This window comes from Amblyraja radiata, chromosome 13 (genome assembly GCF_010909765.2).
Source record: "Amblyraja radiata isolate CabotCenter1 chromosome 13, sAmbRad1.1.pri, whole genome shotgun sequence".
Classification (NCBI taxonomy): Eukaryota; Metazoa; Chordata; class Chondrichthyes; order Rajiformes; family Rajidae; genus Amblyraja; species Amblyraja radiata.
Window position 1 is genome coordinate 5,728,840 of NC_045968.1, and position 144,179 is coordinate 5,873,018.

Below are 144,179 nucleotides of genomic sequence, written 5' to 3' on the forward strand. Positions count from 1 at the left end.
TTGGAATGTGGGGGGTAACCGGAGCACCCGGAGAAAACCCACGCAGGTCACAGGGAGAACGTGCAAACTCCGTACAGACAGCACCCGTAGTCAAGATGGAACCCAGGTTTCTGACACTGTGAGACGTTAACTCTACCGCTGCGCCACTGTGCTGCCCTAAAGCAGTTTGCAGGTGGTGATGTTGAAGCCTTGAGATGGCAATGATAACTATTTCCAGCAGTGCAGTAACTATCAGAGGTGCCAGCTTTCTGATCGTACTTTGTAAGGATTGAGCAGGTTGGGTGAACCATGTAACATGTGGGGAAAGCAACCTCAATTATTCCTTTTCCTATTATGCTCAAATTGTTTCATCGGCGGTCCCTCGAAACGAGTAGGGTCGTCAACTTGTGGGTCTGCAGATGTCTGTAGCGGCCGATCCGTGATCCACACACCTTGGTGCAACGTGGGCAGTGGAGACTGGCGGTGGTTGGTAGTTGTCGAGCCCCCTTCTCTCTCCTTACGGTGCTGTCGCTTTGTCTCTGCGACACGGCGTAGGTCCATTTCGTGAAGTGCAGCTCCTTCCCGCACGGATTTCCTCCAGGAGCACCTGTCCAGTGCAATGTGCTCCCAGTTGCTCGATGTGATGTGGAATTTCTACAGACCTGGGTCTTCTTGGTGTTCAAGGCTAGGCCCATGGCTCTGTATGCCTTGGCAAACGCATTCAGGATGCCCTGGAGGTCTTCTGCAGAGCGTGCTGCAATGGTGCAGTCGTCCACGTACTGAAGCTCCATGATGGCGGTGTTACTGACTTTGCTCTTGGCCTTCAACCTATTAAGGTTGAAGAGCCCACCATCAGTTCTGTAGAGGATTGGGATCCCCTGTGGCAGCTCTTCACCAATGAGGTGAAGTATGGCAGCAATGAAGACGACAAACAGGGTGGGTGCGATGATGCAACCCTGTTTGACCCCCGTTTCCACACTGAAGGGCTCGGACTCAGAGCCACATTTGCTGAGCACTGTGACCGACATGCCATCATGTAGAAGCCTCAATATTCTGATGTACTTGTCGTGACAACCGCACCTTGATAGTATGCTCCAAAGAGCCTGGCGGTCTACCGAGTCAAAAGCCTTTGTCAGGTCTATGAAGGTCATGTACAAAGGCTGCCTTTGTTCACGGCATGTTTCCTGGAGTTGGCGTGCTGTGAATATTATGTCTGCTGTACCTCTAGGTGGGCGGAAGCCACACTGTGAATCTGGGAGTACCTACGCAGACTGTGGTAGAAGTCAGTTTGCGAGGACACGAGCTAGGGCTTTGCCTGTTGTTGACAGGAGCGAGGTGCCCCTGTAGTTTCCACATTCAGCCTTGTCCCCCTTCTCGAAAATGGTCACTTGAAAATGGTCACAATGTTTACCATAAACATCTTGGGTACCCAAGATTGCGATGGTGGAGTCAAGAGTCAAGAATATTTTATTGTCATGTTTTATTGACAATAAAACACTCTTGACTCCTCTTGTCCCAGATAGAACAATGAACTTCTTACTTGCAGCAGCACAACTGAATATGTAAACAAAGTACACTGTAAACAATGTAATAAATGAGAAAAGAAAGTTCAGTGTGTGTGTGTATACATTATGTATGTACATATATATAGGCCATGCCTTCATGTGGAAATAGATTGGTGGTTGCTTCATTGTATCTGTGGGCCCCTATGGTGTAGATGTTGTACATGTGTCATTCTACGTCACCAACAACCAACGTCATTGTTTCAGTATCTGATGAAACTCCTCATACGCAAGCTAAATGATCTCATGGGTTATCTTTACACTGCTGCTTATGAAATTTGGCACGCATTTCCTGCCACGGCTTAAAAGGAGCAGCACTGTACTGATTCAAGGCTCTGTTCACCATAACAACCTATTGCTGCAGTATGACTCCTCAGGACTTGGCTGAAGATCAGCATTGAGGAGATAGGATCACATTCAAGGATCTATCCAATAACGTTGCGCTGACATTTGTGGAGGTCTAAGTTTCATGTCAGTTGGCAATTATGGCTGGACAGGTGGCCTGCAACATATCCATCTTGTACATGAATGTGTAGGAAAGAACTGCAGATGCTGGCTTACAGCAAAGATAGACACAAAATGCTGGAGTAACTCAGCGGGACAGGCAGCATCTCTGGATGGAAGGAATGGGTGACGTTTTGGGCCGTGGTCCTTCTTCAGAGGGTCTCAACCCGAGACGTCACCCATTCCTTCTATCCAGAGATGCTGCCCGTCCCGCTGAGTTACTCCAGCATTTTGTACATGAAGGTGTCACTAACTTATTGCTCATCAGAATACCCGCAGGTTAGGGGCGGCACAGTGGCGCAGTAGTAGAGTTGATGTCTTACAGTGCCAGAGACCCCGGTTCAAACCCAGGTCCCTGGCATTGTAAGGCAGCGACTCTACCGCTGCGCCACTGTTGTTTACTTGGATTTTCAGAAATGGGTGCTGTCCAGCACCCATGGGTGCTGACTGTACAGAGTTTGTATGTTCTCCCCATGACCACATGGGTTTTCCCCGGGTGTTCCAGTTTCCTTGGTGTGGTGGATAGTGCAAGAAGATGGTGATCGCTGGTCGGCATGGACACGGTGGGCCAAAGGGCCTGCTTCCGTGCTGTATTTCTAAACTAAACTAATTTAACCCTCTTCACTTAATATCACAAAACAGAGATTATCTGGTGTTTAAGAAGGAACTGCAGATGCTGGAAAATCGAAGGTAGACAAAAATGCTGGAGAAACTCAGCGGGTGCAGCAGCATCTATGGAGCGAAGGAAATAGGCAACGTTTTGGGCCGAAACGGGTCTGAAGAAAGGTTTCGGCCCGAAACGTTGCCTATTTCCTTCACTCCATAGATGCTGCTGCACCCGCTGAGTTTCTCCAGCACTTTTGTTTACCTTAGAGATTATCTGGTGATTATTATTTTGTTGCTCTTAAGAGCTTGTACACAAAATGACATGGTATTGCCGATTTATTATATTGGGATGTCCTAAAGAAGGATTTGAAAGGCACCACACAAAAGCCAGCCTTTCTAACAGCCTGTCAGATACTTTAAACTATTTGTTGTATTGGTGCCACTGTTCATGCTCTTAAGTTCATGTTCATAAGTGATAGGAGCAGAATTAGGCCATTCGGCCCATCAAGTCTACACCGCCATTCAATTATGGCTCATCTATCTTTCCCTCTTAACCCCATTCTCCTGCCTTCTCCCCAGAACCCCTGACACCCGGATCTATCTATCTCGGCATTAAAAATATCAATTGACTTGACCTCCAATGCCTTCTGTGGCCTTAAGGGCCTGTCCCATTAGCATGCGACTCAATGCGGCAAGCGCGACCTAAAGGACGACTCAATGCGGCAAGCGCGACCTACGTGGTCGCTTGAGCTGTACGGCCTCGCGGGGCCAGTCCTACTTCGATCGCAGGAGCCGTATGGAGTTGTGCGGAGCTGGTCCCAACATCGCACGGGGCTCCGAAAAACTGACAGTGTTCAAAAACTCTGCGCGGCAACGGCCTGCCGGCCCGCAGCCGCCTCGACGCCGTACGCACCACCTCGAACCTCATGTTATTCACTCGACCTCCGCGCGGCCCCCGCTTCAGGTTTGGTCGCGCTTGCCGCTTGCAGGCGCATGCTGGTGGGACCGGCCCTTTAGGTCGCGCTTGCCGCATGGAGTCGCATGCTCGTGGGACAGGCCCTTTAACCATTAACTGTAAGCTTCCATTATTTGTAATAAATGTGCTCCAATGTTCGATACAAAACTGGCATGAGTTATACTAAATTAAAAGCTACATACATGACATGAGTTGTACAAGATTCTTTTCTTCAACAAATGCCCCCCAAAGCACAGCAACATCAATAATTTTGCAGAGAAGTACTGGTGTTTGTCTGCTGCAAACAGTCATGTGTTTCTGAATTGTGTAGGAAAGAATAGCAGAGGCTGGTTTAAACCAAAGATAGACACAAAAAGCTGGAGTAACTCAACGAGTCAGGCAGCGTCTCTGGAGAAAAGGTATAGGTGAAGTTTCCTGTCGAGATATCAGTCTGAAGAAAGGTCTTGACCCGAAAACGTCACCTATTCCTTTTCTCCAGAGATGCTGCCTGACCCGTGGAGTTACTTCCAGCATTTTTAGTGTCTATCAATGTATTTCTGAATTTAAAATTAGCTCTGAAACCGACATGAAAATAAATGGCTTTTGCCATCTTGGTTAACTAACCAGCAAGCAGTGACAACATTTCAATTACAGCACAGGAAGTTTTAATTAAGCTGTCTTTGTTTTTAAATTGCAGTCTTTACAAAAATTATAATATTGGGAGTACATTTCCATGGGAACAGAGGAAATATGTTTTGTGAAGTGGAAATCAATAGAGCTAACTTCTTGAAGGCATGCATAACAGTGCTGGAAGAGAAGTGGGTGATCATATGGAGGTTTATAAAATCATTAGGGGCATAGCCACAATCTTTTACCCAGGTTAGGGGAGTCTAAAGCTAGAGGGCATAGGTTTCAGGTGAGAGGGGACATTTTTAAAGGAGACCTTTACAGGTTTTTCGCACAGTGGGTGATGGGTATATGGAATGAGCTGCAGGGGGGGGGGGGGGATTTTCAACATTTAAAAGACACGAAATGTTTATAGTGGTATGGGCAAAATGTGGGCAAATGCAACTAGTTCAGGAAAGCACCTTGCTCGGCGTGTACAAGGTGGGCCACAGAGCTGCATAACTCTGTGACTATAAATGTGCTGGGTTGTTTGCAATCAGGGAGGACAAATCTTCGAGCTTCCTGTCACCACCGGAGCAAAATCCTGGAGAAAAAAGAGGAAGACACTTCCATCAAATCAGGTTTTGTTTTCTTTCATTTCAAGGATTCAAAAGGGAGGATAATCATTCATTTTCATTTTGCTGATTTTTTGGATTCCATGCCAGGTTTTTGACATAGTAAAGTTTCACACAGGAATCTCTGTTGTCCAATTTTGGCTTTCAGTTTTGGCCTGAAAGTCGATGCCCAGTTTAGCAGTTCTCCAGTAAGCCAGCCTGATCTCCTTCCCGCAATGCTCCTGACATTGATGGACGAGAGGGGATCTCATTGAAAGATATAAGATTGTTAAGGGCTTGGACACGCTAGAGGCAGGAAACATGGTCCCGATGTTGGGGGAGTCCAGAACCAGGGGCCACAGTTTAAGAATAAGGAGTAAGCCGTTTAGAACGGAGACGAGGAAACACTTTTTCTCACAGAGTGGTGAGTCTGTGGAATTCTCTGCCTCAGAGGGCGGTGGAGGCAGGTTCTCTGGATGCTTTGAAGAGAGAGCAGAATAGGGCTCTTAAAAATAGTGGAGTCAGGGGATATGGGGAGAAGGCAGGAACAGGGTACTGATTGGGGATGATCAGCCATGATTACATTGAATGGCGGTGCTGGCTCGAAGGGCCAAATGGCCTACTCCTGCACCTATTGTCTATTGTCTATTGAGTTCATATCTGCTTAAGTGAGCAGGAGGTGTGGGGGAAGGACATAGAAGAACACAGTGCATAATGTTTATATTGAATACCCAGACCCTATTGCAACTCATTCTGCCATCTTTCTGCCATCTCTTCTGTCTGTTTGACCACAGCACAAATGCAACTTACACTGGCATTTTACTCAGAGTGTTGAGATTGTGGAAAGTGCCACCATTTATTGGAGTTGAGGCGAGTAGCATTGGTGCACTTAGTTTATTTTAGTTTGGTTTTGTTTAGTTTAGTTTAGTATGGTTAAGTTTAGCTTAGTTTAGTTTAGTTTATTGTCACGGGCACCAAGGTACAGTGAAAAGCTTTTTTGTTGAGTGCTATCCAGTCAGCGGAAAGACTATACGTGATTACATTCAATTTGCCCATAGCGTACAGATACAGGATAATGGGAATAATGATTAGTGCAAGATAAAGTCCAGTTAAAGTTAGTCCGAGGGTTTCCATTGAAGTAGATGGCAGGCCAGCACTGCTCTCAGGTTGGTGATAGGATGTTTATAGGAGAGGGAAATCAATAGTAACAGGCTGAGATTAATTAAAGTGGAAAGGAGCTTATATTGAGCAAACTGGATGAATGGTAATTATGGGATGAATAGTAACTATCTGTGAAGCAGAGTCTACAAGATCTAATATATGAAAGATTCGCGCTTTAACATGAAATCTGGAGCAGAAGAACAAGTCATACATAGAGATGCCTACCCTGCTAATGAAGTTACAGAGGAAGTTCCCAGTAACACCATCTGCTGGTGAAAATCACAACTTCCTCGCAAAGGGATGGCGTGATGCCAATAGTCGTGACCTTGTTGATGGCTGGATGGCAGGTCAAGGGAGAAGTGACAGCTGGATGCGGGGTGCGTGGGAGTGTGTTTTAGATATCTGATTCCAAGCTCAACTTCGCAGACGTGGAGAACATTGTTGAGGTCAGATGCAGGCTCACGTGATCTTTCGCTCTGCCCGATGGACTCACCATTGTGACATCGGCGTTCTGTGACCTTCTGGATTAAGGGGATCGATGCAGTTTTTATCCAGGTCACCAACTTTAGGCCAACCATAGTTGATGCATCTAGTGTAGACCTTCATAGCCGAGCGAGATGTCCGTCGGGGAATGTTACCGACCGGTGCGTTGCAGACTGCAAGAGTACGTGCTGAGGGACGCACTGAAGCTCAGTGCAGCCAATGCCAAGGCTCGGTGGGGGAGGACTACAATCCTTCCGTGGTTGGACATGGCAGGCAGGGTGTAGTGGAGATGCCCTTCAAAATAAGGGAAGGGATTTCACGCCAGTGTGCCACATGAGTGGCAAGGGAATAGGAAAAATATTGTGATTTGGGGAAACTATTGAATGTATGTATAGCCTCCGAGAATGTCGGATGGAGTATTTTTGCACGGATCATGTATTGTATATATTTATTTCTCAAATAAAGTCTATTTTGAAATAAATCAATAAAAATCTAGTGTAGCCCTATTCTGCTGAATGATCTCCTCAACCTTGCTTTAAAGCTAAGTTTTCTTTTACTTTGCTTTATTTAAATCTTCCTAATGAATTAATGGCAGTAATTTTTCTCAAATTAATTTAGAATTTATACAAATTTTTTAATTTAATAAATTAAATAGGCAGGCACAGTGGCACGGTGGTAGAGCTGCTGCCTCATGGCCCCAGAGACCCGGGTTCGATCCTGACCTCGGGTGCTGTCTGTGTGGATTTTATGCGTTCTCCCCTCTGACTGCGTGGGTTTTCTCCGGGTGATTTGTTTCCAAAGATATGCAGATTTGTAGGTTAATTGGCCCTCTTGACAATTAAATTGGTAAATTGTCCCTAGTGTGTAGGATAGAACTAATGTGAATGGGTGATCTTTGGATGGCACAGACTCGGTGGGCCGATGGGCCTGTTTCCATGCTGTATTACTAAACTATAACAATTTTTTTAAAGATATTGTTAACTATTTTTAAATGACTGCTATTTTTTTCTGGTGCAATCTTTGCATGAAGCTTATACTCAACTTTTGTGTTGGAAGGAACTGCAGATGCTGGTTTACACCGAAGATAGACACAAAAGGCTGGAGTAACTCAGCAGGTCAGGCAGCAACTCTGGAGACAAGGAATGGGTGAAATTTCAGGTTAATACCCTTCATCAGACTGAGTCAGAGAGAGGGAAACTAGAGGTAAGGAAAGTACAGAACTGGCTCTGTACCCTCCCTGTCTCCAGTGTTCCTCTCTCTGACTCAGTCTGATGAAGTGTCTCGACCGGAAACGTCACCTATTCCTTGTCTCCAGAGATGCTGCCTGACCCACTTTGTGCCCTTTTGTTGCTACCGTTCTATGGAAACACATGACAACAAGTGTTATCGCACAGGTAATTGTCCATGAGGTCCAGAACTGAACAGTGTAATCCAGCCTGATGTACATTTTAAAAAAAATTGTGGCATGTTCTTTGGGCTTAGACACTAAATGATCTAACAGCTAGAGTCCGACACAATACAAACCGAACCCCTCTTTAAAATAAAACTGAGAAACGAATCATTCCGAAGACAACAAAATTATATTTTAATAAAAGCTGAAATGAATGAGTTATTAAATCAGAAGGGGCTGAGAGTTTGAAATAAAGATATATGATGAAGCTTATAAAATAGGCAGACTAATTTGACCTTGTCTGGTAATAACATTCTAGGATTATCATAGTTGATTAAGCTGTTTGACCGTTGTATGCCTTGCATAAAATTCATGCAGTGACTGCATTAAGATGATTTCAGCAACTAGCCAGCACTATTGTCGACAATATGTCCTGGTCTAACCACACTGATGCTACGGCCAAGAAAACACGCCAACGCATCTACTTCCTGAGAAGGTTAAGGAAATTTAGCATATCTCCAATTACTCTTACCAATTTCAACAGATGCATGAAGGAAAGCTCCCTATCGGGATGCATCACAGCTTGGTATGGCAACTGTGCTACTGCACTTCCCAAGACAGTGAGGAATAGCGGAGAGTTGTGAAAGCATTCCAGTCCATTACACACACCAACCCTTAACCTCCCTCCCCGCCCTTCCCCCCATTAACTCCCTGTGCACCTCACACTGTCTCGGGAAAGCAGCCAACATAATCAAGGATCATTCACACGCCGGTCATTCTCTCTTCTCCCTTCTCCAGTCAGACAAAACTTACAAAAGCATGAAAAGAATCCCACAAATTCTTCTATGGGAACTGGTTCTCCCTACTTAGGGTTGCATGGTGGAACAGCGGTAGAGTTGCAACCTTACAGCATCAGAGACCTGGGGTTGGCACTGACTACTGGTGTTGTCTATACTGAATTTCTATGCTCTCCCTGTGACCACGTGGATTTTCACCGGGTGCTCCGGTTTCTTCCCACACTGCAAAGAAATATAGGTTTGCAGATTAATTGGCTTCTTGAAATTGTGAATTGTCCCTAGTGTGTAGGATAGTGCTAATGTACGGGGTCAGCGTGGACTCGGTGGGCCAAAGGGCCTGTTTCCATTCTGTAAGTCTTAAGTCTAAATTCTGTGAGAACTGGTGCTCCTTATGAGAGTTGACTCCAATCAGCTAACCAGTTTTTCTATGAAAAATAAATAGACTTAATAGAAATTGGTAATTGATGAACTGCCCAGACTAGGTGGGCCGAAGGGCCTTTTTCCATGCTTTTCCTCTCTCTTTTTCTATGATTCTATTTCCCAGACATCTACACATGATAGATAGACACTAAATGCTGGAGTAACTCAACAGGTCAGGCAACATCTCGGATGAAATGGAATAGGTGACATTTCAGGTCTATATTCTATGTTCGCTCTTCTGGGGAGATGCTAACTGCATTTCTTTATCTCTGTACTGTACACTGCACAATGACAATAAAGTTTGAATCTGAATCTGAATCTGAATCTGAATTGGAATCTGAATCTGAAACGTCAACTATTCGATATCTCCACTCCAGAGATGCTGCCTGGCCCACTGAGTTCCTCCAGAATGTTGTGTCTATCATCGGTGTAAACCAGCATCTGCAGTCCCTTCCTACACATGATACTTCAGTCCTTTGTTCTGCGTTTAGCTTTAACTCAAAGCCTTGTGAACTGTCCCAGCTACAGCTGGAACGGCAATCTGCAGGTCAAATATAATAAAGCTGAGATAAGGCTACACTTAATGGATGTTTCTCCCAGCAGCAGAACTGCGTGTCAAACATTTGGGCTTGATAAATTGTACTTTGCTACGGCTTTATGACTAAGTAAACAATTTTCCATTAAATGGAATGGTAAAACATTGTTATATAAACAAAGTGGGACATCTTATTTCATTTAGGTCCTGAGAAAATGGCTTTGCTTCGCACTGAAAGGCTAGTACAGTTTTTTTTTTCCTATCCATTTCTCTCTTAGGCAATAGAATTGATTTATACTTAATGTAACATCTGTACTCAGTCTATCTTAGCTAAATTGAACTGAAAGCTGCAATGCAAAATGTTACTCAAAATGTGTTTCAAAATATCGTTCTTCTTGGAAATTGGTGATTGTTTTGTTTACAAAATCATCTTGTAAGAAAAAGTAATGGTGCTGACGATAGTAAGAGAGACCGTGTTAGAGGTGATGGATGTTTGGTGCAGGAGGGATCAGTTGTATAGAGATGAGTCATGACTTGCAAGCTTTTATTCCCAGGAATCTCAGAGCTTTCTCATAGTTTGAATCCAACAACCTCCAGTCCCAAACTAATTGGACAGCACGGTGGCACAGCGGTAGAGTTGCTGCCTTACAGCGCCAGCGCCAGATGGAATGTGTAGGGAGGAACAGCAGATGCTGGTGTAAACCAAAGATAGACACAAAAAGCTGGAGTAACTCAGCGGGACAGGCAGAATCTCTGGAGAGAAGGAGTGGGTGACGTTTTGAGTCGAGACCCTCTTTAGACTGGTTAGGGACCAAAGGGCCTGTTTCCACAGTCTATCCAATGGAGCACAGAATGAAGGGGTGTGTATATGATCATGAGATGGCAGGTTTCTGTGAGGTCATTCTCACTGAATTGAAGGCATCTCCCAATCTGTGGCTCAGGTGGAGGCTCAGGTGGAAGAATTGCTCCCTAAGTAAATTGCCATACATGTTGACTCTCTTCTCTTCCCTCTCCCACCAGCTGTCTCTGTTCTGTGTGCACTCTGCTTATTCTCCCAGCCATACAGTAGTGCAGCGGTAGAGTTTGACTCATTTATTGTCACATGTATCGAGGTGCAGTGAAAAGCTTTTGTTGCGTTCTGACCAGTCCGCAGAAAGACAACACATGAGTACAATTGAGCCATCCACAGAGTTACTGCATTACAGCGGCAGAGACCTGGGTTCGATCCTGACTACGGGTGCTGCCTGTATGGAGTTTGTACGTTCTCCCTGTGACCACGTGGGTTTTCTCCAGGTGCTCCGGTTTCCTCCCACATCCCAAAGACATGCAGGTTTGTTGTTTTTTTTGGCCTCTGTAAATTGTCCCTAACGTGTGGGATAGAACTAGGGTAGATCGTAGTCGATGTGCACTCGGTGTACCGAGGGGCCTGTTTCCACGCTGTATCTCTAAAACTAAAACTAATAACTAAAACACTGAATACCTAATAGAAAGCCATAATAAATGGTGTCCTCTGTCTGAGATTGGAAAGGGCACTCAGGTTATGTATGGCAAAATTCCCAGCAGGTCTCAATAAAGAATAAACCCATATCAGAATAACTATTTTCTACTAATTCAGCTGAAAAAATATATAAATGATTGCTTGTCAACCTAAATAAATCAAAACTAATCAGGTATTATCCTGCAATTCATCATGTGGATTTAGAACAAAAATAAGCAATTATTTTTCTAAGGTATTCACATTCTGAAAGAAAAATATATTGATCATCTTTTCACCAAATTTGCTTTAGCTGAAAATTATTTCTTCCTGTTATCTGGAACTCATTGAAACACTTTAAACCATCATCACAAACAATAACATACAACATTGAGGCCACAAGAAACTGCAGGTGCTGGTATTCGCCAGTGGGGGCGCTGCGAGACGGCTGCCCTGCCAGCAGCGTGTCAGTCACTATTTTGTTGTTTTAGTATGTCCAAATGTTTGTTTTAATGTCTCTCAGTGTGTCTTGTGTGGGGCGTGGTGAGGTGGGGGTAAGGTGGGAACCACTTTCAATCACCACCTCCACGGAGAGGCGACTTTTTCCATGTCGTCTCCTCGCGGCCTTACACCAAGGATTGGCGCGGCCTTTCCCGGAGTCGGGCCCGGAGCTTCAGCAGCGGGCGCAGCGTGAACTTTTCATCGCGGAGCGGGCGAGCCCTCGGCGGGGGTCGCCAGAAAGGAGTGCTCCGATAGCTGGCCCGCCGACTGTTACATCCGGAAGCCGTGGTCTGCGGAGCCTGGGATCCCTCGTTGGGGACCCCGGAGGAGAAAAGCTCCGACTGCCGGCCCGTGGCTTGCAACATCTTGAAGCCACGGTCTGTGGTGTTTCTAGCCGCGGCGCGGCGGGGACTTAGAGCTTCGACCGCCGGCCATCTTGAAGCCGCGGTAGGGAAGCACCGATTCGGGACTTATCTTCCAGTCGAGAGGGGCTGTACATCTGGCCGCCCACAGCGGCGATGGTGGAGGATTCTGGTCCCGACCACGGGGAGAAATGGAGGAGGACTGACTAAACTTTGTGCCTTCCACCACAGTGATGAATGCTGTGGTGGATGTTTTTGTGTTAAATTTTTATTGTGCATTGTGTGTTCTTTTTTATTGTACCGCTGCTGGCAAGTTCATTTCACTGCACTTCATTGTGTATGTGATGAATAAATCTGACTATTAACTATTGATCTTGTTGAAGATTTGGAAATAGCTCTTCGGGCTAACGGAATCAAGGAATATGGGGAGAAAACAGAAACAGGGTACTGATTCCGGATGATCAGCCATGATCATATTGAATGGCGGTGCAGGCTCGAAGGGCCGAATGGCCGGCCTTCTCCTGCACCTATTTTCTATGTTTCTATTCCACCAGAAAACACAGCTCCATAGAAAGAAGACACTTTATTAAATATAGTATTGCTGTCTTACTTAATACGTGATCAAGATGACTCAGATTTTTAGATTGTCTTATTATTCATTACTAGATGTGCCTTGACTTCAAAGTGAATTTTCTGACGCACAACTGATCCACAGGTAGCATTTTAAGACGAAGAACCCATCTCAAGGGGTGGGTGAATATTTTTGGGCACTGTGAGTAATCATGATAAAGGGCAGCCTACTAATTGTCAAACAGAAAATAATGCACTTGTGCCTTGCAATAATGCACAGTGCGTGACTGGTATAACAATCATCTTATTGATTGCCTTGTTCCAATGAATTGTAAATCAATCACAATGTCCACTGTAACCTTCAGCTTGAACAGCTTAGATCTGATATGAAACAAGCCAGTTCACCTCAAAGAAAGCCACCCTCAAAGGAAAAAGTTATTTATTCAATGGTACTTTAATTGTCGCATGTTCAGTCAATTATTATTACACATAAGCCACATCTTAGCTTCAGGACTAGTGTTTGGTAATTATACAGTGAGACACTATACGAGTCTCCATTTTGGCTCAATTTTCAAGTTCCAGTTGTTATAGGTTCAGAGATTTTAGCCCGACCATAAAGGCCTGTTGTCCTGGTGGCGTTGCACAGTCGGCCTGGCCAACGTAGCCCTTGGTGTCCTCCGCCGCTGCTCCACCCACTCCGTGCAGCTGTAGATCACATCCTGTCCACACACTTGGCCTCTTGGAGCTGCGCCCGATCCAGCCCAGCCCCAGGCTGTTGCAGGGCCTCCAGCGGCCCACTCCACCATGGAGGTGCACTCCGTTGAGTTACTCCAGCTTTCTGTGCCTATCTTCGGTTTAAACCAGCACCTCCAGTTCCTTCCGACACATAATCCCACCATCGGCCCGGAAACCAAGGCTGCACGTAATATTCTGGAGTAGGTATGACCAAAGCCGCTCTACAATTGTATTTGTCCCTACTCCTCCCTTGCATCTGCCTTGTTCATCTAAATTTGCCTTCTGGCCCTTTGCTGAGGTTAGGAGAAGGGTAGAAGATTCAATCTGGCTGCAGGAGTCAGACGGACTTGTCCATTAGTGGCAATGTTGGCCTTCCTATTTCCTAAGCTTTGAGAATTACAGAAACTCTATTTCAAGAAATTCAAGTCCCTTCTGCATTTTGTATCACAGAAGATTCCTCCGTGTGGTCGTGCTCATTCCCACTCGGGAAATATCCTGGATAGCTGTCCTTGCTTATATTATTGGCCCTAAACCAAGGAAATGATTCAAGATAGACACAAAGTGCTGGAGTAACTGAGCGGGTCAGGTAGCATCTCTGGAGAAAAAGAGTGAGTGACGTTTTGGGTCGGGACCCTTCTTCAGACTTTTGTCACCAGAATTCTGAAGAAGGGTCCAGACCTGAAATGTCGCCCATCCTTTTTCTCCAGCGATGCTGCCTGACCCGTTGAGTTACTCCAGTACTTTGTGACTATCTTTGGTAAAAACCAGCATCCGCAATTCTTTGTTTCTACAAAAATGATTCAAGGTTTATCCAGCAAACAGTCAACGCCCCATTTCCAGAAGAAGGGAGAAAATCTGATCCAATCCTCACAAGGAGGCACAGTCTACTGAATCATCCCGCAATACTTAATGTGAAAATAATGAGAGATAAATGTAAAACGTGTGCAATGGTCTACTTCATACTGGAGATCAACTTATGTTAATATTTGCTAGGCTTTCCTGATGACTAGATATGCACTTTTAATAAAGGATTTATATGTCATTACTTGTCACCATAGGAAAGAAAAGCTGTAAAAAGCTGACCTTCAGTGTACTCTGCAGGAGATTGCTCAGTAACTAAGCATCTGGCACAGAGTGAGCCTAATTGCCATGGCAATTTAAAAATCCGCCCCCCCCCAACCCCCCTTGGACAGAGGTGAAACTAAAGAGTGCTAATGGGCCCAAAGTAAACAGCATTTAAAGGAGGTTGAACAGAGTGCAAGAAAATAAAGCAAATAAATGTGTGGATGCTGCACTTTATCAAAGTAGAGTATTTGGTTATATATTTTCCAATAACATTTTGTTTGCCTTTATTTGTGTGAGTGACTCTAGCAATGCTCCATTTATTGCCAGCCCCAAGTTGCCTTAAGAAGGCTGTGACACTCAGGGTATGCGTATAAACTAGACAAGCATAAGCTTAGGGCCTCGAGATCTAGGGGGGCCTACTCACCTCGCCGCCCCACCGACCATCCACCCACCGGGACCTCCTACTCTTTGCCCGCTGATCCTGGCCACTCCACCGCCCTCAAGCAGCCCACAGCCGTCGCCTTACCTGCAGCCTGGACTCAGCACCGGGCCTGATGTTTCCTGAATAATTTGTTAATGTCCACATTGCAAATAGTTTTCAAATGTTAAGGGCCTGGATCATTTCACTCAACAACCACTGAAAAACTAATTCTGTTTGAGTGGCAGACTTGAGCGGTGTCGACCGGAATCGTCAACCATTCCTTCTCTCCAGAGATGCTGTCTGTCCTGCTGAGTTACTCCAGCATTTTGTGTCCATCTTGATACTTGGAGATTTAATTTGTGGAATGAAGATTATCAATATTCCCACAACTCTCTCCAAACTCTTACTATGAAGATATGGAAGATGAGCATCCAAAATATTTTGAATAAAAAGTTGTTAGAAAATGATAGAATTATTAAATAAAACTGCTATGTGTTTGATGTAAAGAAGGAACGGCGCAGACAGGACTTGGAGAAAATGAGAAAGAATCAAGAATCAAAAGTGTTTAATTGTCATGTACCTAAATAGAACAATGATATTCTTACTTGCAACAGCAAAACAGTCTTGTAGTTGTACATAGTACTCAATAGGTAACATAATAAACAAACTCTCTCCAATGAGAGTTTAGCAACATTCTCTCTCGCTACACCTCTCATTTTCACACCCAACCCTTCCATATCTCTATGTCCCCCTCTCCCCTGACTGTCAGTCTGAAAAGTGCTCTTGACCCGAAACGTCACCCATTCCTTCTATCCAGAGATGCTGCCTGTCCCGCTGAGTTACTCCAGCATTTTGTGTTTATCTTCGGTCTAAACCAGCATCTGCGGTTCCTTCCTAAATAAACCCCCCCCCCCCCCCCGCCCCTTCCCCAATATTAATTCAAATCGAAACAAAAGCCCAAGACCCGCATGCAACCAAGACAGTTTGTTGTTCGGTTTAGTTGATGCTTGTTGTGTTGTTGTTGGGAAGAAGCTGTTTCTAAACCTGGAATGAATTCAAAGTAAGATTTAAGTGATGTCCAATGGATCACAAATTGTATTGAACATGACAACCTGACAGCGGGAACATGGATGGGGGAAATACATTTTTACCAATCAATTTTATTTTTGGTATCACTTGTAAAGTTGAAGGCAGTTGTTGAAACTGAAAATTGCTTTGCTGTTCTCAACTGAGGTTGCATTATCTCAAAATGTTTTATCATTGTCTATAGCATTAGTTTTATTAAGCAGAAGAACTTGGCACCAAAAATTAAAATGTGGTTCAAGTCATGTGAAATCTTCTTTCTTCTTTTATTTGTATCATACGTTTATAATTATCTTGACAAAAATTGCTCCGTGAAACTTGATCACTCCATTGATCACCCCAACTGCAAAATATACTGCTTGCTAAAACTGGATAATGAAAATAGGTGCAAGGTTGCAGGAAATATGGCACAAAACAATACACTGTTCATGTGCAACCCTTCAACAGTCAGTCGGCATGCTTTTGACATGGGCGGAAATCCCGAAGGGGACAGGGATCCCTCATGTCCCCCTCATGTTTTGAGAGGTGGGGGACAATCCCCCCCATGCCATGTGAAACATGTATTTTGCAATCAGTTCCCATCCGACCGTGCCCTGCGGATTCACGGCCGCACGCGTGGTCAGCTAGCTCACACTCTGAAAAGAAAAGACTCTGAAAATGTCATCCTTTGTTAATGATAAACGCTCATCCATTCCATATTCATTACAAGCTTCGTAAAGTATTGTGTCAGGTTTAATGAGTAGTGTATTGCAGAACGATTTGAGTCGTTTATCACTTCATTCCTCTGACTGAGACGAAAATGATGTGTTAACTGTCACTGCTAACGACTAGTTAACTGCTACTGTTAACATCGTATTATAACACACTATTATAATGTGTCACTAACCAATACATCGATATGCATTCCTCAGTAAATATAATTGTGTGACCTGACCTTACTTCAAGTATGACGGGTTCCTTTGAATAAAATTCACGAGAGAATTCCTTAAACCTGTCTGATGCGGGCACCATTATCATTTCTTCTCCGGCAGTCAGGCAGTCGAGCTGTTCTCGACGCAACAGTTTGACTGCCTGACCGCGGGAGAAGAAATTATAATTACTCGACTTCGGAGGCTCTCAGGTCCCTGGTTGGTGACTGACTTTCGGGAGCTCCAGCAAGAACAGCAGCTTCTTCCGCCCCGAATGGTGGCGCTTGAATTGGCCTGTTCGCGGGACCTTTCATTGCCGCTGCTGTGGGATCTACCATCGCCCGGCAGGGGCTTCAACATCGAGAGCCTGATCGCCCGCTCCCCATGCTGGCCGATTTAAGCCACGCGGGGAGATGAAAGGCCCCTCGAACAGGCCGATTCAAGCCCCATGATTCGGGGCGGAAGAAGCTGCCGTTGTTGCTGGAGCTCCCGAACGTCGGTCACCAACCAGCGACCTGTGAGTCGCAGCCGCAATGCCACCACGGCCTCCGAAGTCAGCCAGCTTTGTGATGGTAAGTAAGATGCATGGAAAGATGTGTGTAAGATGTGTGTGTGGGGGGAGGGGGGGGAGTGGAGGAGATAAAATTGTTAGTAGTCAAAACTTGTCATGCACACTTGTCACCAGGAGATTTTGTGCCCCCCCATGTTTTGAAAGCGATTTCCGCCCCTGGCTTTTGCCATTTGAGGGTGGCACAGCGGCGCAGTGCTAATGTTGCTGCCTTGCCTGTGACAGAGACCCGGGTTCGATCCTGATTACGGGTGCTTGTCTGTACGGAGTTTGTACGTTCTCCCAGTGACCTGCGTGGGTTTCCCCCGAGATCTTCGGTTCCTCCCACACTCCAAAGACGTCAGAAACTAGTTGGATGCAACAGAGGTCTGTGCCGGGCCTTCAATTATTTACAACCTATATAAATGACATCAATGGAAGAACTGAGTGAATTGTGGCCACATTTGCTGATGATTGAAGGAAACGTAGATGATCAAGTTGTGAGGAGGATACGCCAATCCTGCAATGGGATTTAGAAAGGTTAAATGGGTGCGCACAAATTTGGCAGATGTGGGAATACACGACATTTTCTACAATGGAAAGAAGACGGAAAAAACAAATTGTAACTTAGTGAAAAGAAACCGTTGTGTCCCAGTAGATGAAACAGGTAGGTACAGCTTGTAGGAAGGAACTGCAGATGCTGCTTTAAACCGAAGATAGACACAAAATGCTGGAGTAACTCAGCGGGACAGGCAGCATCTCTGGAGGGAAGGAATGGGTGATGTTTCGGATTGAGACCTTTCTTCAGACTGAGAGTCAGGGGAGAGGGAAACGAGTGATATGGACGGTGATGTGAAAGGAGGTGGAGATCAGCGAAAATGTAGAATAGATGTTGTTAGCTAGGAGGAGGTAACAACAAAACAATCAGAGACAAAATGTAATTAGGGACAGTCACACTAGCCAGGTACAGCCTGGAATTAGAAATGGTAATGAAACTTGAATCTTTATTGCAGTACAGAAGGAGGACTATAAAATCTATTCCAGCTCTTGGAGTATTCTCTTCAGTTCCATTCCATCCTTATTTCCCTGAAACCTACTCTCTCTTACATACCTCTCTTGCCACCCATCTTTGCCAGAGGTAATTTACAGCGCCAACCTATAAGTCTCTTTGGGATGTGTAAGAAGCCAGTGCAACTGTTGAAACCCTGCATAATCACAGGAGAATGTGCAATCTCCACAGAGACAGCGGCCGAGGTCAACCTCAAAGTCAGGACACTGAAACTGTCTACCCACAGTAGTAACTAGTGCATCACTGTGCCACCCAGGAACCCATGTACTTGGAAAGGAGTCAACGCAAAGACAATTAATGAGGTGGCTTCTTGAGTTGAATAAGTTGACGTATGAAGAGAGATTGATTGGGTTAGGTCTTTGCTGACTGGAGTCCAGAGGAATGAGATGTGATCCATTACAACATATAAGATCCTGAGGGGATTGACAAAGTGGATGCTGAAAGAGTGTTTCAGAGTAAGGAGTCATCCACTTACATTGGAGAAAAGAAGGAATTTCTCTCTCAGAGGGCCACGATTCTTTGGAACTCTCTGCCCCAGAGAAATGTGGAGGGGTGGGGGGGACGTTAAATATATTCTTGGTGGAGACTGACAGAAAATTGCATTGCAAGGATTCAAGAATATTACAAGAGAGTAGGGAGAGTCTTGAGCCCAAGATTGGATCAGCTATGATCTAATGGAAAGATGGAGCAGGGCTGAGGGGATAATAGTCGTTTACCTCCTCATCTTTCTCATGTTTCTCCAGATCCCTCAATTACCCTAACCATCTTCCTCTGAACTAGTCATATCCCATTCTCTCAGATCCATCACTGATCAGAGAGAGAGTTACTCTGAGCTGAAAATGTCCACTGTACCTTGTTAAGGCTGACTGCAAATTCGCTGATGAAACATTTTACCCAACCTTAATCCTACTATTAAATAATCATTTACCATCTCTTTTCATGCCTCATTTTCCGTCTGTGTCATTTGCTCTTCTCTAGTTGCCATTACTTTAATTTATTTTGTGATGCCTCCTTTTATCTTTTGCCAATCATTTCGTTTAGTTTAGTTTGGAGATACATCAAAACAGGACCTTGGGCCCATCGAGTCTGTGCCGACCAGCGATCACCCAGACACAAGTTCTATCCTACACATATAGGGACAGTTGGACCTTGAATCCAATTAACCTACAGAATGCACATAATTGGAATGTGGGAGGAAACCAGAGCACCCGGCAAAAGCCCATGTGATCACAGGGAGATCCCACAAACTCCATATAGACAGCATCCGTACTCAGGATCTAACCTAGGTCTCTAGTGCTGTAAGGCAGCCATTGGCGCAATTGTGCCATCTATTCTGCCATTCAACCATTTTTTGTTTACCATCAAAAGCTCAAAGGTAATTTTCTATTTTCCTTTTCAATTCTGTTCACCTGTAAAAACTTCCAAAGTTCAGGACTTATCTCGAAATGTTCAGAAGGAAACAATTGTTCCGTATAGTTTTATTCTGCCAATAGGTGGTATAATTTACCAACAATCTTTGCCCAAAGTTTCCGTCCTCATTTCACCAGTGCTGTGAAGAAACTTGCTTACATCAATTTTGAAACTATCCACCCGAAACGTTGATTTGCTTTTTATTTTTCCAGATAACGAGAGGATGCCGGACCCGCAGAGTTTTTTCTATTCAATTTGATTTTTTTAACCATGATATGGTTTTTTTAATTTTTGCAATTTTAATTCATGTATGTCACGGGTTCCCAACTTTTTCCGTCCCGTTTACCCCTGGCAACTTTAATAGCACATAACAATGTTATTTCACTTATTTATGAACAACTAATGATGAACAGATACCGGTGAACAGATACCAGATGAACAGATACCAGAACCAAACACAGTCAGTCAATGAGAAAAAATATGTACAAATCCAGAATCAACAAATTTACCTCCTGGTCAGATGAAATTTACCCCAGGTTGGGAAACCTTGATGTATGTCATGTCAATGAGAGATGCATAAAAAATGATAGGGTAGCTCTGGGAATATAAAATAAATAATGTGCTATTTCTGCCCTTATATTTTTTCCTTCTCATTTGTCTCAATTTATCTTCTGTTGCTTATGTATCTATGAGTGGACTTTGTTTATGAAAATTAGGAGCAAGGAGGTCCCACTGCAGTTGTACAGGGCCCTGGTGAGACCATACCTGGAGTATTGTGCGCAGTTTTGGTCTCCTAATTTAAGGAAGGACGTTCTTACTATTGAGGGAATGCAGCATAGGTTCACCAGGTTAATTCCCGTGATGGCGGAACTGACATACGAGGAAAGAATGGGTCGACTGGGCTTGTATTCACTGGAATTTAGGATGAGAGGGGATCTTATAGAAACATATAAAATTCTTAAGGAATTGGACAGGCTAGGTGCAGGAAAATATGTTTTTCTGTCCAGAACCTGGGGTCACAGATTAAAAAATGATGCGTTACAATGCTGAAAACTATACTCCGAGCTCTGTATCTTCCCCTGTGCTCTCTCTTGTATTCAAATTGAAACTGATAGTATCTATATATGATATCTCAGATCTGTTTGGATAGCACGCAAAACAAAGCTTTTCATGATACCTCAGTACATGCGACAATAATAAGCCTAAAACTTAATTTTTTTAATAGCAGATTCATCTGCAGCAAAATATTATTTTACTTAGGAAATAACCGATTTTACTTGCATCGTGTTATGCACTTATTTTTGTAGGTTAGTATGCTTCCAGATGTCAAATAATATTTTTAAAGGAAACATGTTCCATATTTTGTGATCGTGCAACCTATTTCTGGGCTTTCTGCCTGTTTCTCTACATCTCGCTGATGACAAAAAGGACTTTAAGAGACAGGTCTAATGGCTCTGCAAGCTGCTGCAGACAGCAGTATGAGGGTGTGAGTTATCACCAGCATGGTGTACATGGATCATCTACCATCAGTCTTCCCCAAGCTCCCAGACAACATAGCAAACCCATGTATTCTGTTAAGATTGTTGTTCAGAAGTATATGCATTCCTTTGCTTCCCAGCTGCTGCAGAATACTGCACTTGCAGTCCAAGTATATAGATAAAATCTGAGGTATTAAATGCACTAAACATACTGTACCTGCCCCTAATCACCAAATTCTGACTTAACATTATTCTTTTTTTATGACCAGTGTTGTTGCTTATTCCCAACCCATTCATTCTGCTGTTATTTATAAAAATCCAAGCTTATGCAGTCACAAAAAAACAAAAATAGTTGAGTTTAGTTTAGTTTACAGAGAGCATAAAAACAGGCCCTTAGGCAGTGTGCATGTGACAGCCATCCATCACACCTTCACACTGGTTCTCTTATCCCACTTTCTCATTCACTTCCAATTTACCTGCAGACCCGCATGTCTTTGGGATGCTAGAGGAAACCGGAGCACCTGGCGGAGAACAACCTGGTCATAGGGAGAACGGGCCAACTCCACACAGAAAGCACACCAGCTCAGAATCAAAATGGGGCTGCGGCTCTACCAACTGCGCCACTCTGCTACCCTAATAAATGTTCAGCGGGGTAGGTAGCATCTATGGATGGAGAAACAGAGTTCATAAGGTCATAAACCAAGTTCATGATCTTTCATCAAGAAATCTGTGAACTGTGTGTGTGGGGTTGAAAATGTAACATGCAGTAAATAAATAATGTAATTTTACTGATTGTGATGTCCAGTGGTTTCAATGCAGAGTGGTCAGAAATACAAAGACTAATTAGATACATTTCCCAGAATTTGATCATGTCGTGGCACGGTTATGGGCGACACGGTGGCACAGCGGTACAGTTGCTGCCTTACAACACTTGCAGCGCTAGAGACCCGGGTTCGATCCTGACTACGTATGCTATCTGTACGGAGTTTGTACGTTCTTCCCGTGACCTGCGTGGGTTTTCTCAGAGATGTATGGTTCCCCCCAAACTCCAAAGACGTACGGATATGTATGTAAATTTGCTTGGTAAATGTAATAATTGTCCCTAGTGTGTGTAGGATAGTATTAATATGCAGGGATCGCTTGTCGGCACGGACCCGGTGGGCCGAAGGGCCTGTTTCCGCGCTGTATCTAAACTAAACTAAACTAAGTTAATCACTCTACCTCATAAAATTGAAACTAGCCCATTTCCAAAAATTCCCAGCAATGATGAATACTAGAGGAACATCCATTGTGTATAACATTGCTCGGGTACAAATAAAAGCACATATGTCTGGTAGACAGCAGACTATCTACAACAAATGTTAATGTTATTTCCAGCAGAAAAATTAATACATTTGTTTAGAAAAACTGAATAACTTCTTGTTTGGTGAAGAATATTCTGTATTCAATCCAATGCAATATTAGGCAGTTAGGATGTCCTCAATAGGAATCATTGCTTGAAGCAATTATGATTTTTTGTCAAGAATGAATTCCTTTTGCTATTGATGGATAAACCTTAATTGAGAATAATTTAGCTATTGAAAATACTGAGCGATTGAAAATCATAATTGAGAATAATGTGGCAATCATTTAGCTATTGATGAAAAATTCATAATTGAAAATAATTTATTAGATGGTCAAATTGGAGAAAAAATGAAGTCCGCCGGTTATGTGTAAAAGGATTGTAGATCCCCAATGAATGTTCTGAGTTCAATTTACAACCGATTACAATATTATTGTAAATAATATATGTCTGCTATTTTCATCTGTTACATTGTGAACGATCAACTTAATTAAGGTTAAAACAAGGAAACAATGGCGTCTATCAGCATGATGACATATTTATGATCTAACACATAGTAAGTAAGTAAGTAAGTTTATTGGCCAAGTATTCACATACAAGGAATTTGCCTTGGTGCTCCGCCCACAAGTAACAACATGATATACAGTGACAGTTACGAATGACTCGGAAAACACTAAACATAGGGAACCTGAGGCTGCTATTAGCATTGTAGAATCTCATGTTCCAGACCAGATCCACTGAATTTATATTGCAGGAGCATTTATGCAACATTTATGCACAAGTGTTTCAACTTTATAATGGTGAGCCATCGCTTGCTCATTATGCTTGTTGTTGTGACACATGTTGCAACACTCACTAAAGGCATTTGTTGAACTTAAGGCTCTGAAATTTCTAAATACATTGTACCATGGAAACCATATGCCACTACAAACTTGGCTGTTGTTATATAGTTGTAAGAGATGCCTTTCAGAAAATCTTGTAGGTGCATTATTTTGGAAATGATAAATATATATATTTGCTACACTTGGTCGTTCTTTTGATGGACTAGCCTTGAATGAAAAGATTTGCCAATTCTTGAAGTTTCATTTTGCATATACAAATCAGGGCCACAAGTAGGTGATTCAGCCCCTTGAAACCGCATGAATTATGATCTCAACTCTACTTTTTTCTGACTCACAGCATCCTTTCATCTCTTTACACAATCAAAAATCCATCTACGTTTGCCTTTGAAATATTCAAAGATTTTCACCATCCTCTGAGCAAATATTCTCCTGCCTTCTCCCCATAACCTCCCCATAAGGGTAGTTAATCTGTGGAACTCGTTGCCACAGAGGGTCGTGGAGGCCAAGTGGATATTTTTAAGGCAGAGATAAACAAATTCTTGATTAGAACGGGTGTCAAGGGTAATGGGGGAAGGCAGGAAAATGGGATTAGGAGCCAGAGATCAGCCATGATTCAATGGAGGAATAGACTCGATGGGCCGAATGGCCTAATTCTACTCCCATAACATGAATTTGTGAACCTTTGATAACCTTACAAATCAAGTATTTATCAATGCTGAGAACTATATTTTGCATTCCGCAGCTTCCCCCTTTGCTCTATCTATTGTACTTGAGTTTGGACTGATTGTACCTATGTATGGTATATCTTGTTCTGTTTGGATAGCATGCAAGGCAAAGCTTTTCATTGTACCTCAGTGTATGTGATAATAATAAATCTAAACCTAAGGAACACTTGACATAATTTTCCCAAGACAGATGAAGGCACTTTGGAAGATTAAATGCTAAGTTAAAGCTGTCAAGGGTTATCATTCTTATGGTGATCATTATGCAGATATTCATTTTTACCCTTTGATGCCAACAGGTCCACAAATGGGCATTATATGCAAGGCACCTTAAATTTATTTTTAGTGATACAGTGTGGATACAGTCCCTTCGGTCCACTGAGTCTGCGCTTACCAGCTCACATCTGTACACAAGTTCTATCCTACAATTTACAGAAGACAATTAGCCTACAATCCCGCACGTCTTTCAAATGTGGGAGGAAACTGGAACGCTCGGAGAAAACCCACGCAGTCACAGGGAGACGTGCAAACTCCACACAGACAGCACCCAAGGTCAGGACCAAATCCAGGTCTTTGGCATCATGAGGCTGTGCTGCCCATGTATTGAATTCTGTCAGCAAGAATTCCAGACATATAAACAGAAAATGCTGGAAGTACTCATCAGGTCCGGCTGCATCTGTGGGAAGAGAAACGGAGTTAATGGTTCCAGTTGAAGAAGCTTCATCAGAATTGGGAAGAGAGGGTTGGAAAACCAGGGTGATCATTGGGATGAGCTGTAAATAAAGCTATCGGGTCAAATGAGTGAATGGGAGCAGTTAGAGAATGGGAACTTAGACAAAAGAACCTGAACAAAAGAATATGAGAGTTGCGAAATGCAGAGTAGAAAGACATGGCACTGGGCATGTCCACTGGCCCTAGAGGGGAAGAGGAGAAACAAAAATAACAGATAAATGGAGTCAATATCACAAAGTAGATGACCGATACAGAGAGAAATCAAGTTACTTGACGTTGTAGAACTCAACGTTAGGTACAGAGGTGGCAAAATGCCCAGATGGAAGATGAGTTGTTGCTCCTCAAGCTTACGATGGACCTCAATGTGACAGCGCAGGAGGCCACAGGCCAATGGCTCAGAGAGGGAATAGGAAAGAGAATTAAAAAGGCGGGTGACAGGAAGTTGATGGTCGGCTCTGTGGACTGAACACAGTGATGTACAAAGTGATCACCAAATTTGATTTTGGTTCCTCCAATGTTGAATGGACCACCTTTTTTAAGCTATTTTCATCCTTCTGGGAGTGCAGGACACGCCCAATGGATCCAACGGGGCAAATCTTCCTCTCTGTGCATCACAACTCCCCCACTGCATTGTCTAGATCCCATTGTCCATGTTTCCCACTCTCAAACTCTCTCCCATACAATCGTTGACCAGTGAACCTTACTTGCAGCTGATCCCCATGGTCATCCCATTAGAGACATCTCTCCCTGCAGCTTAATGCCCCTGTCCCACTTAGGAAACCTAAATGGAAACCTCTGGAGACTTTGCGCCCCACCCAATGTTTTGGTGCAGTTCCCGGAGGTTCCCGGAGGTTTTTGTCAGTCTCCCTACCTGCTTCCACTACCTGCAACCTCCGGCAACCACCTGCAACCTCCGGGAACCGCACGGAAACCTTGGGTGGGGCGCAAAGTCTCCAGAGGTTTCCGTTCAGGTTTCCTAAGTGGGACAGGGACATTACAACCTTCTCTTGTCTCCTTTCCAGCTCTGACGAAGGCTCTTTGATCTGAAACATCGATTCTGTTTCTCTTCCCGCAGATGCGACTTAGCCTGCGGAATGTTTCCAGCATTTCCTGTTTTTGTTTTAGATTTTGTGCAGCAGCAGAGGAAGAATATGTGGAAGTAAGTAGGATGTCTGGAATCTCTCTAGGAAATGAAAATGTAAAAAAAACTGCAGATGTTCAAAATTGAAAATAAAAATAGAAAATGCTGGACCTGTGATTTAAAAAAAAAATAATTCATTGAATATCACCATCAAGACCAATGTTTAATATCCATTGGTTGCCATTTCAAAGAGTAGTTAAGCCATTGTTGGGTCTCGAATCTCACACTGTAAATGGCTCGATTGGAATCATGTATTGTCTTTCTGCTGACTAAATAGTACGCAACAAAAGCTTTTCACTGTACACGTGACAATAAACTAAACTGTAAACATTACCCAAATTCTATTAGGATAAGAGATTTCCATCTTGAAGAACACTGATCAACAATTTTTTATATTTAGATGCACAGTCTCTTGCCCAGAGTAGAATCGAGGACCAGAGGACACAGGTTCAATGTGAAGGGGAAAAGATTTAATTGGAATCTGAGGGGTATCTTTTTCACTCCAAGGGTGGTGGGTGGATGGTTCAAGCTGCCAGATGGGGTAGTTGAGGCTGGGACCATCCCAACGTTTAAGAAACAGTTAGACAGGTACATGGATAGGACAGGTTTGGAGGGATATGCACCAAGCGCAGGCAGGTAGGACTAGTGTAGCTGGCATATTTTGGTTGGTAGTGGGCAAGTTGGGCCGAAGGGCATGTTTCAACACTGTATCACTCTATGAGCCAATGACTATGACAACGACCCTCTAGTTTCATTGTCACCTTTACTGTTATCAGCTTTTAGCCAGACATTTTGATTTAGTTTACAGTGAATTTCCCATTTGCCGTGGTGAAGTTCAAACTCATGTCAGTGGATCAATACTCCAAGTCTCTATGTTATGTACAGTAAATTACCCAGTCGCCAAATCTTATGTGCACTTTCTTCTACAAGGGAAGATGAAACCTTCGACTGTGAGTAAAAAAAATTGAACTGACAGATGGAGAACTCTTGCAGTACTTTTTTATGTTTTATGTACTTATTTGAGGCGACCAGGCAGTCACGGTGGTGCAGCGGTAAAGTTACTGCCTTACAGCAAAAATGCAGCGCCGGAGCTCCGGGTTCAATCCTGATTACATAGAAACAGAAACATAGAAAATAGGTGCAGGAGGAGGACATTCCACCCTTTGAGCCAGCACCGCCATTCATTGTGATCATGGCTGATCATCTCCAATCAATAACCCGTGCCTGCCTTCTCCCCATATCCCTTGACTCCACTAGCCCCTAGAGCTCTATCTAACTCTCCCTTAAATCCATCCAGTGATTTGGCCTCCACTGCCGTCTGTGGCAGGTAATTCCATAAATTCACAACTCTCTGGGTGACATTTTTTTTTCTCACCTCAGTCTTAAATGGCGTTCCCTTTATTGTAAGACTGTGGCCCCTGATTCTGGACTCACCCAACATTTGGAACATTTTTCCTGCATCTAGCTTGTCCTAACATTTTCCTAACATTTAAAATGTTTCCTGCATCTAGATGTTTTTATGTTTACTGTTACATTTTTTAATGTTGTGTATTATCTTTATTCGTGTGCTGCAATGGCAAGTCGAATTTCACTACACCAATTGGTGTATGTGATAATAAATGTCCTTTGTCCTTTGTCCTTGTCCAGTCCTTTTATAATTTTATATTTCTATAAGATATCCCCTCATCCTAAACTCCAGTGAATACAAGCCTAGTCTTTTCAATCTTTCCTCATATGACAGTCCTGCCATCCCAGGGATCAATCTCGTGAACCTACGCTGCACTGCTTCAATCACAAGGATGTCCTTCCTCAAATTAGGAGACCAAAACTACACAATACTCCATATATGCTCTTACCAGAGCCCTATACAACTGCAGAAGAACCTCTTTACTCCTATACTGAAATCCTCTTGTTATGAAGGCCAACATTCCATTAGCTTGCTTCACTGCCTGCTGTACCTGCACGCCAACTTTCAGTGACCGTATACAAGGACGCCCAGGTCTCGCTGCACCTCCCCCTTATCTAACCTAACCCCATTTAGATAATAATCTGCCCCCTTGTTTTTGCCACCAAAGTGGATAACCTCACATTTATTACGGGCCTTGGCTGTACGGAATTTGGTCATTCTCCCCGTGATCTGCGTGAATTTTTGCCGAGATCTTCGGTTTCATCCAACATTGTAAAGATGGACAGGTTTGTAGGTTAATTGGCTTGTTAAATGTAAAAAAAATTGTCCAGTATAAATTGTCCAACTTCCAGTATATTCCCTGGTGGACTCTTCGGAAGTGATGGGCATAAGGTACAAGGTGCATATCGCCACTGTGCAATATTCCACAATGTCAAGGTTCAGTGGTATTGATGGTTGGACAAATGGGTTTATGAGAAGTGCATTGTTAGAAAGGATGTGTGTACGATAAATCGAGCAGGTATGAGCAATATCACGTTGAAATAGGTTTAAGAGGTCAATTTGGAAGTTTGGCAGCAGTACACACATAAGGAGGTAAGTCATTGTAACATGTTCTTACCTTTGCTCCTTTAGTGAGTGCACTTTAGACTTTAGAGATAGAGTGCTGAAACAGACCCTTTGGCCCAGTGAGTCCATGCTGACCAGGTATCACCCAGTGCAATAACATTATCCTACACACTAGGGACAATTTACAATTTTACTGAAGCCAATTAACCTACAAACCTGTACGTCTTTGGAGTGTGGGAGGAAACCGAAGCACGTGGAGAAAACCAACACAGGGAGAACGTACAAACGGGTTTCAGACATCACCCATAGTCAGGATCAAGCCCGGGTCTCTAGTGCTGTAAGGCAGCAACTCTACAGCTGTGCCACTGTGCTGCCCTTCTTGCACAGAATTCTCCCAGCCCTGTCTGTGGCAATGCCATCTGACTGTTCCTGCAGCCACCAGGCCTGCTCCTCCTGGCAGCAGGGAAGGTAATGCCATCACCGGCCTTTTATTAACCTGTGCTCTGTAATCCCAGACTATCCCATAATCTGTGTTGCGATCGATGAAGTGCCACATTCGCCAGCGGTAAAGATGATGCGCACTTAACCCGAGCTACCCAGATTTTTGGAAATAATTCCAGATTTCTTTTTAAATGCTGCGCCAACTCACTCCAACTGCAGAATTGGGCCCCTTATTCTGCTTTAGACAAAAGTGCTGGAGAAAATCAATGGGTGCAGAAGCCGGTTCGAGCGAGAACATCGTTCACCCCTGAAGATAGACACAAAAAGCTGGAGTAACTCAGCGGGACACGCAGCATCTCTGGGGAGAAGAAATAGGTGGCACTTCGTCTCGACCCGAAACGTCACCCATTCCTTCTCTCCAGAGATACTGCCTGAACCGTTGAGTTACTACAGCTTTTTGTGTCTATCTTCGGTTTAAACCAGCGTCTGCAGTTCATTCCTACATCTTCCCCCCCTGTTTGCGAGTGTTGGGTCTGCAGCAAATTGGGTTGAGATCATGGGTGATCTGTCATGGGTGATCTATCTTTCCCTCTTGAGCAAAACAAAAGTGTCGGGAGGACAGACACAAAATGCTGGAGTAACTCAGCGGGGCACGCAGCATCTCTGAACTGATGTGATCTCTGATGCTGCCTGTGACCTGTCCCGCTGAATTACTCCAGCATTTTGTGTCGATCTTCGGTTTAAATCAGCATCTGCTAGTTCCTTCCTACACAAAAGTGTACGAGAGTCTGTCCTTTCTTCAGCTTTTCCAGTGGCTGCTTGTAGAGAGGCTACAGACATAACACACTTGTGCTGGTCCCGCCTTCCTGTGGTTCCTTGGGCAGATGCTGCAGTGCACTCCACTTCCGATTGCATTTCAGTGATAAGGCTTCACTGGCGTCAGCGTTGGGGTGACGCACAGTCAGGTGGTTGTGGTTTGTTACGGGGGCTGCTTTATAAACCGGGAGCTGTCCTGGTGCTGAAAATATCAACCCAACTCACAAACAGGGGGTGGGGGAAGATGTTCTCGCTCGAACCGGCTTCACATTAAATCGCAGGCAAGTTTCGCATTGAATTCAGGGAACCCAGTGGAGGATTTAATCTGGTTAAAGACTGTTGATCCTTTTATTTAAAAGCTTGCGTCTTTAATAACAACCTGTTGCGCTCTCGAAATGTTATTAGATCCCCGATTCGGGGAGCAAAATCTGTACCGTTTCTGCATTTACTGACCAAACTGAACTAATTTTTGGATGTTGTTTTTTTTTTCTTTAAGCCTCTTCCAGCCGACCTCCCGATAACTAATAGACGGCGGACACCGACAGCTTTGAACAAGTACGATTTTCACAGCGAACCCGGTGAAGTGCAGTAAAATAGATTGGGCGCAAATTAGATTGGAATCGATGTGTTTTTAACCGATTTTGCAATTTCCGTTCATACCTTACGATTTGACGGTATCAATAAAAGACCCTCTGGTCTTCAGTGAGGATAAATAAATAAATGACATGTTTCCCTGGCAACGCAGACTGCTGCATTTCCAGAGCAGACGAAGCCTGTGCATGGGATGGGTTTGCCGTTTAATAAATAGAAATGGCACAAAGCAGATGCTCTATGCCGTGTAAGAAAAGGTCCAGTTAGGAAATAATGGAGGCTCTCTTGTAGGCCGGCGCGATTGATGGAAATCTTAGCAAGAGTAGAAAAAAATAAACTCAATGAAATTCAGACATAAAATAATTCCAGTTGGGCTTTCGTCATTTCTTCTCCACAAAACCTTTGCGAATGAACAACACATTGGCGAATTCCATACTTTTCGCGTAGATTTGAATGAATGAAATCAGAATGATCCCGTGTGGTAATAGTTGCCGCTACATACGTGGTTATGTGTGGTTTTCCAAATTAAAACGTCTAATTTTGTCATTGTTTCTTTGTTTTTGTTTTTGCCAGCTCTGGGCAACAATAAAGATGGCGATGTTGAAGACTTTCACCGTCGACACCATGCTAACCCTCAGCCTCCTGCTGAATGCCCAGAGTCTACGCGCCGCTTCCCTGGCGCCCTACAGATACGACCCGGGGTCCTTTAAAGAAAACGCCTACAACTATCCAGATCCTAACATGATCAAAGCCCTGGAGTTCATTGAAAATTTAAGACAGAATAACGAAGACCAGTCGGTGGCTGACTACGACGCGAGGGGAGCCCCCCGACCCTTTCAAGAACCCCTCTTTCAAAAGTCGGAGGGAAGGGATCGGGTAAATCAAGATGCAGACAGCGCCGGCGATTCTTCAGACGAGGACAGGGCTGAATGGGCCAAACTTTTACTGCTGCAGGCGTTGGTGCAAGCGGAAAGTCAGACTAGGGCGAATGGCAAGCCTTACCGACCAGAAGCCCGGTATTACAAACAAGAGGACGAGGCGATGGATTTTGGAGGTAATCGACAGGACTATAACGACGACGAATTGTCTGTGAACGACATGAAAGATAAGCTGGCAAGGAGACACCACGCTGCCTATCTGGAGGACGGCTACAACGTCAACCCCTACAAGCGCACCAACGAGATCGTGGAAGAACAGTACACTCCACAGAGCCTCGCAACCTTGGAGTCTGCCTTCCGCGAACTCGGGACCTACTCGCCCCCGCGCAAGGAGCAGACAAGATTGGAGGAAGAGCATGTTCGCAAAGACGAGGAGGAAGATGATGTCTCCCGGGCCAACGGCCTTGTCTACGAGGACGTGGCGGACGGAGAAGATTGGAACTCGGTAGAAATGAAGACCAGGCATCGCCATCGGGAGGACGAGGACCTCGAGAGGGAGCCCGAGGGCGCGGGCTACAATGTGAAGAAGTCTCTGGATAAGGTTGAGTTGAGTCATCTGGACTCGCGGGAGAAGGCGCCCAGAGAGATGGGCGGTGAGGATGAGAGGGCGGACGCCGCCATGGACCTGATGTTACAGTATTATAAGAGGCTGCAGGACAGAATGCACGGGGGGCAACCCGGGAGGGGGGCTAGAAACGCAGGAGAAGAGAGGAACGCGGAGAGCGAGAAGGTTGCCCGGGGAACGGAGGATGAAGCTGAGCCTGAACTTCTGGACCAACTGGTCGAACTGTCCAGCAGATTTCAGATCCCGCCTGATGACATCCTCAAAATGCTAAAGGACGTGGAGCAGAAGAAGCAAGCGGCCGGGACGGTGCCGGCAGAGGTGGACTCTGATATACCGGACACTCCCCAGGAGAGCTCGGAGATAGGCGGCCGCCGAGATAGCAAGAGGTTCCGAGATGCTTACAGCAGAGGCCGCTTCTCCCAGCACAACGCCGATGACGATCTCACCACCGAGGACATCCTGAACATCTTGGGGACGGGCGACAGGATGTACGAGAAGCCGGATTACTTCCGAAAAGCGGATCCGTTGAAAGGCAGCCGCCGCCAGCCGGCACCTTACCAGAGTTACCAAGGGCACCGCAGCTACGACTGGGCGCGGAACGGGGAGGCGACGGAGCCAGAAACGGGCAACCGAGCCACGGCGGTGGACGAGGACGAACTGGCCAGATACCTGGAGAGGGCTGTGGCCAGGAACCCCGAGCTGCTGAACGCAGTGGGAGTCCCGCGGGCCCGGCAGGACTGGCCGGTCGATGACCAAGCGGAGACCGACAGCTACCAGGACGCGGTGCAGGAGTTACTGCGCGGTCTCAGCCCCCGGGAAGCCGCAGAGGTTTTGTCCGTGGCCAACAACAACAGCCCGAGCTACACGGGCAACGCTCACCACGCCCCGCGGAGGCAGCAGAAAGGGGAAGATTTCGCGTCCATGGTGCTGAAGCTGAAAGAATTCGTCAACCAACAGAACGGCGACAGGGACCGGGCGGCGAAGGAATCAAACAGAGAAATGCTGGGCATTGAACAGTATTAACGGAGACGGCGGCGTGTGACCAGAAACACGGCGGATAGCCATCTGATGACAATTCACACTCAGTCGCGATTTCAGACGATAGGATCCAAGGACAATAACATAAATATAACACCTCTTGTGAATGATACACAGGTCGTTGTCACAGGCGTCCTGGCAATTCTTTACTTGTTAAAATGTACTTTTCATGATGAGACAGTTTTAAAAAGTCATGAGATGTTGACATTGGCTGAAACGACCCCATCGTGCATGGTTAAACCTTAGTAGAAACGCGTGCGTGGTTTGATTTTGTTTAATAAACGTATTTTGTTTCTTATTAACCAAATGAACTCGTTATTATCTATCTATATATGATTTATGTGCTGAGAAGAAAATAAAGTGGCATTAAGAAAAAAAAAAAGCAGCATTGATTCTTGCAACTTTTGCACGCAGTGTTTTTATCTTCAATTCCTAATCCTCACGGGGGACTTTCTCTTCTGAGTTAGCAGCAGGCTCGGCTGGGATTGGCACTAGAGTGCTGCAGTACTAATGCCCCTGTCCCACTTAGGAAACCTGAACGGAAACCTCTGGAGACTTTGCGCCCCACCCAAGGTTTCCGTGCGGTTCCCGGAGGTTGCAGGTGGTTGCAGGTGGTTGCCGGAGGTTGCAGGTGGTGGAAGCAGGTAGGGAGACTGTCAGAAACCTCCGGGAACCGCACGGAAGCCTTGGGTGGGGCGCAAAGTTTCCAGAGGTTTCCGTTCAGGTTTCCTAAGTGGGACAGGGCATAAGTGGGTCAGGCAGCATCTCTCTGCAGAAGATAGACACAAAAAGATGGGGTAACTCAGCGAGCCAGGCAGCATTTCTCCAGAGAAAATGGATAGCGTTAATTCTCATTTCATAACCACTTGCTCCCGCGATGCTGCCTGACTCGCTGAGTTCCTCTGGCACTTTGTGTCTATCTTTGGTATAAACCATCATCTGCAATTCTTTCTTATTACAAGCACGACGAGCCCAGGTTTCCTCGCGGGCAAACCATTTGACGTTGTAAAATCTGGAATCACCATCAAATAGAAATTTAATTTGCCATTGATTTCTCTCAAGTACACACACAGAACAGCGTTTAAACCCCTTTCTGTTGAATGCACCATTTTAGTAATTCAGTTTGCTTCACAAGCATTAGGTTTATGGCAAAGAACATTCATTTTAAAAGATTAGGTTGTTAGAATATTTGATAATCCCAGGTATCAGGTGATATGGGGCAACGGGCATGGAGCTAGGTCACAAATCAGCCAAGCTCTCATTAAACAGTAGTTCAGGACACCAATCTTCCATTGGTACACAAAAATGCTGGAGAAACTCAGCGGGTGCAGCAGCATCTATGGAGCGAAGGAAATGGGCAACGTTTCGGCCCGAAACGTTGCCTATTTCCTTCGCTCCATAGATGCTGCTGCACCCGCTGAGTTTCTCCAGCATTTTTGTGTACCTTCGATTTTCCAGCATCTGCAGTTCCTTCTTAAACACAGCAATCTTCCATTACTGGTTTGATGCAGCTCTGGGGCACTGGACATAGATGATGGTGGCTGGCATGTTTACCTCAAGCAGCTGGATATGTCTTCAACCACAGGATGGAACGCCTCCAATCTTTTCAAAGGGAAAAGCACTGGCTCGCAGGTTAGTTGGTGGTTGACTTCATTGGGGGTGGTGGCGGCAGCTTCTGGACTTGCAAGCAGTTTCTAAAGTGAGCAAGTGCTGGTGCACTGGAAACGAAAGATATTGTTGAGCTCAAGGCTTCTGCAACACCATGTAAACTGTATCTCTAAACTAAACCAAACCATGTGATCCCAGGCACAAGTGCTTTGACGGTCATCCATGGGAAAATATGGTGTATTGCGAGGGAAGAGGTGGGGGGGGGGGGGGGGGGGGGGGGGGGGAGGGAGGGGGAGGGGGGAGGGCCATGGGGAAGGGGAAGAGTTCTCAGCAGGACACCAGTAACGTCATTGAAATGTGCCACTTGCTTCAGCCAAACCATTACCACAGAACGGTGCAGTCTGCTCTGGCAATGGATAGCTACTTAATGGTTGTCAATACTGGCGTGTGGATAAAGTTGGATATAATGACAATACATCACTCCCACCGTAGAATTAGGGAAATAATATGCATACTCTATTCCAATACATCTCACTCTACTTATAAGAGAACACCAGTTGGAAAGGGAATGGAACTTTGCCAATATTACATGTGTCATCTATTATCAGGATGACAGAAGTCTGAATAAAAGGACGTACCTTTAGAAAGGAGACAAGGAGAAATTTCTTTCGTCAGAGGGTGGTGAATCAGTGGAATTTGTTACCACACACGTGGCTGTGGAGGCCAAGTCTTTGGGTATTTTTAATGCAGGGATCAACAGTGTGTTTAAGAAGGACCTGCAGATGCTGGAAAATCGAAGGTAGACAAAAGCGCTGGAGAAACTCAGCGGGTGCAGCAGCATCTATGGGTCCGCATTAACCAAGATCGACAGGTTCTTGATTAGTAAGGGTGTCCAAAGTTAGGGGAGAAGGCAGGAGAATGATGTTAAGAGGGAAAGATAGTTCAGCTATGATTGAAAACAATCTGCATCCCCCATATCACATTCCCTCAATTGCTGACGTCGCAACATCTGCTTGGCTTTGACAGCAAAAAAAAAACACTCCAAAACCAAGACACCCTCCTACAACAAACTTTCATATAAAAACACTAAATAATTACACGTGTCAAAAAAAAAAAAGGAAGTCGGTAGGTTAATTGGCCACTGAATATTACCCAATGTGTGCTGGTGACTGATAGAATCTTGGCGAGCTAATGGAAATGAGGGGGAGGGAGGGGGAGGGGGGGGGGGGGGGAGATGAAGAGATGGTGTCACATTCTCGTCAACAAGTGGATTGCTATGACTTGGGTCAATTTCCGTGCTGTATGCTTCTATAAATACAATTGGTTTCCAATTCTCTCTTTTCCATGCCCAATCTTGTCTTTCTGCAATTAAGTATCTGACATTTTACAGTTCCGTACGAATCATACATTTAAACACATAGCATTGTTTTTACTTTACCCATTGTTCCCCCTTCACGAACTCGCTCTATTTGGCTATCCATCACCAAGGCACACCAGATATAACAGTTTTGTCAGAAAGGAAAGATTAGGATTCTAGAAAAGGAAATTGAAAAGCGTTCTACAAAGAAGGAACATTTTCAACTATGAATAAGGAAAGATTCTCCAATTAGAGATTCCTCTGATTGGCACAGTGGACATTAAATTAAATTATTGCAAGGGTGGAAAGTCATTAGGAGCAATTTCACTCAGCAGTAGGAATGATGTTTGGTCAATGGAAATGGAAGAAAAAAGACAATTGCAATAAAGAGAAAATTTGAGGGGAAAAGTACAATGTTACAGGGTGAGTGCAATGCACTTTTAGTTGGTGTGGAAAGGAACACCACAGATGTAATTGATATTTCATTAGTACAATGGCACAATATACCAGCTCCACGACTAATAAATAAGTACATATGTACTTATTAGTTATAACAAACAGTAGTATTTGCAGACATATAGTTAAAATGAATAAAATGATACTATTCAGGAAATTTGATTCTAATTTTATTTCCATTTCTGCAATTAATTTCTCATATACAACTCCTTAAGACACAATTGGTTTGCTAAATTCGTCAAATGAAAAAAATGGCCTTGAATACATTTTCTAGTTCACGATGGAAGCATCTCAGCTTTTCCAATAGAAACATTTGAGAAATTACATTAAACACCTGTGAGATTTGTTGAAGGGTACATATGTTTTTCGCTTTGTGAAGTGATAATTTGCTGAAATGGAAACATCACAGATGGAGATTTGGGGATTTGTCAGATTAATCTTCAAAGTGTAAATACTTTACATTACATACATCAACAGTGAATCAGAGCTGCACAACAGCACAACAAAATAGAGTGCAAGAAATCAAATCTTGCAGAAAACCCTTTGGGCACAAATAAGACAACTTGTGACAAAATAATCTGCAAAATTATCAATTAACTCTAGGTACAACAGTGACATTTATCACATGAGTTGAGTTCGTACAGAAGATTGTGTGAAAATTATAACCTTATTCGGTATTTCCAACTGATATTGGATGTAATGGTTTACATGAGCCAGAGATGGGGTTAGCATCTTAAAGAAATTTGATTATATTTAACCCACAAATTTGTAAAGGGAAAAATAATAAATGATTGTTGTATCAATGGCTTTGGAGGAAATAACATTGTTCTTCATGCACAGTTATGATTTTTTGGGTTCACACCAGATGGACCATGCAGATTTCTAACAGTACAGGATGGAAGTTTAATTCACACTTTAGGTTTAATGTCAGAGATGGGTTTGAACAGATGATCTTGACTTTGAGGCCATAATGGAACCATCCTCAAAATAATAAAATGGGATCTAAAATGTGTACTCAACATTAGGTCACAAAATATCCAAGTGCTTCATTCAGATTTTGTTGTTGTTTCATCAGCTCAAATAACCTGGAATTTATAAAATCAGTTCTTTTCGTGGACTATTAGATGCTTTCGAATTCTTAAGATCTTCAGTCTACCTAAAACATTAAAGCAACAGGTCCCTCAGCTTGCAAAACCATCTCACAAGATAAAAACTGATTTGGAAGTGATAATTTTCACCATACCATTGGATTAACTGACAATTCCAGGTCTCCATCCGAACTTGGTACATTCCAGAGGGGAATATTTTTTTGTAGTAAATGCCTACTATTTTCTGTGTGCTTAAGCAAAGCAAGAATTTCATTGTCCTATACAGGGACACATGACAATAAACTCACTTGAACTTGAACTTGAACTATCAAATTACTTTTAATTATAGTTATTTTTGAAGTGCTTCCATTTTACCCAGTTGGAGATTTATCTAAATGCATATTATTTAAAACAAAAACACGCAGTGAAGCACCATATCTCCTGCTCATTGCCAATGGAAATCTTGGAACAAAAAGTACATTGGGATTTATGAATACAAAAACGTTATAAATAATGCCTGAACATTTTACAGTGCTAACTGCGCTTTAGTTGACATGGTATATTTTCCACAATACATAGCAGTAGCAAAATATATTCTTCTAGATTTTAAGACACTGAAAATACACTATAAATCTATGTATACATTTCATAAATTAGGTTCATCCTTCAGGCCTTCTAAACTCCAAGTTAAAATGTTGGCTTGGCTAAATATTCTTCCATAGTCTGTAACAAACATACCACAGCATTAGTGAATCCAGGTCAAAGACATTTTGTCCCATAACATTTGTATTCATAAACTCATGTAAAACATGATCACAGCCACCTCACGACCTTGTGTTACTCATCTAAGAATGATACAATAAAAATTAAAAAATTAATCCTGCAATTTAGTCCATTAAAGCCATGAAGTGATTCCGCAGTAAAATGTATCATTGAAATCAGTGGATTTGACCAAGCAAAGGGTCATAATAATGTTTGAAAATTACATGCTCTCAGCATTTAAATGAAAACAGTGATTTATTGACCAATTAATAAAGAATGGCCAATAATTATTAGGATTTTTTAGACTTAGACAGAATCTCCAGCCTACTTATTGTGACAGTCTGTTACCCTCTTTCTACTGCTGAACATTGGCACTAATATGGATCATTATCGCTCTCTCACGCTCACACAAAGGTTATGTGGAAATTCAGTGACATCCTTGACTCTGGCACCATTAAAGTCACATAGCAACCAGACACTATGTCTGTGGCTGCAGAAATATTTACCTAATCACTATGGGCGGCATGGTGGCGCAGCGGTAGAGTTGTTGCCTTACAGCGCCAGAGACCCGGGTTCGATCCTGACTAGGGGTGCTGTCTGTACGGAGTTTGTACGTTCTCCCCATGACCAGCGTTGGTTTTCCCCAGCTGCTCCGGTTTCCTCCCACACTCCAAAGACGTACAGGTTGCAGGTTAATTGGCTTAGTAAAATTGTGAATTGTCCCTAGTGTTATTGTGTGGGGATTGCTGGTCAAAATGGACTCGATGGGCCGAAGGGCCTGCTTCCTCGATGTATCTCAAAACTAAACTAAACACAAATTATTTAACTCCCTTTCTATCTTGCTCTCCTTTGGTCCTGCTATACAGTTGGGTTACCCATGGGGTCTGTGTTGCCCAGAGGACCATCAATCTGCCATGCAGGGAGTACTGTGTGCTGGAAGCATCCTATGTAGCTGCCTGCTTCCTGCACGCACTACTATTTAACTGGTTGCTGTTCCATTTTGGAAAGCCAGAATGAAAGCTCACCTCAGCTGATGTACCTACCCCTGTACCTGTCCAGATGTCTTTTAAATGTTGTTCCAATTTCTGCCTCAACTATTTCCTCTGGCAGCTCATTCCAAATAGCCATCATCTTCTGTGTGAAAAGATTGCCCCTCAGATTCCCATTAAATCGTTCCCCTCTCACCCTAAACCCATGTCGTCTGGTTCCTGAATCCCCTACACCAGATGAAAGACTGTGCATCTATACTATCTATTCCCCTCATTATCTTATACAATTTAAAACATCAACCATCATCCTCCTACACTCCTAGCCTGCCCAACCTCTCCCTACAGCTCAGACTTGTGCCCAGTTGAGCTCCTGGTTCTGTAACCATTACATCGTAGCTAAGGCACAACCCGACAGCACCTGACACCTCTCCCCTACCCCTGTAACCTCAACTCAGTCTTTCAATAAGCAACTCTAACAGTGAGCATTGGCAAATGCATCAGCTACAGAGTGACCATGCAAATAGACACCAGTCTAACATCAGCAGCAGTTCCTTATAAAGGTTTACAGAAAGTTCATCCTTCTAGAGAGTTGAATGCATTAAAACTGCACAAAACTACCCATTTTATCAACATCCATCACGAATCATGAGTGAAACAGTGTGCTGCTGCCTCAGCGTCAGAGACCCAGGTTTGATCCCGACCTCAGGTGCTGTCTGTGCGGAGTTTGCACGTTCTCCCTCTGATCGCATGAGTCTACTCCGGGTGCTCCGGTTTCCTCCCACATCCCAAAGACTTCTAGTTTTGTAGGTTAATTGCCCTCGGTAAAATTGCCCTGAGTGCGTAGCGCGTGGGAATCATGAGAAAGTGGGATAACAGAGAACTAGTGTGAACGGGTGATCGATGGTCGACGAGGCCTCGGCGGGGTGAAAGGCGCGTTTCCAATACTGTGTCTCTAAACTAAACCTATACAGCTTTTCTGGCACTTCAATTCCACAAAGATTCAGAAATCAAACCTCAAAGTCTGTTAACTGTTGCCTCATGACAAACAAATACTCAAGACTTTTCTAAAACCATTATCTGCGAGTTTCTGCCTTACCTCTTGCATCATATCAGCTTCCTCCACTGCTTTATGTATACTGAGCTTCGAGGTGTCCTGCATCTCTCCTCCAATTAGAAATTCATCCAGTATAAAGTAGGCCTTCTCAAAATTAAAGATGATGTCTAGTTCACAAACCTGACACAAAAAATGCAAGCGCTGTTATCCAAAACTGCAATTTTTTAAAATGGGTTATAAATAATAATGCTATTGATGTTTGATCCTCAAAATTACTCCAATTATAATTGGAAAGCAAAATAAATGCAGATCCTGGAAATTTGAAATAAAAACAGAAAATACTCAGAATCTTAAAATGTGTTCAACCTAAAGTCAAATACTGCCCGACCTGCTGAGAGTTGTGTGTACCCTCTATTTTTAGTTTTAGAATGAATTATAAATTTAAGAGTGAAAATTTCTGGTTGCTATAGCACTTGGAATCGGTGGTTTTGCTGTGATTTTTCTTTGTTAGTATTATACCCGCAATACAGAACAAATCTGTAATTTATCTTGAGTTTAAGTTCGTTTTTAGATGAAAGAACTCTATGCATATAGTGCCTGATGAAACATGCCAACCCACTTTTTTAGTCAATGAAGTACCTATTGATGTGGGGTCTGCATGTTAATACAAGAAACACAATATCCGATATACACAAGTCAAAAACACATGAAGATCAATGTGACATTGTCTGCATAATCTGCTTTAGAAACGTTGAGGGTTAAATATTATAGAAAATAGGTGCAGGAGGAGACCATTCGGCCCTTCAAGCCAGCACCTCCATTCATTGTGATCATGGCTGATCGTCCCCTATCAATAACCCGTGCCTGCCTTCTCCCCATATCCCTCGACTCCACTAGCCCCTAGAGCTCTATCTAACTCTCTCTTAAATCCATCCAGTGACTTGGCCTCCACTGCCCTCTGTGGCAGGGAATTCCATAAATTCACAACTCTCTGGGTGAAAAAGTTTTCTCTCACCTCAGTCTTAAATGACCTCTTGGTTCTTGGTTACTTGGTCCTCCAAAATATTCCAACTGGAATATAAACTGGAGGTGGTGAAGGGAGGGATTAAGCCAGAAAGGGTTATTGGGAAGAAAGTGCTACTTTAAATTTAGTTGCATCTGGTTGGGTAACTATAGTTTGGTGGAGATTATTCCATGCTTTAATTGTGCGGGGGAAGAACGAATTGCTGTATACATCTGTCTTTGTAGCTGGGATCACAAATTGGATCGAATGCCCTCGTCTGCTCCTAATTGGTTTGGGGTTGGTGTAGGTCTTGTGATCTATGTCTAGCTGACCATTTAACATTTTGTAAAAACAGGTCAAATGGTGAGCTTCACATCTGTCTTGGAGAGGATTCCACCCCAGAGAATTCAGGTTTGGTGACACTCGCTTCTCTCTCATAGGTGTTAGTAACAAATCGAGCGGCCTGTCTTTGGACACGTTCGATGGATGAAATGTTTTTATCTGTGTATGGGTCCCAAGCTTGGATTTCCATCTCCAAGGAAATGCCATTGACTCAAAATGACAGCTCTAATTCTTTCTCCACATATGCTTCCTGGCTGGCCGAGTATCTCTGACATTTTCCATTTTTATTTCAAGTTCTAACACCTGTAGTTATATTTTATTTTATACAACTTCTCCCAGCTGCTGTGAAAATATCTTTCTGGCTCCGACAGGGCTAAAATAACTGGGCAATTGGTCAAAATGGATATCAGGGGTTGTGGGGAGAAGGCAGGACAATGGGGTTGAGAGGGAAAGACAGATCAGCCATGAATTAATTTTGGAGTAAACTTGATTGGCCGAATGTCCGAATTCTGCTCCTATAATTTGAATCTATGAAAATGAGCTTTATTCATTTAGTGGTTAGCTATGCTAAAATAGACAAAGTGTTTTTCTCCAAAGCATTGATGTTTTTACCTTAAATGTTATCACTTTCTATGAGGATGTTGCCAGGACTAGAGGGTGTGAGCTATAGGGAGAGGTTGAGTAGGCTGGGTCTCTATTCCTTGGAGCGCAGGAGGATGAGGTGTGATCTTATAGAGTTGGATAAAATTATGCGAGGAATGGATCGGGTAGATGCACAGTCCCTTGGCCAGAGTAGGACCAGTGGACATAGATTCAAGGTGAAAGGGGTAAAGATTTAATAGGAATCTGAGGGGTAACCTTTTCACACAAAGGGTGGTGGGTGTATGGAACAAGCTACCAGATGAGGTAGTTGAGGCTGGGACTATCCCAATGCTCAAGAAACAGTTAGACAGGTACATAGATAGGACAGGTTTGGAGGCATATGGACCAAGCGCAGGCAGGTGGGACTAGTGTAGCTGGGACATGTTGGCTGGTGTGGGCAAGTTGGGCCGAAGGGCCTGTTTCCACACTGTATCACTCTATGACTATGACATAAAGGGGTCAAGATGTGGTAATTTTAACAAAGAACTGCAATTCCAAATTAAACACAGATAATTCTGAAAGTTCTCAGCAGTTCAGTCTATGCCTGTAGTGTGAGAAATGTTTAATGTCTCAGGTTTCAATCAGAACCAGGGACAGCAATGGAAATTAGCATTTTAGCGATGGGGAGAATGAGGCAAGGAGAGAACTTTATCTTAACGTTTAGTTTAGTTTATTGTGATGTGGTCCAAGGTACAGTGAAAAGCTATTGTTGTTATTCACGTTATTCCCTTTGTCAGGTATTTGTGCACTGTGGACAGCTCTGACTGGTTAGCACGCAACTAAAGCTTTTCACTGTACCTCAGTACACGTGACAATAAACTATACTCAAAAATCAAATCAAACAAGCGATACAGAAATGTGAAAACGCATATCCCCAGATTCATGGACAGTTTTTTTCCAGCTGTCACCAGGCAACCGAACCATCCTAGCACCAACTAGAGAAAAGTCCTGATCTACCACCTATCACATTGGAGACACTTGGACCATCTTTAAGCCGACTTTATCTTGCACAATACATAGAAACATAGAAAATAGGTGCAGGAGTAGGCCATTCGGCCCTTCGAGCCTGCACCGCCATTCAATATGATCATGGCTGATCATCCAACTCAGTATCCTGTACCTGCCTTCTCTCCATACCCCCTGATTCCTTCAGCCACAAGGGCCACATCTAACTCCCTCTTAAATATAGCCAATAAACTGGCCTCAACTACATTCTGTGGCAGAGAATTCCAGAGATTCACCACTCTCTGTGTAAAAAATGATTTTCTCATCTCAGTCCTAAAAGATTTCCCCTTATCCTTAAACTGTGACCCCTTGTTCTGAACTTCCCCAACATCGGGAACAATCTTCCTGCATCTAGCCTGTCCAACCCCTAAAGAATTTTGTAAGTTTCTATAAGATCCCACCTCAATCTTCTAAATTCCAGCGAGGACAAGCCGAGTCTATCCAGTCTTTCTTCATATGAAAGTCATGACATCCCAGGAATCAGTCTGGTGAACCTTCTCTGTACTCCCTCTATGGCAAGAATGTCCTTCCTCAGATTAGGACATTATTCCCTTACTCCTGTAGCTATTCACTGTGAGCGGCTTAATTGTAATCATATATAGTCTCTCCGTTGACTGGATAACGAGCAACAAAAAAGCTTTTCACTATACCTCGGTGCAAGTGACAATAAACTTAACTAGCCAAATAATAAAGGAAGCCCCTGTAATGGTGTTGAAAGCAGAGGGACCGAATGCATAAATGACGTTATCGCCAGCTGAAAGAGACTGTGATGTCTTCCTAATTGCATCCGATGGTGTCAGATGGAAGTGCAAATAGGGGAAATGAATCAGAGGAGGGAAAAAAAATGCTGGAAATATCAGATATAGCACAGAACAGCTGTTGGAAATCTGAAATTAAAAATATGCTGGATGTAAATATAGAAAATGTAAATGCATTTTTCACAGAAAGCATACATTGCCAAAATACTTATCCAGCAGTTCCACATAACGATGGATGATTTCCAGTGTCAGGAGTTCATTATCTTGTTCGTCTATCGCACAACAAAAATATAAGCTAGCAAACCTGAGGAACAGAAAACAAATAAGGTTCTGTATTTAACGGCCAAGTGAGTCAGTGTAATCACACAAGTTTTGCAAAGCTCATTTTTTGCAGTTACATCAGTCAAACGGTGTAAGTGAGTGATTTTCCTGTTTATGAACATTGTTCAAGATGGGATGGCAGTACAGAACTGCGGTAGAGCTGTGGCCATACAGCGCCAGAGACCCGGGTTCGATCCTGACCACGGATGCTGTCTATGTGGAGTTTGTACGTTCTCCTGTGATCTGCGTGTGTTTTCTCCACGTGCTCTGGTTTCCTCCCACACTCTAAAGGTGTACAGGTTTGTAGGCTAATTGGCTTTGGTAAAATTGTGAAATGCCACTAGTGCGTGTAGGATAGCGCTAGTGTGCGGGGATCGCTGGTTGGAGTGCAATGGTGGGTCAAAGGGCCTGTTTCTGCGATGTATCTTTAAACTAAACTAAAAATAAATCAGTGAAATAGCGACTTTGGATTCATAAAGTAAAATATCAACATTAGCCCACAATGCAGAATAGCGCTCTGAAATATCCACAAATAAGAAACATCCACTAACCAAAATGTTTATGGATCTGGGCAACTGATACCTTTAATGTAATATCTATTAAAATCAATTTAATATTGCTTTAAAATATCTTAGACATTGGATTATTATTTTAAAAGAACCTAAGAGGCTATTATTAGCATTTGACAACCAACCCGACTTCTATTGACTCCATTTATACCTCACACCTCGGCAAGGCCAGCAGCATAATCAAGGACGAGTCACACCCTGGCCACTGCCTGTTTTCCCCTCTCCCATCAGGCAAAAGGTATAGGTGTGAAAACACAACACCAGATTCAGGGACATCTTCTTCCCACATGTAATCAGGCAACTGAATCATCCTACCACAACCAGAGAGCAGAGCTGAGCTACTATCTACCTCTTTAGTGACCCTCGGACTATACTTGATTGGACTTTGCTGGCTTTATCTTACACTAAACACTATTCCTTTATCATGTAACTCTAGCCATTGCAAATGGCTCGATTGTAATCATGTTTTGTCTTTCTGCTGACCGGATAGCACGCAACAAAAGCTTTTCACTGTAACAATAAGCTAAACACTTGCCACAATGGATAGGCTCCATACTTATTAAAGTAGTCATTGAGAGCTGGTGCAGTGCACACCAACCTGTGGAGACATAAATGCACCACCCAAAGGAATTGTTGGTCCGGAGCAAGTCATGCTCCAAGGCTGAAATGACTGTCAAGCTGTTAACTGGTTTGACTGTAAATGCCTTAGGCATTTATGATCAATTTCATTTTCAAAATTAAAATGTATTATAAAGTCAAAACGCTTAACACTGGAAATAAACCAAAAATATGCTACTTCAAAAAAAGTTAAATAATTCAGTTTAGAGATGGAGTGGAAATAGACCCTTCGGCCCACCGAGTCCATGCCGTCCAACGATCACCTGTACACTTGTTCCATCCGACGTGGGACACTTTTCCAAGCTAATTAACCTAATAACCTGGCATAATTGCTGAAAATAACGTTGAACTTAGGTTTAATGGCCTTCTGTTGTTCCCCAAACATCCCTCCAGAAAGTTTACTGATACTAAGATTAATGTCACTGATATCCCACTTCACCTCCAAGAACTTCATTATGGAGGGAAACAACTAATGAACGGAGATGATGCGAGTTGGTTTAGTGAAGTGAAAAGTACAGGGTTACTTATTAAGATAGAGTCAGAGCGATACAGCATGGAACTGGCCCTTCGGCCCAACTTGCCCACAACCGGCCAAAATTTCTCAGCTACACTAGTCCCACCTGCCAACGTTTGGCCCTCATCCCTCCAAACCTGTCCTATCCATGTACCTGTCTAACTGTTTCTTAAACGTTGGGATAGTCCCAGCCACAACTGCCTCTTCTGGCAGTTTGTCCCATACACCCACCACCCTTTGTGTGAAAAAGTTACTCCTCAGATTCCTATTAAATCTTTTCCCCTTCACCGTAAACCTATGTCATCTGGTCCTCGATTCACCTACTCTGGGCAAGAGACTCTGTGCATCTACCCAATCTATTCCCCTCATAATGTTATACACCTCTATAAAATGACATTAAAGAGATCCTGCATGTTATTCACATACGATGTATTTAGTGGATGGAATCATACATAGGTTACAACATTTTAAATTCACTGCTTTTTCAAGTAGTGTTTTCTAGTCAATTTCACACTAAAGTGAACATCAATGCATCGTAATACATACAAAGCAAGAGAAAATCAAAAGAACTGCAGATGGTATTACAGGAAATCAAAATGAAAACTACCACCTTGTATTCATCCTATCTGTGCCCCATCTGTAGAAGGCCCCCCCCCCACATATTCTTGGTCACGTGTGTGACCAAAAAAAGAAAAAATGTGAAATACATCTCTTCTAATTCTGAAAGCATTACAGGTATATTGTTTTGTACTGTATATATAATTCTTTTTTTTCCCCAAAGTTTATCAAGTGAAATATTTATGTTATGCTGACAATGTTTGTTTCGGGTCAGAGGTCAAATAGGACTGGTCACGTGTGTGACCGCACACGGAAGCGTTTTTTTCATAACTCTGTTTTATCTTACTTTATAAAACTCTGTTTTATCTTTTTATAACTCTTGTGAATTTTAAAAAGCCTAGAATGTTCATATCTTTAGCAGACGTGCATTATAGTTCTGTAGGTAGGAAAATAGCAACGAATAAGATTAATCTCTGACCAGAATGTTTTAATGTATGACTTTATGTGATGCCATTTGGTAACGTGTGTGACATTTTGGTTCACTTTCCAAGGAATGGCCCAGAGGCAGAACATACTGGCTGGCATCCATTGTGGGAAATTGTCAGTCCACACTTCTGTACTGATGTGAAATGTTGGCTTTAAAGTAAAAATGACTGCCAGTAAAACTAGAGTTTCTTTCTTGACCTTTAAAGAATCCATAACTGTAGTAGGTTCAAGGCGCTCAAGACAGCTGGTGTCAGCTATAGACCAAGCACATGACTGTTGATGGCTATAATACTCCAGAAGCTAAAGCTGCTATAAAGTTCAACTAATAATCTAAATGCCATTAAAGAGTCAAACATTTTTCTTCGCAAAGAAAACTCTGCATTAATAAAAAGATAGTTCAAACCTTTTATAAATAATTTTGAGATCCCGCCATTCCACAAAGCTGCACATTTTGGCTTGTCGACTCAGCACAATCTGAACAAGTTCCCTCGCAATCTTTTTCTTCTCCTTATCAACCATCACAGTGTACCACTTCTGGAGCCTCAATTTGCCTTGACGGCTAAAAAGCAGCATAAAATGCATCTGCGGAAACAAATAGTTATCTTTGAGAATACAGAGCAGCTTCTTCGTACGTTTCTCTGGGGAGATGGATTGGCCAAGAAATGAATGAGGGCTTCAAGCGGGCTTGTATACAAAAACAGGGAAGTAATGTCGAGGCTCTAGAAGGCGCTGGTACAGTCGCAATTGGAATATTGTGAGCATATCTGAGGAATGATATGCTGGGCTCTGGAATGGGTTACAAGAATGATCCCAGGAATGAGTAAGTTAACCTATGATGTCGGCACTGGGCATGTACTCGCTGGAGTTTAAAAGGATGAGGGGGAACCTCATTGAAACATACAGAATAGTGCAAGAATTGGATATGGAGAGGATGTTTCTACTAGTGGGAGAATCTAGGACATTATTTTAGAAAGGAGATGAGAAGTTTCTTTATTCAAAATGTGCTGAATCTGTGGAATTCTCTGCCACAGAAGGCTGCGGAGGCCAAGTCAGTTGATATTTTTAACGCAGAGGTAGATAGATTCTTGACTAGTACAGGTGTCAGAGGTTATGGGGAGAAGGCAGGAGAATGGGGTTAGGACGAGAGATAGATCAGCAATGATTGAATGGTGGTGTAGACTTGATGGGCCAGATGGCCTAATTCTACTCCTATTGATGAATGACAACTCAGGGACTATTATAAAGTTTAAGAAGCAATTAGACATGCTTTGATAGGGCGGGTTTAGAGGGATATGGGCCAAATGGAGACAAGTGGGTTGTGTTGGTCAGTGTGGGCAAGTTGGGCCGAAGGGCCTGTTTAAACGCTGTGTGACTCTATCTTACTGATGGTGATAGTGCAGGGTCACCTGTAGGTTAATGTATTAGACGATGCATTGCAAAGTAGCTCAGCATGACAAGATTAAAATATGAGGATCACAGAAAGTGAAGAATGTGAAAACAATACTTTGCAAACATTGGAAAAGTAAAGCAGCAACAACTGATGCACAACCAACAATTGGAGTCAAAATTGATAAATTAACACATCTGGTTACAACCTCTCGACAGGTTGATGAATGACATCCTGATAATTGGATAAATTGCACTGGAACCTGTAGACAGTAAGTTTATAATGAGACCACAGACAAATACGCTCCTCAAATTAGGAGGTGGCCATGGATTAATGCAGCAGTTAAGGCAGAATCAAGGGCAGCACAGTGGCACAGCGGTAGAGTTGCTGCGTTACGAAGCCAGAGACCCCGGTTCAGTCCTGACTGTAGCTAAAGTCCAAAGAATCAGGTTGTTAGTTCAATTCTCACATTGGAGTGCCAAACAATAATGTGGAATGCCACCCCATGCTACTAAATATATAGTCATTCAGAAAGAATGCTGAGGCCCTGGCTATTCTCTCAGCTGTGTGTAAAAGACCCTCAAATTAACTTGGTGAAGAGTTCGGGAAGAATTGATAGGCTGTCATCGTGATTCAGGAATAATGATGAAGAGCAAGAATTTGATTGTTTCGTTCAGGTACACATGACGATAAAACATTCTTGACTCTTAAGAGCATTGGCAAAAATGTACATTGACTTTGAGAACCTGAATCAATTTGCATTGGGGAAAAAATCCTAAACTGATAATTTACCATTAACAAAACCATTGTCAGAATAATTCACACGAGATGTGAGTGACATTTAACTACTTCTCTATTCACAATAACTTGTCAGACAAGGAGAACAGTCAAGCAATAGGTCTACACACTGAAAGCATGCAGCCTTTTTGTATCATATTTGACAGGGACATATGCGGAGTGGGTCAGGTACATTTGTTCCCCCGGTTTGGTATTGTGATCTGTATTCCACCCTTACCCCCTAGCAGCACAGCCGTATCACCAGAAAACAAGACATGCATGTGTCCAAGTTGTTAGCTTTGTGGGTTAGTCCAACTAGACATGTTTAGACGAGCACAGAAGGGAAACTTTACTGGATTAAAGTTCAATTCCCCACAATACGAAGCGTTACCCATGATCATGCCAAGATGGAAGAACAGTTCAGATCCCACAATTTCCACACAACTCCAACGATAACGACTTTCAGGGTTTAATAGAACAATTACCACAACCTGTGTAGGAACGAACTGCAGATGCTGGTTTTACACCAAAGATAGACACAAAATGCTGAAACATAGAAAATAGGTGCAGGAGGAGGCCATTCGGCCCTTCGAGCCAGCACCGCCATTCATTGTGATCATGGCTGATCGCCCCCTATCAATAACCCGCGCCTGCCTTCTCCCCATATCCCTTGACTCCACTAGCCCCTAGAGCTCTATCGAACTCTCTCTTAAGTCCATTCAGTGACTTGGCCTCCACTGCCCTCTGTGGCAGGGAATTCCATAAATTCACAACTCTGGTTGAAAACGTTTTTTCTCACCTCAGTCTTAAATGACCTCCCCTTTATTCTAAGACTGTGGCCCCTGGTTCTGGACTCGCTCCACATTGGGAACATTTTTCCTGCATCTTGCTTGTCCAGTCCTTTTATAATTTTATATGTTTCTATAAGACCCCCCTCATCCTTCTAAACTCCAGTGAATACAAGCCTAGTCTTTTCAAGCTTTCCTCATATGACAGTCCCGCCATCCCAGGGATCAATCTCGTGAACCTACGCTGCACTGTCTCAATCACAAGGATGTCCTTCCTCGAATTAGGAGACCAAAACTGTACACAATACTCCAGATATGGTCTCACCAGAGCCCTATACATCTGCAGAAGAACCTCTTTATTCCTATACTGAAATCCTCTTGTTATGAAGTAACTCAGCGGGACAGACAGCATCTCTGGAGAGAAGGAATGGGTAACATTTTGGGTCAAGACCCTTCTTCAGACGCCACAAAGCACTGCTATCACATATTCAAATACAAATTCAGAGGGTTGAAAATGAAGGGTAGGAAGGAACAGCTACCTTACATGGAAGGCAAAAATCAATGGAGATAACTGCTGGGATGATCAGAGGGGAGATGAGACAATGTTTATTGCCTGAAGCATTGTGAAAGTCTAGAATTCTACCCAAGACCCATTCACAAGAAGAAATATTCTGCAAGTTTAATAATATCCATTTAAAATGCCCTTTCCTGCAATACTATAGACCAAAAGCTAGTAAGATAGATCTTTCGGCCAGCGCAGGCAAGATGACCTGAATAAACACTGCTCACACTTTTAACTTATGAATTAAAAGTCTATTAATTTATGGATATGATAAAGACTATCACATATTAATTTGGAACACAGAATAATCAGTTCAGACCACGGAATTATATTTACTCAAGATGGGATTTTGCACTAATTCTTTCATAGAAACATAAAAAATTGGTGCAGGAGTAGGCCATTCGGCCCTTCGAGCCTGCACCGCCATTCAATATGATCATGGCTGATCATCCAACTGCACCTGCCTTCTCTCCATACCCCCTGATACCTTTAGCCACAAGGGCCACATCTAACTCCCTCTTAAATATAGCCAATGAACTGGCCTCAACTACCTTCTGTGGCAGAGAATTCTAGAGATTCACCACTCTCTGTGTGAAAAAAAAATTCTCATCTTGGTCCAAAAAGATTTCCCCCTTATCCTTAAACTGTGACCCCTTGTTCTGGACTTCCCCAACATCGGGAACAATCTTCCTGCATCTAGCCTGTCCAACCCCTTAAGAATTTTGTACGTTTTTATAAAATCCCCCCTCAATCTTCTAAATTCTAGCGAGTACAAGCCGAGTCTATCCAGCCTTTCTTCAAATGAAAGTCCTGACATCCCAGGAATCAGTCTGGTGAACCTTCTCTGTACTCCCTCTATGGCAAGAATGTCTTTCCTCAGATTCCTTCATCGATGCCAGGTGGGTGTTTTTGCTACTCCAGCAATTTTGTACTGCAAATGGAGCAAATGCACAAATTTAAATGATGATTATTTTCACAAAACATGGAAGAGATATTTTACTCATTATTAAACTGTTCAATCTGTATCCAAGTGCTGCCCTACCCTGCATTAATTGTTTCTGGAAAGTTACGCAATCCTGGGATTATAAAAGTTACTTACCAAGGATTTGGAAATACACTCATCTGTAACACGGGCTCAGAGGGAGAAAGAAAAGGGTGAGGTGGAAAGATGGGGGTGAGGGTGAGGTGGGAAGGAACGTATAACTGAAAGCATCCCTCCAGGTGAGGTAAATGACTAAAGTAGTTTTGTTTATTGAGATATATTTACATCCGGCACAAAATTGCAGTGTACCCACCATTCTTATTGTAGGTTAGAAATGACTCCACAGTTTTAGATTTCAGGAAACTGTCACAGGTTTCCCATAAATCTTCAAGTAAAAGCTCCGCCCTATTTGGCAACACCTTCAGCCTGGAAGCACAAATTATGTTCTCTGATTTCTGGTATCAAGGACTTTAAAAAAAAAACAATTGTACATTTGTTCATATTCACTTTGCGCTTATTTCCCTTCCTTTTGTTACTTCACTCTTGGCTTTCTTCATGCAGCGCTATTTATTTGGCGAGCCTTAATGACGATTTCACAGGCCGGCCGGAGTGTGATAATTAACTCCATTGAGCGTAGTGATTGATTAGTCAATCAATAACAACACGAGGATTATGCAGATGTTAAAAAGCGGCAGAAATATTTCACACAACTTTCTTCTCCATTATCAAGAGTTTCATAAAAACGTGAATAATTCAATTTTACAACCCCTTCAAATCACAATGGCACAGCTGGTAGAGTTGCAACCTCACAGGGGTTCGATCATGATGTGTGTAGGAGGAACTGCAGATGCTGGTTTACACTGAAGATAGACACAGAATGCTGGATTAACTCCGCGGGACAGGTAGCATCTCTGGAGGGAAGGAATGGGTACATTTTCGGGTCGAGACCCTTCTGAAGGATCTACTCTGCTAATTTTCTCCAGCATTTTGTGTCTATATCTGGTTCGATCATGACGTCGGGTACTGTCTGTGTGGAGTTTGCACGTTCTCCCTGTGACGAGATGGGTTTTCTCCGGGTGCTTCGTTTTACTCACTCACACATAAAGACGTGCTGATTTGTAGATGAATTGGCCTCTGTAAAATTGCCCTTCATGCATATGGGATTGATTGTGAAAGTGTGACAACGAACTAGGGTGATCGACAATCGCCGTAGACTCAGTGGGCCAAAGGGCCTATTTCCGTGCTCCACCGCTAAACTAAACCCAATTTAGCTGCAAACCCAGCAGAACCCCAAAACCCAAGGTTTAAAAAATTGCAAACCTTTTTGCATCCCATAACTTTTTGCAATAATCCTGTGATCAATAATTGCCATTATTTTATACAATTAAGCATTTTTTGTTTTATTGCAGTCTTTCATGTTTCTAAATGAGAACACCATGTACAATTCAGAACAACTTCTCTAATCCCAAGGTTGTTATAGGTACAAGTTCTTCTTTTGTCCATATGTAGAAGATAAGAATTTTCACTGGGAAAATCCAAAACCTAATTCTGCTGCTACAGGAGCTGAAAACAGAAGAGGACTCTCCTAATGATTGCTTGGTGTATTTCTAAAGCACTGTGGCTCTTGCAAGAAAATGACAAAATGGGAGATCTAACAAGGGATCCAACACTAGAGAAAGTAAACAATTCCTTCTGGTCATTTTACATTTTGATATTTTGGCGAGTCGAGACGATCGAGTAAAGTAAAATTCTTTATTTTGTACAACTTTACTGAACGTTTTTCCTTCAGCCCACAATATTTAATATGTAAAAGAATATGTGTTTGTGTTTATAGTTTCTTTGGTTGTTTGTTTGTTTGTCTTTTTGCACAAAGTCCGCGAGCATTGCCACTTTTCATTTCACTGCACATCTCGTATGTGTATGTGACGAATAAACTTGACTTGACTTGATAATAAAGCGATTTACTTGAGCGAGTTTTAAACAGCCAAAAAAATGAAGCTCCGGTTATTAAACGCCAGACATATACTGATACAATTTAAAGTATTATATAGGTTACATTATTCGAAAACTAAATTAAATAGTATTTTTCCGAATCTCTCCGCTATTTGTGATAAGTGCAAGAAAGCAGAGGCAAATTTAATACATAGTTTCGTTACATGTCCTAAATTGAATTATTACTGGACAGAAATCTTTAAAGTTATTTCTGAAGTCATCAAAGTTAAATTGGACCCTAACCCAAAGCTAATAATATTTGGAATTCCGGATTTACATCTATCACTTACAGTAAATCAAAGAAATTTCTTTGATTACTGTTTAATAATTGGAAAAAAAATCATATTGAAATTTTGGAAGGGAACATTATCCCCCACAACCAAAATGTGGGCAACAGAGATGATGGAGACGTTACATCTGGAAAGAATTAGATTTGTCCTATTGGACAAGTATAATTCTTTTGAACAGATATGGTCTCCATATATACAGTATTTAGAGAAGTAGCTGTTCTTGGCAACACAGCTCGACGTGCACCCTGCGGGATTTGGTGAGAATAATTCATTTTTATATTGGAATTACATATATGTCTTTATTGATACTATCACTTGTAGTAGTGTTATTAATAATACATATTGTGGTTACTAAAAATGTTTTTTTTTTTTTTTTTTTTTTTTTCGTATCTCTTTTCTTTCTTATATATAATCAAATTATTATTTAATCACTCTCTTAATGATTTATTCTTTCTCTATTCTTTCTCTATCATTATTTCTAAAAAAACAGTAGATAAGTATTACTAGTGTTTTACTTAATGCAAATTGAATTAATTTGATATAAAGTTGTTTGAAGCATTGTAATTGATTACCTTTAATAAAAAAATATATAAAAAAAAAAAATGAAGCTCCTTCGAACATGGTGGAGTGTGAATGAATGCTTTACCAAAAGCCCGCGAATACATTCCCGCGATCGCGTGACCACGCCAGCCAATAACGAGGGTTTGTGATTCCCCAGGCCACCACTAGGTGCCGCTACAATATATTTACTTCATTTTTCTCCCCCCTTTTCTTGTTATATTAAAGAGAAATATAATTAATCCGCAGCAACATTGAACCTAGTGTATGTAACATTATTTTAATGACGCAGAATATCACCCAATAAACTTAAAACACTGAGTCACATAAAGTGATATTGAACAAAAGAACATGAGTAGTGTTTGGAGTAAGCCATTCAGTCTCTTTTTATGCAACACTATTCAACAAGATCTTGGTTGACCTCAACTCCTCGATCCCAAGTAACACCGAATTTCCCAATTTTCTTAACAGCTTAAATTTTTTTTCAAAGATTCCTTGTTCTCAGTTCCATGTGCAGCAATGCTCTTGATGATGTCCAAAGATTTACCACCTTCTGGGAGAAGAAATTTCTTCTCATTTGTGGCCTGAATTGCATCCACATTCCTTTGAGACTGTGAGTCTTGGTTCAAAACACGCCAGACTCATAAACCTCAATTCCACATCTACCCTGTCAATCCCCTTACGTTTCCATAAGATGACCTCTTATTCACCAAGAGAGACACAAAATGCTGGAGTACCTCAGCAGGACAGGCAGCATCTCTGAGAGAAGGAATGGGTAATGTTTCCGGTGGAGACCAAACATCAGACTGAAGGGTCTCGACCCAAAATGTCATCCATTTGTACTCTCCAGAGATGCGGCTTGTCTCGCTGAGTTGCTCCAGCATTTTGTGTCTATCTTCAGTGTAAACCAGCATCTGAAATTCCTTCCTACACATATAGGAGGCAACGTCAGGCAGCAGCTCTGCCAACTGCACTGTTCTGCTATAATCTATGCCCAACTTCATAGTTCGTTCAACTTGGTCTGAGCGATCAATGAAAGGAATAGAACTAAAATTCTTCCAAACCAGTGCCAACTTCATGAAGGATAATTCCCACCTTGCCCACTAGGTGGTGCAAGACTTCTATTTAACAGCTCTCACTGGCATCTGATCCTCTAGCATTCAATCACAGCTGATCTATCTTTCCCTCTCCACCCCATCTGGCATTAGTTCCAACTGCATTGATCCGATTTGTAAAAGGCATCCAGGAAAATAGGTAGCAACTTTCTACACAGTGAAAGCAAATATTGTGATAGACTGCAGATCATTGAATAAATATCTGTTGGACTTGCACAATTAAATACTCGGCACCTAGTTTAATGTCTAGGAACAGAATTGTAGGGGAGGGGAACTAAACACAGACTTGATTAGTCTGAAGAAGCGTTTCGGCTCAAAACGTTGCCCATTTCCTTCCCTCCTTAGATGCTGCTGCACCCGCTGAGTTTCTCCAGCACTTGTCTACCACAGGCTTGATTAATGTTGGGCACCTCTTCAGTGATTATACAGTATTTGCAATTGACAGTGCACCACTAGCACTGCTTTGTTTATTGTTATATCTTGAGGTTTTCACTACTTTTTCTCCACTGAAATAATTTTCTGCTTATGTTTGAAAGATTTAGAATTTTAGAAAAGTCAATATACAAACTATATATTTTTTAAACACATTTCTAATTAGTTTAATTTGGCATCATGCTCAGTGTGGACTGTGTGGGCCAAAGGGCCTGTTCAGGTGCTGTACTGTTCTATATGATAACAAGGAACTGCAGATGCTGGTTTATACTATAGACACAAAATGCTGGAGTAAGTCAACAGGTTAGGCAGCATCTCTGGAGACAATGGATAGGTGACGAATCAGGTCCTGAGCCAAAAGTGACCCCTGACTCCAGAGGTGCAACCTGACCTGCTGAGCTTCTCCAGCATTTCGTGCCTATATGTTCATATTCACAAGTCATAGGAGTAGAATTAGGCCATTTGGCCCATCAAGTCTCCTCTAGCATTCAATCATAGCTGATCTATCTTTCCATCTCAACCCCATTCTACTGCCTTCTCCCCATAACTCCACACATCCATTTTAATCAAGAACCCATCCTCTTCTTTCTTAAAAAATTCTCCTCCTTTCTAAAGGTCCTTCATTTTAGTCTGAGGCTATGACCTCTGGCCCCAGGCTCTCCCACTAGTGGAAACTTCCAATCCACATCCAGGCCTTTCCCTATTTGGTAAGTTTCAATGAGCCCCCCTCTACCCCTCGTCCTTCAAATAATTTCAACGTGTTCTGCAGCCAATGACATTATTACTTTTGAAATGAAGTAGAATTTGCATGAAATGTTAAATTTTTCTTTGATCTCATTTAATCATGTATTTCAACTTTCTTCAGATAGATTGGATGCAAGAATAGGTTCAAATACGAGTTATCCAACATGAATAAGAGAGATACACAGACGCAGGTTGTATACAATTAAACAATAGACTAAAATGCAAGGCAATTGGACCAGTCACAAGAGTGAACATCACAAGGTAGATTTCACAGGTGAAACACTTATGTAAGGTCACGGTGGCGCAGTGCTAGAGTTGCTGCCTTACAGCAAATTCAGCGCTGGAGACCTGGGTTCGATCCTTACTACGGGTGCTGTCTGTATGGAGTTTGTACGTTCTCCCCATGACCTGCGTGGGTTTTCTCCGAGATCTTCGGTTTCCTCCCACATTCCAAAGACTCCAAGTTTGTAGGTTAATTGGCTTGGGAAATGTAAAAAAAAATTCCCTAGTGGGTGTAGGATAGTGTTAATTTGCGGGGATCGCCTGTCGGCATGGACCCGGTGGCCCGAAGGGCCTGTTTCCGCGCTGTATCTCTAAACTAAACTAAACTAAGGTTTGATGGTAGGTACACAAAAAAGCTGGAGAAACTCAGCGGGTGCAGCAGCATCTATGGAGCGAAGGAAATGGGCAACGTTTCGGGCCGAAACCCTTCTTCAGGTTTGATGGTTTTGGTTTTTAACAAATAGTGGGGAAAATACCAAAAGCCTTAGAAAAAAAATAATGGTTTAAAAATAATTACATTCGCAATATTTTATCCAGCAATTTGCACAATGAGTTTTTGAAATTTGAAATTGTACATGAATCACAAATTGTATGTCAGAGGCAACTCAGCAAAAAAACCAGGAAGAGTAAAAATTCCCCAGGTTTTTATTTTACTTCTTGTGAAAGTGGACTGGATCTTACTGAAATGTACACTAATTTGTGCCTGTATATTCGAGGTTTCTTTCTTAATGGAGGTTTTGAGCTTAGTGGCTGAGCTCCATCACTGAACTCTTGACTGCACTCAACATTTGGACACCACTTGTATTCCAGCAACAGTGTGTCTGCCTGCTGGTGTTTCCCAGGGCTAATGCTGCAGAAACTGCTCCAATACCCTGCACCAGTCAAAACCTGCAAAATATATACTGGCCCATGTACTTGGAAGGTGAAATTATGGGCAAGGTAGATGGATGGAAAATAAAGCAAGTTGCATGTTTACTGAAATGTTTTCATTGAATTTTTATGATTATAAAATGATTAAATTATTAACAAAAAATCATTCTAATAGCTTTGTTTAGTTCACAAGTTATAGGAGTAGAATTAGGCAATTTGGTCTACTCCGCCATTCAATCATGGCTGATCTCTGCCACCTAATCCCATTTTCCTGCCTTCTCCCCATAGCCCTTGACACTCATTCTAATCAAGAACTTATCTATCTTTGCATTATAAATATCCACTGACTTGGCCTCCACAGCTCTCTGTGGCAATGAATTGCACAGATTAATTAACCCCCGACTAAAGAAGTTCCTCCTCATCTTCTTAAAAGAGCACCCTTTAATTCTGAGGCTATGATCTCTGGTTCTAGACTCTCCCACCAGTGGAAATATATTTTCCACATCCACTCTATCTATGCCTTTCATTATTCTGTAAGTTTCAATGAGGTCCCTCCTCAACCTTCTAAACTCCAGCGCGTAGAGGCCCTGTGCTGTCAAGCACTCATCACGTGGTCACCCACTCATTCCTAGAATCATTCTTGTAAACCTCCTCTGGACCCTCTCCAGAGCCAGCACATCCTTCCTCAGATATGAGGCCCAGATTTGCTCACAGTACTCCAAATGTGGCCTGACCAGCGCCTTATGGAGCCTGAGCATTACATCTCTATTTTTGTATTCCAGGCCTCTTAATTCACATGCTAGCATTGAATTTGCCTTCCGTACTACCGATTCGACTTGCAAATTAACTTTTTGCAAGTTCCTTTGCATCTCTGATTTCTGGATTCTCTCTCCATTTAGAAAATAATCTACTCCTTTATTCTTATTACCAAAATGCACGACTCCACACTTTGCTACACAGAATTTTACCTGCCACTTCTCTGCAGAGTCCTTAAACTGCCCGTAGCATCATCTGCAAACTTGGCCACAAAGCCTTCAATCCCCTTATCCAAATCATTAATATACCGTGCCCTCCATAATGTTTGGGACAAAGACCCATCATTTATTTATTTGCCTCTGTACTCCACAATTTGAGATTTGTAATTTAAAAAAAATCACATGTGGTTAAAGTGCTTATTGTCAGATTTTAATAAAGGCCATTTTTATACATTTTGGTTTCACCATGTAGAATTTACAGCAGTGTTTATACATAGTCCCCCCATTTCAGGGCATCATAATGTTTGGGACACAGCAATGCCATGTAAATGAAAGTAGTCATGTTTAGTATTTTGTTGCATATCCTTTGCATCCAATGACTGCTTGAAGTCTGCGATTCGTGGACATCACCAGTTGCTGGGTGTCTTCTTTGGTGATGCTCTGCCAGGCCTGTTTTGCAGCCATCTTTAGCTTATGCTTGTTTTGGGGGCTAGTTCCCTTCAGTTTTCTCTTCAGCATATAAAAGGCATGCTTAATTTGGTTCAGATCATGTGATTGACTTGGCCACTCAAGAATTTACCATTTTTTAGCTTTGAAAAACTCCTTTGTTGCTTTAGCAGTATGTTTGGGATCATTGTCTTGCTGTAGAATGAACTGCTGGCCAATGAGTATTGAGGCATTTGTTTGAACTTGAGCAGATAAGATGTGTCTATACACTTCAAAATTCATTATGCTACTACCATCAACAGTTGTATCATCAATGAAGACAAGTGAGCCAGTACCTTCAGCAGCCATACACACCCAGACCATAACACCCCCACCACCGTGTTTCACAGATGAGGTGGTCTGCTTTGGATCTCGGGCAGTTCCTTCTCTCCCCCATACTTTGCTCTTGCCATCACTCTGATATAAGTTAATCTTCGACTCATCTGTCCACAAGACCTTTTTCCAGAACTGTGGTTGTTCTTTTACATATTTCTTGGCAAACTGTAACCTGGCCATCCTATTTTTGCGGCTAACCAGTGGTTTGTATCTTGCAGTGTAGCCTCTGTATTTCTGTTCATGAAGTTTTCTGCGGACAAATCCACACCTGACCTGCGGCACCTTATCGAAGGCCTTCTGAAAATCTATGTCTAGTGGGAGAGATACAGTGTGGAAACAGGCCCTTCGGCCCACTGAGTCAATGCTGACCATCGATTCCTGTACACTAGCATTATCCTACACACTAGGGACAATTTACAATCTTTACCAAACCCAATTAACCTACACACCTGTACGTCTTCGGAGTATGGGAGAAAACCGGAGAAAACCAAAGCAGGTCACAAGAACATACAAAGTCCATACAGCCAGCACACGTAGTCAGGATCTAACCAAGGTCTCTGACAGTATAAGGCAGCAACTCTACTGCTGCGCCATATATTGGCATTATTAAATGCTTCTGACAAAGATATTGTAGACCAATGGAGACCGTCCTCTAACCAACGAGAGAGCAGTCCTGACCTCGTATCTGTCATTGGAAACCTTTGAACTATTTTTAACTGGACTTCATTGGACTTTAACTTGCACTGAACATTATACCCATTATTCATTATCTGTACACTGCAGACATCTTGATTATCATGTACCATCTTTTTGTTAACTGGTTAGCAGGCAACACAAAGCTTTTCACTGTACCTCGGTACATGTGACAATAATAAACTAATCTAAACCAAACCACAGGGCATAAATAAACTGGGTTTTTTTCCAATCAGATCAGGCTTTTCATACGAGTTTCATGGGCAGGGCTAGTTGCTGCCTCTGGAGACTCAACCAACAAGATAATGTTTCCAAATGAATATGTGTTAAGGACAGGCAACAAGTTAAGAAACAATTAAACAGGTACATGGATAGGACAGGATTAGAGGGATAAAGGCCAAACGCATGGAGGTGGGACTAGTATAGCTGGGGCATGTTGGACAAGTTGGGCTTCCACGCTGCATGACTCCATGACTAAGTTGCTTTCAACTAAATCCAGGCTATTGTCTCAGCTGTAAGACAGCTGCTCTGACAATTACATCATGCCTTTGTTACTCCACTAACTAATGATCTTAGATTTCAGTCTTCACTCTCAAGGTGCTTGAACCTGTCATCTTGAGACTCAAGAGCATGTTATGCTCTTCAACAAAAACAGAATTATTCCATCCTCCGTAAAAGGCAAAAGAGGCAGATAGGGAGCGCGCCAAACACTAAGGTAGTTAGGGTACTGAACATTTAAGCCCACAAAATTATGTGTCTAAAATTGGTCTCAGTATCGAGCCTGCTATTTCTATGTAATGTTTATGGATAGACACAAAAAGCTGTAGTAACTCAGCGGGTCAGACACCATCTCTGAGTAAAGGAATAGGTGATGTTTCGGGTCGAGACCCTTCTTCAGACTGAGAGTCGGGGGGTGGGGGGGGGGGAGGAAAGGAGAGATATAGACGGTGATATAGAGAGATGTAGGACAAATTAATTAAAGATATGCAAAAATGTAACAATGATAAAGGAAACAGGCCATTGTTAGCTGTAGGCTAGGCGAATGTCTACTTAATAACACACTGTTAACTCAAATTATATTTAGTGTACAAAGGGTTAAATATTTTAACTGATTTTTGTTGGATGGTTTAAGTTGATTATATTCTGGAAGTATTCTGGAATTCATGTAGAATTCACTCTAAAACTTGCTGTTGGGTTTCTTTGTTTCTGGAGAGATTGACAATAAATACAAAAACACAAACTCAGCTTTGAACTGTTTCTCCAATATTACCTTTGAAAGAAGTTAGCACAAATGGTAACAACTGTCTTCTCTCTAATGCTCAGGCAGTAAAGATATCTATTCATATATAGTGAAGGATGCACGGTCCCTTTAATCCCAACAATGTCACCAAACCTGATGAGTGGGTATCAGGTGGAAGGTGCTGCCGTGCTGCCTGTACAATTAATTTTAACACTTAACCTGGGAGTCGTATCTATCATCGCTACTATTATTCCTCATCGACTGCATTACCTTATTTTACCCAGTGATGAAGAAACATCGCTTTAAAACTGTTTAGACTGAACTCTCCGTCCACCGTAAACTGGGTGTGAATTTTTTGTTTTTACCTGCACAAGCAGGTAAACCAACTTAAAGCCACTCACTGTTAGAACTTCTTACTGAACTCTTGCAGGAGCTCCTAAGCAAAGAAAGACAAAGAATGTTACACAAGGGAACTTACCATTCTGCCTTAAAGTGAAAGGTGCAGTTTGTTAATCCCTGTCAAAAATCTTAAATGCAAAACATTTCCTGTGAAGCTGCTACTCAGGAACCCATGATAGTTGTCCCAGAATTCTTTGAGCTTGTAGCTCCACCCAGCAGTGTACAAGGGTTACCTATTAACTAGCAGGGTGCAGAAAGCCTTCATGCATTGTTCTTGCATCACTCGCTTCCTCTGGACATCATTAGGCTTGTCCTTTTCCGTCGAGGTGTTCTGTAGATGGGAATGAGGAATATTTCTGAAATACTTTACATGCAAACATTTTGATTCAACTCTATTTCTGTGATTGGCAAACTTCAGAATGTTATTTTTGGTGAACTTTTGTTGATTTGAGGTTGTTGACAATGGAAAACTAAATCATTTTCAGTGTTCATTGTTAGTGCTTTTAATGTCTGTTAGTTGAGCTTTTTTGCAAATGTGTTACATTGTGTTTAGCTTATCTCAATTTCTGTTGATTAGTTAAAGTAATTTTCTTGTACTGCAGGAATGTTATCGCAGCTACGCAGCTTAAATTCAATAATATAAGACCATAGGACATGGGAGCAGAGGTAGGCCATTCGGCCCGTCAAGTCTACCCCGTCATCGGATCACCATTGATCTATTTTTCCTCTCAACCCCATTCTCCTGCCTTCTCCCTGTGACACCCTTACTAACCAAGAAACTATCAATCTCCGCTTCAAAAACACCCAATGTCTTGGCCTCCACTGGTTTACTTACAGTTAATACTTACTCTGAAAGCCATGACAGAAGCCAGTACAGAGCCCTAGTGAGATCACACCTGGAGTATTGTGTGCAGTTTTGGTCCCCTAATTTGAGGAAGGACATTCTTGCTATTGAGGGAGTGCAGCGTAGGTTTGCAAGGTTAATTCCCGGGATGGCGGGACTGTCATGTGCTGAGAGAATGGAGCAGCTGGGCTTCTACACTCTGGAGTTTAGAAGGATGAGAGGGTATCTCATTGAAACATAAGATTGTTAAGGGCTTGGACACGCTAGAGGCAAGAAACATGTTCCCGATGTTGGGGGAGTCCAGAACAAGGGGCCACAGTTTAAGAATAAGGAGTAAGCCATTTAGAACGGAGACAAGGAAACACTTTTTCTCACAGAGAGTGGTGAGTCTGTGGAATTCTCTGCCTCAGAGGGCGGTGGAGGCAGGTTCTCTGGATGCTTTCAAGATAGAGCTAGATAGGGCTCTTAAAAATAGCAGAGTCAGGGGATATGGGGAGAAGGCAGGAACAGGGTACTGATTGGGGATGATCAACCGTGATCACATTGAATGGCGGTGCTGGCTCGAAGGGCCAATTGGCCTACTCCTGCACCTATTGTCTATTGTAGAGGTGATTAAGTTTAGTTCAGGTTAACTTGTATCAGGCGAAAATAAAAATATTGATTGTTTATTTTTCAGACTTCACGTGTTGCCATGAATCGCGAGTTCTCAGAGCAGGATTCCCCACTAAGTTAAATGTTCGAGTCGCAGAATGGGATTCAAGTGGTCGGCTTAATGTTAAATCTGCACCTATGCATCCTGGCAATTGTGTCACGTCTGACTGTTGGTACTAGGAAGGGTGGGGTGTGAGGGGGTGGTGAGAATCGGGGTTAGGGAGGAAGTATGTCAAGGTCATCATTATTAGAAGAAGCTGATGGGAGATAGGTGTCTCCTGGTAGGTGATAGGAGACAGATGGCGGGACTCATCGATGATGTAGCCAGCTCACTCGATAACAAGGGTCAGACTGACCTGATTATATTAGACTTCAGTAAGGCTTTTGATAAGATTCCCCACAAGCGGCTCCTGTACAAGCTCAACCATGTAGGAATAGATGGCAACATCTTAAAATGGATTGAGATCTTTTTGACAAGGAGACACCAGCGAATTCTCTTGGAGGGAGAGACGTCTATTGAAACTTCTGTGACATCAGGTGTAACACAGGGGACTGTCATGGGTCCACTGCTCTCACCCCAACCATAGACTGTTTACCCTCCTACCATCCGGGAGGCGCTACAGGTCTCTCTGTTGCCGGACCAGCAGGTCCAGGAACAGCTTCTTCCCTGCGGCTGTTACACTGCTCTACACTGTACCTCGGTGACTGCCAATCACCCCACCCCCCGGACACTCCTCCCACCAGGAAAAACACTATGACTGTATGCATGTAAATAGACTTATTTATTGCTCATATTCTATGTCGCTCTTCCAGGGAGATGCTAACTGCATTTCGTTGTCTCTGCACTGTACACTGACAACGACAATTAAAGTTGAATCTGAATCTGAATCCTACTGTATATCAACAACATTCCAAATGCAGTTTCATACAGAGTTCGACTCTTTGCAGATGATGCCATAATTTCTAGAGAGATTAAAACACCAGAAGACAGCTGGTCCTTACAGAAGGATCTGGATGTTCTCTGTGAGGGGAGGAAAAACCTGGCAGATGTCATTCAATACAACCAAATATCATACCATGCATGTCTCACACAAGATCAAACCACTTTTATCGGAATACAACATGGGTAGCCATACATTGCTTGCTGTCGACCATCACCCATATCTAGGAGTCGAATTCAGCAAAGATTTAAGTTGGGCGACGTAAATTAATCAAGTGTCTACCAAACAAATAGAACTCTCGGCCTACTCAAAAAAAATGTTCATGCATGTAGTACATCTGTCAAAGGGAATGCCTACAAGTCCTTGGTCAGGCCCAAATTGGAGTACTGTGGAGCCGTATGGGATCCGTTCAACAACAACAAGACCACCCTGGAGAAAGTACAACGCCGAGCAGCCCGCTTTGTATGTAATGACTACAAGAGTGAATAATATGCTGATATCTCTCGGATGGGATACCCTAGAGCTCCGCACAATCAGGTTAAGACTTATTGCAATTTACAAGGAGATTCAAAAAATCACACCATCAAATCTATAGTCATCCCAGAGCACCGACTGCCATGAAACAAGGCAAAATAACGGTCCCTACATCATCAACTCGCTAAATGTCAACAAATGTTGCTACCAATATTCCCTTTACCCAAGTACGATAAGAGGATGGAATATGTTACTACCCAACACACGCGCTGTTCCAGATGTTAAGTCATTTAAAAAGGGGATTGAGCAACTAGATCTCCTCAACTTAGTCAAAAAGGCCCACTTCAAACTTTAATCACTCTACTCGCTCCGACCTGCGCGAGATAACCACTTATGAGGTGTTTGCGCCGTAATCAACCAGAACCAGATGACAGGAGATAGGGCGACATGGTGGCGTAGCCGGTAGAGCTACTGCCTTACAGCGCCAGAGACCGGGTTCGATCCTGACTACGGGTGCTTGTCTGTCCAGATTTTTGTCTGTATATTCTCCCCTTTGTGACCTGCGAGGGTTTTTTCCCCCAAGATCTTTGGTTTCCTCCCACACTCCAAAGACGTACAGGTTTGTAGGTTAATCACATTCTCCTGCCTTCTCCCCTTAATCTGCGACACCTTTACTAACCAAGAACCTATTCATCTCCGCTTTAAAAATACCCATGACTTGGCCTCCACCACCATCTGTGGCAATGAATTCCACAGATTTACCAACATCTGGCTAAAGCAATTTCTCCTCATCTCCATTCTAATGTTACGTCCTTTTATTCTGAAGCTGTGCCCTGTGATCCAGGACACTCACACTACTGGAAACATGCTCTCTACTCCCGCTCTATCTAGGCCTTTCATTATCCCCCCCCCTCCCATCCTTCTATAACCCCCAGCGAGTATAGGGCCAGTGCATTCAACTGCTCCTCATACGTTAATCCAATCATTCCCGGGATCATTCTCGTCAACCTCTGGATCCTCTCCAAAGCCAGCACATCTCTCCTCAGATGCAGGGCCCAAAACTGCTCACAGTATTCCAAATGTGGCTTGACCAGCACCTTATAAAGCCTTAGCATTACATCCTTGCTTCTATATTTTAGTCCTCTCGATATGAATGTTAATTTCTATATTAGATTAGATTAGAGTCAACTTTATTGTCATTGCACATTTACAGTACAACGAAATGGCTTAACCTTGCAGTCATAACATAGAATAAAATAACAAAACACACACTCAACACATATTTAACATCCACCACAGTGAGTCCACCAGGCACCTCCTCACTGTGATGGAAGGCAAAAGTCCCAAAGTCCTTGTCTCTTGTAGAACCAACTGGTTTGCAATGCAAATCCCACTTGGGTAGTGCTATTTTTCTGCATTCTTCTTTTACACATGTGCACTTGCTGAACACCGCGCCCCAATACATATGAAAGGTGAATGTTTAGTTTTGAGATACAGTGCGGAGACAGGTCCTTGCAGCGTTCCCCGTACACTAGCACGATCCTACACGCCAGGGACAATTTACAATTTTCACCAAAATCAATTAACTTACAAACCTGTAGGTCTTTGGAATGTGGGGGGTAACCGAAAAAGCCAGGGGAAACTCATGCGGGTCATGGGGGGGGGTCATACAAACTCCATACAGACAGCACCCATAGTCGTGATCGAACCCAGGTCTCTGGCGCTGTAAGGCAACACCCCTGCCACTGCACCACTGTGCTGCCCCTGCTTTATTATAACATTGTATAGTGGTCAAGTAGCCCGGTAACATCTGCAATTAATAGTTACACAAATAAAGCAACATGAGAAAAATAAGTATAGTGAGGCAGAATATTGTGCAAGCAAACGAAATTTAGAACCAGACTAATGGCGACAAAAGGAACTGCAGATGTGGGGATCTTGAGTAAAACACAAACTTTGTGGGCCAGAATATTCAAGATCCCTTTGTTATTCTCAGGTCCAGGTGGGACCCATAAAACTGGTCGCTTGGAGATTCAGTGAGGAAACTGCATTCACTCATATGATTTGAGTATCATGAACTACTGGGTAGTGTTGTGCAGGTAACATTCCTGAGAGGAACACAGTGTAATATACCACGGATTGAGGATGTGTGGTTCTAATAAACCCAATTAGTTCGAAGCCAGCAGGGGAGTGGGATTAATGATTAAGTGACTGAAAGACAACTGTGTAATGTAGTCTAAGTAGCCTTCTCAAATAAGAACATTCTCAAGATGGCCTGGTACGTGAAAGGGGAGGTAATGTGGAGAGTAAAGTTTGATTACTCCATTGTCTAGGGATTGGTTTATATTCACTAGGATGGCATGATGGCACAGCTTTATAGCTACTCCCTTACAGCACCAGAGACCCATGTTTGATGCTAACTATGGGTGTCGTCTGTACGACGTTTGTACGAGCTTCCTGTGATCGGGTTTTCTTCGAGATCTTCAGTTTCCTCCCACACTCCAAAGACGTACAGGTTTGTTGGTTAATTGGCTTGGTGTAAATGTAAACTTGTCCCTAGTGTGTGCAGGGTAGTGTTAATGTGTGGGGATTGCAGGTCGGTGCGGTCTGGGTGGGCCGAAGGGCCTGTTTCCACGCTGTATCTCTAAACTAAATTGAAAACGATAGATTCCTGCTTGATTTTCATACATATTCTTGCTGTTGAGAAGTGTAGGGATATACAGAATTGAGGGGAGAAATATGGTAGGCAATAAGATTTTTTTCATCAAAGGGTATAAATTATTATTGTTTACCAAATCACCACAGGAATTTTCTTTCCATGTACATTGGGTGCAGTGTCTAAAACAAGACATGGGTATAAAGTGAAATGTTGTTGGTTTATAGGGGATCAGAGATAATTATTTGCCATGGAACTGGAATCTGGAACCGACCACCTGAAGGCACTCACCACATCCAAGAATGTAGACAACTGGTTGATCCACTTAGCCATAGAAGGCAAACTACAGGTAAATGAGAATATACAGTTAAGCATAACGGTTGGCACAGACATTGTGGGCTGAAGGGCCTTTTCCTGGCTGTACAGTATGACTTTTTCCTCCTATCTCCACTCCTTCCCATATCTGCATCTTGAAATTCGCGTGGAAGTTTTGTAAGTGTAAAACTAATGGTGTGGTCTTTGATGCTTCATTTTCCAGCGACCTGTACAACCTCCCCACAGATTCTGGACGACTTAGTCCCATCCTTAAAACTTGTGCTGTCCAGATTCATTCGTAAAGCCATCCAGCAAAATTGCAAAGAGATGGATATTTTACACGGCTGCTCTTTCAGGCGAGATCCTTATCATGAAGATAGACACAAAATGCTGGAGTAACTCAGAGGGACAGGCAGCATCTCTGGCGAGAAGGAATGGGTGGCGTTTCGGGTCGAGACCCTTCTTCAGGCTGTGACTCCACCGTGAGATCCTTATCACTGTCATCATATTGGTCGGGTGTCCAAAACAAGAAGCCTTAGGTATAAGGTGAGATGGAGTTAGTTTATAGGGGATTGAGGATGGAATTAGTTTACACGGAGCAACAACAGAGGAGGTGGAATCAACAAGAGAGGAGGTGGTGAAGGTAAACAAGCATATAACAATCTACACAAGTACTTGAATTAAACCCCTGTCCCACTGTACGAGTTCATTCCAAGAGCTCTCCCGAGTTTGCCCTGATTCGAACTCGGAGATTTACGGTAATGGCCGCTCGTCGGTACTCGGGGCTCTCGTGGACATTATTCAACATGTTGAAAAATCTTCACGAGTCTTCCCGTTCTTACCTGCCGTTAGCGAGTCTTCCCGAGTACCTGCCGTTAGCGTTAAGAGACGTCCCCGAGCTCCGACGTACCCGCTACGTTCATTCTCCGTGCCTACCACAAGTTTGATTTTTTTAAAACTCGGGAGAGCTCTTGGAATGAACTCGTACAGTGGGACAGGGCTTTAACTAAGCCATAGCGGACAAAGAGGACGTGGAAGAGATGGTGACGGATACTGGACAAAGTGTGTGGAACCAGGGGGTCTTATCTTCCACGGCGTCAGTCAGCTACGGGAGACGTCCAGCTGGTGAACGTGGGCTGAAGAGGGCCAGGTGTGGAGAGGTACATGGGATTGTGGGATGACTTAAATGGAGGCGACGGCAGCAATGGGCCTCCATGGTCAGGTGCAGCTGGGACTCTAAAATGGTACTTCCTGCATATGGACGCAGTGGGCTGTTCTGTGCATACTGTACTGACCAGGGCACTTGTGCTTATATACAGGGATAGTTTTGCTGAGCTGCATGCACAACATGTATTTCACTGTAGCTGGTTCAGGTGACAATAAAGAAACCATTGGACCCCATGCTGCTTTCGAATGCAACTGGATTCTTCATTCATTGTCGGATTTGGTAGAACCACAAAAGGTCCATCAGTTCCAGGTTTTGCTTGATGGCTTTCCGAATGATTCTGGATTCATGAAGTTTAGGTAATCCCCAACGTTTCATAAAAAACAATTTAAATCTCTTTCCATCCTCTTTAATGAAGGAAAGACACAAAATGCTGGAGTAACTCAGAAGATCAGGCAGCATCCCTGGAGAAGATGGATGGGTAAAGTTTCACGTGGGGACCCTTCTGCAGACTGATTTCCCTGACGGACTCCTGTAATCAATCTGAAAAGGGTCCCAAACAGCCTGACCAACCGAGTTAATTCCAGCATTTTGTCTTTCCTCTGTAAACCAGCATCTGCAGTTCCTCATTTTCACCTCTTCAATGAAGGCTATGGTCATCGGTATAAACATACTGCAGCTTCTAATTGTAAATTCAGTCAAAGCAGAAACTAACCTGTCTGTACCGTACTTCTAAATAAATGATCCCCGCCCGACTTGGCAAATGGCAAAATATAGCCAAATGCTGAAAAGTGAATATAAAGACCTTTCAAGCAGTTGTACTCTTAAACTGAGGTTTAAGAGCTCCTTTATCAAATTTAAAATGTAATAAACATTCATATTCTTTATACATAAATGATATGTTCAGAGTAAAATGTGTGAATGTGCGCCATTCGGAATAGCAAAAGACCCACAAAATTCATGTTTAGGAAGCTAGTTTATTTTATGGCAGTAATTGCCATTTTGATGTACAGTATAACAGCAGAAACTCATCAAATTCAGTAGCGTAAGCATAAAGGGTGACTTCGATGTGAAACACCAAGGTATTGAGCAATGCGTGGTATTTTTTCTATTTGATAAATAGTAATACTTGGGAGTGTAAGAGTATTGAAACAAATTGCTTAAAAATAAATAAGGTTATTTCAACAGTTTTTAGAAAAGGCATTGGGATAAAAGTACATTAATGGCAGCAATGAGCTGCTGTTGTTGTTTATGTACTATATTGCAAATTAATTAAAATACATTTTGCAGCTCCTTAGTATTATTTTCAACAGACATACAAGGAAGTTAGATTTCAGATATTAAGCTATTATGCATTTGTTTTTTGGCAAAGGGGAAAGCAAATAAGAATCTGATCCAGCGCAAAGTCTATTATTGATCTTCTAAGCCCCACCACCAATTACAAATACATGTCTAAAGAACCGGTCTATCATTTAATTTTCAATAAAGCAATTCATTTTCTCTATTTTAATTTTGTTTAGAGATACAGTGTGGAAACAGGTCCTTTGGCCCACCGAGTCCACGCCGACCATCGATCACCTGTGCACCAGTTCTATCCCACATAGTCACAGGGAGAACGTACAAATAATGTACACAGGCAGCATCTGTGGTCAGGATCGAACCCGGGTCTCAGATGCTGCACTGGAGCAACTCTACTAATGCGCCTCTCTGCCACCCATTTTCTTTCCATCACCCAGTGCACCATTTGAAGTGGGTGAGCTCAAAAGGAATAGAGGAGAGAATTGATCAATAGTGTTAAACGCTGGCAAAATTATCTTCCGAAAGTACCCCTCTCTGACCTTCACTGGAATAGAAAGAAACTTGGAAGGTGATCACAACAAGTAGTCAATATTCCTGCTTGTGATCAACAATGACAAGCAAAGGTGGATTCCCCCCCGCCCCCCCACCCCACCCCCCTCCCAGAGATGAAAAATTGGAATGGATATGTGAAAGTAAGAAATCATTCAGAATAGTTTTTGATAATTATCCAACTGAGTGTAATGTTAAATTAAAGGGTAACACAAGGTCACCTGGGGCAATGGTAACACGTTTAAATCATCAGGCACTGGCATTTGCTGACGTGAAAAATATCATAGATGCTGTTTCATTTTATTTTAAAGTACATGACCAGTTCTTACACTCAACACGAGAATTTATCACACTACAGTTGCATTTTAAGGTAATTTAACACCTTTTTATCTTGTTTCTTAAAATTAATCTGATGAATATTTCGACCAGGCTGTGTGGCTGTATTAACAATAAAAACATCAGACATAACCAAAAGTTAACTTCTTATTTGAATGACTGTTGGAAATATACAGTTAACAAAATTACCTATCATTTGCATCGAATAATTAGATATGTAAAAAAAAAGGAAGTACGTTGTTCACCATTCTGGTGTTTTCTGCAAAATATCTCAGTCCAAAATTGGTAATGAAAAGCCAGGCCCAGGAAGTTGTAGCAAACATCTACACTCACAAAACAGTTGCTCATCGGTGCCATCAAAGGTCTTAACAGAGTGGCCCAAATCAAAGCAGTATGCGCTCTATCTGTAATCTCTAAACTATAATCTGTATAAAATAAGACTAACTACTACTTTAATCTGAACAAGCCAAATATAGCTAAGAGATAATTAAATACACAACAAACTGTGTGGAAGTTCAATTTCAAAATCTACTCTGCAAAATGCAACAAGACCTCAAGTCCGTGAAAATGGCAAGTAATCTGTCTCCACTGAACACTCAAAGAAGTGATTGTAATAGTGCTAGGATTCTTTCACCCTTCTATCAAATTGTGCTTAAATAATGTACTTAACAAAATAATTTACTTAATTTGCAAGCATGGAAGAAAAACAGTGCTCTTGACTTACCACCTTTGGAAAGAAATTGGCTGTTGGACCATCTTTTTCCTGTACACCTAAACATTTCCACAGTTGATTAAAAAAAAATGCAGCCTGAATTCCCTATAAAGTGCCTCCTATCTGATCACAAACTGCATACGACAGAAACCTGTCTTGTAGAACTAAGTCAACTTTGAAAATGATTGCACTGCAAACAGCCAGAATCACCAATTTACTCATTTCAAAATTGCACTCTGACCAAGATAAATCACACATTTCATATCTAAAAATTATCTTCCACAATCTTGATTCGTTATTGACATTTATTAAATCAGGTTAGGCCTGGGACTGAATAAATATAGAATATACCATATGTAATATCAGTACTATTTTACAGTTCTTTCATCAGAAAAGATAGGTTTAGATTTTTAGTTGTAGAGTTTTTTTTCCTGTGCTTATGGCATTGGACTCAATGTTTACTAAGTGAATGTCCAGACGTCTCAGCAGAGTAGAAGTTTATCACCGGAACGTCTGATCAGCTTTTATCGCACTGTCTCCTCGGTCGGTAACAAGTGGGCAGAACTGGCCAGACTGTTTAGGTAAAAGGCGCATTGTTGTGGAGACTGGAAGTCAATGGGAAGAAAATCCCGTTGCCATACTGCAGCCGATAACAGGTGTCATGTCCCAGATCTATAGGAAAGGTGAAGAAAACACATCAGGTTTTGGCAGATAACAAACACTTTTCTTTTGGGTGCGATGATCCACCCGGGGATACCCGTTACATTTCACAATTGAAAAGCGATCAAACTATAATTTTGGTTTAGTTTGGAGATACAGCGTGGAAACAGACCCTTTGGCCCACCGGGTCTGCGCCGACCAGTGGACACTAACACTTATCCTACACACGAGGGATAATTTACATTTATACTAAGCCGATTAACCTACAAACCTGTACGTCTTTGGAGTGTGGGAGGAACCCTCAGACCCCAGAGAAAACCCACGCAGGTCACGGGGAGAACGCACAAACTCCGTACCGACAAGCACCCGTAGTCAGGATTGAACCCGAGTCTCCGGCGCTGTAAGGCAGCAAATCTACCGCTGCACCAGTTTCCAGTTCATTCTCTTGCATAATTATTGGTTTACTTGGCTCTAGATCAGTCCAACTACAAAATATTATTGGTACACGGGGGCCGTGACTGTTGCTCTACGGTTTACACTGATGGACCAGCAGTGAAAGTGCCCCAACCGTACATAGCAAGACCAGGCAGTAGATACATGCAGAGTGATAATCAATAAAGAGATAAATAGCCTTTGTACAAAGTCAGACCCCAAAACCAATAAACAATAACTTAATGGCCAGCCAGCCAGCTTGGTACAAACACTGCCCTATCCAACTTAAAATTAGTCGCCAGGGTTGGTACTTCCACAGGGACTACAATAATTTTCTGTTAAAGCGAGTCCACTGATACGCAGTATTCACCCAAAATCAAAGCTGAATCGAGGAATTTAGGTCCCAAATGCTGAAGGTCAATAATAATAACAACAAATCAATCTATTAAATTGTCTTGAAGCATTATCCTTAAATTACATGCTCTTTTCCCAAATCCTTTTTTTCCAAGGTTATTTGGAAAATAACCAAATAACCCCCCCCCCCCCCAAGGTTATTTAACACTTGTACATTGCTGGGCCACTATCTATCTGCGTTTCAAACTGTAAACCGAGAATTAGACCCGATTGTAAATCAGGTCTCCCTGCCCAATGGGGGAAATCAATGAGTGCAGTGAAAGTCATTATACCAGTGAAATCTTACTTTCTTGTGAATTGTTCGAGAAGTTTTTTCCTTAAGCAATGTACTTTGACATTCAATTCACTCACTCCAATTCTCTTTCTCAACATTGTTGCTTATTCCCCAGTCCTGAAATCTTAGGTACTAGTTGCAGATGGAAGTCTAACTTGCAACAAATCAGAACCCACACTCACTTGTTAATCTAATCAGTAATTTAGTTTATTTCAGAGGTGTAGCATGGAAACATGCCCTTCAGCCCACCGAATCCATACCACCCATCGATCATCCGTTCACACTAGTTCTATGCATCCACTCCCTATGCACTGGGGATATGTTACAGAGGACCATTAATCTACAAAGCCGCATGTCTTTGGAATTTGGGAGGAAGCAGGAACACCCAGACAAAACAAATCTGGTCACAGGGAGAATGCGCAAACTCCACACAAACAGCACCCGAGGTCAGGATCTAACCTGGGTCTTTGGCGCTGTGAGGAAGCAGCTCTGTCAGCTGCACCACTGTGCTACCATCATTTGCTTTACAAGTAATGCACAGAACCAGTGCATTAAATTGCATGCAGTTTTGGTCTTCTAATTTGAGGAAGGACATTCTTGCTATTGAGGGTGTGCAGCGTAGGTTTACCAGGTTAATTCTCGGGGTGGCGGGACTGACATATGATGAAAGAATGGATCGACTGGGCTTATATTCACTGAAATTTAGAAGGATGAGAGGGTATCTTATAGAAACATATAAAATTCTTAAGGGATTGGACAGGCTAGATGCAGGAAAAATGTTACCGATGTTGGGGCAGTCCAGAACCAGCGGTCACAGTTTCAGAAAGTTGTGAGTCTGTAGAATTCTCTGCCTCGGAGGGCGGTGGAGGCCGGTTCTCTTGATACTTTCAAGAGAGAACTAGATAGGGCTCTTAAAGATAGCGGAGTCAGGGGATATGGGGAGAAGGCAGGAATGGGGTATTGATTGTGGATGATCAGCCATGATCACATTGAATGGTGGTGCTGGCTCGAAGGGCCGAATGTGCTACTCCTGCACCTATTGTCTATAAGAATAAGGGGTAGGCCATTTAGGACTGTGATAAAGAGTGTTGTGAATCAGTGGGATTCTCTGCCACAGAAGGCAGTGGAGGCCAATTCACTGGATGTTTTCAAGAGAGAGTTAAGAGCTTGTCCCACTTGGACGACCTAATCCATGAGTTTAGAGGACCCTAGACGAGTTGAAAAAATGTAAAGGTCGTGTTGACTTGCCGAAGTAAAAGACCTCTTACGACTATGTCTACGACATCTTGCGACTATGTCTATGACCTTCTACGACCCTCCTCGACCTCAGTCTTCCACACCTAAGACCAACTACGACTAGCTACGAGTGGAAAAATGATCACATGATAAAATTATGTCATGTTTGCATTTTGTTTCTCGGGCCAGTTACCGACCCACGACTACCTGCGACTACCATCACGACCTACAACGACATACCTACGTGTAAAAAGCAATTTTTTCCATGCCGACCTTTTTTTAAAAACTCGTGGACAGGCTGGAAAATACACCGCAACCTACTTGAGGCCACGAGTACGCGGAGACCACTCACGAGCATGAGGAAGAGTTACGAAGACCTCCTGCGACCATGCTGCGAGTACAAGTCAAGGGCAAACACGGCTTAGGTCACCAATTAGGTCATGAAAGTGGGACAGGGGCTTTAGATATAGCTCTTAGGCCTAATAGAACAAGGGATATGGGGAGAAAGCATGAACTGGGTACTGATTTTGGAAGATCGGCCATGATCATATTGAATGGCGGTGCTGGCTCGAAGGGTCGAATGGCCTACTCCTGTGCCTCTTTTCTATGGTTCTAAATTGCCCTCAAAAGTCTTGGAGATTCAGAAGTCAAATAAAGACATTTCAAACAGAGAAAGCCGATTACCTTCACAATGCGATCGTTTCCACATGTTACCATTAATCCTCTTGCGCTGTCCAGATTCATATGTACAATGTTGTGTTTGCCTTCATGGAACGTTGCCAGAGAAGTTTGACTATAATAATAAAAATACTGTAACATATGCACTCAACAAAATCAGCAACAAAACATTCTTCTGGCAGAAAAATCTTATCACAATGTCATCTTTTTACTAATGTTATTTGCAGATAATCTGCAGATTTGTCTTGCAGACAACACTCTTGCTTCACATATGCGTTCGACAGCAATTTGCTTCAGCAAGTGGTCAGAACAAACAAATAACAGCAAGCTCAATATTTAGGTGACATGATGGTGCAGCGGGTAGTGTTGCTGCCCCGGAGTTCTGGTGTTTTTGGATGTACCCAGATTTTTAATGCTTGTGCAGAGCTTGCACTCTCTCTGTGTGAACATGTGGATTCCACCGTAAATTCCCGGTTTTTCCTCCCCTTATCCCAAAGACATGTTGGCAGGTTGAAGAGAGAGACACAAAGCTCTGGAGTAACACAGCGGATCAGGCAACATCTCTAGAGGAAAAGGATGGGTGACGTTTTGGGTTGGGACTGAAAGGAGAGGGTGGGAGGGAGGTGAAGAGCTGGAAGCCTATCAAGGCCAGCCACAAATGACTTCAGACAGGGTGGTGCCTGGTAAGTCCATTGTGGGCTAGGGAAGGTGTGGTCTCAAGAGAACAATGTGGCGAACTGCGCAACAGGTAAAACGACTAGGGTGGAGAAATGGGGCAAGGAGGGAGGAGGGTGGGTAAAATGAGTAGGGTGGAGGAAGAGGGGCAAGGAGGGGGCTACTGTAAATTATCCATTTAGTGTAAGTTACTGGCAAAAAAATAAATAAAGGATAATTGATGAGCATGTATAACAAACAAGTTGTAGAGTTACGGGGAGGCAAGGAGTGGGGATAATCAGACTAGTGATTTCATGCCTCCCCCTGTGTCACCATAAGTAAACAATTACATGTAGTTGAAGGAAGCAAGCTGATTTCCAGAGATAGGTAGAAACTATTTTCTTTGGGCTAGAACAACTGTAAAATAGGAACTCGGCAGTGCACGTTTAGTGTAGAGATACAGCATAGAAACAGGCCCTTCGGCCCACCGAGTCCAAGTCGACCAGAGATCCCCACGCACTAAAACTATCCTACACACACTAGGGACAATTTACAATTTCCTGAAGCCAATGAACCTACAAACTTGCACGTCTTTGGAGTGTGGGAGAAAACCGGAGCTCCTGGGGAAAACCCACGCAGGTCACGGGGAGAACGTACAAACTCCGTACAGACGGCATCCGTGGTCAGGATCGAACCATGTTCTCTGGCGCTGTGAGGCAGCAACTCTACCAATGCGTTGCCCCTCAAGTGTAAAGGCAGAAATCAGGAACCGTTCTCCCCCCCCCCCCCCCCCCCCCGGTGAAGCTGTGAAATCCATGTCGATAAAAGCAGTCAAAACTAGGATTGACAGAAGTTAATTTAAGCATCTATTAATGAAATAAGAATCAAGGAATGTAACTAGTGTCATACATAGATCACCTGTTCTAAATGAATTATGCCACTGTTTTCTCCCAATGAACCAAGTATTTGTTCTGTCGCAACATACAAGTTCTTTCCTGCCGTCACATTTCCAAGTATAACCAACGAACAAACTGTTATCCGATCGACATTCCTCAGGGTTTGAGGGTAAATACCGAGGGTGTGCGGCAATATACAGCTTGGGTGTCCTGGCTAATCATTGGCAAGCCTGACCTCCAGGACCTCTGCCTCTTCGACTTTATTAAAAACAGTTTTGATGGCACGGCTCCAAAATTATTTTTACAATATCGAACTGAACTGAACGGAAGAATGCTGGAGATGGTCCACTGGCCAGGCAGCCTGACTGGGAATGTGAGATAGCTTCTCAGGTTGAGAATCTTGGATCAGAATTGGCCAATTCTGAATGTCTGAAATGATTGAAATCAATGCTAATTTCCAAGGGCACTATAAACGCGCCAAGTTGTTAGACGAGAACAGGTCGACTGGACAGAGGGACGGGAGAAGCAGACAGCCGTGGTCGAGTGGGAAGCGGATAAAGCCAACGCAGACAGCAAGATACAGCAAGAGGGACTCGCTAGTACACCTTGTGAGTTGGGAAAGGGGTCGTTTGCTACTTTATACCAAAGGTAGACACAAAATACTGGAGAAACTCAGCAGTAATTTTGTTTTACTATTTAGTCTGAAGAAGAATTTAGTCCCGACCTGAAATGTCATCATTCCAGTTTATCCAGAGATGCTGCCTGACCAGCTGACTTACTCCAGCATTTTGTGTCTACCTTTGGTATAAGGTAGCATCTGCAGTTCACTTTTATATTATTAACAAATACCAAAACTCACTGCGATGCATAATAAATCGCAGGGATTCGAACCCATAACCATATTTCATAAATTGCTTATCTGGCCCACTTCCAAGAAAAAGTAAATTGCTTTTGCATTAGGGACTGCACTATCTCCAAAAGCCAAACTGATCTGGAGGGCATTCTCAGTCTCAACACAAAGGTTATAGTGGGAACTGAGTTTAGAAGAACGAGGGGGGGACCTCATTGAAACATACAGTGCAGTGAAAGGCTTGGATAGAGTGGATGTGGAAAGGATGTTTCCACTAGCGGAAGAGTCTAGGACTAGAGGTCATAACCTCAGAATTAAAGGACGTTCTTTTAGGAAGGAGATGAGGAGAAATTTCTTTCGTCAGAGGGGGGTGAACCTGTGGAATTCTTTGCCACGTAAGGCTGTGGAGGCCAAGTCAGTGGACATTTCTAAGGCAGATCGATAGACAGATTTTTGATTAGTACGGGTGTCAGAGGTTATGGGGAGAAGGCAGGAGAATGGGGTAGGAAGGAGAGATAGATCATCGTGAATGAATGGTGGAGTAGACTTGATGGGCCGAACGGCCTAATTCTACTCCTATCGCTTATGACTTATATGGAGAGTATAGGCAGAAGTTTAAAGATACTCACTCTTCATCCTTGACGGTGTTGAAGCAGTCGTCACAGACCCGGACCTGAAACTCAAAGCCCATCACGGGATAGCTGGTACGCTTTGTACTGCACTTCCCACATATCGCATTCCCACATTTTCTGCAGTGATGCTAAATGGAAAAATGACCAGGAAACATTGGAATGTTAACACTCCACTCCATTTCCTATACAAAGAAGAAACATTCTACAGAGGGTGGTTTCCTCATGGAGTCTGTGTCGGACTGGAGTGTTCAGTAGAACACAAAATGCTGGAGTAACTCAGCGGGTCAGGCAGCATCTCCGGAGGACATGGATAGGTGACGTTTTGGATCGAGACCTTTCTTCTGACTCCAAATCGTAGCCTGTCCATTCCCTCCAGATATGCTGCCTGACCTGCTGAGTTACTCCAGCAAATTGTGTTCAATGCAAGATCATAGGATCTGTCATTGTTTGTGCCTTTCTAATGAGTGTTTGGATTAATCTCAATGCATTTCTATTTAATGACGCTTAGAAAGAAAAACTGACACCCATTCTCTTTTAAATGCATTTTTTTCCTGAAGAAGGGTTTCTGCCCGAAACGTTGCCTATTTCCTTCGCTCGATAGATGCTGCTGGATCCGCTGAGTTTCTCCAGCATTTTTGTGTACCCTCTTTTAAATACAGTTCTTCTCAAAGTAAAATTATGCTCTTTAGAACAAACTGAACACATTTCTGCTGCAAAAATGCTTGAGATTTATTTTTGTGCATCATTTATGTTGTTATTACAGCAGTCCTGTATTCAAAGCAAAAGTTGACTGTGATTGGTAAAGGCTCCAACCTTTGCTGCCCCACCGCGCTGCCTGAGATGCTGAGAACTATATTCTGCACTCTGTATGTTACCCTTTGCTGTGTTTATTGTACTTGAGTTTGAACTAATTGTAGTCATGTATCGTATATCATCTGATGTGTTAGGATAGCATTCAGAACAAAGCCTTTCACTGTTCTTCGATTGATGCAACCATAATAAACCTGTGGCTAAATTAATTTTCTTCCTCCTTTCTCATTCTACCATGGATGCGTCTCATGGAGGCTTGGAGCACATTGAGTTGAGTATTTCCATCACATTGCTCATCGGGGAGAATGCCTTTTGCCTTGAGCGGTCCCCACCTTTGCATCCAGCATTCCACAAGGGAATCCTGTGTTATTTGCCAATGTGGTTGCATCATAGCAAAAGGAATCCCAATAGGCTGCAAATCAGTAACAGCTGACATCATGGTGTTACAAAAATAAGCCAAGATTATTATTCTTTGTGTAGATTTAGATGTTGATTTCCCAGTTGCAAAAACAAATGGCAGCACAATCCAACCCTGGTCTCTGGCACTGGCATTTGTAGGGTCTATTGCTTGAAAATAAGTCATGGAGAGTCATAGTCATACAGCGTGGAAGCAGGCCCTTCGGCCCAACTTGCCCACGCTAACTAACATGCCCCATCTTCACTAGTTTGGCCCACATCCCTCTAAACCTTCCTATTCATGTACCTGTCCAAATGTTTCTTAAACGTTGCGATACCACCCCTGCCTCTAACGTTCTAGTGAAACTTTGAGCTGACAAAGTAGGAAAATATTCTCCAGCATGTCAACAAAGCAAATTGCTGAAGTTAATATATTTCAACCCAGGTGGGCTATATTAATCCTGCGGAAAAATGGCCTGAGGTTTGATACTTAATCCCGAGGTCAGATCCGTCATCTTACAACCCTCCATATGTCCATATTTTAAGTTTCACTTTTATTCCCCTCACTTCCCATCAATCATTTTCCTTTGGGCAAGGAACGATTCTAACCAATGAAGTCCTCTCCCCTGATGGACAATGCCTTCGATGTCACCAAGTGTCAAGTCAAGTGTGTTCTCCTGTCATATGTCCCAGATATGTCCCAGGACAGTCTGCACCTGGGCTGGAATGGAACCAATGTCCTTGGGGGAGTGTTTACTAGTGCTGTCGGGGAGGATTTAAACTAATGTGGCAGGGGGATGGGTACAAGAGCAGAGAGGCAGGGGGGTGTAAAATGAGGGTAGAAGCAATAGGTAGCAAGGAGAAAAGTAAAAGTGGCAGGCAGACAAAACCAGGGCAAAAATCAAAAAGGGCCACTTTTCAACATCATTGTATAAGGGGTAAGAGCGTTGTAAAAACAAGCCTGAAGGCTTTGTGTCTCAATGCAAGGAGTATTCGTAATAAGGTGGATGAGTTGAACGTGCAGATAGCCATTAATGATTATGATATAGTTGGGATCACGGAGACATGGCTCCAGGGTGACCAAGGCTGGGAGCTGAACATCCAGGGATATTCAATATTCAGGAGGGATAGAGAGAAAGGAAAAGGAGGTGGGGTAGCGTTGCTGGTTAGAGAGGAGATTAACGCAATGGAAAGGAAGGACATTAGTTTGGAGGATGTGGAATCGGTATGGGTAGAGCTGCGAAACACTAAGGGGCAGAAAACGCTGGTGGGTGTTGTGTACAGGCCACCTAACAGTAGTAGTGAAGTTGGAGATGGTATCAAACAGGAAATTAGAAATGCGTGCGACAAAGGCAAAACAGTTATAATGGGTGACTTCAATCTACATATAGATTGGGTGAATCAAATTGGCAGGGGTGCTGAGGAAGAGGATTTCTTGGAATGTATGCGGGATAGTTATCTAAATCAACATGTAGAGGAACCAACGAGAGAGCAAGCTATTTTAGACTGGGTATTGAGTAATGAGGAAGGGTTAGTTAGCAGTCTTGTTGTACGTGCCCCCTTGGGCAAGAGTGACCATAATATGGTTGAGTTCTTCATTAGGATGGAGAGTGACATTGTTAGTTCAGAAACAATTGTTCTGAACTTAAAGAAAGGTAACTTTGAGGGTATGAGACGTGAATTGGCCAAGATTGACTGGCAATTAATTCTAAAAGGGTTGACGGTGGATATGCAATGGAAGACATTTAAAGACTGCATGGATGAACTACAAAAATTGTTCATCCCAGTTTGGCAAAAGAATAAATCAGGGAAGGTAGTGCATCCGTGGATAACAAGGGAAATCAGGGATAGTATCAAATCGAAGGATGATGCGTACAAATTAGCCAGAAAAAGCAGCATACCAGAGGACTGGGAGAAATTCAGAGACCAGCAGAGGAGGACAAAGGGCTTAATTAGGAAAGGGAAAATAGATTATGAAAGAAAACTGGCAGGGAACATAAAAACTGACTGCAAATGCTTTTATAGATATGTGAAAAGAAAGAGATTAGTTAAAACAAATGTAGGTCCCTTGCAGTCAGAAACAGGTGTTGATCATGGGGAACAAGGATATGGCAGACCAATTGAATAACTACTTTGGTTCCGTCTTCACCAAGGAAGACATAAATAATCTGCCGGAAATAGCAGGGGACCGCTGGTCAAAGGAGTTGGAGGAATTGAGTGAAATCCAGGTTAGCCGGGAAGTGGTGTATGGTAAATTGAATGGATTAAAGGCCGATAAATCCCCAGGGCCAGATAGGCTGCATCCCAGAGTACTTAAGGAAGTAGCTCCAGAAATAGTGGATGCATTAGTAATAATCTTTCAAAACTCTTTAGATTCTGGAGTAGTTCCTGAGGATTGGCGGGTAGCAAACGTAACACCACTTTTTAAGAAGGGAGGGAGAGAGAAAACGGGGAATTACAGACCAGTTAGTCTAACATCGGTAGTGGGGAAACTGCTAGAGTCAGTTATTAAAGATGGGATAGCAGCACATTTGGAAAGTGGTGAAATCATTGGACAAAGTCAGCATGGATTTACAAAAGGTAAACCATGTCTGACAAATCTTATAGAATTTTTTCGAGGATGTAACTAGTAGCGTGGATAGGGGAGAACCAGTGGATGTGGTGTATCTGGACTTCCAGAAGGCTTTCGACAAGGTCCCACATAAGAGATTAGTATACAAACTTAAAGCACACGGCATTGGGGGTTCAGTATTGATGTGGATAGAGAACTGGCTGGCAAACAGGAAGCAAAGAGTAGGAGTAAACGGGTCCTTTTTACAATGGTGGGCAGTGACTACTGGGGTACCGCAAGGCTCAGTGCTGGGACCCCAGCTATTTACAATATATATTAATGATCTGGATGAGGGAATTGAAGGCAATATCTCCAAGTTTGCGGATTACACTAAGCTAGGGGGCAGTGTTAGCTGTGAGGAGGATGCTAGGAGACTGCAAGGTGACTTGGATAGGCTGGGTGAGTGGGCAAATGTTTGGCAGATGCAGTATAATGTGGATAAATGTGAGGTTATCCATTTTGGTGGCAAAAACAGGAAAGCAGACTATTATGTAAATGGTGGCCGATTAGGAAAAGGGGAGATGCAGCGAGACCTGGGTGTCATGGTACACCAGTCACTGAAAGTAGGCATGCAGGTGCAGCAGGTAGTGAAGAAAGCGAATGGTATGTTAGCTTTCATAGCAAAAGGATTTGAGTATAGGAGCAGGGAGGTTCTACTGCAGTTGTACAGGGTCTTGGTGAGACCACATCTGGAGTATTGCGTACAGTTTTGGTCTCCAAATCTGAGGAAGGACATTATTGCCATAGAGAGAGTGCAGAGAAGGTTCACCAGACTGATTCCTGGGATGTCAGGACTGTCTTATGAAGAAAGACTGGATAGACTTGGTTTATACTCTCTAGAATTTAGGAGATTGAGAGGGGATCTTATAGAAACTTACAAAATTCTTAAGGGGTTGGACAGGCTAGATACAGGAAGATTGTTCCCGATGTTGGGGAAGTCCAGGACAAGGGGTCACAGCTTAAGGATAAGGGGGAAATCCTTTAAAACCGAGATGAGAAACTTTTTTCACACAGAGAGTGGTGAATCTCTGGAACTCTCTGCCACAGAGGGTAGTTGAGGCCAGTTCATTGGCTATATTTAAGAGGGAGTTAGATGTGGCCCTTGTGGCTAAGGGGATCAGAGGGTGTGGAGAGAAAGCAGGTACGGGATACTGAGTTGGATGATCAGCCATGATCATATTGAATGGCGGTGCAGGCTCGAAGGGCCGAATGGCCTACTCCTGCACCTAATTTCTATATTTCTATGTTTCTATAGAACAATGACATTCTTACCAGGACTGCTCGATGCCACGTCAGTCACACACCATCTCTGTGTCAAGGGCAGCCATTCTCACCTCACCTATTAATGTTTGTTTCTCTACTGACATAACCCCAGAGTGTTTCCAGCAATATAAAAAAAATGCTTTCTTTCTTCAATTTCTCCAGATTCCTACTTGCTTCGTTTTACTCTGACATTTACAAACAGTATCCAGCTGACATTTACAAACAGCAAACAGAAACCATTGCGGGATTCCACTGAACAATGGGTGAAAGGCCTGGATAGAGTGGATGTGGAGAGGATGTTTCCTCAAGTGGGAGAGTCCAGGACCACAGGCCATTGTCTCAGAATAAAAGGAAGTACCTTCAGAGAGGAGATGTGGAGGAATTACTTAAGTGACAGTGTGGTGAATCTGTGAAGTTCATTGCCACAGGAGGCTGTGGAGGCCAAGTATTTTTAAGGTGGAGATTGACAGGTTCTTGATTAGTACGGGTCGTTCCATATACCCACAGCCCTTTGCATAAAAAAATTGCTGTTCAGTTTCCAATATTTCCCCCCTTGCCGTAAGCGTATGTCTTCTGGCTCTTGAAGTCATTTTAATAAAGTCGTTTCATAACAAGAGGGTTTCAGTATAGGAGTAAAGAGGTTCTTCTGCAGTTGTATAGGGCTCTGGGAAGACCACATCTGGAGTATTGTGTACAGTTTTGGTCTCCTCATTTGAGGAAGGACATCCTTGTGATTGAGGCAGTGCAGCGCAAGTTCACGACATTGATCCCTGGGATGGCGGGACTGTCATATGAGGAAAGATTGAATAGACTAGGCTTGTTTTCACTGGAGTTTAGAAGGATGAGGGGATATCTTATAGAAACATATACAATTATAAAAGGACTGAACAAGCTAGATGCAGGAAAAATGTTCCCAATGTTGAGCGGGTCCAGAACCAATAGACAATAGGTGCAGGAGGAGGCCATTTGACCCTTCGAGCCAGCACCGCCATTCAATGTGATCATGTGAACCAGGGACCACAGTTTTAGAATAAATCCTTTTAAGACTGAGGTGAGAAAAAAACGTTTCCACCCAGAGAGTTGTGAATTTGTGGAATTCCCTGCCACAGAGGGCAGTGGAGGCCAAATCACTGGATGGATTTAAGAGAGAGTTAGATATAGCTCGAAGGGACTAGTGGAATCGGGGGATATGGGGAGAAGGCAGGCACGGGTTATTGATTGGGGACGATCAGCCATTATCATAATGAATGACAGTGCTGGCTAGAAGGGCCAAATGGCCTCCTCCTGCACCTATTTTCTATGTTTCTATGTTAATACTGTTACAAACCCCAAGTTTATTTTGAACCAATATAAACCTGCTACTTAAAAGTACTGAGCTGCACACTGACCTGTCAGGTGTAGAGCAAGTTGTTAATTCTCTTGCTCATTATCGCGTGAAGGCAGATCAAAACCAGCAATGATAAGTGATGGACCCTAAACTCTAGATTGCAGGCTATTTATTAAAAACATACAGTAACCTTCACATCTTTAAACAAAAGGAAAACATGTGTCCCAGTGGTTGAAACAGTCCAATCCTGAAGTGGAAAACTGAAATATCTTGAGGCAGGAATGAAGAGAATTGGGCTTCAATTGCATCTGTTTAGCAGTGCAGGTTTCTGAAGTGTTGGAGCACCTACCTGTCGTAGACCAAGGCACTTGGTGTCCCACATCTGTTTGAAGTTCCAGAAGAAGGGCTGCTTGCAGTTTTGGCAGGAATCACTTTCCTGCCATTGTGGAGCCTACAAAGGAAAATAGGATACTTTATTTTTAAATTTTTTTTTAAACTGACTGATCAAATAGATATTTTTTCCATTGTAAAAATAAAAATCAGTTATGTGCATTTTATTTTGCCCATACGATTAAAAAAAACGACTGCAGCTCATGCCATGGTCACCAGGGATAAAACCATCGATTAGTAAAGGGAAACATTTCTTACAATACGAAATTTACATAATGTTGCGTTGCATAAAAATGAATTCCACAGTGATAGTAAACGTTATTCCCTTTATCATTGTGGACAGCTCGATTGTCATCATGCAGTCTTTCCACTGACTGGTTAACATTGCAAAAAAAAGCTCTTCACTGTCCGAAGAAGGATCTCGACCCAAAATGTCACCCATTCCCTTTCTCCAGAGATGCTGCCTGACCTGCCGAGTTACTCCAGCATCTTTTTATCGTATCTCGTTAGGCGTGGCAACAAATTAAACAAAACAGTCAGCTGCTTCTCCTTAGTATTTTTGAGCCTGTACATGTATTTAATATGGATTTTTATAATTATGTATGATGGTGTACATTGTCCATATTTTAATTTTCACTTTATTTATTCCCCTCACTTCCCATCAATCATTTTCCTTTGGGCAAGGAACGATTCTAACCAATGAAGCCTTCTCCCCTGATGGACATTTACTTCAATGTCACCAAGAGTCAAGTCAAGAGTGTTTTATTGTCGTATGTCCCAGATAAAACAATTACATTCTTACCAGGACTGCTTGATGCCACATTCAGTCACACGCCATCTCTGTGTCAAGAGCAGCCATTCTCTCCTCACCTATAAATGTTTGTTTCTCAACTGATATAACCCTAGAGTGTTCCCAGCTTTCTTTCTTCAGTTTCTACAGATTCCTACTTGTTTTACAGTAACATTTACAAACAGTATCCAGCTATTATCAAACAGCAAACATAAACCATTGCAGGATTCCACTGAACAATGGGTGAAAGGACTGAAAAGAGTGGATGTGGAGAGGATGCTTCCACAAGTGGGAGGGTCCAGGACCACAGGCCATTGCCTCAGACAAACAGACGTACCTTTAGAAAGGACATGATGAGGAATTTATTTAGTGAAAGGGTGGTGAATCTGTGGAATTCATAGCCATAGGAGGCTGTGGAGGCCAAGTCAATGGATATTCTTAAGGCAGTGATCGACAGATTCTTGATTAGTACTGGTGTCAGGGGTTATGGGGAGAAGGCAGGAGAGCGGGGTTGAGAGGGAAAGATAGATCAGATATGATGGAATGACGGAGTCGACTCGATGGGCCGAATGGCCTAATTCTGCTCCTGAACAACTCTTTATATTCAGACATGACACCTCACTATTGCTCTAAGTCTTAATCAATTTCTTATCCAGTTCCAAATTCTTTACTTGGACTTATAGCCTTTCAGCATGATTAGAAATCCACTTACAACAACATTCAACTCGTTTTGAGTTTTCAGAAGACTTATGTAAGTATTCACTGACCTTTTTATTAAGGAAAGATGATGATTCATTCAGATACACGATTTAAAAAAAAATGCAAATATACACTTGAGGAATACAGGCTGTTTTTCTCCTAAAAATCTTTGATACCGATGGTTAAAATGATGGGAATATAGACAATGTGGAAAACAGGATTATTTTAAATAGTAATTTAAAAAGCTAGAATTAAAGTTTCGTTGTACATGGTTCATGTTACAATGACAATAAAGAAACTATTCTATTCTATTCTATTAATTGATAAAATATAAAACATTAAAAGGAAGCATTTACAACGCCAGCAAGAGCAAGATGGGAGTAAACCATCAAAGTCAATGACTAAAACAGCAATTGAATTAACATTTACAAACAGGTTGGACAGGTAGATGAAAGAAGAAGGGACATGGAGTTAGTGAGGCTCTATGGGAACAGTTGCATGGGTAAGGTGGAACAGGGATATTCAACAAGAGCTGGCTCAACAACATCGTTTCCTCAATATTGCCCACAAGAAAGACAAAGCTGTTTGACAAGCATCCTCTTCTCTTTCTTATTATCCACTGACAGTTTTACTGTGAAGATAGGCCAAGTGCATGCATGATCAGTTGCATTCTATAATCAGACACTAAACCTTGGGTATCAGGCCTGTTGCTGACCAGATCAGATTTGAGAGCCTTTTAAGAAAATAAATACTTGCATTAAATTTTGTACAAACTTCTCGATTGCTTTCCACATTACTATACTCTTATGTGGAGGGGATTATCCACCATATCCTTAAACCCGATCAATATTTTTTAAATATTGTTTCCCTCAGTAGAACAATCAGATGTTGCATTGTTGTCAGCGCTGTATTCCTTAACCACACCTACTGTGCAGAAATATATGATTTAATTAGATTATCATTAGCATAGATGAGTTTGACGCTCTTTATTATCAAAACCTGGGAATAAACAAGCAACTGGCTATGAACCAATTTGATTTGTTGTGGATTGTAACATCATAATCATCCAGCTTTCTTGAATTGTTCCATCTGGGCATGTCTCCCCATTCCCCACTGGTTCCGTCCCATGTATCTTGGCAGAAGTCAGACGTGCTTTCATGAGGGTAACCTCTCGGAATGTGGCCAGCCCAGATGTAGTCCCTGGACAGGATCTGAAATCGTGCAAACCTCCCACTTCAACAGTCTACCATCCCCATCTGCTTCAAGGAAACCGCCATCAATCCTGTCCCCATTAAAGTGACCTGTCTCAATGATTACTGCTCTGTAGTTCTACCATCAACCATGATGAAGTGCTCTGAAGCATTGGTAATGGCCCTAATCTGTGCTAGTCTTCTGGACAGCCTAGACCCTTTGAAATCTGTGTGCAGGAAATAAATGTGGGTCGACAAGAGGACTCTGCCTCCCTTGCACCGCAGTCATCTCTGGATTACCTTGACAATAAGAACACTTTTGTCGGAATGCTATTCATTGACTACAGCACCATTGTTCCGAATAAGATCATCTTTAAACTTCTGGATCTTTGCCTTAGGTCTCCACCTGCAAATGGCCTCTGGACATCCTGACCTCGGTCGATTGTAGAGTTGATCATAACATTTCTTCCACCTTGAGGCCTATCACTGGTGAACCCCAGGATTGTGAGTTCAGTCCCTGCTCCACTCTGCACACCCACAACTGTGTGGTCAAGTACAACACCAATTCGATCTTTAAGTTTGCAAATGATATCACTGTTTTCAGCTGGATCAACAAAAACATAGAAACATAGAAAATAGGTGCAGTAGTAAGCCATTCAGCCCTTCGAGCCAGCACCGCCATTCAATATGATCATCCAAAATCAGTACCCCATTCCAGCTTTCTCCCCATATCACCTTGATTCCGTTAGTCCTAAGAGCTAAATCTAACTCTTTTGAAAACATCAACAATGAGACAAAGAATAATGAGAGAGTACAGGAAAGAAATCCACGTTCTTGTATTGTGGTGTCAGGATAACAATCTAGTCCGTAACGGCAGCAAGACAAAAGTGTTGATTGTTGGCCCAAAGAAGAGGGAGATGAACACAACATTGGCCTCATCAATGGAGCTGCTGCAGAGATGGTCGACATCTTCAGGTTCCCAAGCATCCAGATCACCTGGTTCCTTCACACTGATGCAGTGCTGAAGGACACACACCGCGCGTTTACTTACCGAGGCACCCGAGAAGATTCACCATATCCACAAGGATTCTCTCAATCTTCTATAGATGTACTATAGAATGTATTCTAATGGATGCATCATCTCAGCCTGGGGAGGCAACTGCTCTGCTCGTGACCACCTAAACCTGCAGAGTGGTGAACACAGCCTTGTCCATCACATGCCCATCACTTCCTTGCATCCAGTCCATCTTCATGGTGCATTATATCAACAAGGCGGGAGATACCACCAAGCATGTCTACTACCCTGGCCCATTCCCTTTTCTCTCTTCTACCTTCTGGGAGAAGATGCAGGAGCCTGAAAGCCCAGACATCCAAACTTAAGAACAGCTTCTTCTCTGCCGTGATCGGACTCCTGAACCAATCACCTCTTTCATACTGGAGTCACTCAGGGGGTCAGGCAGCAACTCTGGAGAAAAGGAATAGGTGACGTTTCGGGTTCAGACTCTTCTTCAGACTGAGAGTTGGGGGACAGGAAAACTAGAGGTATGAAAAGGTGCAGAACAGGTCAGAGCCGGCACCGATGGCCAGAGAGCCCACAATGGTCCTTTGTTGGCTGTGGAGCAGGTGATAACGAGGGTATGCGAACAGATAAACTAGCAGGAGGACAAGGGTCTCCAGATATGCCAAGTTACTGCACCATTTTGTGTCTATCTTCGATGGAAGCCAGCATCTATAGTTCCTTCCTACACTCATCCTGGAGGTGCTGCCACGTACTCTAACTCTACCTCATTCGGTTATTCCACCGTTATATAATTTAATTATTTTTTGTGCTACTTTAGATTGTATTTATAATTACTGTGTGTATACTGTTTAATCTATGTGCTTCATGTGGATTAGGAATTTCATTACACCCTGGAGTATATAACAATAATTTAATCAAGTCTGAGATATCAAATAATCTTTGAACTGTTGCAGATAGGACTGGCTATACTCATAAGAGGGGTAAAGATAAAATGATAACATGTAGATGCCAACAGGATTAACAAGCTCATCAGGAAGGCTGACTCCGTCATGGGGGCAGAGTAGGATTCATGGGAGGTGGTTTTGGAGGGGAGGATGTGCTGATCAAACAGTATTGTTGCTTTTGCTGCTGATGACCTAATCCATATCCATGTCAGGTTTTCCACCACCACCTTGTGGCAGGCGGGCAGCCATGATGCTTTTTTAGTTTTTAACTTACGATTCAGAGCCTACAGTACTCATCTCAATGGTCTCTGTATGTATACAAATTAAAGTACTTGTTATGATATATAATGACTCTTAAGTACTTTGCAGAGGATGCTCCTCAAACTGCAGAGTATCTTGGACAATAGGGAGGTTGCACGGCAGTCGGGTCACGACCCGTGACCCGTATTGTTGCTACGCTACGCCAACTGGAGTACACGCAATGAACCGCAGGTAAGCACTGACCATTGTTTCCAGCGTAGCGGGCCCGTTAAAACCCACCGAAATGGTCAATTTTTACGCTGTAAATAATTATGGAAATCGGGATAAGCGTGCAAGACATTTATCCTACTTCAGAATTCCAAAAGTGAGGAGAAATGACGGTAGATTGAAGCGAGAGCTGAAGGGACAACAACAGCCAAAGTACTTGGCGAGCATTGGCCGTGCAGATATCGAGATTTAAAATATAGGGAATTATCGTGTTTGCTCACTGCATTTCATCAACAGTAATGCATTATTTGTGTTTTTTCTTGATTCCTTTGGCATCTAAAAAGTTTCAGAAGTGATAAATCTGGCTGTAAAATTTTTAAATCGCCCATGGTTCTCAAGTGGGTTTTTACATACAAAAAGAAAACGCCTCTGAAGCAAAATTTATCATTAAAAAAAAAAAAAAAAAAAAAAAAAAAAATCGCCAACCATACGTGGGTTTTGAACTACATTTTACTCAGATGCAAGCCAAGGAATGGCATAATTGTTAGCTGTTAATTGGACATAATCAACCTCAGCATATTGACAATATCCTATTGAAAGGGAGTGGGTGTTTAAGCTGTCCGAACATTTTATTATTTGCCAAAATATACATCTCAATAGCATAATGATAGAAAACTTACTTTTCCACACACCACTCGTAAGTCTGGAGATTTTTTTAATGATAAATTTAGCTTCAGAAGAGTTTACTTTTTGCATGTAAAAACCCACTTCAGAACTATGGGCGATTTAAAAAATTTACAGCCATATCTATCACTTCTGAAACTTTTTAGAAACCAAATGAATAAAGAAAAAACATACATAATGCCTTACTGTTGGTGAAATGCCGTGAGGAAACGCGATAATTCCCAATATTTTCCAATTTGATATCTGCATGGCCAATGTTCGCCAACCACTTTAGCTGTTGTTGTCGTCCCTTCAGCACTCGCTTCTCTTTACCTTCATTTCTCTTCACTTTTGGAATTCTGAAGTAGGATAGATGTCTCTCACGCTTACCCCGACTTCCACAATTTTTTACAGCCCAAAAATTCACCATTTTGGCGGTTTTTTTAACAGGTAGGAGAGTAAGCGTTTCGTGTATTAACAACATATACCGGAAGCTGCGATGTCCTCCAGATGGATTGTGCGGCTCCATGCGTCAAGCCCTTTGACCCGGTGACCTTACGTGCAACCGCCCTACACAGCTCACCCCCTCCATGACACATTGGTCAACCTGAGGAGTACTTTCAGCAACAGACTGGTTTCACCAAGATGCAGCACAGAATGCCACAGGAGATCCTTCTTCCCTGTGGCTATCAAACTGTACAACTCCTCCCCCTTCTGTCGTGGGGTAGACGGACTCCCCTCTCCCTCCCCACAACCCCCCCCCACCCCAATCTTTGCACATCCCCAATCCTTTCAACTCATCACCTTCATTCCATGTATCTTGTGTTTTATAACTGTTGGCAGATCAATTTCCTTTTTCCCTCCTGGGATAAATAAAGTTCTATCGCATTGTATCGTATCATATCGTAAAGAATAACTGAAAATGACATTGTTTGAGTCACGGGTGTTAATCGCAAATACATAATATCAGTGGGGACACCGTTAGGGACATTTACCAACTACAATGACTTATCCATATAATGAATTGCCTAGTTACATTTAATCGATCTATGCATCTCCGTCTAGTGGTTCATCCCAAGTTAACTTGCAGACTTTAACCAGTTGCAGCATGAAATTGTATAGAATGCCATGTTCAAGTGTAAAGGGAAAATAACGTTTAGTACCTCTGTTCTTTGGGCATCCATGTTCCAAACCACAATTCCCCCATCAGCTGCACAGGATATCAGCTGCCGCGATTGGTGCAGGTAGCACAGAGATTGTACTTTGTCGCTGCGAAAAAAATCAGAAATCTGTTAAAAAGGGCTGCTCCCGTTACCAATTCAGATGACTATGAATTCTATCAACATCTACTGTTAAACCAATTGTTTGAAAGTTGGGATTGGAACTAGAAACATAGAGTATAGGTGCAGGAGTAGGCCATTCGGCCCTTCGAGACTGCACCGCCATTCGATATGATCATGGCTGATCATCCAACTCAGTATCCCATACCTGCCTTCTCTCCATACCCCCTCATCCCTTTAGCCACAAGGGCCACATCTAACTCCCTTTTAAATATAGCCAATGAACTGGCCTCAACTACCTTCTGTGGCAGAGAGTTCCAGAGATTCACCACTCTCTGTGTGAAAAATGTTTTTCTCATCTCAGTCCTAAAGGATTTCCCCTTTATCCTTAAACTTTGACCCCTTGCCCTGGACTTCCCCAACATCGGGAACAATCTTCCTGCATCTAGCCTGTCCAACCCCTTAAGAATTTTGTAAGTTTCTATAAGATCCCCCCTCAATCTTCTAAATTCTAGCGAGTACAAGCCGAGTCTATCCAGTCTTTCTTCATATGAAAGTCCTGACATCCCAGGAATCAGTCTGGTGAACCTTCTCTGTACTCCCTCTATGGCAAGAATGTCCTTCCTCAGATTAGGAGACCAAAACTGTACGCAATACTCCAGGTGTGGTCTCACCAAGACCCCGTACAACTAGAGAACAATTACAAGCCCAAGTCAGCACTTAGCAAAAATCATTTCTCTTTCTTGAATAGGTTTCTACCAATGCATTTAACTACCTTAAAAATCATGCATCCCCCAATTTAGATTCAATGGTGTGAAAATGAATCCGGCACCCATCTTTACAATTTCAATAACGCCCATCCTCCTGGGTTTGCAATCAATCTGTAAAGAGTTAGTGGGTAAGAGCAGATTTTCAGGGGCTGATCCTTTTAGTTTCCCTGTCAGATGGGCAGCACCAGCTCCATTCTGACTATTCCAACTGCGAAGGGAATAAATGAGGAATAACACACACATACCAAAATAGTGCAATATATAATCAGAGTTATTACGATAGAGGCTATTTGGCCCATCGTGCCTGTGCCTACTCTCCATACAGCAACCAGGTCACCCACATTCCCACTCTAATGCTGCAGCCCAGCCTGTTTATTTACTTCAAGTGCCTATCTGATTTTATTCTGAAATCACTGATCAACTTCATTTCCACCATGTTCGTAGGAAACAAGTTACAAGGCGTGTTGTTGGAGATTACTATAGACTTTAGAGATGCAGCGTGGAAACAGGCCTTTTCGGTAATATATATATATATATCACTGCTTCCATTGTACGCATTTCATTACCAAAATAGTTTCTCCAAACTTTCATATGAAAGATCTTAAAACAGATTGAAGCCTGCATTAAGTTAAAAAAAAAATGAAATCAGCAAAAGGCAACTGAAGATAATATTGACTTCAGATTGAAATTGTCTTATGAATATTTAATTAGCAACCGGCATCTCACACTTTTCAGCAACATTATAAAAGGATTGGACAAGCTAGATGCAGGAAAAAATTTCCCAATGTTGGGCGAGTCCAGAACCAGGGGCCACAGTCTTAGAATAAAGGGAAGGCCATTTAAGACTGAGGTGAGAAAAAACCTTTTCACCCAGAGAGTTGTGAAATTGTGGAATTCCCTGCCACAGTGGAGGCCAAATCACTGGATGGATTAAAGAGAGTTAGATAGAGCTCCAGGGGTTAGTGGAAACAAGGGATATGGGGAGAAGGCAGGCACGGGTTATTGATTGGGGACGATCAGCCATGATCACAATGAATGGCAGTGCTGGCTCGAAGGGCCGAATGGCCTCCACCTGCACCTATTTTCCATTTTTCTATGTTTCTAACATAACAAGAATATCTAAATAAATAACAGTTCATCACTTACTGATGACCCTGAAGAAGTAAAGTCCTGCCTTTTCTCCCACCAATGTCCCACATAATAATACTGTTGTCAGATGCTCCAGAAAACAGCAGTCGCTGGAGAGGATCCCACCAAAGGGCCGCGATGCCACCTGTTAAAATAAAGAGCAAAGGACCAATGAACCTGCAAATCCAAATTTCCTTGACACAGAAAATCATTTTACTTCAATACCACAGTAAACCCTCGCAATAACAGACCATTTAGAGGTGGATGGTGTCCGTTGTTGCCCATTGTCCGCTATAAGAGTGAGGGAAGTAAAATTTAACCCAAGGGAGGGAGGGAGGGAAGAAACACTCCGTTTTGGGCGGGGTTAAACTAGCAGGAATTCACCGGCCTGGTAGCCGCAGAGCTCCTGGCGCCACACACGGTGTGTCAGGTACTCACGCCGCCTTCTCGCTGCTCGCTCTCACCACACCCGCAACCTGAAACACACTTCATGGCACCAGCTCACTGGGTTAGTGGGGGAAATGGGGGGAGGAGGGGAGTTGCAACAGGACCCCCAGCCCGCTATGACAGAGAGAGAGACACACACACACACACACACACACACACACACACACACACACACACACACACACACACACACACACACACACACACACACACACACACACACACACACACACACATCTTAATCGCAATTTTCACTTAGTCATGTCTGAAATTAGAAGCAATTATGGGCAGCACAGGTGTATTCATAAAAAGTTTAAGTAATAAAATGCAATCAGGCAAAGCAAAGATGCATTTCATCTGATATGTACTATAGTCCACATAGTGCTGCTTAGTATTGCAAATTTCATTTTCACTTTTCTGTACAAAAAGTTGTCTCTCAAAAGACAAGGAATTTGTCATAGTGCCCTGTTGATATTAAGCCAGATGGCGAGAGGTTTGGTTCCCAGGTGGGGTTTTAAAGGGGAGAGAGATAATAAGATAGAAACCTTAAAGCCTGCTCAGCTGAAAGCACAGCTAAAGGTATTGCGATAAAAATCATAGATATGAGAATTGTCGGTGCTCAGAACTCAATGCTGTTGAGCTGGGAGAAGTTAGGGAGGTCAAGATCTCGAGCCAGAGGGTGGTGAACCTGTGGAATTAATTGCTGCAATTCACTGGGTATTTTTTTTAAACGGCGATTGATAGGATCTTGATTAGTAAGGGTGTCAAAGGTTATGGGGAGGTAACAGGAGAATGGGGTTGAGGGGGAAAATTGATCAGCCATGATCAAATGGCAGAGTGCACTCGATAGGCTGAAGTTGATGAAGGCTCCTCTCTTTTGTTAGCATCATTAACTACTGCACCATCTAGTGGAGTGGATGAGTAATAAAGATTCTCCCTCATCCCACAGATACCAAGGCACATAAAAACAACATTTGACAAACTACGGTAAGTTTTTTTGACGTGTTGATAAAAACTGAACAGAAACCAAAAGCGTAAAGATTACACAAGGAGTCAAGAACGGGAGCAGTGACTCAGAGTAATAATAATTGGCTGAGCTAGATGGAATGTGTGATTCCATTGTAGAAAATAGAACAGCACAGGCCCTTCAGCCCACAATATCCATGCTGAACATGATGCCAACTTAAACTAATCTCCTCTGCCCACATGTGATCCCTATCTTTCCACTCCTTGCTTATCCATGGGCCAATGTAAAAGTCACATAAATGCTACCCACCAGCCCTGGCAGCGAGTTCAAGGCACCCATCAACCACTGTGTGTAAAAAATAAAAAAATGCCTTCAAACTTTCCCCCTCTCGCCTTAAAGCGATGTCGTCTAGTCCTTGACATAATCCATCCTTGGAAAAAGGTTCTGTCTACCTTAACTATACCTCTCATAATTCTATATAATTGTTCTCCTTGTCTTGTTTTCAAAATGGGTGCTTTGGTTTTTGCTTCTCTCCATTAGCTTCTAGAGTTCCCCTCTCTCCCTCTTTAACTGATCTTTCTTCTTCCCTTAGATTTTTAACCACAGTCCGGGTCCTATTTCACTGCATTAAAGTTTCTCCTTACTTTCCCACATAGGCAGACGGGAGGGGGTGGGTGGGGACCACGGCACCGATGGAGCTCAGTGTGAAGAGAGAGAGAGATCAGCCGGTATTCAGCTGGTGGCAATTTTCACCAAGACATTTTGCTCTGCTCTGCGATTTGTGGAAGGGAACGAGAAGACTCTTGAAAAGCTCCAGTTACATATTGCCGTTCTATCGAAATAAATCAAGCGTTCTAATGATCTTATATTTGAATCAAGGGAGTTGGTCTGGTTCATCCTTAGTGATCCTGAAGAGAGTAAATGTAAAAATACAGACAAAGGAAAAGAGGCCTTTGTTGATAGGGTTAGGTTCAGGATGGAAGGAAGTTAACATGGAGCATATAACACTTGGGCGGATGAGTTGGGCCAAACACCTTGCTCCTGTGCTGTGCTGTGTGTCCATGCATGACGCTGGTCAGGAGGAACATGGTTGAGAAGAGTGTTGAGGTGATTGCATGACTAAATGGATACTCCACAATGCAAACTGATTTTTTTTAGAATTTAATCAATTGTTTTTAAATTTAGAGATGCAGCGTGGAAACAGGACATTCGACCCATCCAGCTCGTGCGACCAGCAATCACCCCATACACAATAGACAATAGCTGCAGGAGTAGGCGACTTGGCCCTTCGAGCCAGCACCGCCATTCAATGTGATCATGGCTGATCATCCACAATCAGTACCCCGTATCCCTTGACCGCTATCTTTAAGAGCTCTATCTAACTCTCTCTTGAAAGCATCCAGAGAACCGGCCTCCACCTCCCTCTGAGGCAGAGAATTCCACAAACTCGCAACTCCCTGTGTGAAAAAGTATTTCCTCATCTCTGTTCTAAATGGCTTACCCCTTATTCTTACACTGTGGCCCCTGGTTCTGGACTCCTACAATATCGAGAACATGTTTCCTGCCTCTAGCGTGTCCAAACCCTTAATAATCTTATATGTTTCAATAAGACCCCCTCTCATTCTTCCAAATTCCAGAGTACACAAGCCCAGCTCCATTCTATCAACATATGACAGTCCCGCCATCCCAGGAATTAACCTTGTGAACCTACGCTGCACTCCCTCAATAGCAAGAATGTCCTTCCTCAAATTTTTACTTCAAGAGTAAATTTGACTCGTGGAAATCTTTCATCATGTTGAATGATTTTCACGAGTTAACAAGTTCCCAGAGTACCTGCCGTTAGCGTTACGAGTTCCGACCTTCCCACTACGTTAATTCTACGTGATTACCACGAGTTTGATTTGTTTTAAACTCGGGATCACTAGTGGGTGGACTCGCACCGTGAGACAGGGCCATTACAGGTAGTAACAGAGAAAGTTCAGATTTTAAAAAGTGCAAGGTTTGCAGTAAGGTAGGTTGGAAGATCGGGACTACACCCTAATGGAAGGACTGTTCATTAGTCTGGCAATATTGGGGTTGAAGCTGTTCCTGAACCTGGTGCTGCATGCTTTCAAGAGATAGAGAGAGCACATTCTTGTCATCTGATTAGATAGATCAACTCTGGTGCGATGGAGAGAGGTATGAAACACTCGAAACCTGGCAACTGCGATCAACACACACATACACACACACACACACACACACACACACTTTACCTTCATGTCCTTTTAATGTTGAAATGACACTGCAAGTATTCTGTTCAAGCTTCAGTAATGTGATCTGCCCGGAGCTATCACCCACAAATGCATGGCTTGTTTCTCCGTCATATCTTAATAAATTGTTGGTTAAAAACAGATAACAGGCGATGAAAATAAACAGCGTAGTCCTTCTCCAAATAGGCTCACTCACCACACGGCAGTGGAATGATTTTCAGTGAGCAATTAATATTTCCCAGTATGTAAATGAATGCTAATTTTACTATCCTGCACTTTGTACCAATGTCAAAAGGTGAATTTACATTCAAGTATTTTTACAAGCAAAGTACCAATGACGTTTACAGCAATGACATAGGAACATAGAAAATAGGTGCAGGATTAGGCCATTCGGCCCTCCGAGCCTGCACCGCCATTCGATATGATCATGGCTGATCATCCAACTCAGTATCCCATCCCTGCCTTCTCTCCATACCCCCTGATCCCTTTAGCCACAAGGGCCACATCTAACTCCCTCTTAAATATAGCCAATGAACTGGCCTCAACTACCTTCTGTGGCGGAGAGTTCCAGAGATTCACCACTCTCTGTGTAAAAAATGATTTTCTCATCTTGGTCCTAAAAGACTTCCCTCTTATCCTTAAACTGGGACCCCTATTTCTGGACTTCCCCAACATCGGGAATAATCTTCCTGCATCTAGCCTCTCCAACCCCTTAAGAATTTTGTAAGTCAACCAAAAGAATTTTGACGCACCAAAGTAGGCGATCTCTCTTTTGTATTAATGGTGCAATGAGCAGCTAACTCCTGGACAGTCATTATTATAAAGGATGAAATAAAAACAAATTCCTTTCAGAAACAAAGTTTGCTGTTAATTTCTTAACTCTCGCCTTGAATAGCAAGTATGTCATGAAGCTGCAAAGAGTGCAGAGAAGATTTACGAGGATGTTGCCAGGACTAGAGGGCCAGAGCTATAGGGTGTGTGGTTGGGCAGGCCTGGCATTTATTCCTTGGTGTTCAGGAGGCTGAGGGGCGATCGTGAAGGTGTATATAATAATGAGTTGGATTGATAAGGAGAATGGACAGACTTTTAAGGGAATCAAGAACGAGAGGATGTAGGTTTCTGGTGAGAGGCAAGATTTAATAGGAATCTAAGGGGCAAACTTGGTACCGATTAATTTATTTGTCAGACCAGAGCAAGGATACTGTAGGCATGAAGCCCATGCACTAAAGCAGTGTCGGCCCTGCAAACATCCACTTTTGGTACACATCCAGCTGAGGTATTTGTCATGTCCTGTGCTTATAACCCATTCATTCTCTGGAGAAAACATGATCGCCGAAACACGATGTTGGTGTGCTGTAAGGAGAGAAGAAAAAAAGGTTATATTAACAGTTAGAATAGTTTAATTTACTCCAGCACTTTGTGTCCAATTTTATGAACCAGCATCTGCAGTTCCTCATTCTTCCCACACTCCAAAGACGTACAGGTCTGTAGGTTAACTGGAATTCTGTAAAATTGTACATTGCCCCGAGTGTGTAGGATAGTGCTAGTGTACACGTGATCGCTGGTCGGAGCGGACTTGGTGGGCCGAAGGACCCGTTTCCACGCTTTATCTCTAAAGTTTAAAGTAAATGAATAGCTTGTGCTAGCTGTGGAAATGAAGGCATGATGGGTCAGTTGTTCTATCTTATAGAAAGTATTATGCATAACAAATAGATTACGTATACAATGGATATACTATTTATTAGTCTGCAATTTAAAAAAATCATGCTTCATTATGTGACAAACTAAGCCAGATACATCGTGGACAAGTCTTGTAGGAAGATGGAAGCACAGTGTCCAGTTGTTGAACCTTTTAGTATAGTTTAGTTTAAAGATACAGCATGGAAACAGGCCCTTCGGCCCACCGAGTCCGAGCCGACCAGTAATCCACGCATACTAATACCATCCAATACACAAGGGACAATTAACAATTTTTACCCAAGCCATTTAGCCTACATGCCTGTACATCTTTGGAGTGTGGGAGGGCACCAAAGAATCTGGAGAAAACCCTTGCAGGCCACAGGGAGAACGTACAAACTCCACACAGACAGCACCCATAGTCAGGATTGAACCCGGATATCTGGTGCTATAAGGCAGCTACTCTACTGCTCCACCACCATGCTGCCCTTCTCAGACATTCAATCAGGATTGCTTTGTTACCCCAGTATCAATTCCAAGCACCATATCCCTTCTTCTTTGGTAAATCTGTGGAATTCTTTGCCAAAGAAGGTTGTGGATAGGGTTAAGAGAGATAGATCAGCCATGATTGAATTGCGGGGTAGACTTGATGGGCCGAATGGCCTAATTCTGCTCCTATCACTTATGACCTTTCCCCCACCCCATGTCCCCAACACCCAGAAACCTATCAACCTCTGTTGTGACTAAAGACAATGACTGAAGTTCTGTAAGACTCTGGGGGGAGAAATTCCTATGGTTTGTCTTTGAGTAAAACAAAAACTTCTCCTCATCCCAGTCATCAACAGTCTATCCCTTAATCTCAAAGCGTACCTTAAGTCAAATGAAACTAACATTCTCCCTGCTTCTAGCCTGTTGGGCTCCTTAAGAATTTTCAATGAAATTGACTCTCATTCTCCTAAATCCTAAACAATATAGTCTCAGTTTTATCTCTTCATTCAGCAGCTCATTATCTCCGAGAACATCTAGATGAATCTTTGGAGCACTCCCTTAAGAGGCAAGTTCCTGAACAAAGAGACCAAAGCCATATTCAATATCCCAGGTACAGTCTCACCGAGGCACGGTTCATTAGCAACAAGACTTTCCAACTTGTGTAACCAAATAATAACAAAATAAAAAAAGGTCAAGAATCAACAGCAGAAAAGCAAAGCAACAACAAAGAAAAAACCCCAAAAGGACACACAGTGCTGGAGTAACTCAGCAGATCAGGCAGCATCTCAGGAGATCATGGATTGGTGATGTTTCGGGTCATCAGCCGTCTTCAGGCCATATCGACTCAAAACGTCACCTATTCTCCAGAGATGTCACCCGACCAACTGAGTTACTCCACTAATTTGTGTTCTTTTGTGTATTAACCAGCATCTGCAGTTCTTAGTTTCTACAACAAAAAAAGCATGCAGGTAAAAGGGCTAGAACCATGGTCCACTTAGCTGGGTAAATAGTTCTTTTTGAGCAACTATATTTGGGAATGAATAAAATCAAAACATGCTGCATCCATAGAAAGATGTACTCAAGTTACAGAAGTACAACGGAACACCACAATGTTACCAAGCTTTAAGCCAATGCTCATTTATAAAGAATGAACCAGGCAGAAGCATGAATCTGAATGTAGGTTAATTACGACAAAGTGCTGTAATCTAATTATCCCAGCCATAAACATACAGCAAGTGGTTTGATACAAAGCTCGCCTGGGCTGCCATTTTGACAATGTTCTTCATGATCTGTCTTCACCCACAAAACCCTTTCCCTGCCTCTGAGCTTGCAATAAAAATGTTCATTTCAACTTGAACATTAATTCTGTTTCTCTCTTGACAGTTACCACCCAAACAGTTGAGTTACCACCATTTGTCTTTCATTTAAGATTACGCTTTAAGCTTCCTCTTTCTCTTTTAAACCAAGAATGAATGAATAAGTTTATTGGCCAAGTATTCACATACAAGGAATTTGCCTTGGTGCTCTGCCCGCAAGTGACAACAACATCCAGTGACAGTTAGGAATGACACATAAAACATCAAACATTAATAATAAAACATTATTGATTAAACATGTGAATTAAATAAAATACCAGAGCAAATGGGAGGCTACAGATTTTTGGTTATTGAGTAGAGCTACTACTCGTGGAAAAAAGCTGTTTTTATGTCTGGATGTGGCAGCTTTGACAGTCCGGAGTCGCCTTCCAGAGGGAAGTGATTCAAAGAGTTTGTGGCCAGGGTGAGAGGGGTCAGAGATGATCTTGCCCGCTCGCTTCCTGGCCCTTGCAGAGTACAGTTCATCAATGGAGGGAAGGTTGCAGCCAATAACCTTCTCAGATTATTCATAGCACATGAATATTTTTTTTTAAAGCAAGCATGCCAATTATATTTTTATTCACACTGTTAAACAACAAAATAAAATAAATTAATTAAAACGATTGGTAAGTATTTTAGCTGCAAAAGTTATTAACAGTTGTCATCAACTTTATCAGGTGCATTTTCAACGTCAGTAGGATTTTCAGCATTTCTGACTAGTTTGACAGCTGGCTAAACCCAAGGCAAGGCTTGGCCGACTTACAGCAGTTTTGCAGACAGGGTATCTTCTGCACTCTACTCATCTCTTCCTCCCCGAGATGGCAAAATGATAGCAGGACTTTGCCATCGTAGTTTAGTGTTAGTTTAGTTTAGACATACAGCGTGGAAACAGGCCCTTTGGCCCACCGAGGCCGTGCCGAATAGTGATCCCCGCACACTAACGCTATCCTACACACACAGCAGGGACAATTTACAATTATACCAAGCCAATTAACCTACAAACCTGTATGTCATTGGAGTGTGGGAGGAAACTGGAGCACGGAGAAAACCCACGCGGTCACAGGGAGCGAACAAATTCCGTACATACAAGCACCCGTAGTCAGGATCGAACACGGGTCTCTGGTGCTGTAAGGCAGCAACTCTACCGCTGCACCAACATGCCTCCCCTCACTATACCATCCGATGTGGGATGGCCTCAAGTAAGATGTTCTCACTGGAGAGTTCACACTCTCAAGTGAAATACAGATAGTGCACGTGTGCGCAACAAGAGTGGGAAGCTGGTCACTATCAGAAAATATCACCTTAGTTTGTTTTAATACATTTGACCAAAGAAAAGTGTGTTTGCTTACCCTCGTGTTAAATGACAGCCCTCCTAACTATCAAGACACTCGATTTATTACAGATATGGACTAAATGAGGTGATAAATGATTTTTTGAAAAAAGACAATGATAGAAGACAAAATACAATAATGTTCTAAGGAAGTTGTAACAATTTTGGTGGCATAAGGAACTGCAGATGCTGGAATCTTGAGCAAAACACAAAGTGCTGGAGGACCTCTGCTGGTCAGGCTGCATCCATGGAGGGAATGGACAGACCACGTTTCATGTTGGGTCCCTTCTCATAGTGCATTCGGCCCTTCGAGCCAGCACCACCATTCATTGCGATCATGGCTGATCGTCCCCTATCAATAACCCGTGCCTGCCTTCTCCCCATATCCCTTGACTCCACTAGCCCCTAGAGCTCTATCTAACTCTCTCTTAAATCCATCCAGTGATTTGGCCTCCACTGCCCTCTGTGGCAGGGAATTCACAACTCTCTGGGTGAAAAAGTTTTTTCTCACCTCAGTCTTAAATGACCTCCCCTTTATTCTAAGACTGCTTCTGGCTGTTAGATTAGGGGGAGAACGCTGGATGAGAGAGGTGGGGGTGGGCAAAGTCTGGCAAGTGACAGGTGAAAGGGGACAACTTTGATGTCACATAGGCTGTTCCTGGTGTGTATGTTTTTTCTTGGTAACATGGTAGGAAGAGATAAATGAACTAAAAGATAGATAAAAGGAGACAACTTCAACAAAAACATAAGTACAGACTTAAAAAATATATATACACAGAGAGACCACAGCAAATTCCAGAATTCCCTACAAAGAACTTCTCTTTGATTAGACAAACCCAGGCCAAGTCAAAATTGTTCATTGTTTCTTGCAATCTTGTCTTTTCACAGCTGTGATCGTACCACTATTCAAGAATACTTTTAGGACTTTAGTCTCCACAAATAACAGGTCGAGTAGCAAGTCTATCAACTAACACGAGGGCAAATGCAAGGTTCACTTCAGTACCAAAGGGCGTTAAGATTTTCCTACACTAACTCCTAAGCTAACTCCCGATCCCGACCCCGAGTGTTGTCTATATGGAGTGAGTACTTTCTCCCCGTGACCGCGTGGGTTTTCTGCGAGTGCTCCGTTATCCTCCCACGCTCCAAAGACGTGCTGGTTTGTAGGTGAATTGGCTTGGCATCAATGTAAAGTGTCCCCAGTGTGTAGGATAGTGCTAGTACACGGAGTGATCGCTGGTCGGCGCGGACTCGGTGGGCCGAAGGGCCTGTGTCTACACTGTATCTTTAAACTAAACTAAACTATAGTCAAAAACCAGTAACAGACAAGTAGAGTTACCAATCAACTCTCAACTCAAAACAAAATAGCAGGAAAATAGCTGGCAGCATCAAACACACAGCAAATAAACACAATTAAAATAAATACGACAACATACCTGGGTAAGTCTTTACATAAGTCATTTTATTGAAATCTTCAGCCATGAGGAATTCCTAAAATAAATGCAAATATTTTTAATCAACACTTATTCTATAGCTAGTTCATACACACATGCACATTTTCCTCACAAGATTACGGGTGCTTTCTGTACAGAATTTGTACGTTCTCCCAGTGACCCCGTGGGTTTTCTCAGATATCTTTGCATTCCTCCCACTCCAAAGACGTACAGGTTTGTAGGTTAATTGGCTTGGTATAAGTGTAAATTGTTGTGCGTGTGTGTGTGCGCGTGCGTGTGTGTGCGTGTGCGTGTTTGTGCGCGTGCGTGTGTAGCATAGTGTTAATTTGTGGGGATCACTGGTTGACGCAGACTCGGTGGGACGAAGGGCCAGTTTCCACGTTATATCTATAAACTAAACTAAATGAGTGTGAAGCAGGGAAATTATTCTCAAGGATATTTACTGTATAACAGTTGATACGATGTTAGCCCAAAACCCAGAGTGCATTTATGGGCTCCATTTACAGTGGAAGGGAGGAGCCACAGGCCCAACATGCAAAACATCACAATTGAGCTCAACCTGGAATTTAAAATCAGAGCTCTTGAACGTCAGCACAGCGGTAGACTTGCTGCCTTATTACAGCGCCAGAGACCCAGGTTCAACCCTGACTAGAGGTGCTGTCTGTACGGAGTTTGTACATGGGTTTTCTCCGGGAGCTATGATTTCCTCCCACACTCCAAAGACGTACAGGTTTGTAGGTTAATTGGTTTTGGTAAAAATTGTAAATTGTCCCTTGTGTGTGTTGGACAGTGTTAGTGTGCAGGGATCGCTGGACTCAGAGGGCCGAAGGGCCTGTTTCTATACTGTGTCTCTAAACTAAACACAATTCTCCATCTGCAACCATTGGAGCTGAAAACTTAATCAGGAAATGCCAACACCGGTTGTGGTTAGGCTGCATTTGAACTATTATGCACCCTATTACAGAAAGGATGTGGAGGCTTTGGAGAAAGCGAGGCATCAGCACTACCAGTTGTGCCACTGTGATGATCTTTCTGTGCTGTGTATCTCCATGAAGTCACTGTACAAACTGGAAGTCCTAGGTAGTTTGTGCACGTACTTTGTGTTTTCATTGTAATAATACCAGGTGCCGCAGGAAAAGTCCTTGAGACCCAGAGAACTGGTGGCAATTGTTGCTTTTCCCATTGCCCAGAGGAATTCTTGGACGTTGGGGATAATAACGAGAACTTGTAGCGGACATACATTGTTCCTCTTTCAGCAGAAAATAACTCCAGATCATTCTGTGAGACAAACAGTGGAGCATTTATAACTTCCTCCAATATAGTTAATCACCATCTCAGCAGGAAATAGGAATTGTGGAGTGAGTGGGGAGGGGCAGAATTTTAAAGGAGAAAAATATAAATACTTATGTGAATCAAAATTTGAACGAGTGTACATCGGACTTTGCAAAGATCTAAGGAATGCAAGTTAACAGTCCTTACATCAATGATGATCGTGGATCCAAGATGGATTTATTTTAGTTTAGTTTAAATTTTATTAGTTGATTGTCATGTGTACCGAGCTACAGTGAGAAGCTTTTTTGTTGCGTGTTATTCAGTCAGCGGTGAGAGTACATGATTACAATCGGGTCATTTACAGTATATCGATATAAAATTGTAATATTAATCTGTACGAGCATAACAAAAGTACAATATACTGCAGGCAGGCAAACATACCACAATTGCTCCATTGTCTTGACCTATAAAAATCCGTTTATTATCAGGATTGTAGGAAACGGCAGTGCAGGGCGCTATGAAAATAAAAAAGTATTGTTAACACCATCTGATTGCATCATGAAATATTAATCTTGGAAAGAAAATGCCAAGGAGATTCACAAACTTCTACAATTATGAAGCTAACAATGATCTATTCTACATGCTCATCGATCTCCATCCCCTTTGATCTCCCTTTTTTCACACGTTATCCTTCCATATCTCTGTGTCTCCCTCTCCCCTGACTTTCAGTCTGAACGTCACCCATTTGTTCTCTCCAGAGATGCTGCCTGTCCAGCTGAATTACTCCAGCATTTTGTGTCTATCTGCAGTGTAAACCAGCATCTGCAGTTCCTTCCTGCACTGTGAGGTTCATGCCAGTTTTAATTTGATCTTTTTCTCCCCTTTAATGCTACTTCAATAACATAGTAAATTACGCAGCACACCGCACCTTTCAGCTATTCCTTTCTCTGCTCCATCCACAAAGATAAACAGTAGCACATGAATGGTTAACAACACTACATTTCCCCCCCCACATTACACTCTGTGAAATCAGAATCAGAGTACAATATAAAATGATTCACTTGAAGAGATTCTAATTGGAAAAATGTTTCGTTTTTTAAAATTATTTGAACAGCTAGAAGCAAATAATGTCCACATGTGATGATACTACAAGCATAAAAAAATACCTTAAAGAATCTGTGTAAGTCTTATGCCAAAACATTTTAAAAATGGAAGTATTCTTTCTATTTTTTTTTAAGAACCATTTCGCAAGTAGCGATTCAGACGTTCATTTTGTATCGCTATGATTAGTTCAAGATCCCAGTACTAATCCTGTCAACCCTTCTACCATCATATAAAATGACTGTAGCAGCAGATTTTTATATCGTTCAAGAGATTACTCCCTCTAGCCACTTAAGAGACAACATGGGTTTAGGAGAATGTCGTATTACCCATGTGAAACTTTCCATGAGACTTTCAGAGCTTCTCGAAAGATAAATCTTTTGATTAATAGTTTCTTTATTGTTGAGAAACAGCCACTACAATGACTATCTCATTCTGAATTGGAAATGCAAGGGGGACTTTGCAACGAGAGTGCCTGAAGGATTAACAACAACTCTAGTTCTATTTAATATTCCTTAAATCAAAGACTACTGCAAACAAAGCAATAACTGTTCATATAAAAGAACAAAGTGTTTTTTGAGTTGTATCTGTCATGTCCCAAACTCTTCACAGTACAGAAGTTACTTCTGTGCCAGTTGCTTAAGCAAATTCAACAATCCACACATGTTCCCACATAACTTTATGTTTGTTACAAATAGGACCAAGGTACCTTCGGTATTTGTCACAAAATTAGTAAATAACCTTCACATCCAGTTGGGAAGGTGCAAACTGTGATACTGCAGCACTCCCTTAATACTTTGTTACGCCGCAAGTCTAGAATAGGGGCAGTCTTTGGGTTACACAGGGCTTCCATCCCAGTGTCCAGTCTGTGAGCCAATTTACCATGTCAGAACTGTCCATTTTCTATAGCTGATCATATTGTATCGCTCTGCATACAGAAGGGTCTCGACCTGAAACATCACCCATTCCTTCTCTCCAGAGATGCTGCCTGTCCCATTGAGTCACTCCAACATTTTGTGTCTATCTTCGTAAAATTCTGTTCAGTTCACTGGATATTTATCCTAACACAACCCATTGCAAATGGGGTGGCACAGTGGTAGAGTTGCTGCCTTACAGCTCCAGAGATCTGGGTTCAACCCTGCCAACGGGTGCTGTCTGTATGGAGTTTGTACATTTTGGCCCTGACTGCGTGGGTTTTCTCCAGGTGCTCGGGTTTCCTCCCACATTCCAAAGACGTACAGGTTTGTAGGTTAATTGGCTTCTGTAAATTGTCTCGAGTGTGTAGCATAGTGCTAGTGCACTAGGGTGATCGCTGGTCAGCTTGGACACAGTTGGCCAAAGGGCCTGTTTCCATGCAGTGCCTCTAGCGTCCAAAGTAAATATTGTACAAATATTGTAACGAATACCAACTCAACGAAGACCAAGAGTTTGAAGAAGGGTCCCGACCTTCATGGTGACCCATGTCCCAAAAAGAAAAATTAGTCCATGGCTGATGCTGGCTTGTTCTATATACGATTACTGAAGGAATATATTGAGGGTTGAAACAGAAAAATATTTGACATCACTTTTCTTTGTCGCAAAGCAAATTCTGAAAATGCATCACATCTGTGAACACTGTATCAAAGCCACTTTCAAAACGCATTCAGGCATTTTGCTCACCTGATACTGTGTGATAGATGCTTGGCCAGTACTGACCACTGTCTCGTTTCAACCACACACGGATTGTCCTGCAGAATGAAAGTTAAAATACTTATAAACATGTACGTAAAAAAATTCTTGCAAATATTCCCATTGGTATGAAATGCTAGTTTATATCGTTTCCTCATAATAGAAGGCAGAGAAATCACATCTAATGATGCTGCAGAAACAAGGAACTGCAGATGCTGGTTTACAAATAAAGATACAGTGCCGGAGTAACTCAGAGGGTCAGGCACCATCTCTGGGTAACATGGATAGGTGACGTTTCAGATCGGGATCATTCATCAGACTGATCAATCAGATACATATTAGATAAGCATCTCGGATACTAGAGGATGTTTGGAGATGAGGAGAAATTTCTTCAGTCAGAGGGTGGTGAATCTGTGGAATTCTTTGCCACAGGGGTAGTGGAGGTCAAGTCTGTGGATATCTTTAAGGCAGAGATGGATAGATTCTTGATTAGTACAGGTGTCAGAGGTTATGGGGAGAAGGCAAGAAAATGGGGTTGAGATGGAGAGATAGATCAGCCATGTGTAGGAAAGAACTGCAGATGCTGGTTTAAATCGAGGGAAGACACAAAATGCTGGAGTAACTCAGCGGGACAGGCAGCATCTCTGGAGAGCAGGAATGGGTCTCGACCCGGCACGTCACCCATTCCTTCTCTCGAGACATGCTGCCTGTCCCTCTGAGTTACTCCAGCATTTGAGTATACGATAGATCAGTCTTGATTGAATGGCGGAGTAGACTTGATGGGCCAAATAGCCTAATTCTACTCCTACTCCTTATGACACAGTATAATTGTATATAGCGGTACACTGAGCTGGTATACAGAGCCGCCAGTTTGGCGCCAAAATGTAACACCTGACCGGTTGCATCGTGGCTTGGTTCGGCAATTTGAGCGCCCTAGAGAGGAAAAGACTACAAAAAGTAGTAAACACTGCCCAGTCCATCATCGGCTCTGATCTTCCTTCCATCGATGGGATTTATCACAGTCGCTGCCTCAAAAAGGCTGGCAGTATCATCAAAGACCCACACCATCCTGGCCACACACTCATCTCCCTGCTACCTTCAGGTAGAAGGTACAGGAGCCTGAAGACTGCAACAACCAGGTTCAGGAATAGCTACTTCCCCACAGCCATCAGGCTATTAAATCTGGCTCGGACAAAACTGATTATTAATAACCCATTATCTGTTATTTGCACTTTATCAGTTTATTTACCCATGTGTGTATATATTTATATTATGGTATATGGACACACTTATCTGTTTTGTAGTAAATGCCTACTATGTACTGTGTGCTGAAGTAAAGCATGAATTTCATTGTCCTATACAGGGACACATGACAATAAACTCACTTGAACTTGAACTATCTGCAATGAACTCCATTAGCCATTCCTCAGCCCACATGCCCAGTTGATCAAGATCCTGCTGTAATTTTTCAGAAACATTTTGCCTATCTACGATACTGCTCACTTCAGTGTCACCTGCAAACTTACTAATTCTAGTTTGTACATTCTCATCCAAATCATTGAAATCATTAATTTCACTGAATATATTTATGCTAAAAAAAATTCAAACACTACAAAAATTTCACAAGACTCCTGTGACCATAGTGAATAGAAGAAAATGTTTCATAACTCGTCCAAATAGTTGATACACATCGTTGAAATCATAATGAAACTGAATAAATTTGTGCTATATAAAATAAATCTCACAACAGTCTTCTGTGAGTGGAGTGAATATAAGGAAATGAAAACACATTTAGTCAGAAAGATGATGATTTGAATGAAGGTTTCATAAACTCACCACACTGAGACTGCACCTCCTCTTGTGGTTAATAGTTACTGAGATATTTTTGTCCAGGACAAATTTGATGGTTAAGAGAAAAAAAATAATGGTATAAAGTAATATAGAAACATAGAAAATAGGTGCAGGAGTAGGCCATTTGGCCCTTCGAGCTATTAAATGTGATCATGGCTGATCATCCAAAATCAGTACCCCGTTCTTGCTTTTTCCCCCCATATCCCTTGATTCCTTTAGCCATAAGAGCTGTAATCTTGAAAACATCCAGTGCATTGGCCTCCACTGCCTTCTGTGGCAGAGAATTCCACAGATTCACAACTCTCTGGGTGAAAAAGGTTTTCCTCATCTCAGTCCTAAATGACCTCCCCCTTATTCTTAACTTCTGTAAATTTACTTCTGTAAATCTGCGGTTTAATTAAATCATCACAATATGGCCGACATGGCCATGTGACAACCATGAGAAGAATAGCAAAAATATTCTAATCTAAACACAACCTGCTTATATTATTGGAGTTTACAGAAAATCAATTGAAGGCAATTTCAATACGTTTTTAGTATTTAATAAGCTTAGATTGTAGCACTGAAAATCATTATAGGTTATGTATACCAGTAACTGTCAAACCATAACACAGTTGAGAGAGCAATGATTTAAAAAAAAAAAACAATGCAGTGTTGGAGTAACTCAGCGGGTCAGGCAGCATCTCTGGAGAACATGGGTCGAGCCTCTTCAGCAGACTGAATGTGGTGAGATGGGGGAAACAAAGCTGGAAGATAGGAAAGGCAGGACAAGGCCCAAGAAGTGATCGGTGGAGCAAGGCAAGGGGGGGGGGGGGGGGGGGGGGGGGGGGGGGGGGGGGGGTGGATAGGAAGATGGTTGGATGGTTTTATGTCATTCCTTTATGTGTCATTCCTAACTGTTGTGGGCGGAGCACCAAGGCAAATTCCTTGTATGTGAATACTTGGCCAATAAACTTAAGGGCCTGCCCCATGAGCATGCGACGCCATGCGGCAAGCGCGACCTAAAGCCCGCAGCCGCCTCAACGCCGTACGCACGGAGGTCGAGTGAGTGACGTGAAGTTCGAGCGGAGTCTGACGGGCTAACGCCGTTGAGGCGGTGCCGCGCGGAATTTTTAAACACGGTCAGTTTTTCGGAGCCCCGCGCGATGTCGGGACCAGCTCCGCACAATTCCATACGGCTCCAGCGATCGAAGAGCGACCGGCCCCGCGAGGCCGTACGGCTCGTGCGACCACGTTAGGTCGCACTTGCCGCATGGAGTCGCATGCTCGTGGGACAGGCCCTTTCTTCATTCATTCATTCAAAGGCTAGAATTGAAAAGACAAAGGGTGCGAGATAAGGATAGAAGAGGTACGAATTGTGAAGCCAGAGGATGGAATATAGTTGGGAGGGGTGACAGAAAGGGAGGAATGGGATTGAGTCCTGTCGGGCACAGGGCAGAGAAAGTTGGGGAGGGAAGAAAGGCGGAGGAGAGAAGAAAGTGAGTTGTTTGTAGGTTAGTTACCTAAAATTGGAGAATTCAATGTTCATATCATTAGTTTGTAAACTACCCGCACGGAATACGAGGTGTTGTTCGTCAAGTTTGAGTATGGCCTCATTCTGGCAATGGAGGAGACCCAGGACAGAAAAGTCAGTGTGGGAATGGGAAGGGGAGTTAAAATGGTTAGCAACCAAGATATGCAACAAGCCTTGGCCAAGCACAAGTGTAATAGTCGCCGAGTCTACGCTTGGTCTCGCCGATGTACAGGAGTGAGCACTGAATGCAGTAGACGAGGTTAGAGGAAGTGCATGGGGACCTCTGTCCCACCTGGAAGGATCTGTGGGGTCCCTGGATGGCTGTGAGGGGGAAAGTATAGGGACAGGTGTTACATCTCCTCCGGTTGCAGGGTAAAGTACCTGGGGAGTGGGGTGGTTTGGGTGGGAACGATTGAGTGAACCAAAGAGTTGAAGAGGGAGCAGTCTCTGTGGAAGGCAGAAACGGGTGGAGATGGGAAGATGTGACTGGTATACCCTCTCACCTGCCTTCACTTATCACTGGCCACGTTTCATCCTGCCCCTCCTCTCTTCCAACATTCTCCCCATCACCACAATCAGTCTGAAACAGGGTCCCGACCCAAAACATCACCTATCCATGTTCTCCAGAGATGCTGCCAGACCCTCTGAGTTTACCCAGCACTTTGAGCTCTTTTGTTGTAAACAGCATCTACAATTCCTTAGGTTAGAATATATATATTTTTTAAATGAAAAATATTTAACCTTAATATTTCTAGCCAAATTAATACAAGCATGTCGCCTTCCCAAAAAACATGAAAATCAATATTTATTACTTGGGTATAATAATTTAATAAGCAATAATCAAGATGTCTGTACAGACATTCTCCCTGTGACAGCGTGGGCTTTCTCTGGGTGCTCTGGTTTCCTCCCACACTCCAAAGACATAAAGTATGTAGGATTTGGTAAGGATTGTAAATTGTCCCTAGAGTGTAGGATAGTGCTGGAGTATGGGGATCACTGGTCAGCATGGACTCAGTGGGCCAAAGGGCCTGTTTCTGTACTGTATCTCTAAACTAAACTAAAGAACTCAGACGGAAAGTTTAGAATATTTTAGATTCAAAATGGTGATAGTTGTTTGTAAGTTAGAAATTCTTTGTTAATAACATGAAATTAGTCTAATATTCAAAATCAAGACATACCATATAACCATATAACAATTACAGCACAGAAACAGGCCATCTCGACCCTTCTAGTCCGTGCCGAACACATAATCTCCCCTAGTCCCATATACCTGCGCTCAGACCATAACCCTCCATTCCTTTCCCATCCATATAACTATCCAATTTATTTTTAAATAATAAAAACGAACCTGCCTCCACCACCTTCACTGGAAGCTCATTCCACACAGCTACCACTCTCTGAGTAAAGAAGTTCCCCCTCATGTTACCCCTAAACTTCAGTCCCTTAATTCTCAAGTCATGTCCCCTTGTTTGAATCTTCCCTACTCTCAGTGGGAAAAGCTTTTCCACGTCAACTCTGTCTATCCCTCTCATCATTTTAAAAACCTCTATCTGGTTGAAATAAATCACTGTTCGTTTCTTGAGAAAATAACAAGGAGGTGCTATAACTTTACAACTCAAAATGCAGAGACATGCCAAATGCCTTTATTCAGATTCAGATTCAACTTTAATTGTCATTGTCAGTGTACAGTACAGAGACAACGAAATGCAGTTAGTATCTCCCTGGAAGAGCGACATAGAATATGATTTAAATAAATAAATCTATTTACATGCATAGGATCTTTATAGTAACTAGGCTCATTCTTTGCGAAGGGTGATAATTCATTCAACATGCACTATCAGCCATTAAAAAAAAATTAAATGCAATTCATCAGAGGGCGGTGGAGGCCGGTTCTCTGGATACTTTCAAGAGAGAGCTAGATAGGGCTCTTAAAGATAGTGGAGTCAGGGGATATGGGGAGAAGGCAGGAACGGGGTACTGATTGGGGATGATCAGCCATGATCACATTGAATGGCGGTGCTGGCTCGACGGGCCGAATGGCCTCCTCCTGCACCTATTGTCTACCATTTTAGCTGTACAACGTACTAGCAAAAAGCTTTATTCTGCTTTTTTGGGTAGCAACTAGCTTTCAATCTGTCAAAAATGTTTTCAATGTTTATAAGTTCTAGGAGCAGAATTAGGCCATTCTGCCCATCAAGTCTACTCTGTCATTCAATTATGGCCAATCTCTATTTTTCCCTCTCAACCCCATTCTCATGTCTTTGCCCCCATAACCACGGTCACCAGTGGCGGACTGGCCAGGGTGTCAGCTTGCCCGATGGCAAGTGGGCCCCTGATGAAGTGATAGCAAGTGATGGCAAGTGGGCCCCTGTTAAATGATAGCATTATAGTTGTGGGTGGGCCCCCTTTGTCTCCTGGCAACCAATATTTTTAGACCCAGTCCGCCACTTATTGATCAAGAAACTTTTGATCTCTCTGCCTTAAAAATATCCATTGACTTGGCCTCCCCAGTCGTCTGTGGAACCGCCAATGAGGGTGGAACCTACATATTTGTTACCTTTAATATTGCAGAAGGGAAAAAATCGGTTATGTAAAATCTCATTCCATTTGCCAGAATCAATTTTAATGCAATATTAACTTTATCATTTTTAAAAAGCTTCTACTCAAAGTACATGCTCAAAGGAAAGCATGTGTTTAAAATCATGAATTACTTCACTTTTCCACATCATACCGATTACAAAAAAATATAAGAATTGTTATTTTTCCCTGCTCAAAGCATTTGCCGAGAAATGTGCCACTTAACTCGAGGTGACATTATTTCTAACATGTAGCGAGGAGGATGAGAAGGGGAGCAAGATGCTGGTTTATAAAAATAGACACCAAGTACTGGAGTAATTTAGTGGGTCAGGCAGCGTGATAAGACAATGCTTTCTTTGTGAGTCTTTGAACAGAGTTGGCTCACTCCCCTATGCAAGTCGGGCGGCTCTAATGTACGTGTTCAATGCTGGTGAAACGTCCTTGCAGGCCGTGGAATTAAAAAAAAAGTTGAAACTGAGAGAACCAAAGCCTAGGAGGATGGTGATGTCTTTCACGATTGAAATTTGGGGTTCCTTGCAAAAGAACGCAAAAAGAAAGCGAGAAACACACAACACAGACAACTGAGGATTGGGGAAACTCTTTTAACACTCGGACGTAGAAGGATGGAGGTTTGAGTGGTTGAAGAGTGGCCCGTTTCAGCAGAGGCTGGACAAGATGTAAACAAAGCTGGCGGCGGCCGAACTCCCCGGGGGACCGGTCAGTTTCACAAATAACCCGCCCGGTGAAATGTACAATGTGAAATGTACAAGCCCGCACACAGACACACACACACACAATCCTCCTGCCCGCCTTGCCAGCGCTAACATGTATTCCCACCCTCCTTTTTATTTATTTTTTGGTTGGTTTTGAATTTCCTGTAAAAAAGGGAACCGAGGTTGTTGTTTTCCTCGCAAGCGCACACATCTGCATTCAGATGTGGAGGCTGCAGGGAGCCTCCCTCTGCCTCACCTGTCCTCGCCCACTGTGATCACCCCGTCCTCCTTCGGCAGCAGGATCGCGGCGTTCACCGTGTCCAGGTGCCCTTCAATTTTGTTCAACAGCACCGGGCGGCTGCTTTGCGCCCTGGAATGTATTTCTGCCGCCATCTTTCCGTCTTTTAGACAGCAATCAGCTGACGGGCTCCGTTTTCTATTTAGTCTTTACCGTATTCACTGCAATAGTGGGAACTGCGACAAGGCGGGCGCTTCCGGCAACAAAATGCAATGCAATGCAAGGCGGAGAGTTCTTGAGCGGACAGTGAATGGCTTGGATAGAGTGGACGTGGAGAGGGCGTTTCCACTAGTGGGAGAGTCTAGGACCAGAGGCCACACAATCTCAGAATAAAAGGACGTTGCTTCACGAAGGAGATGAGGAGGAATTTCCTTATGGGTCTGTCCCACTTAGGCGATTTTTTCGGCGACTGCCGTAGTTGTAGCAGGTTGCAGAAAAACCTGCGACTGGACCACCCTGCGACAATGCCTACGACAACCTACCACCTAGTCGACGTCAAGCTGCCGACAACCTGCGACCCATTAGGACGCTCACCTACGTCCACACCTACGTCCACCCACGACAGGCTACGACAAGGTACGACCCTGTCGGTGACAACTGAAGACAACTTCAGACAATTCAGTCGCCGGTTGACGTAGGCTGGCGTAGGTAGTCGCCAATGGAATTCACCAAAGTCGGCACCGGCAACAACCTACGTCATCCTGGCGACAACCTACGACAGAACCTACGTGAGGAGAAGTCAAGCTACGCTCATAGGCGTCAAGCCCACTGTCGCCGAAAAGTTTTGAACATTTCAAAATCCAGCGGCGACCAGAAAAGCGCTACGATTCTTTGGGCGACTGAGGAGACGACTCACGACCATACAGGCGACACCCCGGCGACCATGTGGCGACAGCCTAGTTGCCTGTAGTCGCCTAAAAAATCGCTTAAGTGGGACGGGCCCATTAGTCAGAGGGTGGTGAATCTGTGGAATTCATCGCCTGTGGAGGCCAATCAATGGGTATTTTGAAGGCAAAGATAGATAGATAGATAGATAGATAGATAGATAGATAGATAGATAGATAGATAGATAGATAGATAGATAGATAGATAGATAGATTCTTGATTAGTACGAGTGTCAGGGGTTATGGGGAGAAGGCAGGAGAATGGGGTTGAGAGGGAGAGATAGGTCAGCCATGATTGAATGACGGAGTAGACTTGATGGGTTGAATAGCCTAATTCTGCCACTATAACTTATGAAAACACCCACAGTGCTGAGAGGAGGGAGGGGTCAGGCAGCATATGTGGAGGAGAATGAATAGGCGACATTTCGAGTCGCAACCCTTGCCCAAGACTCCAGCATCAGCAGTTAGAATCATACAACATGGAAACAGGCCCTTCAACCCAACTTGTCTCTGCCAATCTGGATGACCCATCTACACTAGTCCCATGTTCCCACGTTTGGCCTATATCCCTCTAAACGTCTATCCAATTCCCCCATTTTCTCAAGAGACACAAAATGGAAAGTGGCCCTTCGGCCCACCAAGTCCATGACAACCATAGATCACACATTCACACTCGCTCGATGTCATCTCACTTTTTCATCAACCTTCTACACTTTAGGGGTAATTTTTTACAGAGGTCAATTAACCTAAAACCCACATGTCTTTAGGATGTGGGAGGAAACCGGAGCACCCGAAGAAACTCATGCGGCCACAGGGGGAACGTGGAAACTCTGCACAGAGAGCATCCGAGATCAGGATCGAACCCATGCTGGTGAGACTGCAGCTCCACCAGCTGCACTATAACTCCATTGTATGGGGTTGGCGGGCAATGCAATTGGTTTGATAGAATGTAAGGATGTAAAAAGGCTGACTATATGTTTGCCCGTCCTCTTTTAGTTTTAGAGATACAGCATGGAAAGAGGCCCTTCAGCCCACCGAGTCCACAGTAGCTCATTGTGGAGGGTCTCAACCTGAAATGACAATACTTCCTGCTCCTCCCCGCAGATGCTGCCTGACCCACTGAGTTCTTCCAGCACTGTGTTTGTTTTGTGCTCCAGATTCCAGCACCTGCAGTCTCTTGTGCCACCAAGCTTAGAAGTTTTGCATCATCAGCTATAATGTTAATTTCTTGTTTTTGTAGCTAATTTATAAAATCTACCTGCTGACCCCATGACAATGAGACACAAGGAACTACAGATGCTGGAATCTTGATCAAAGGAGTCTGATGAAGGTCCTGACCAGAAACATCATCGGACCATTTTCTTCTGCAGATGCTGCCAGGCTTGCTGAGTTCCTCCAGCACGTTGTTTTTAACCCCACGGCAATGGTTGAAATTGAATATTAAATCCCCACTTATTTTTTAATTAAGGTTTTCAGAAATTATGCTTTGTTTATACGAAGGATTTAGTGTTAGATCTATCCTACACACCAGGGACAATTTACAGAATCCAATTATCCTATCAACCTGCATGTCTTTGAGATGTGGGAGGAAACCGGAGCAGCCAGAGGAAACTCACACGGTCACAGGGAGAATGTGCAAATTCTGTACAGACAGCACCCGTAGTCAGGATCGAACCCGGGTCACTGGTGCCGTAAGGCAGCAAATCTACCGCTGTGCCACTGTGCCTTCTGGATCTAAACTATTTAAATGTTTTTGAAGATCCATTTACTGCATAGGAATTTAATCTTCTAGTTGTTGCACCTGTTTGCTGATTTATTATTTTCTCCAAATTGCCTAACTGTTGTGCAAGGGCCCTGAGTCCGTTTTGACGTATATGATAAGCCGTTAGGCAGACAGAATTGCAGTTTTGTCTCACATTGTAACACGTTTCAAGGCAAATTATGCGTTGGTGATGTTCTGCCAACGACACAATACGTCTGTACACTGTTGGCTGATAACACCTTTTTCAGACATATCTCCTGTTGACATTAGATGAACTTTGGTATTTGGTAACAGGAAATGCTGTCACGAGTCACGCCAGTCAGCATCTTTAAACATAGCTGGAAACTCTGCTTACAAAGATACACATACCAAATACTGTTTTCAAAAAAGAAACTGTAGGTGGAAACACACAGAGAGTGAGAAACATAAAAAATATTTATTAAACGTATAAACGGAAAACAGAAGATGCATTAACAGTTGTTGAAAGTGTATACATGTTTACATTTTATATTCCGCTTGGGTAGTTTACAACCCAACGGTTTGAACAGTGAAATCACAAATGTTAAGTAACACCCCCCCCCCCCCACCCCATCATTCCTTCCAGCACTTCCCCCCCCCCCCACCTCCTCCCCACAAACCCCCCCCCCCCATTCCTTCCTGCACTTCCCCATCCCAGTGTGAGCCAATTTTTCCCTGCCCACCTCATGTCCCTATCCAGCCATAAAAGCCCTGTCCCACGGTACGAGTTGATTCCAAGAGCTCTCCCGAGTTTATTTAAAAAAATCACACTCGTGGTAAGCATGGAGAATGAACGTAGCTGGTACGTCAGAGCTCGGGAACGTCTCAACGCTAACGGCAGGTACTCGGGAAGACTCGCTAACTGCAGGTAAGCACGGGAAGACTCGTGAAGATTTTTCAACATGTTGAAAAATGTCCACGAGAGCCCCGAGTACGGATGAGCGGCCATTACCGTATATCTCCGAGTTCGAATCAGGGCAAACTCGCGAGAGCTCTTGGAATCAACTCGTACCGTGGGACAGCGGTTTAAGACTCCTCCAGACTTGGATAGAGTGGATGTGGAGAGGATGTTTCCACAGATGTGAGAGTCTAGGACTGGAGGTCACAGCCTCAGAATTAAAGGATGTTCCTTTAGGAAGGGGATGAGGAGGAATTTCTTTTGGTGGGTGACAAAGGGTGGTGAAACTGTGAAATTCATTGCAACAGAGGCTGTGGAGGCCAAGTCAATTGATATTTTAAAGGCAGAAATAGATAGATTATTGATTAGTACGGGTGTCAGGGGCTATGGGAATGAGGCGGGAGAATGGGGTTGAGAGGGATATATAGATCCACCATGATTGAATGGCAGAGTAGACTTAATGGGCCAAAAAGCCTAATTCAGTTCCTATCATTTATGACCTTATGAACTTTCCATCTCACCTCTTCTCTCCGTATCTGACACCCTTTTGTCTCCTTTTCATCTCTAGCCTTTGTCCACCTATCTGCTAAGCGAAGCCCCTTTATCCGTATCACTTTTCACACTGGCTTTAACATCGGGCCGTCGGCAGAGGCAATGCTGAGGGTCCAAGGCCCCGACCACCACGAGTGAACAAACGAGGAAGATGACTGAACGTTAATTCCACTGTGGTGGATGTTTACAACATGTTAAAATTATTGTGTATTGCGTTCTTTTTTTTAACCTGTATGGCTGTATGGTAACTCAAATATCACTGTACCTTAATTGGTGCATGTGACAATAAAATGTGAACTTGAACTTGTATATTTACTTGTACTGTTGCGCTTACTGTCCCTGTAAAGTTGCAGCAAGTACAAATGTCATTGTTCCAGTTGAGATGACAATTAAACATTCTTGACTCTTGAGATTCAACACACTTTAGGCATACCCTCAACTATTAACTTTAGAAATACACTCCTAGAAAAACTTTAGAAAGGTGTACAGAATCATGAGATGAATAGATTGGGTAGACGCAGTCTTTTGCCCAGAGTAGGGGAATCAAGAACCAGAGGACATTGGTTTAAGGTGAGCGGGGCAAGATTTAATAGGAATCTGAGGGGTAACTTTTCACACAAAGGGTGGTGGGTGTATGGAATGAGCTGCTGGAGGAGATAGTTGGGGTAGGCACAATTGCAATTTTTAAGCAATATTTAGACCGGTACATGGATAGGATGGGTTTAGGATATGGGCCAAACACAGGAAGGTGGGACTGGTGTAGATGGGAGATGTTGATCGGTGTGGGAAAGTTGGGCTGAGGGCCTATTTCCACGCTGTACAACTCTGACTCCATGACTAAATAACCTACCAGAGCTGGCATACAAGAAATATGTGTAAGTATGACAGACAGCATGGGGGGAGGGGGGGGGGGGGAGAACAAAGGAAAACCTACCTGGCACTGATACTGAGGCACGCATGGAATTTGATAAGCAACTTAAATAAATACAGGAGGGATTATTAGGGGAGGAGTTTATATCTTGTGGTTGTTATCTCAACAATAGTAGGTGTCATCTTCTGCATCAGCCATCTTCAAGAATAATATTGCTTTGTGTCTGCAGAGGTAGGCATCATGAACTGTTTAAAATTGGCATCAATCCAATATTGTCCTAGCTGTCACTGGGGAGATGGATAAGCTCTCATGGATAATATCAATGCTATTGCCGCCGAACGGAGCAGTCACTGGCTGTGGCTGAAGAGGAAAGTTGCTGTCTGGGCTGCCACACACCCAGGTCTGATCACCCTGCGGTGGGCCTGCCTCGACTGAGGGTGTCTTATGATAAAAGGCCGAAACACCCTGTGACGTTGAGGTACACAACTGAAGATGTGTCTGATTGGTAGCAAATTCACCTAGTGGTCATCCCCAAGAATGTCAATTGTAGTGAAATTTTAGGGATTGTAACATCCAGTCCTACTAATCAATCTTGTTTGTGAATATCACATCCTACGGAACAATGAAATTCTTGCTTGTGCAAATTATATTATTAAAAACAATCTCACGAATGATGGAAGTAACTTCATTTATATTGACACAAGGAAATGCAGGTGCCGAAACCTTGAGCAAAATGTAAAGTGCTGGAGTAACTCAATGGGTCAGACAGCATCTGTGGAGTGAATGGACAGATAATGTTTCAGATTGGGATCCATTTATTCATGAGAGCGTATTTCTCATCTCTTCTCATCATCGAGGTCCTGGGCAATCACTACCTTGTGCTTGGATGAGTGAAATGTTCACACTTCACATCATTTGTAACAACATTGACCACATTAAAAAAAAGTGAGTTGCAACATGTCTCGTGACTGGAGAGCAAGGTACAGATTCTCTCTTTATTCACCACCCTTTTGTTCCAAGTCAGTGACTAATGTTTTAAACCAGTTCACCAAATGAAATGATATATTATCTACTTTTCTTCATGTAGAAGATGCAGATTAGTTTAGTTTGGGGTTTGGTTTAAAGATACAGCGCAGACACAGGCCCTTCGGCCCATTAAGTCTGTGCTGCCCAATGAGCACCCGAACATAAGTGCTATCCCAATTTTGCGTCCTACACTCTAGGGGCAATTTACAGAAATCAATTAACTTAAAAAGCTGCACATCTTTGAAATGTGGGAGGAAACCAAGAGCACCTGGACATAACCTACATGGTCACAGGGAGAAAGGACAAACTCCACACAAACAGCCCCAGTAGTCAGGATCTCTTGCGCTGCAAGGCAGCAACTCCCCCGATCCGCGACCATACCACCACATGCTTCTTAATTTGAACAGAATAGTAACCGAGCAGATCAGCTAGCAGCTGTGGCACAAAGTAAAACATTGACACCTTCTGAATCCTATATTTCCAGCACATATTGCTTATACTTCAAGCTTTTCACATCCACAGTATTTTACAAATTTACTATCACTGTCAGTTCTGATGGCATAAATCTGCCTCCAAAACATTTGGTAAATGTCAAAAAGCTCAATAAATGTAATTTAAATATAACAGAGATAGATTTATAGGATTCAATTCAGCATCAGCCCTATAATGGATGTTAACATGAACTGTGCTGTAAATCATGCATTGGGATCACAAAGTATGATCACCCTGCCCACTTAGCAAGTGTAGGCTGTGTCAAAATTTTCACTGATAATGCATCTCCATGATTTAGAAAAATAACCAGTGCCATTTATTGCCTGAATGCGTTTCCATGGGATTCAATTTAACGAGCATCCATCACTAATACAAACAAGCTATTTTTGATGGAACCCATGCTTGCACCAAAAAGATGTTTTGTGGATGTACCCGACATTGAATCTGTTCTAATCTGACCAGAGGTTTGCAGTCCCGCAGGATGTTAATGAATATAAAATCCACTGGGTGGCGCCACCGCAGTGGCTGCCTCGCCAACAGTCTGTCTGTCCCCTCTCTGTTTTTATTATTTTAAGTATGTTTTAAAAGTAATGATTTAGTGTTTCTTGGTCTGCTTTATGTAGGGGGGGGGGGGGGGGGGGAAATCGGGGGAAACCTTTTTCAATCATTTACCTCGACAGTCGCGATTTTTCACCGCATCGTATTTCCGCCCCTCCCTGCGGCCTAACAACGTGGAGTGGTGCGGCCTTTCCTGAAGACAGGCCCGGCGCAGCGCGGACTTACCATCGTGGATCCTGTGATTCTTTGCCGAGGATCGCCTGTAAAGAGTTCCTGCCGCGGGGCCTATGGACTTTAACACCGTGAAGCCCGCGGACTCCGGTAGGAAGAGGCCGACTCGGGAGCTCCATGCCGCGGAGTGTTCCGATCCATCCCGACGACGGAGTTTCAATCATCCCGACGCGAGGGCTTCACGGTCGGTAGCGGCGACTGCGGAGGGTTCAACGGCCCCGACCACGGGTGAACAAGGAGGAAGATGATTGAACTTTATCACCTTCCATCACAATGAGGAATGTGGATTCCACTGTGGTGGATGTTTATGTTAAATTTTATTTTATGTGGCTGTGTGTATTGTTGCTTTTCACTTAGAATGGCTGTATGGTATCTCAAATATCACTGCACCTTAACCGGTGAATGTGACAATGAATTCAAACTTGAACTTGAACTTAAATATAGGTGAGAAATGATGTCCCAATATTCTCGAGATTAGTATACAAACTTAAAGCACACGGCATTGGGGGTTCAGTATTGATGTGGATAGAGAACTGGCTGGCAAACAGGAAGCAAAGAGTAGGAGTAAACGGGTCCTTTTCACAATGGCAGGCAGTGACTAGTGGGGTACCGCAAGGCTCAGTGCTGGGACCCCAGCTATTTACAATATATATTAATGATCTGGATGAGGGAATTGAAGGCAATATCTCCAAGTTTGCGGATGACACTAAGCTGGGGGGCAGTGTTAGCTGTGAGGAGGATGCTAGGAGACTGCAAGGTGACTTGGATAGGCTGGGTGAGTGGGCAAATGTTTGGCAGATGCAGTATAATGTGGATAAATGTGAGGTTATCCATTTTGGTGGCAAAAACAGGAAAGCAGACTATTATCTAAATGGCGGCCGACTAGGAAAAGGGGAGATGCAGCGAGACCTGGGTGTCATGGTACACCAGTCATTGAAAGTGGGCTTGCAGGTGCAGCAGGCAGTGAAGAAAGCGAATGGTATGTTAGCTTTCATAGCAAAAGGATTTGAGTATAGGAGCAGGGAGGTTCTACTGCAGTTGTACAGGGTCTTGGTGAGACCACACCTGGAGTATTGCGTACAGTTTTGGTCTCCAAATCTGAGGAAGGACATTATTGCCATAGAGAGAGTGCAGAGAAGGTTCACCAGACTGATTCCTGGGATGTCAGGACTGTCTTATGAAGAAAGACTGGATAGACTTGGTTTATACTCTCTAGAATTTAGGAGATTGAGAGGGGATCTTATAGAAACTTACAAAATTCTTAAGGGGTTGGACAGGCTAGATGCAGGAAGATTGCTCCCGATGTTGGGGAAGTCCAGGACAAGGGGCCACAGCTTAAGGATAAGGGGGAAATCCTTTAAAACCGAGATGAGAAGAACTTTTTTCACACAGAGAGTGGTGAATCTCTGGAACTCTCTGCCACAGAGGGTAGTCGAGGCCAGTTCATTGGCTATATTTAAGAGGGAGTTAGATGTGGCCCTTGTGGCTAAGGGGATCAGAGGGTATGGAGAGAAGGCAGGTACGGGATACTGAGTTGGATGATCAGCCATGATCATATTGAATGGCGGTGCAGGCTCGAAGGGCCGAATGGCCTACTCCTGCACCTAATTTCTATGTTTCTATGTTTCTATGTTTCTAATGTGACCTTACGGGACACAGTTTAATGACACAGTACAGAAACAGATCCTTCAGCCCACCGAGTCCACCCATCCCCATGCACTATTACTATCCTACAAATTAGGGGCAATTTACAATCTTTACCGAAGCCAATTAACCTGCAAACCTGTACATTCTTGGAGTGTGGGAAGAAACTGGAGCACCCAGCAAAAACCCACATGGTCACGGGGAGCACATACAAACGTTTTACAGGCAGCACCCATAGTCAGGATCGAACCCAGGTCTCTGGTGCTGGAAGGCAGCAGTTCTACTCCTGTGCCATTGTGCCGACCAGTGTCTTACTCTTAGAAGGTATTTTACTCAAACAAATACCAGATACCCACCAACATATCTCTCTGCCTCAGGTACAGTTATCATATACAGTAATCCACACCATGCTGAAACCTGAACAAAACACAAAGTGCTGGAGGAACTGAGCAGATCAGGCAGCATCAGTGGGGAAAATAGACAGATGACTTTTCGGGTTTGGGCCCTTCTTCAGACTGATTTGTTGTTGAGCAAGCAGAGCTCCAACAGCTCAGGTCTGGGGAGAAACTGATGATCATCACAAGGTCTATAACCAGTAACAAACTAGACACCATTGAAGATTCCAGTGGAAAACAAAGACGGACCTGGTGGGCCGCCAAAGGCTATCGGCCTGGTTTGCCACCATGAAGAAAGACCCTACAGGGGAAGCTCAGAAGCTGCCAAGCTCAGTCCCGTAGACTGGAGAGTCGAGGAGGAGGGAGCCGCAGGTGCAACAGGCGCAAGGAGTGGGCCGGTGGAGGTAAGAACGGAACTCACTTTCAAAATATGGAGGGGATGGGGGACACAATATTTTGCATGCGCACACTCACACACGCGCGCGAGGCTTCAGAGGCTCAATCCAGCGCTAAATGCAGCTCAACTCTGCCTGTCTCACCGGGTGAACTAACAGCCCTGTCTGGACTGACGGGATACTAGTGCTGCTTATCTGCGCTGGCCATATTTCCCGCAAGCCCAGGCAGGTTAACCTGGCGGGGATGTCGCCCACCTCTCAAAACATGGGGGGGACGTGTCCCCTCTGGCCCCCCCGGGGTTTCCGCCCCTGGGTGGAGGGTCCTGGGTGTAGATTGGTTACTCCACACTAACCAATTGTAGTACTTTATTACTAGAAGCCCCACCTACTACACGGTTCATATTATCGTAACCCAGCTTGTGCTATTAGTCTGCTTGCTGACACTCAGCTGAAACAACATGTTGCTATGTACTGTAAGTCATCTTTAATAAAATTCTGTTGTGCCATGTTTGTGAAAATGACTGGGTCGTTTACATGGTGACAGAAGTGGGATCGAATCCACGCCTCCAGTCGGAGACCAGGGATTTTTGCCACATCACCAGCAGTCTTGAATCCCCACAGCCCTACGGACTCGCAGAACGGACGGTCCGTAGCGCCAAACAATTAATGGAGCGCTCACGCCTTGCTAAATGCGATGTGTTCTTGGACCTGCTCAACTGAAGGAACATGGCCCGTGACCCAATACTGGGTCATGTGGCGCAATGGGCTAAGTGTTCGGCTGGCAACCGGAAGGTAGCCGGTTCGAATCCCGCTTGGAGTGCATACTGTCGTTGTGTCCTTGGGCAAGACACTTCACCCACCTTTGCCTGTGTGTGAATGTGTGTGAATGTGTGTGAATGTGTGTGAGTGATTGGTGGTGGTCGGAGGGGCCGTAGGCGCAGATTGGCAGCCACGCTTCCGTCAGTCTGCCCCAGGGCAGCTGTGGCTACAGAAGTAGCTTACCACCACCGAGTGTGACTGAGGAGTGAATGAATAATGCGATGTAAAGCGCCTTGAGTATTAGAAAGGCGCTATATAAATCCCATCCATTATTATTATTATTAATACTGGGGTCTCCAGCCCAACGCCTGATGTCTCGGCAGACCCGTGCTGCCCTGCCCGTGCCCCAGCAGCTGCTGCAGTCACTGGTCCGTTCACCTCCTGTTGTCCAGAAACAATGCCAACTGAAACGCGATGCACAGAAGCAAACTCTCAACGAGTCCAGCAAACCACTTAAACCTCTCTCTATCTAGTGGGCAAGTTGTTCGCCTTCAGACCAACAAGAGCTCTGGCCGTCTGGGTCACATCCACAGCCCTACAAAGGAGCCGCGCTCATACCTGGTGGGCGCAGACGGAGGAATCTACAGACACAACCGTCAACATCTCCTTCATGTGAAGGAACCACGTCCTGTGGTCTCGTATCCAGAAGCCCCGCGTCTGATCGACCCATCTACTGTCAGACTGTCTCTTCCCTCGCGCTATGCTGCTGCAGACCAGCCACTGGCCGTGCCCCCTACGTCCTCACCACAACATTCGGCATTCTGCTCGCCGGCTTCACCATGTTCACCCCCCGGATCTCCAGCGCTATCCCCGCATGGATCCCCGGTTGCTTCCCCGGTGAAGGGAGGAGCTGCGGATCTATACGGCACACACGCGGGACAGGTTTGTAGGCCACCCCTTAGGTATGGGGATTATGTTTAAACCATCTATACCTCCCTGTTTGTATTATAGGGTGATTTCACGAAAGGTCACTGGAGCGTAAATCCCCACTCACGTGACCGAAAATTTTAACTGGGGGACAAGCGTCACTTCCGGTACATGTTAGTGGATGGGAAAACACGCACTTTCACACCCGTTAAAAACATCGAAAACGGCCAGTTTTTGAGCTGCAATTAAGTGAGCCAGTCGGGGTGACCGTGAGGAACAGCTACCTAAATTTACAGTCCAAAAAAAAGATAGAAACTAAGGTAAATACAAGAGGGAGCTGAAGGTGTAAATACAGCGGAAGTTGATTGCCGACATTTTTCGTGGAGATTTAAAGATCCAAAATATCGGGAATTATCGCGTTTGCTCGCTGCATTTCATCAAAAGTGGCATTATTGACTTTGTTATCTTTATTCATTTGTTATATGAAAAGTATTAAAAGTTAGAAACCCGTCAGTAAAATTGCAAAATCGCCCATGGTTCTCAGGTGGGTTTTAACATGCAAAATGAACACGCTTCTGAAGCTCCATTTACCATTTAAATAATCGTAAACTCTCAATGCGTTTGGAAATAAATTTTACTGAGATGCAAGCTTACGATTATTTAAATGGTAAATGGAGCTTCAGAAGCGTTTTCATTTTGCATGTTAAAACCCACCTGAGAACCATGGGCGATTTAGCAATTTTACTGACGGGTTTCTAACTTTTAATACTTTTCATATAACAAATGAATAAAGATAACAAAGTCAATAATGCCACTTTTGATGAAATGCAGCGAGCAAACGCGATAATTCCCGATATTTTGGATCTTTAAATGTCCACGAAAAATGTCGGCAATCAACTTCCGCTGTATTTACACCTTCAGCTCCCGCTTGTATTTACCTTAGTTTCTATCTTTTTTTTGGACTGTAAATTTAGGTAGCTGTTCCTCACGGTCACCCCGACCGGCTCACTTAATTGCAGCTCAAAAACTGGCCGTTTTCGATGTTTTTAACGGGTGTGAAAGTGCGTGTTTTCCCATCCACTAACATGTACCGGAAGTGACGCTTGTCCCTCAGTTAAAATTTTCGGTCACGTGAGTGGGGATTTACGCTCCAGTGACCTTTCGTGAAATCACCCTATTAGCATTTCCGGTATTGTATTACACAGCCATCACATATTAGTGTGTTTATTCTTATTGGCCCCCTGCATTTAGATGTGCTTCACTTTTATTTCCACAAGGAAAGATGTAGATTGGTTACATCCACACTAACCAAGTGTAGTGCTTTATTATTAGAAGCTCCGCCTACTACACGGTTCATATTATCGTAACCCAGCTTGTGCGATTAGTCTGCTTGCCGCTACATAGCTGAAACAACATGTTGTTGTGTACTGTAAGTCATCTTTAATAAAATTCTGTTGTACCATGTTTGTGAAAATGACTGGGTCATTTACATGTGGTATTGCCACCAGTGCCTTCAAGGTTAGATACTGGTGCCACCCCCCGGGATGCTGAGGCAGCCAGGTGAGGAGAGGGATGTCGTTGTCGGGTTGAGCTGGTTGAGGGCAGTGGAGGAAGTCCTGAACAGCCTGGGATTACCTGGATCAGGGGCACTACAGCACCTTGAGCATGTGGACCAAACTTTGGACATTGGCCGTTTTAAACCAATGTTTCATAGTTTTGGATTCCAAGTGGAACCTTCATGATCTATCTTTTCAAACACTCTCATGATGAAGATCTTAAATATCACACTGCAGATCTTTCCTCATCTGGAGAAGCTTGTTCATTTGCCTCTATCATCCCTCCTGTCCCCACTGTGTTTATTCCAAAGCATTTATAGGTCTTGCACTATGGAACCAGAACTGTGTACAATGGCTAATAAAAACATATCACCTCTTCAATTGATGGCCAAGTATTGGGTAGTTATCCAAATGCAAAAATGGGATCATGTAATTTAAGGTATTTCTGAAATATTACAAAATAAATCTAAATTGAGTCCATGCAAGCAACAAGCTTGATTGAATCTGCCCACAGTTACACTATTATTCTGGAGAACCAATGATCAAATATTTGCAACTTGTTCAGCAGATGTTGGCAAGTGAGCATGGTTTTGCAATAATGTTCTTGCAATGCAATTGGTGATTTAAGTGGCATTTTAAAGTTGTGCTGATAAAGCTATTCATTATTCTTACAAAAATTATAAAACTGAGGAACTCCAATACTGGATCATCCATATACCACAATTTTTCCAAAAATGTTCATGTTGCTATATACATTGTCTTCAAACAATGAATGTGTCCATAATGGTGGTTTCAATTTGGAAGTCATTATGCATTGCAATTTGGACACAAGTCTCAAAGTAACCAGACTGCAAATTGGCTAAAGATAGACATAAAGTCCTGGGGTAAATAAACAGGTCAGGCTGCATATCTGGAGAAAAAGGATGGGTGACGTTTCTGGTTGGAAACCGTCTTCAGGCTGAAACAAAAAGGGGGTTCCGACCTAAAGCGTCCCCCTTCCCTCTTCCCCCAGAGATGCTGCCTGACCTGCCGAGTTACTCCAGCACCTAGTGTCTGTCTATCTAGGGTATAAACCAGCATCTGACGGCACTGGGCCTGCACTCATAGGTGTTTAGAAGGATGAGGGGGTACCTAATTGAAACTTATCGATTAGTGAAAGGCTTAGATGGAATGGATGTGGAGAGGATGTTTCCACTAGTGGGGGTGTCTAGGACTAGAGGTCATAGCCTCGGAATTAATGGACCTTCTTTTAAGGAGATGGAGGAATTTCTTTGGTCAGAGGGTGGTGAATCTGTGGAATTATTTGCCACAGAACGCTGTGTAGGCTGTCAATGGATATTTTTAAGGCAGAGATTCTTAACCAATGTCAGAGGTTGTGGGGAGAAGGCAGGATAATGGCGTTCAAAGGGAGAGATAGATCAGCCATCATTAAATAGCAGAGTAGACTTGATGGGCCGAATGGCCTAATCCTGCTATCACATGAAATTATCTGCAGTTCCAAATTCGCTATAACTTATATTAACTATCTTTATCTGACAAAAGCATTGAAACACATATGGCAGATCAAATTATTTTATTGATAGAAATGCTGCAAGTTCTCCATTATTTACGCAAAACCTCTCATTTTTGAAGTACCAAGTTTCAGAAGTCATTAAAAAACAAGCCACCTCTTGATAGATTAAGTAGAAATAATCAACCAAATTTTGAAGGACATTTAACAAAACTCCACACTACATTTCACATTTTATGCACTTTAGGGACTGAGAGAGGAGGTATTAATTAAGCAAACGTTTTAGTAATATCATATTCTTATTAAAACTCTGATCTTGTACGTGTGTATATGTGGGTGTCTTTACATCTTTGCAAAAAAACTATGGAGTAACGATATTCCGGTTGACATTTTTCCCGTCGAGGCCAGGAGCACCTTATCTGAACAATTCATGCTTTATTTCTCGACATTACTGGTTAAAGTTTAAAAACATCAAAAGGTTTGGAATTTAAAATGACTAGTTTTGGACCCCTTCCCCCGCCCCGGGTTGTTCACACCCCTCCTATCCTATCCAACACCATTAGTTAATATCACATTTGCTTCAAGTAGAGCCCATTTCCTGTCCATGAGCAACCCCTATTTTCCATCAAACAATTGGCATTTTGTGTGAAATGCTCGGAATATTTCTAGATCAAAAGTAATATTTGATTATATCATGACTTGAATGATTACAATACTGAATTAAATAAGGCAGTTGCATACAGATGATCAGGAAACATTGCAATAAATCATTCTCAGCAAGGCAAAAATAGACATATTACTCAACTGGTTTTCAACTCATTGGTCATGAATAATAAAATAGCTTTTAACAACTAAACTACTCAAAAGCAATTTGATATTTCTTCCATGAATGTTTGACCAAGTTTCTAAATTATTTTCCTTCAACTTTGCCTTCTTATGGTTTTACAACCTGTCCAGTGAAAAGGATGGTTTCTATAAATAAGTCAGAACAGAAAAGCAGTTAGAGGATACATCATAGCAAGTTATCATTGTTCATAAGTTTATGTGATAGGAGCAAAATAAGACCATTCGGCCCATCAATTCTATTACTCTGCCATTCAATCTTGGCTGATCTATCTTTCCCTCTTAACCCCATTCTGCTGCCTTCTCCCCATAACCCCCAACACCTGTACTAATCAAGAATCTATCTATCTCTACCTCAAAAATATCCATTGACTTGGCTTCCACAACCTTCTGTGGCAATGAATTCCACAGATTCACCACCCTCTGATTAAAGAAATTTCTCCCCATCCCCTTCTTAAAAGGAACACATTTTAATCCTGAGGCTACGACCTCTGATCTAGACTCTCCCCATATTGTAGTTAAGCAGACCACAAATGCATGGATTTAAGGTTATTTAGTTTGAACATTCTTCTTCTAAACAGAATTATAGTTTTTGTTTGATGGATACCAATCTCCTAAATTAACGTTCTATCAAATCACGACCTTTATGGACCCACAGGTTCTGGGGCATGTGCAGATATTCGGAGCAATCCAAAAACAATTAATTCTCTTATAAAGGATTCACATCCTGCAACAAAATACTGGATATTGTCCAGAGCTGTGGGGAATAACGGATTTCAAACAGAAGCAGGAAAACATCAAACAAATACCAACAAGGAGATTGGATGTGGAAGGGAGTTCGAAGAACATGCAATGAAGTAGAACTTTACAAGAACAAGTGTATAAAACGATTAAATCCAAATTAGTAAGTGGTGAACTGTGCAAGAGGCACAGACTGGGGCCAAGCGATTACAATTGGAATTACGATATTGAAGCATATCCTGTCAAAATTAACATTATCTTGACTGATATACTCTGGTTAAAACATTTAATGAGTAAAAATGTTTTTGTCGACCAGCACCTTCAGAGAATGGTGTTTCAAATGGCCAAGTCTCACCATTTTTGGGAAATTCATTTTATAGAAAAATATACCAGAAATAGGTAGTTACTTATACCAATTTAATGTTTATATTTCCTTCGCCTTATCACAGTTAGCAGGCTCATTGACTGGAAGTCCTTGGAAAGAGTGAAGATAATAAATAGAGCTTCGAGACATAGCACGGAAACAGGCCCCCTCGGCCCGACCATTATTCACCCGTACACTAGTTCTATGCCCTACACACTAGGGACAATTTACAGAAGCCAACTAACCAACACACCTGTATGGTTTGGGATGTTGGAGGAAACCAGAGTGCCTGGAGGTATCTCACAAGGTCACACGGAGAACGTACAAACTCCACAAAGACAGCACCCGTAGTCAGGATCAAACCCAGGTCTCTAGCGCTGTGAGGCAGCAACTCCACCACTGTGCGCACCCAATTATGCAATTGCTTACAATGGTCATTAAGACAAGAGGAAGAAAATTTAGGACAGACCAGAAAAAATTGCAAACCTATTTCCAGTAGTTTCAGAACATGCCAAATGTTGAAGCAAAATACATAGATTCTGAAGGAAATTTCTGCAGTGCAAGAAAGATTATGCGACTATGAAAGAAACTCAGAGACATGTTATAGTGATGCAACATTCTACAAATTATGTTATTGATGACAATTTAGCAATCCGGGGCGACAGTAGGACTGTTCATTTCCAGCACCTCATTCATTTTTAAGTGCATTGACTACATGCAATGCCCTTCCCTGTCACTAGATGTCCTAGTTGACCACTTTTCTGAAACGGTTTAAGGAGATCTTATGACTGAATCTGCTGATAATTTCTAGCATAACATTTTTATTTTAGATTTCCATCTTATGCAGCATTTTACTTTTATGAATCGATTAATCAAGGGCGGCACGGTGGCACAGCAGTAGAGTTGCTGCCTAACAGCGCTTACAGTGCCAGAGACACGGGTTCGATCCCGACTACGGGTGCTCCCTGTATGCAGTTTGCTTGTTCTCTCAGTGACCGCGTGGGTTTTCTCTGAGACCTTCGGTTTCCTCAAACAGTTCAAAGAAATGCAGGTTTTTAAGGTTAATTGGCTTGGTATAAATGAAAATTGTCCCTGCTGGAGGTTAGCGACAATGTGCCGGGATCGCTGGTCGGCGCAGTTTTGGTGGGATGAAGGGCCCTTTTCAACGCTGCGCCTCTAGACTAAACTAAACCAAAGAATCTATTATTTTTACCAAATTATAATCAAAGATTTTTTACCTGTTTTTTTATGCCAGATGATATAAAGAAAGGGTCTATTTGCTGTAAATTGAGGAGGCAACATCTTACTAAGAAACATTGCAGCTGTAACGGAAACAACACTATTATCAGTTTCACAGTAGTTGGGAGCAATCCGACCATCATGTATGCATTGAGCAAAGCAGATCAAAGCTACATATATATCCTGCAGTTTTACTTTAAAAATTGTTTTTATGTGTAAAATTGCAATCTTAAATTGTGGTACTGTATATTCTTAAAGATACCTGCAGTTAGTACATAATACCAAGCTGTCGACAGAGTCCCACTCTGCTTTCACAAGTGCTAGTTTTTGGCCCATGTGGAAGTTTACTGGTGATCTTTAGTAATTCACCAAATGCTGCCATATCACAGAGTAAAAGCTGTCACCTAGTCAACTGGTCAAAACAAATAGCTGCTCAATAATCCTTGAAATAAAGGCTGGGAAGCCCATGTTTAGACATGTTGAATGCATGCAGTTGTTCTCTAGGGTATGAGAGCCTAGAACTAGAGGGCATAGGTTTAAGGTGTGGTGGAAGGGTGGGGGGGGGGGGGGGGTAAAGATTTATAGAGGGACTCAAGTGGCAAGGTTTACCACAGAGAGAAGTGCACATATGGAACGAACTATCAGAGGAAGAGGGTGATGCAGGTACAGGAGCGACATTCGAAACAGCTTTTATCCACGAGCAGTAGATCTGCTCAACAGCCAAAAGTCCGTAGCCTCTTTTTTTACTCTGGTACTTTATTTTCACATGTTTAAAATATAATGATTTATTTTTAATTGTCTGCTATGTATCGTGTTTTTATCCTTTTGTGAGCAAAGCACCAAGATAAATTCATTGTATGTATACATACTTGGCTAATAAAATTGTATTCAATTCAATTCAAAAATACATTTGGACAGCTACATGGATAGGAAAGATTCAGAGTGATATGGATATAATGCCATTCATAAATGATATCCTTGCTTCTTTCTGCAAGATAGTATACATCTTAGATCAACTTGGCCAAAATAACAACTTCCATCTGGAGAGTTGGTTTTAGCCAAACTGATCATCATCATTCAATGACAAAATATATTAAAATTATTCGAATAGCACTTTACTTTGGTCTAAGTTTACAATGCTGGCATACTTGCCTGTCATTGCAGAGGCCTCCGTACCCCCCTCGTTTACTTCAATTTTAGCCTTATGTAGGATTTGGGAAACATACAGACCACGAACCTCTGCAAGAGATTGTCACAATTTATTTGCAAAGCAAATATATTTTTACAAAGCTATTCAAACAATAAATACTACTTACCAGAAATGTCTCCAGGAATGAGTGGGTTAACATGACTGTTTGACAGCGCTGGGCCTCTATTCGCTGGAATTTCGAAGGATGAGGGGATACGTCATTGAAATTTACAAAATAGTGAAAGGCCTGGATAGAGTGGAGAGGATGTTTTCACTAGTGGGAGAGTCTAGGACCAGAGGTCATACCCTCAGAATTAAAGGACGTTCGTTAGGAAAGAGATGAGGAGGAATTTCTTCAGAAGGTGATGAATCTGTGGAATGCATCGCCATGGAAGGCTGTAGAGGTGAAGGCAATAGATATTTTTAAGGAAGAAATATATACATTATTGATTAGTACGGGTGTCGGGGTGGAACAAGTTATGGGGAAAAGGCAGGAGAATGCAGTTAGGAGGGAGAGATAGATCAGCCATGATTGAATGACGGAGTAGACTTGATGGGCCGAATGGCCTAATTCTGCTCCCATCACATTAACTTACTAGAGAGCTTTTTGAAATTTGCTTTGTCTTGATCAAATATATTTGTGATTCCAAGAGGCGCAAGTAGTTCCTGCAAGTTCGTCTCTGACTCAGCAGCGAATCTACAAATAAAACATGCAGATTGAAAAAAGTTAGTTCAGCATTTGGAGCCAGCTGAATCTACTGGAGGATGCAGAAAGGTCAATTGGAAATATTTTATATGTATCCAATTTCTACACAGGTTTGCATTTCACAGAGTAGTTTAGTTAATTGTCCCATGTACAGAGAAAAGCTTTTTTGTTGTGGGCAATCCGGTCAGCGGAAAGACAATCCTGTACATAATTACTATCAAGCCGTTCACACGGTGTGCAGATACAGGATAAAGGGAATAACATTTACTGCAAGATAAAGTCCAGTAACGTTTGATTAAAGATAGTCCAAGGGTCTCCAATGAGGGAAATGGTAGGTTAGGACTTTTCTCTAGTTGATGATAGGATGGTTCAGTTGTTTGACAACAGCCGAAGAGAAACTGTCCCCAAATCTAGCGTGCGTTGTCACACTTTTGTACCTCATGTTTGATGGAAGAGGGGAGAAGAAGGAGTGACCAAGGTGTGTCTCGTCCTTGATTATTCTGGTGGCCTTGCTGAGGCAGTGTGAAGTGTAGATGGAATCAATGGAAGGGAGGTTGTTTTGTGTGATGGTCTGGGCTGTGTCCACAATTTCTTGCGGACTTGGATGGAGCTGTTCCCAAACCATGCTGTGATGCATCCAGATAGAATGCTTTCTCCGGCACATCTTGAGTATGCCTCAATATATAACAGATTTCAAATAGGGCCAAATATTTCTTGCTCACCTAGGGATAGTAACGTCAGCTTTCATTATTTCCATGATTTTCTTCCACTTTTTTATACTATTTACATTGATGTGAGGAGTTATTTCAGTGAGTGCGGTGCTACTATCCACTGGAAGGATAAAAAACATGCAGGCTTCCCCAATGTATGGTAGCTGGAGAACATTATATTTAACGTTCTGAGGCGTACTGGCCATACCTATAAAACAAAGGCAAATCATCTCAAAATTTGAAGACAAGTTTCTTGTACAGCAGTAAATCTCCCTGTTCAAAGTATGGAACACAGTTGTGTGCTATCATTAGCAATATAGAAACAAAGGTTAGATTAAATATTAGTGCCCAATAAGTCCCTCACCCCCAGAAAAAAGATAGTGTGGATACCGGCCCAACTTGCCCACGCCGACCATCTTGTCCCAGCTACACTAGTCCCACTTGCCTGCATGTGGCTCATATCCCCCCAAACCTGTCCTATCCATGTACCTGTCTAACTGTTTCTTAAACGTTGAGATAGTCCCTGCCTCAACTACCTCCTCTTACGGCAGCTTGTTCCATACACCCACCACCCTTTGTGTGAAAAGGTTACCCCTCACATTCCTATTAAATCTTTTCACCTTCGCCTGAAACCCATGTCCTCTGGTCTTTGATTCCCCTGGCACAATTGAGGGAGTTTGCAATTTCCACGACCCTATTACATGGGAAACAAGTCGACAGTGACGGCGGTTCTTCTCCAGAAGGCCACACGCCGTAGAACGTACCCTGGATGAAGTTGAGGCAGCGAATACTCAAGTTACTTTGGGAAAGGGATGGCGACTCCGACATACCCAAAAACTAATTCACGCAAGGGCTCATGAAACGTAACCCTTGTGTAAGTCAGAGAGCACCTTACAAATGCACTCCACCACAGCAAGACTTAAATGAGAGAAAGTGAGCTGCTTGCCACCATTGATACTGAAAATTACTTCATAAATTACTCGTGACCCCAGGTACCCATCACGCCCATCCTTGTTAAATACCTCCGCTCAGTCCATCGTAACCTACCTGATCTCCCGGTGGCTCAGTACTTTAACTCTCCCTCCCAATCCCAATCTGACTTTTCCGTCCTGGGCCTCCTCAATTGTCAGAGTGAGGCCCAGCGCAAATTGGAGGAACAGCACCTCATATTTTGCTTGGTTAGTTTACACCCCAGCGGTATGAACATTGACTTCCCTAACTTCAAATAGCCCTTGCTTTCCCTCTCCATCCCCTTCCCCTTTCCAGTTCTCCCACTAGTCTTACTGTCTTCCCCTACATTCTGTCCATAGATAGATTGTTTTTCTTTTGATTCAAGAAAAGTTGAGACCATTTTTGTAAAATAATTGACAACAAAATAATTTTTAAAGCATTTTTGCAACTCTGACGTCGTGATGTATAGAAGTCCATTTGTTGGAGCAAACCCAGACAAATCACTTCAGGCAGAGGTCTGTTTACATTCATGTTTGTCTGATATGTTGTTACTTGGCCATTGAAGTGGTTTGAAATTCATGGAATGCAGGCTACAAATAATTGTTTCAGCGTTAACAATGAAATTCAATCAGATGTTAATCTAAAAAATTAATATTTGAAATGTAATGCACTCTTTAAGATGTATTAAGTCAATGGAGACAGAAATATCAATTGTTTAAAAATGAAGTCTTACACAAAAACAAACTGCTGAAAAAGTAAAAAGAGCTGTCCGTGAAATTAACTGTTAACTAAGAATCAAGACACAGGGGGGGGGGGGCACGGGTATGGACACGGTGAGGGACACAGAGAAACAATAACATTCAATGCTATGAAAAAAGAAAGAAACAATGCTTTAATCCACAGCGGGGAGGCGGGGCCAGGAGTCAGGTGTGGGGGGGGGGGGGCGGGGCCGGGAGCCAGATGGGCCTCGATTGGGCCTCGATTGGGCCTCGATTGGTGGGCATGTGGGCATTGTGACGTCAACAGCTGGCAAGCGGCTATTATTTTTTTTAAAGTGAGTTATGTGAACAATTTTATTCAAAATCTGGGGAAATAATTGACCAAGTTTAGAGAGGAGTGGATTTCTGAAATCAAAACGTAAATCACTAGTGAAATATGTAAAACTCTCCCTGTTTTTCCATTTGGTTTTCGAGGAGATACGTTTCAAAGGCAAAATGATACACACACACACACACACACACACACACACACACACACACACACACACACACACACACACACACACACACACACACACACACACACACACACACACACACACACACACTCACACACTCACACACTCACACACTCACACACTCACACACACAGTTTTAAAAGTATATAGATAGATAGGTATACTAAACCAAGTGGGACCCATTGGGTCCCATTCCCTTAAGGTAATATTCCACCACTCATGTCACTCCCTCCCTCCCTCCCTCCATAACCCCTCTCCCCTCCTTACCCCTTCTCTCCCTCTATCTCCCTGCTCCCCCACTCCTCACCCTCCCTATCCCACTCCCCCACTAAACACAATGTTTAAATAACATTTCTCCTCCCCTCTCCACTCCCTCTCTCTTCTTACAACAATGTAACAAATCTCTGATTGCACTTATATTTGGTAACATTGTAACAGACAAGGCAAGTTTTAGCGAAAGGTTTGATTTTTTAAAGTGAAAAGTTATTTTTTTATAGTTTAAAATGTTTAAAATATAGTTTAAAATGTGATTAACTTGTAAAATATAACATCAATCTGAATGGAATGCTGCTGTGTTATTTAAAACAGAAACTTTCATGTAAATTAGATTCCATTGTGATATCATTGTGGGGTGGAACACTGTTGATGGGCAGTTTATGTAAATAAGATCCCATTGTGACATCATACACTGCTAACTGCCAATGTAGATGGATTTTTTTTGTCAAACTGGGGTTTTATAAAGTTTAAAATGTCAATAACATAAAATGTACCATCAATCTGAACGAAACTTGATACAACACAACACAGTACAATGGTGCGTAATGTGGTCCAACAATCGAAGCGCTATCGTGTACTGTTTTGGCGTAATTTCAGAACGAGACAGACAGACAGACAGACAGACAGACAGACAGACAGACAGACAGACAGACAGACAGACAGACAGACAAACAAGATAAGAGTTTCAGTAATATACTTGACCAAATGGGACCCATTGGGTCCCTGTCACATAGGAGGACTGGTCCCCCAATGCAACCTGTACCCAAACGCCGCAATATTCCAACACTCACCCATTCCACAATATTCCAGCACTCACCCATAGCCCCCAAGTGTGCAGGGACGTATCCCCCAACACTGCTTCAAGGACTTTAAAAAATAATGCAATTGCTCCCCCCCCCCCCCCCTGTTCAGCTAAAGGTTTGCTGGAAGGACTGAGTGTTCCTCGATTGCAACTTTGTTGGAAGCTGGGCCAGCAAGGATTTGGATTCCCAATAGCTGCTAAATTTTTCTTAAACTTGAATTTCTAAAGTTAAAAATTATGAATAACTTGTAAAATATAACATCAATCTGAACGAAACTTGATACAAACCATCACAGGCCAATGGTGAGTACGATGGTGCAAACATTTTAGCGCTATCATGTTTTGGCATAATTTTAAGATCACGTGGGCAAACACGCATAGATAGATAGATAGAAACAAGATGAGTGTTTAAGTAATATATAGATAGATAGATAGATAGATAGATAGATAGATAGATAGATAGATAGATAGATAGATAGATAGATAGATAGATAGATAGATAGATAATACTTATAGTTTGTTACAAACTAAAATCCTAGAGTCAGAAATTCAAAAGATACATTAATTGGCAAATTAAAATCCATGAGGGTATATTTTATGGCTTGGGCAAAGTACTGCTCTGTTAGCTAGCTTAAACATGATACCATTCTGTTAGACTTACCAAGCATGAATTTTGAACTTTGGAACATCATGGGAACTTGATACACGTTTCCATCAGCTCCAGTGAAATCTTGCACATTCGTCTTTGTTACGTCAAATTTAGATTTCCACGCACCCTTAAAATATATTGCGTTGGCGACGACAAGCTTGGTAGCTTCATCGAGAGTGCTTGGGGAAATTATCTCTGTGATCATACCTAAAGAATCAAACCACATCGTAAAGCAGGGGTCGGCAACCCACGGCCCCCGGGCCGTATCCGGCCCGTAACTCGAAATCGCAGGCTTTTTTTTCCCCTCAATCATCCGGCCCGCAGGCTTCAGTCATCTCCGGTACCTGGAATGTTTAACAAAGAACTGCAGATGCGGGGAAATTTGAAGATAGAAAAAAATGCTGGAGTGAGTTTCTCCAGCATTTATTTCTAGCTCCGGTACCTGGAAGGTGATTTTCAGACTGAGGGTCAGGTGAAACACTGAAAAATTGCTGCCCGTTGCCCTGCGTGAGGCCGGGCTCTTCCGCCCAGGCCCAGGCACAGTGACGCAAGGATGCAAGGAGGCCTGCGCTGGCGGGGGCAATGGCCTAGTGCCGAGCTCTGGTTTTACCGCATCCTGCACAAAACCACCGGCATGGCCGCGCACCTTCTGTGTCTGGGCTTCACTGCCGGGATCGAGGTTGCCAGTAGGCCGGGGACGAGTGAGTGTGAGTATTTGAGCTCAGTGCTCCGGGTGGCATCGTCGAAGGGGCGAGATCTATGTGTACATGTGATTGATGCCTGCCATCCGGGGCGGGATGGGGGTAGGATCCATGTACACACGAGATAGATATGGCCCGCCATCCACTCACAGACATGTGTCCTGGCCCCTTGGCAGAAAAGGGGGCCGAACCTCTGTTGTAAAGGGAACTTCAGATAACACAGGGCTTTCAACCTTTTTAAAACTAAATGATGATTACAAAAGGTGTTTGAGTTAAAAAGGTGGCACCATTTTGCAGCTGGCGGAGCTGCTACCTCACAGTGCCAGAGACCCAGGTTTGATCCCGACTTTGGGTCCTGTCTGGAGTTTGCACAATTTCCCCCAAGACCACCTGGGTTTCCTCCGGGTGCTCCAGTTTCCTCCCACATCCCAAGGATGTGCAGGTTTGCAGGTTTGTAGGTTTGTTGCCTCATGAGGGGAGTTGATGCAAAAGTGGGATAACAGAACTAGTGTGAACGGGTGATCGATGGTCAGCATGGATTCAGTGGGCTGAAGGGCCTCTTTCCATTCTACATCTCCAAACTCTAAAGTTTGACATTATACTGAGAATCTTTAAACAGTCATAATTGCTAAAATAATGCAGATACACAAATAAAACGGATAAAATTGAGAAATTAAAAATGCATGCAACCTTGACGAGAAGCACACATATATAAAAAATATCAAATATTTTCAAAGTTCATTCATTCCTGCTATACTTGGACACGTACGTAGATAGGATGGGTGTTGGGGGATAAGGGGAGAAGGCAGCAGAATGGGGTTAGGAGGGAGAGATAGATCAGCCATGATTGAATGGCAGAGTAGACGATGAGCCGAATACAGCACCTTTGGTACGATAATTAGATTTATGGAAGATGTACCTTTTGTATGAGAATCACCCCATTTGTTGATTATTGATGCAGCTGCTTCAGATTCAGCAAAATTCACATTTGTCGGCTCAGCTTGATAGATTTTAGAACACTGCTCAATAAAGCTTTTTTTTAATACAAGGTCACTTGGTACAAATATTCCACTAGCAAAAGCAACGACATCCTCACTTTTGCCTGCAGTTAATGACTTGTGTACCATTTTGAGCCGTTTATAAGTACCTGGAAAGAAAATCAATATAGAAAAGCTGTTAACTTGGAAAACTTCAGTACCCATTTCTAAATCATATACCATTCAAATCTGAGGCACTTGGTTACTAAAGAGAAACAAATGTCCAATATTTACATAGAACAGTACTGCCAGGGCCGGCCTTAAGCCGATTTGACCGATTGCTCCCAATTGGGCCCTGCGCCTAATGGGGGCCCCGCACTAATGTTCCGTATTTCGTACGGAAATACGAATTCTCTTTGTTAAATAAAGATTTTTATTTTAATTCGCCATCCGGATTTTTTTTTTTAAACGAACATGTATAACAACGGCTGCACGGCCATCAGACACAAATGATTTGTTAACTCGTACTGTTTGCATTTCTTAATATGAAGTAGTTAACAAGTTGTTATACCATGTCATCAATCTGCATCCATCCGCTTTCCTCAGTAAATGTTATTGTGTTATGAATGAGTATTAATGACGCCGTGTTCCTTTGAATAAAATTCACGCGGCGTCAATAATACTTGTTTAAAACACAATTACATTTACTGAGGAATGTAGATCGATGACACATTGAGAATTTCTTTAAACTCACCATCATGAGTGAGGGCCCCAGATCGCGAGAAGGGGCTTCTTCCTGGTGTGCAGGTTAGTCATTCAGCTACCGACCCACGTTGTGTTTCTCTGTGTTTTGCTCTCTCTCTCCCTCCCTCTCTCTCTCGCGCTCTCTCTCCCGCTCCCCATCTCGTCTCTCTGCCTAGCATGTCCAAACCCTTAATAATCTTATATGTTTCAATAAGATATCCTGTCATCCTTCTAAATTGCAGAGTGTACAGGCCCAGCCGCCCCATTCTCTCAGCATATGACAGTCCCAACATCCCTGGAATTAACCTTGTGAACCTAAGCTGCACTCCCTCAACAGCAAGAATGTCCTTCCTCAAATTTGGAGACCAAAACTGCACACAATACTCCAGGTGTGGTCTCACTAGGGCCCTGTACAACTGCAGGAGGACCTCTTTCCTCCTATACTCAACTCCTCTAGTTATGAAAGTTTAGTTTCGCTTTCTTCACTGCCTGCTGAACCTGCCTTTCATTGACCGATGAATAAGGACCCCCAGATCCCGTTGTATAAAAGGACGTTTCTTTAGGAAGGTGACTAGGAGGAATTTCTTTAGTCAGAGTGTGGTGAATCTGTGGAATTCATTGCCACAGAAGGCGATGAAGGAAGAGATAGATGGATTTTTGATTAGTACAGGTGTCAGGGAATTTGGGGAGAAGGCAAGAAAATTGAGTTAAGAGGGAAAGATAGATCAGCCATTATTGAATGGCAGAGTAGACAGTATGGGCCAAATGGTGTATTTCTACTATCATTTAGTACCTATGATCATAGATGGAAAATTAGGCCATTTTCTCCTTCCCCACCCCATATCCTTTGTCACCCTTACTAATCAAGAATCAATAAATCTCTGCTTTAAAAATACCCAATGGCTTTGCCTCTACAGCCATCTGTGACAATGATTTGCAAAGATTCACCACCCTCTGGCTAAAGAAATTCCTCCTCATCTCAGTTCCAAGGCACATTCCTTTATTCTGACGCTGTGCCCCCAGTCCTAGACTCTCCCACTACTGGAAACATCAGAAAAATGTCGCAAAGAACCTTCTCCAATAAAAAATTTGAGAGTAATGCCCAAAGAAGATAGTATTCCTGGTGGATAGTTTGCAAAAATAAAAATCAACAACTGCAAAGAAATATATTGCAAAGACATTGCTAAATTGAAAAAAAAAGTCATTTCAATAAAATCTCAAATTAGAAAGTCCTATTGAACATGTTCAGATAGGAAGAAGGAAGGTTATGGTTGGTATAACAAGACACTAGTTAAACAAACCATGTTGGCTGTATTTCAAAACCTTGTTCAATTGCTTTCTTGTTTCTCCATCAGCTCCAAATTGCAGTATCCAAAGCAATGATACCATTCCATGTGGTGACATCACAATGTTTTCTGTTGGTTGGGCCTTGGCAACCTGATCGAAAATCTTCATCCCCAAATCCGACCCAACGTCCGATGTTTTCGACTTTCCCAATAGGCAGGGAAATGACCCCACAGCCACACACAGGGCAATCAAAATATTCATGTTCCTCATTGCAATTCCAATTCTAAACCAGAACAGTATCTGCAAAAAGAAAGTCTGGGTTTTTACACATGCAATGTTTAAATTATTCTAACACTATTTCACAAAGATTTCAAAAAATGAGTATGGGAACAAAGTTCAGAACTCACTGGATAAATAAGAAGTCATCTGGCACAGTTTACTGATGTAAAAAAACAAACCATATTCAACATAAATCCAACTTATTCTAAAGTGTTAGTGCTAAAGATCTATCTATACATAACAAATTCTGATCTTGTGCTCTTCCGGTTTGCATTTTTTTCTCTTTGCGCAAAAATGGTACACAACAGCACTGCAATTCTTCCCCACCATACTCACAATTCTCCCGTGCTCAAGTGCACCAAGTTCTGTTCCAATCGATGGTGTAGTTTCTAAGTTATTAAGGTTTGAAAATCTTAAAAACTGCGCATGCACTGATTGGTCTCTTCTCCTGTCAGTGACCGGCGCACAGATTGGTCTCCTGTCCTTTCATTCACCGGCGGCGCCCGGCTCGCCCAGCGTTGCCTCAGCCACACAGCCAGTTGGCCGGATGCGGCCGGAGGGGACGGCCAGAGCCACCGCAGGTCACAGCCAGAACCATCACGGGCCAAATCTGCAGCCATCGCTGCTCCGGGGGAAAGGAGTGGCAACCTCGAGATCCTGGGGCGATAAGGAGGGACCGTGGGGGTATTGAGGGAGAAGAGGGGATTGGGAGGG

General features: G+C 42.9%; 3 protein-coding genes and 1 long non-coding RNA gene across 6 annotated transcripts; 2 read left to right on the forward strand and 2 right to left on the reverse strand.

The window, feature by feature from the left end:
* Positions 1 to 29,837: 29,837 nt before the first annotated feature.
* On the forward strand, positions 29,838 to 33,258 carry scg2 (secretogranin II). Its single transcript, XM_033031129.1, has 3 exons — positions 29,838 to 30,025; positions 30,241 to 30,299; positions 30,909 to 33,258. Exon 3 carries the CDS (start codon positions 30,927 to 30,929, stop codon positions 32,859 to 32,861), a length of 1,935 nt encoding a protein of 644 aa, XP_032887020.1. The 5' UTR covers positions 29,838 to 30,025; positions 30,241 to 30,299; positions 30,909 to 30,926; the 3' UTR covers positions 32,862 to 33,258.
* Positions 33,259 to 36,450: 3,192 nt separating this feature from the next.
* On the reverse strand, positions 36,451 to 62,114 carry ap1s3 (adaptor related protein complex 1 subunit sigma 3). Of its 3 annotated transcripts, XR_004413745.1 has the most exons (7): positions 61,993 to 62,104; positions 51,816 to 51,928; positions 47,410 to 47,588; positions 44,136 to 44,244; positions 40,233 to 40,370; positions 37,712 to 38,108; positions 36,451 to 37,622 (listed from the first exon to the last, which is right to left on the reverse strand). XR_004413745.1 is itself a non-coding variant. In XM_033031131.1 (5 exons), exons 1-5 carry the CDS (start codon positions 61,993 to 61,995, stop codon positions 38,073 to 38,075), a joined length of 465 nt encoding a protein of 154 aa, XP_032887022.1. In that variant the 5' UTR covers positions 61,996 to 62,114; the 3' UTR covers positions 37,703 to 38,072. The 3 variants fall into 3 exon arrangements, 1 of the variants encoding a protein (XP_032887022.1); XR_004413744.1 differs by lacking the exon at positions 51,816 to 51,928 and having other exon boundaries at positions 61,993 to 62,114; XM_033031131.1 differs by lacking the exons at positions 36,451 to 37,622; positions 51,816 to 51,928 and having other exon boundaries at positions 37,703 to 38,108; positions 61,993 to 62,114.
* Positions 50,173 to 76,705, forward strand: LOC116979568. The gene is made up of 3 exons (XR_004413746.1): positions 50,173 to 50,209; positions 61,598 to 61,600; positions 76,543 to 76,705. It is a non-coding gene; the product is annotated as an uncharacterized LOC116979568 (long non-coding RNA).
* Positions 71,075 to 115,485, reverse strand: wdfy1 (WD repeat and FYVE domain containing 1). Its single transcript, XM_033031130.1, has 12 exons — positions 115,251 to 115,485; positions 108,332 to 108,399; positions 106,013 to 106,086; positions 104,282 to 104,336; positions 99,200 to 99,350; positions 98,001 to 98,113; positions 94,350 to 94,476; positions 92,317 to 92,422; positions 85,338 to 85,439; positions 78,579 to 78,709; positions 75,556 to 75,664; positions 71,075 to 72,527 (listed from the first exon to the last, which is right to left on the reverse strand). Exons 1-12 carry the CDS (start codon positions 115,385 to 115,387, stop codon positions 72,468 to 72,470), a joined length of 1,233 nt encoding a protein of 410 aa, XP_032887021.1. The 5' UTR covers positions 115,388 to 115,485; the 3' UTR covers positions 71,075 to 72,467.
* Between the last annotated feature and the right edge of the window lie 28,694 nt (positions 115,486 to 144,179).

Bases quoted from the DNA above. Each gene is read 5' to 3' on its own strand.
- scg2 (XM_033031129.1), top strand. From the start codon at position 30,927: ATGGCGATGTTGAAGACTTTCACCGTCGACACCATGCTAACCCTCAGC.
- ap1s3 (XM_033031131.1), bottom strand. The intron at 44,245-47,409 runs GTTTGAACTATC...TCTGTTCCTCAG, and splicing joins CTCAAAATTATTTATAAAAG to GTTTGCTAGCTTATATTTTT. The intron at 40,371-44,135 runs GTATGCTTTCTG...TTTTTGTGTCAG, and splicing joins TGGATAAGTATTTTGGCAAT to GTTTGTGAACTAGACATCAT.
- wdfy1 (XM_033031130.1), bottom strand. From the start codon at position 115,387: ATGGCGGCAGAAATACATTCCAGGGCGCAAAGCAGCCGCCCGGTGCTG. The intron at 106,087-108,331 runs GTGAGCAAAATG...TTATTTTCATAG, and splicing joins CATCTATCACACAGTATCAG to CGCCCTGCACTGCCGTTTCC. The intron at 75,665-78,578 runs GTGAGTATCTTT...TTATTATTATAG, and splicing joins AACACCGTCAAGGATGAAGA to TCAAACTTCTCTGGCAACGT.